At 47.5% G+C, this 116,859-nt stretch overlaps 9 protein-coding genes and 4 non-coding genes across 13 annotated transcripts; 8 read left to right on the top strand and 5 right to left on the bottom strand.

The window, feature by feature from the left end:
• Positions 1-6,711: 6,711 nt before the first annotated feature.
• zmat2 (zinc finger, matrin-type 2) lies at positions 6,712-11,836 on the bottom strand. The gene is made up of 6 exons (XM_072375252.1): positions 11,786-11,836; positions 9,402-9,501; positions 9,201-9,324; positions 9,039-9,112; positions 8,614-8,759; positions 6,712-7,351 (listed from the first exon to the last, which is right to left on the bottom strand). The coding sequence occupies exons 1-6, from the start codon at positions 11,801-11,803 to the stop codon at positions 7,208-7,210; spliced, it is 606 nt and encodes a 201-aa protein (XP_072231353.1). The 5' UTR covers positions 11,804-11,836; the 3' UTR covers positions 6,712-7,207.
• Positions 11,837-13,090: 1,254 nt separating this feature from the next.
• On the top strand, positions 13,091-21,857 carry slbp2 (stem-loop binding protein 2). Its single transcript, XM_072374945.1, has 9 exons — positions 13,091-13,143; positions 14,953-15,105; positions 15,923-15,997; positions 16,124-16,201; positions 17,785-17,928; positions 18,065-18,235; positions 19,595-19,745; positions 19,986-20,115; positions 21,298-21,857. The coding sequence occupies exons 1-9, from the start codon at positions 13,091-13,093 to the stop codon at positions 21,360-21,362; spliced, it is 1,020 nt and encodes a 339-aa protein (XP_072231046.1). The 3' UTR covers positions 21,363-21,857.
• Positions 21,858-24,602: 2,745 nt separating this feature from the next.
• Positions 24,603-37,324, top strand: fam53c (family with sequence similarity 53 member C). Its single transcript, XM_072375153.1, is given in 8 exon segments — positions 24,603-24,930; positions 28,400-28,714; positions 31,759-31,816; positions 32,915-33,161; positions 33,163-33,331; positions 33,333-33,581; positions 33,583-33,921; positions 33,993-37,324. Coding segments are annotated over 6 exon segments (1,281 nt in total). The 5' UTR covers positions 24,603-24,930; positions 28,400-28,714; positions 31,759-31,809; the 3' UTR covers positions 34,263-37,324.
• Positions 37,325-42,671: 5,347 nt separating this feature from the next.
• LOC140279560 (heat shock protein beta-11-like) lies at positions 42,672-43,377 on the bottom strand. The gene has a single exon (XM_072374716.1). The coding sequence runs from the start codon at positions 43,371-43,373 to the stop codon at positions 42,732-42,734; it is 642 nt and encodes a 213-aa protein (XP_072230817.1). The 5' UTR covers positions 43,374-43,377; the 3' UTR covers positions 42,672-42,731.
• A 4,420-nt stretch (positions 43,378-47,797) lies between these two features.
• Positions 47,798-47,880, top strand: trnal-cag (transfer RNA leucine (anticodon CAG)). Its single transcript has one exon. It is a non-coding gene; the product is annotated as a tRNA-Leu (tRNA).
• Positions 47,881-51,844: 3,964 nt separating this feature from the next.
• On the bottom strand, positions 51,845-68,326 carry ccdc65 (coiled-coil domain containing 65). The gene is made up of 9 exons (XM_072374822.1): positions 67,734-68,326; positions 63,029-63,179; positions 61,639-61,806; positions 61,395-61,564; positions 59,439-59,589; positions 59,203-59,358; positions 57,770-57,988; positions 52,895-52,999; positions 51,845-52,150 (listed from the first exon to the last, which is right to left on the bottom strand). The coding sequence occupies exons 2-9, from the start codon at positions 63,155-63,157 to the stop codon at positions 51,884-51,886; spliced, it is 1,365 nt and encodes a 454-aa protein (XP_072230923.1). The 5' UTR covers positions 63,158-63,179; positions 67,734-68,326; the 3' UTR covers positions 51,845-51,883.
• Positions 68,327-69,411: 1,085 nt separating this feature from the next.
• LOC140279985 (early growth response protein 1-A-like) lies at positions 69,412-72,035 on the top strand. Its single transcript, XM_072375228.1, has 2 exons — positions 69,412-70,204; positions 70,628-72,035. The coding sequence occupies exons 1-2, from the start codon at positions 69,991-69,993 to the stop codon at positions 71,809-71,811; spliced, it is 1,398 nt and encodes a 465-aa protein (XP_072231329.1). The 5' UTR covers positions 69,412-69,990; the 3' UTR covers positions 71,812-72,035.
• Positions 72,036-73,194: 1,159 nt separating this feature from the next.
• On the top strand, positions 73,195-73,267 carry trnav-cac (transfer RNA valine (anticodon CAC)). Its single transcript has one exon. It is a non-coding gene; the product is annotated as a tRNA-Val (tRNA).
• A 221-nt stretch (positions 73,268-73,488) lies between these two features.
• On the top strand, positions 73,489-73,561 carry trnav-aac (transfer RNA valine (anticodon AAC)). The gene has a single exon. It is a non-coding gene; the product is annotated as a tRNA-Val (tRNA).
• A 1,510-nt stretch (positions 73,562-75,071) lies between these two features.
• Positions 75,072-75,143, top strand: trnad-guc (transfer RNA aspartic acid (anticodon GUC)). Its single transcript has one exon. It is a non-coding gene; the product is annotated as a tRNA-Asp (tRNA).
• Positions 75,144-76,293: 1,150 nt separating this feature from the next.
• Positions 76,294-84,769, bottom strand: timd4 (T cell immunoglobulin and mucin domain containing 4). Its single transcript, XM_072375581.1, has 10 exons — positions 84,696-84,769; positions 84,506-84,581; positions 82,629-83,025; positions 80,252-80,430; positions 79,972-80,134; positions 78,866-78,961; positions 78,510-78,589; positions 78,049-78,160; positions 76,630-76,663; positions 76,294-76,540 (listed from the first exon to the last, which is right to left on the bottom strand). The coding sequence occupies exons 1-10, from the start codon at positions 84,767-84,769 to the stop codon at positions 76,456-76,458; spliced, it is 1,296 nt and encodes a 431-aa protein (XP_072231682.1). The 3' UTR covers positions 76,294-76,455.
• Positions 84,765-88,447, top strand: pgap2 (post-GPI attachment to proteins 2). Its single transcript, XM_072375336.1, has 6 exons — positions 84,765-85,086; positions 85,397-85,565; positions 85,736-85,985; positions 86,068-86,174; positions 87,692-87,800; positions 87,887-88,447. The coding sequence occupies exons 2-6, from the start codon at positions 85,398-85,400 to the stop codon at positions 88,015-88,017; spliced, it is 765 nt and encodes a 254-aa protein (XP_072231437.1). The 5' UTR covers positions 84,765-85,086; position 85,397; the 3' UTR covers positions 88,018-88,447.
• Positions 88,448-92,606: 4,159 nt separating this feature from the next.
• rhogb (ras homolog family member Gb) lies at positions 92,607-98,996 on the bottom strand. The gene is made up of 3 exons (XM_072375160.1): positions 98,868-98,996; positions 98,617-98,787; positions 92,607-92,897 (listed from the first exon to the last, which is right to left on the bottom strand). Exons 1-3 carry the CDS (start codon positions 98,994-98,996, stop codon positions 92,622-92,624), a joined length of 576 nt encoding a protein of 191 aa, XP_072231261.1. The 3' UTR covers positions 92,607-92,621.
• Positions 98,997-116,859: the final 17,863 nt, after the last annotated feature.

Here is a 116,859-nt window from a genome sequence, read left to right as displayed (position 1 = left end):
CAGGCCCCTAAAAGCAGAATGGGAGGCAGAGCCTTCAGTTATCAGGCCCCTAAAAGCAGAACGGGAGGCAGAGCCTTCAGTTATCAGGCCCCTAAAAGCAGAATGGGAGGCAGAGCCTTCAGTTATCAGGCCCCTAAAAGCAGAATGGGAGGCAGAGCCTTCAGTTATCAGGCCCCTAAAAGCAGAACGGGAGGCAGAGCCTTCAGTTATCAGGCCCCTAAAAGCAGAATGGGAGGCAGAGCCTTCAGTTATCAGGCCCCTAAAAGCAGAATGGGAGGCAGAGCCTTCAGTTATCAGGCCCCTAAAAGCAGAATGGGAGGCAGAGCCTTCAGTTATCAGGCCCCTAAAAGCAGAATGGGAGGCAGAGCCTTCAGTTTTCAGGCCCCTAAAAGCAGAATGGGAGGCAGAGCCTTCAGTTATCAGGCCCCTAAAAGCAGAATGGGAGGCAGAGCCTTCAGTTATCAGGCCCCTAAAAGCAGAATGGGAGGCAGAGCCTTCAGTTATCAGGTCCCTAAAAGCAGAATGGGAGGCAGAGCCTTCAGTTATCAGGTCCCTAAAAGCAGAACGGGAGGCAGAGCCTTCAGTTATCAGGCCCCTAAAAGCAGAACGGGAGGCAGAGCCTTCAGTTATCAGGGCCCTAAAAGCAGAACGGGAGGCAGAGCCTTCAGTTATCAGGCCCCTAAAAGCAGAATGGGAGGCAGAGCCTTCAGTTATCAGGCCCCTAAAAGCAGAATGGGAGGCAGAGCCTTCAGTTATCAGGCCCCTAAAAGCAGAATGGGAGGCAGAGCCTTCAGTTATCAGGCCCCTAAAAGCAGAATGGGAGGCAGAGCCTTCAGTTATCAGGCCCCTAAAAGCAGAATGGGAGGCAGAGCCTTCAGTTATCAGGTCCCTAAAAGCAGAACGGGAGGCAGAGCCTTCAGTTATCAGGCCCCTAAAAGCAGAACGGGAGGCAGAGCCTTCAGTTATCAGGCCCCTAAAAGCAGAATGGGAGGCAGAGCCTTCAGTTATCAGGCCCCTAAAAGCAGAACGGTAGGCAGAGCCTTCAGTTATCAGGCCCCTAAAAGCAGAATGGGAGGCAGAGCCTTCAGTTATCAGGCCCCTAAAAGCAGAATGGGAGGCAGAGCCTTCAGTTATCAGGCCCCTAAAAGCAGAATGGGAGGCAGCCTTCAGTTATCAGGCCCCTAAAAGCAGAATGGGAGGCAGAGCCTTCAGTTATCAGGCCCCTAAAAGCAGAATGGTAGGCAGAGCCTTCAGTTATCAGGCCCCTAAAAGCAGAATGGGAGGCAGAGCCTTCAGTTATCAGGCCCCTAAAAGCAGAATGGGAGGCAGAGCCTTCAGTTATCAGGCCCCTAAAAGCAGAATGGGAGGCAGAGCCTTCAGTTATCAGGCCCCTAAAAGCAGAATGGGAGGCAGAGCCTTCAGTTATCAGGCCCCTAAAAGCAGAATGGGAGGCAGAGCCTTCAGTTATCAGGCCCCTAAAAGCAGAATGGGAGGCAGAGCCTTCAGTTATCAGGCCCCTAAAAGCAGAATGGGAGGCAGAGCCTTCAGTTATCAGGCCCCTAAAAGCAGAATGGGAGGCAGAGCCTTCAGTTTTCAGGCCCCTAAAAGCAGAATGGGAGGCAGAGCCTTCAGTTATCAGGCCCCTAAAAGCAGAATGGGAGGCAGAGCCTTCAGTTATCAGGCCCCTAAAAGCAGAATGGGAGGCAGAGCCTTCAGTTATCAGGTCCCTAAAAGCAGAATGGGAGGCAGAGCCTTCAGTTATCAGGTCCCTAAAAGCAGAACGGGAGGCAGAGCCTTCAGTTATCAGGCCCCTAAAAGCAGAATGGGAGGCAGAGCCTTCAGTTATCAGGGCCCTAAAAGCAGAATGGGAGGCAGAGCCTTCAGTTATCAGGCCCCTAAAAGCAGAATGGGAGGCAGAGCCTTCAGTTATCAGGCCCCTAAAAGCAGAATGGGAGGCAGAGCCTTCAGTTATCAGGCCCCTAAAAGCAGAATGGGAGGCAGAGCCTTCAGTTATCAGGCCCCTAAAAGCAGAATGGGAGGCAGAGCCTTCAGTTATCAGGCCCCTAAAAGCAGAATGGGAGGCAGAGCCTTCAGTTATCAGGCCCCTAAAAGCAGAATGGGAGGCAGAGCCTTCAGTTATCAGGTCCCTAAAAGCAGAACGGGAGGCAGAGCCTTCAGTTATCAGGCCCCTAAAAGCAGAATGGGAGGCAGAGCCTTCAGTTATCAGGCCCCTAAAAGCAGAACGGGAGGCAGAGCCTTCAGTTATCAGGCCCCTAAAAGCAGAATGGGAGGCAGAGCCTTCAGTTATCAGGCCCCTAAAAGCAGAATGGGAGGCAGAGCCTTCAGTTATCAGGCCCCTCTCTGTGGAACCAGCTGCCAGTTTGGCTTCAGGAAGCAGACACCCTCTCTACCTTTAAGATCAGGCTGAAACTTTCCTTTCTGATAAAGCTTATAGTTAGGGATGGCTCAGGTGAGCCTGAAACATCCCATAGTTGAACCAGAACCAGAACCAGTAAGGATCCATCTGCCTGGACCAGCTGGGGCTGAGAGGACAGGAAAGAGGGGACAACAAGCAGCGTAACACCAGGCCAGAGACACCTGCTGAGAGAGAGAAACACAAGTTAATGACAGCAATGATGTCATCTGTACATGGAGGGAGGAGAGGTGCATCATGGGAGCTCCCCCAGCAGGCTGGGCCTATAGCAGCAGAACTATGGGATGTTTTTATTGATGTTGATGATTTGTTGTTAAATGTGAACTTCGCTGTTACTGTTTTAAATGTTTTATTCTCACCACAAAGAAATAGTATTTTCATCTCATTCAAACCGGAGCCTTTTATTGAAATAAGTCTGCTTCACCTCCAAAGACAAAGATGGCGACAGCGTGAGGATGTGCCGTGGCACCGAGCTGCTGAGGCGGCACAATCGGTGGGACCAGTTCTCCGGATCTTCACCTAAACTCTCAGAGGCTGGAGGCTCTGGGTTTCCCCAGCTGTCCGGACATCATCCCGTGCAGCTCAACACCAGATGCAGCCAGTTTGTTCTCTTCTCCATCCTCTGATGAGCAGACCTCAGACTCAGGTTATAGATCTGTTTCCTCCTCTTCACAGGGTTCCAGCAGGAAGAGGAGCAGCCGCCTCACAGTGCATGACTCGCTGGGAGAGGTGCATTCTGGGAGGGCAGATGTGAAAATGAAAACTTCCCAGCTGTAGAAGAAGTGGTTGCAGCTGACGGTAACAGATGCAGATGTGTCTGAACCAGCCTCAGACTGGCTCTGATGTAACCCTGAAACGCTCAGATGTTTCTGGTTAAAACCTCCATTTATCATCAATCTGGACACCAGTGAGTCCTAAAGAGGCTGGGGGGGGGCTGTGAGCAGCCTTTAAAGCACCGATTCATGGTTATTACATAGAAACTACTGCAGGGTTCGCTTATAATCGGCTTTGATCTTTCTTTAACACAAAAGCTGCCATGTCCAAGGTTATTAATGGCATTTATTGGTAATCAATGATAGAGACCAAAGTCGTGTCAGATTTCACTTATAAGTATAAAAGTATCCTTCGGTATCAAAGTGATTAGGGACAGATTGTAGCTTTACAGAGTGATTTCAATCATGTTTCAAAAGAACATTAATGTTACATAAAATCATATAAAATCAAAATACCACATCAAAGAAAGAATAAATTTTCACAAGGTCAAAGGTTTGTTTAGGTCCGGTACATTAGATCCGAGCCTGAAACACTTTATCACATCCAAAGGACACAACAAGGCCTGATCAGGCCACCAAAAACTGCCCAATTATACTCTGAAGTGTGAGATGAAGCTGAATATAAACATGAAATGTTTCTGGATATCGGGGCTCGGCCTGACGGGTTTCCTTTGGGAGCTCCGAGTCCAGCTGCAGAACTTTACATGTGACTAATAAATACTTTATTTAATAAAAGAATCGGGCTGACAGTTTCCAGGTCACTCATTCGTATTTTACTCCTTCAGTGTTAGCTTGAAACTGATGAATTTCAGCTGTTTAACGTGATAAAAGAGCAGGATGGCAAAGGTCAGGTGACTGCAGCCCAAACACATTCATTCCCCCACCAACATCTTTACTTTGTTACATTCTGAGTCACATCAAACCAGCACTTTCTCTCTGGCAGCTTATGGATGATGAAACCTTTTGAATAAAGTCTTTCAGTAGTTTGGGCCGGTGTCAGGACCTGTTTCAGGCCTGATGATGTCATCAGTTAAAGTGAGAAAGCCTCAGCTCAGTGATGTCAGAGCAGAAACTCTGGCTCGGCTCCTGATTGGTTCTGCTGGTTCTGCCGCTTGGTGCTCCCCTGAGCCCCGTTTCAGGGACCTTTCTGGTTCCCCTCTGCGAGGTCAGACCTGTGTGCAGTTTGAGGGTCACTCAGCCGAGCTGAGAGGAAACGCAGCAGACTTCCTCTTCTTCTTCCTGTTAATAAATGCGGTTTAACCCCAAACTTCTGTTTTTGATTTATTTCAGGCACTGATCAGCTGACAGCCAGTAATCGATAATGAAAGCCGTCCAGACCCATGACTTCCAGAACCTCGGCTCAGAACATTTCCCCTGCGACTCGGTTCTGAATAGAATAAGAAAAGCCACCGTTCAGCAGTTCAAAGTTCAAATATCCCAAAAACAGACAAAAGACAGCAGCTCAGAGAGGTTCTGGCTGCTGGGTTCTGGCTGCTGGGTTCTGGCTGCTGGGTTCTGGCTGTTGGGTTCTGGCTGCAGGGTTCTGGCTGCTGGGTTCTGGCTGCAGGGTTCTGGCTGCTGGGTTCTGGCTGCTGGGTTCTGGCTGCTGGGTTCTGGCTGCAGGGTTCTGGCTGCAGGGTTCTGGCTGCTGGGTTCTGGCTGCAGGGTTCTGGCTGCAGGGTTCTGGCTGCTGGGTTCTGGCTGCTGGGTTCTGGCTGCAGGGTTCTGGCTGCAGGGTTCTGGCTGTTGGGTTCTGGCTGCTGGGTTCTGGCTGCAGGGTTCTGGCTGCTGGGTTCTGGCTGCAGGGTTCTGGCTGCAGGGTTCTGGCTGCTGGGTTCTGGCTGTTGGGTTCTGGCTGCTGGGTTCTGGCTGCTGGGTTCTGGCTGCTGGGTTCTGGCTGCAGGGTTCTGTCTGCAGGGTTCTGGCTGCTGGGTTCTGGCTGCTGGGTTCTGGCTGCAGGGTTCTGGCTGCTGGGTTCTGGCTGCTGGGTTCTGGCTGCAGGGTTCTGGCTGTTGGGTTCTGGCTGCTGGGTTCTGGCTGCAGGGTTCTGGCTGCAGGGTTCTGGCTGCTGGGTTCTGGCTGCAGGGTTCTGGCTGCTGGGTTCTGGCTGCAGGGTTCTGGCTGCAGGGTTCTGGCTGTTGGGTTCTGGCTGCTGGGTTCTGGCTGTTGGGTTCTGGCTGCTGGGTTCTGGCTGCTGGGTTCTGGCTGCAGGGTTCTGGCTGCTGGGTTCTGGCTGCTGGGTTCTGGCTGCAGGGTTCTGGCTGCAGGGTTCTGGCTGCTGGGTTCTGGCTGCTGGGTTCTGGCTGTTGGGTTCTGGCTGCTGGGTTCTGGCTGCTGGGTTCTGGCTGCAGGGTTCTGGCTGCTGGGTTCTGGCTGCTGGGTTCTGGCTGTTGGGTTCTGGCTGCAGGGTTCTGGCTGCTGGGTTCTGGCTGCTGGGTTCTGGCTGCTGGGTTCTGGCTGCAGGGTTCTGGCTGCTGGGTTCTGGCTGCTGGGTTCTGGCTGCAGGGTTCTGGCTGCTGGGTTCTGGCTGTTGGGTTCTGGCTGCTGGGTTCTGGCTGCAGGGTTCTGGCTGCTGGGTTCTGGCTGCTGGGTTCTGGCTGTTGGGTTCTGGCTGCTGGGTTCTGGCTGCAGGGTTCTGGCTGCTGGGTTCTGGCTGCTGGGTTCTGGCTGCTGGGTTCTGGCTGCAGGGTTCTGGCTGCAGGGTTCTGGCTGCTGGGTTCTGGCTGCAGGGTTCTGGCTGCTGGGTTCTGGCTGCTGGGTTCTGGCTGCAGGGTTCTCTTCATGTTTAGACCTGAGGGTCTCTGAAAGCTGCCATAAAACTATAAAACACAGCGGATCAGAACCTCTGGGTGTCCAGAACCAGGTTCTGCTGCTCACAGCCACAGAACTCTTTCAGAACAACTTCCCACAGTGACTCAGCAGGAACATTCCAACATGGCCGCCCCTGAAGGCTCTCATCTCTGATCAGAACTTATCCACCAGCAGCAGGAAGGGAGAGGTTCTGCAGAACTAAGGTCCAAACTCACTTCAGTGAAACACCACTTCATGGCCACTCAAACACTGAAGAATCAGGACTATTGTTCATGGTCCTGAGTTCAGAAAGCAAAGAAAAACGTGGAAAAGTGTTCAGAATCCAGTGTGATGTCATCAGTGATGTCATCAGTGATGTCACCACATGTAAATTAGGGGATTAAATCATGAACTTTGGGTCAGACTTTTGATCTGCAGCCTGTTGGAACCTGGATGTTAAAAAGTTTTCTTTAATGAACACCAGAACCAACAGGAAGTACGAGGTTGGGTTTTCAAACTAAAGGCCCCAATGACACTAACAGGAAGTGCTCTTAAATAACTTAAATAACAGGCGACCAACAGGCGACCGGCAGGCGACCGACAGGCGACCGGCAGGCGACCAACAGGCGACCGGCAGGCGACCGGCAGGCGACCCGCAGGCGACCGGCAGGCGACCGGCAGGCGAGGCGTGTTCATGAAAACAGAAGCGAGGCGTCAAAACAAAAGTCTTTATTTCTACAAACAGCTGGTGTGACATCATCACGCCTTAAATCAACACAAAGAACCAAAGTGCTGCGTTCACTGACAGTACGGCAGCTGACTTACAAATAAAAAAGGTGTTTATTAAAATCTGAATTTCCCAGAATGCCTTGCCCTGACGAGCGGCTGTTGGAGTTTCTTAAAGCTGAGTTTGAGTTCTTGACTTTTAACAGAAACTCATCTGACAAACTTTAACTTCTGCAGGTTCTGGTCTTGGGCTCCTCGCCGCCGACAGAGCGCCGTTCAGAGCGGCGTCCCGTCCCCCTGCGAGCTCCAGCAAAAGTTCATTCTGTGTCCGACAGGAAGCAGCTGGTTTAATGGATGAAACTACCAAAATAAGGGCCTGGCTGTAGATGTGTGGACCAGGACCGTCTGAGCCGGACTCCACGCTGCGTCCTCCTGCTCTGAAGCTCCGCCCACAGAAACCAGTTTCCCTCAGACCGCCACAGCATCAGTGACTCTTCTTGGACGAGCCGAAACCTGAGAAACCCATCACCGCCGCCATCTCGTCGTCCTCCTCGAAGTCCACGTCCTCCTCGGCCCGCCGCTTCCTCTCCTTCTGCTTCTCCTTCTTGTACGCCTTCGCCTTCTCCTCCTGGAACAACAACAAGGTGAGCGAGCGGCGCCCGGACACAGACCGAGCTTCAGTCTCCCTCCAGATTCTCTTTATTCAACATCTGCCATCAGGCGAGGTCACGACCAGCTGCAGCACACGACTGATCGGGTCATCGAATCCATAATAATTTACATCATGAACCAGCTTTAAGCCTCAGTTATTTCTGTCCGATATGAACTGAAAACATTCCTCCTGATGCTGATAACAGAACAGTAGCTGTTAGCTCCTAGCTAACATCCAGCTGTGCTAACATCTGTTAGCTTCTCTCCTCCTGATGCTGATAACAGAACAGCAGCTGTTAGCTCCTAGCTAACATCCAGCTGTGCTAACATCTGTTAGCTTCTCTCCTCCTGATGCTGATAACAGAACAGCAGCTGTTAGCTCCTAGCTAACATCTAGCTGTGCTAACATCTGTGCTGAGAACAGGACTACAGAACAGTAGCTGTTAGCTCCTAGCTAACATCCAGCTGTGCTAACATCTGTTAGCTTCTCTCCTGCTGATGCTGATAACAGAACAGCAGCTGTTAGCTCCTAGCTAACATCTAGCTGTGCTAACATCTGTGCTGAGAACAGGACTACAGAACAGTAGCTGTTAGCTCCTAGCTAACATCCAGCTGTGCTAACATCTGTTAGCTTCTCTCCTGCTGATGCTGATAACAGAACAGCAGCTGTTAGCTCCTAGCTAACATCTAGCTGTGCTAACATATGTGCTGAGAACAGGACTACAGAACAGTAGCTGTTAGCTCCTAGCTAACATCCAGCTGTGCTAACATCTGTTAGCTTCTCTCCTGCTGATGCTGATAACAGAACAGCAGCTGTTAGCTCCTAGCTAACATCTAGCTGTGCTAACATCTGTTAGCTTCTCTCCTCCTGATGCTGATAGCAGAACAGCAGCTGTTAGCTCCTAGCTAACATCTAGCTGTGCTAACATCTGTGCTGAGAACAGGACTATAGAACAGCAGCTGTTAGCTCCTAGCTAACATCCAGCTGTGCTAACATCTGTTAGCTTCTCTCCTGTCTCTGCTTTCATAAACTGTTTTAATGCAGCTGAAATCCTGATAAAGCCTCTTATTTCCTGTTTTATTGTCTGTTATCAGACAAACAGAGACTCAGGATGTTAGTCCACATTAGACGTGTGCGACAGTAATAACGGTCCGTGTGAAACGACCGCTGAGTAGAACGAGTTAAAGTCAGAGACGTGCGGTCACATGACCAGCAGGGGGCGTGGCCTCCTTCCTCACCTCCTCCCGCAGCTCCTTCATGCGCTCCTCGAAGTCGTACTCCTTCTGCTTCTCCTCCAGCTTCTTCTTGTTCACCTCGAATCGCTTCTTCACCTGATCCAGAGACGAGCGCTCGACCCGCATCGACATGCCCAGGTTCCGCTGGTCTGCTCGTGCACGCGCACACATGCACACGCACACACACACACAGAGACACACACACACAGAGACACACACACACAGAGACACACATTTTCAAAAAGTCCCGTTTTGGTTGGATTAATACTGAGGAGGGAGTTAGATTCTCTGCATGTCCTGTTTTATCCCGTTAAAACACTTTCTCTGCTTCCTTTTTATGAGCTGAAGCAGAGAAACACAGACAGGAAGTGGCTCGGGTCGTGTTCTGCTGCCACAGAAATAAAAGAAACGCCGAAGCTTGAACTCACGCTTCTTCCCGTTGATGTGATCCAGGAAGTTGATGGAGTCTTTCACCACGCAGTCACAGACGTTGCAGTAATAACTGAAACAGGAGAAGAAGAGATGAAGCTCCCCGGCCTCAGACACGGTTCCCCACACACCTGGCTGTTCTCACCCCCTGACCGACCCACCCGCCCATCTCTGCCTGCGGCGTCGTCTTGGTGATGACGATGGTCTTCCCCAGCTTGGACTCCAGGTCCACTTTGTAGTCTCGGTGGCGCAGGAGGTCCCGCTTGACCGGAGGAGTCGGTTTTCCTGAAAGAAAGAAAAGGACCGGCCTTTAGAAACTGGACGGTGACCAGGAGTCTGGCAGCACGCCGGCGTGCTCTCACCATCTCGCCGCTCGCGGTCCCTCTCCTCCACCAGACGCTTCTGAGCCAGGTTTTCATACTCGTCTTTGTCCCATTTCCGACGGAAGTCGTTCTTACTGGACTGGAAGAAGAGACGAGGGGGGGTCAGTTAACGCCGGCAGCAGCGGGTCACATGACGGCGCCGACCGGTTCCACACAAACATGAAAACCCCAGAAACACAACCCTGCCGTTCATTTAGTTCCCTTTGTTCGACAGCTCCTCATCTAACGAGCCGTCACTCCTTACGTTGGCTCCGCCTCCTCCGCTAAGCCCCGCCCACTCTGATGGCCGGATGAAGCTGCTGGCTTTTACCAACTGGAGCCGAGAACATCGGACCTGTAAGTCACCCCGGGAAGCTTTTAAAGCCCGTTTTTCTGCTGCTCTGATCGGAGCCAGAGCTGTGGAACCAGAGCTGTGGAACCAGAGCTGTGGAACCAGAGCTGTGGAACCAGAGCTTTGGAACCAGAGCTTTGGAACCGGTACCAGAGCTTTGGAACCAGAGCTGTGGAACCAGAGCTTTGGAACCAGAGCTGTGGAACCAGAGCTGTGGAACCAGAGCTTTGGAACCAGAGCTGTGGAACCAGAGCTGTGGAACCAGAGCTTTGGAACCAGAGCTGTGGAACCAGAGCTTTGGAACCAGAGCTGTGGAACCAGAGCTGTGGAACCAGAGCTTTGGAACCAGAGCTGTGGAACCAGAGCTTTGGAACCAGAGCAGTGGAACCAGAGCAGTGGAACCAGAGCTGTGGAACCAGAGCTTTGGAACCAGAGCTGTGGAACCAGAGCAGTGGAACCAGAGCAGTGGAACCAGAGCTGTGGAACCAGAGCTGTGGAACCAGAGCTGTGGAACCAGAGCTTTGGAACCAGAGCTGTGGAACCAGAGCTGTGGAACCAGAGCTTTGGAACCAGAGCTGTGGAACCAGAGCTTTGGAACCAGAGCTGTGGAACCAGAGCTTTGGAACCAGAGCTGTGGAACCAGAGCAGTGGAACCAGAGCAGTGGAACCAGAGCTGTGGAACCAGAGCTTTGGAACCAGAGCTGTGGAACCAGAGCTTTGGAACCAGAGCTGTGGAACCAGAGCTGTGGAACCAGAGCTTTGGAACCAGAGCTGTGGAACCAGAGCAGTGGAACCAGAGCTTTGGAACCAGAGCTTTGGAACCAGAGCTGTGGAACCAGAGCAGTGGAACCAGAGCTTTGGAACCAGAGCTGTGGAACCAGAGCTTTGGAACCAGAGCTGTGGAACCAGAGCTGTGGAACCAGAGCTGTGGAACCAGAGCTGTGGAACCAGAGCTGTGGAACCAGAGCAGTGGAACCAGAGCTTTGGAACCAGAGCTGTGGAACCAGAGCAGTGGAACCAGAGCTTTGGAACCAGAGCTGTGGAACCAGAGCTTTGGAACCAGAGCTTTGGAACCAGAGCTGTGGTAGAGTCTGACCTTCCTGCTGTTACTCTGTTGTTGTTCAGAACGCCGTCTCTTTAAAAGCTTCACCTTGTTAGCATCTGACGGCTGAAGCTGAGGGAAGAACCTCCAGGAGGAGGTGGACCCACTCCTGGTTCTGTTCCCATGCTCAGTTCCAGCTTCCTGCTGTATCACGTTATCAGCTGCAGATTCAGACCAGCTGTCCTGAACCACTTCCTGTATCAGTCTAAGTCGACAGGGTTCAGAGTTCACAGACGCTGCTTTGTTGCTGTTCTCTGATGAGTTCACTTCAAACAGCAGAACCACAGCATCAAATCGCTTTTATTCCTTCTTCAGCTTTTAAAAGCCAACTGAGGAGTTTCCAGGTTTCAGACTCACAGAGGATGATGAGCCGAACCCCTGTTCGGTTTATATCTGATCAATAATTGATCTTTTAGTGTATCAATAATTTAAACAGGTGTTTAAATTGTGTTTCTGATAGATTTAAAAGTCATTCTTATTTTCCTTTGAAAAACCTGCGAAAACTGATCGATACTTTATCAGAGGAGCGGCTTTATGTCCTCCTTTTACAGCTTTTATTCTGACAGACCGGAAGTGCCGTTGTTGTGTTTGTGCCAACCTAAAAGACTATTCTTCACTCTTATTATAGTTCTGAGCAGCAGCACGCGCACACAAACCTAGTACGAACACGTTCGAGTTTAAATAAAAGATCAATAAAGGGAGAACACGTCGTTTTTCGGTGAATTAAACCGGAACCGCTGACGTTGTTGTCGGTTAGCGGGCTAGCTGTTAGCCGGCAGCAGCTGCAGCGGCCCGGTTCTTTAAACGGCCTCATTCGGAACCGTGAGCGGTTCTGATCAGCAGAAGAGCGCGTGCTGTGATTCATTCAAAGGAACCTTAACGCCGTTGTACGTTTTTAACGAGAAAATAACAAACTCCAAAGGAACTCACCCCGCTGCCGGACGCCATCTTGTTTACTCTGAGACCGGAAGTGCCGGAAGCAGATCTTCAAGCTAAAGGGAAACAGCGTCATCATGACGTCATAAAACATGTAAACATTAGAAAATAAGAAGTTAAAAAAATAAATATTGGTAACCAAGAATTGAATGAATCTGACTTACAGATTTAACCAAAACAAACAAAGAAAAATATAATTTAAGAATAAACTGAACTAGAAAAAAACCCAAATCAGCTCATTTTTTTATTGTTTACCAAGACTTTTCTTACATTTACACAGAATCATTCCTGCAACAGATCTTTTACGCACACCTTTACCTGTGAAGCTGTTCTTTGGTTCATAATAATCTGATCCGTTTATCATTCTTACAGCTCTGATCTGGAACAAATAAACTGGACTTTTGTATGTTTCCCCAAACCTACACAGAAGGTCAAACCCCTCATAAAGGGGGGGGGTAAAGATCTGTGATCCCCAGCTGGCTTTTTGCAAATAGACCCCAACGGTTTGTAGTGTGAAGCCCGCACTTTCAACACGAGTTGAAACAGAAACTCTGTGTTGCTGCGTCTTAAATCAATAAATGTGATTTGGACGCATCTTAGATCAATAAATGTGATTTGGACTCATCTTAGATCAATAAATGTGATTTGGACTCATCTTAGATCAATAAATGTGATTTGGACTCATCTTAGATCAATAAATGTGATTTGGACTCATCTTAGATCAATAAAAGTGATTTGGACTCATCTTAGATCAATAAATGTGATTTGGACTCATCTTAGATCAATAAATGTGATTTGGACTAATCTTAGATCAATAAATGTGATTTGGACTCATCTTAGATCAATAAATGTGATTTGGACTCATCTTAGATCAATAAATGTGATTTGGACTCATCTTAGATCAATAAAAGTGATTTGGACTCATCTTAAATCAATAAATGTGATTTGGACTCATCTTAGATCAATAAATGTGATTTGGACTCATCTTAGATCAATAAAAGTGATTTGGACTCATCTTAGATCAATAAAAGTGATTTGTCCTTTTCCTGGATTCACGCTCAGCTGAACTAACACACCACGTGAGGGTTAAACCTGACTTTCTTCCTCTCTTCTCACCTGTCCGGCTCTCAGACCGGAAGTGGGCAGGTGAGGTAGGCCCCGCCCCCAGTGAGGTAGGTGTCAGGCCCCGCCCCCCAATGAGGTAGGTGTCAGGCCCCGCCCCCCAGCGCAGGTGGGGCTCATTAAGAAGCTGTGAAAGCTCAATGATGGCGCGTGTCCGTCCGAACTGAAGGAGCAGAAATGTCCACGAGCGGAGTAGAACCTGCGGCTCACAGCCCGCTGCTGTCATCCAGGTACGAACCAGAACCAGAACCAGGACCGGGCTGGGACCTGTGTGCGGGTCCCAGTCAGTGTTGGGTCGTTGTTTCCTTTTGTCAGAGTTCTGGGTGTTTCTGGGTCTCTCTGTCAGACTGACCGAACCACGTGTTTCCAGAGTAATGGTTCTGGACTGTTTGAGGTGGGTTAAACGGCAGCACGCGCTGCTCCTCACGCTGTGAAAGGCTTCCAATAAATCCGTCTAAGGACAAGTTGAACCTGAGTTTTGTCTCTCAGGCTGGTGATGAACGGCTCGTTAGTGACGTCATGCGCCTGCGCAGATGAGTTGGTCTGTCAGAGGATACTTTTACAGCCTTTTATTTCTCCTGAACAGTTTCACTGAGCGTTGGAGGCTTGTTTCCACAGCAACCAAAGATAAACTCACGGTCCAGTTTTATATCAGAATCCTGATCAGCTTCATTTCTTTATTTATTTCCATTAAAAACAGGAAGCAGCTGCAGAGATTCACTGAAACATGATAAAACATGAACCTAAACCCAGAATCTGAGGCAGAAACAGAGTTTTTTATCAGTTCTCAGCAGCTTTAAAGTGAATCTCTGGTCTGAGCTCCTTTATTCTCCAACACAGCCTGAACCCTCTGAGACAAGCTTTCTGTCATGTCTTTAAGGAGTCTTCAGGAATAGTTCTCCAGGCTTCTTGAAGGACATCCCAAAGCTCTTCTTTGGATGTGGGCTGCCTTTTGTTCCGTTCTCTGTCAGATGATCCCACACTGCTTCAATAATGTTGAGGTCCGGGCTCTGGGGAGGATTCATCCCTCCATAAGACCTGTTGCCACTGATTTTCAGTCCACTTCTTGTGTCATTTGGCACAGCTCAGCCTTTTCTCCCTGTTTCCCTTCCTTAAGAACGGCTTCTTGACAGCCACCCTTCCATGGAGACCATTTCTGATGAGGCTTGGGCCAACAGTAGATGGATCAGCTGAAGGTCCAGATGCATCTCTCAGGTCCTGTCAGGTCACAGCTGGATTTTTTCCTCTTTCTTAAGGACATCACTTTCAGATCCTGTTCATCTGCTGGAGATAGTTTTTTAGGCCTGACACTTCTTCTTTTGTCCTCCACTTGTCCAGTTTCCTCAAATGTTTTAAGGACACACTGCACACCATGCTGAGATATGCCAAGTTTTCAGCTAATAGCTCTTTGGGAATCACCTTGTTGCTGCAGAAATGTTGGAGGAATGTGGCTCGAACAGGTGAGTTCAGTTCCTGAGTTAAACACCAACCTCTGACTGGTTTGGTGGAAACAGAAGCTGGACTTTAGCTTTTATCAGAGTATTAACTGGTGATGAGTGAGTTTGAGCCTCTGAAGGTTTCAGGTGCTTCATGGGAACCTGTTTCCGTCTTCAGGTGCGACTGTTTGTTCTCCAGGCTTCCTTTGTTCATCACTTTTACACTTTTTTAAGCTTTTGTGATTGAATTTCACCAAAATGACTGATGTTGGAGTCATTGGTGGAACTCCAGGGCAGAAAGTGACCTGATCACCTTCCAGGTTTCTTCTGGACTTTTAAATTTCTTAAAATTGGACGTAAACGAGCAGAAATGCTTAAAAAGGGCAGAACATTTCACCCTGAATCTTATTTGGATGAAACCGGCTAACTGAGCTTCAACCAATGGGTGTTTAAACCAAAGAGGTGATAAAACGGTCTGTTTTCAGGGTGGAGACTCGGCTCCGCCTCTCAGTGATGTCAGCAGACGCTCCAGCTTGTTTCTGTCCGTTGTTCTGTTGAACAGAACCGAGTTTCCTCCCTCCGGCTGACCTGAACCTGTCTCAGCTTCTGTTTCAGCCCCTGGTCGTGCGTCTGTGTGAGGAGCTGGTCTGCAGCCACGTGGAGCGGCGTCCCCGACCCGCTGACCGCGCCGGGATGCTCCGCCCCCGAGCCGTGGCTCCTCCCTGGCTGCAGCTCGGTCTATGACAGCCTGGTCAGGTAGGTGGCGCTCCTGCTCCCTCTGTGTCGTCCTCATTGAATAAAAAGGCGGGGAGCAGAGATTAAAAACCTGCGGCTGATGTTCAGAGAAGTTTAATTTTACTGCTTTTCTGGTTCATTTTATACAGAAAACTGTTTTTTATTAATGCATTTTGAAATGAATGCAAATAAGACTGATGCACACGAAAGTGAAGGTAAATAATTTGTATGAACTGCTGACATTTAATCTGAAGGCTTCACTTTGTGTTGATTTACCTGTTTCATACGTCGCTGGTTTGCTCTTTATCTGTTTTATCTGAGGCTCCTCTAAAAAAAAAAAAAAAAAGTTTTTCTTATTATTCTAACAAAACTCGAGTTACTTTTGGTTGTTTGGACAGTTTCAGAGTCAGAGGTAAATAAAACCGAGCCCTAACGGGCCGGATCAGAGGGACATGTGGCTGTGCAACACTGCCCCCTACAGGCAGGCCTGGGAGTGACGCGCCGACATCGTGCAGTTACTGCTTTCTGCCTTTAGGGGGCAGCACAGCTCGTTGTTTCGGTGTTATCAGGAGGTTCTGCTCAAGTGACTGGGATTTCTCCTCAGATGCATCTAAACCAGTTAATTTACTGCTTCATGACCTTAATTGTTGTGTAAATTGGCATAAAAGTCCGTTTTTGTCATTGTAGAAACGTGTTAAAGAGGAAAATCAGCTGAATGTTTTATTTCCTGTCCGGTTGAAACTGGATTAAACTCTTTATTTCTCAGGCTTACTTCCAAGCTGTGAAGATGTTTTTAAGTGACTTCCGTCTCAGGTGAACACGTCTGTTGTCTCCGCAGTAACGCGTCTCCGGTCCCGTCTCCTCCCGCCGCCTGCAGCCTGCGAGGCCGAGCGGCCGCCAGCAAACCTCGCAGGTTTCCACATTAATTCGCCTTTAATGCTGACATGAAATCAGATGAAACTTCTCCAGCTTGTCGGCTGGTTTTAATTAGGAACATTTCAACAGTGTTGTCGCTCAGTTTAACGGTTTCGTCCCGCAGGTCGTCCATCCTGGAGCGCTGCATCCTCAACGTTTCCACCAGCAGCGTCGCCGTGGGGACGGACGACGTGGACAAGAGGTCGGCCTGCAGCTTCACTAACAGCCGCTAAAACACATAAACAGCAACCTGTTAAAGAATGTGAATCTGTTCAGATTTTATAGGTTCATTTATTTTAAAAATGCTACTTTTAGTTCTGATGTAATTTTATCAGATGAAACTCAGTCTGAACTCAACATGTTTCCTGTTCAGCTTCATTTAATCTGGTAACAAACATCATTTCTACACCTCAGACCTGCAGCATCCCATAAAGTCAGTGAACCTTTTCCCACTTTGTTTCCTTCTGCCAACACTTAAAGCCGTTCTGACTCTGAGGAAACCAGGTGATGCAGAGTTCCAGCTGTTATTTTGTCCCATTCCTCCTTAAACAGGTCTTAAGGTGTGCAGCAGTGCGGGGGGGTGGTTGTTTCTCTGCTGGGGACAGGTCAGGACTGCAGGCAGCCAGTCCAGCACCCGTACCTCTTCTTCCTCAGCCAGGCCTTTGGACTGTGGCAGAATGTGGTTTTCCATGGTCTGCTTGAACAATGCTGGGACGTCCCAGGAAAAGATGTGGCCTTGAAGGCAGCATATGTTGCTGTAAAATCTCAGTGAGCTTTTCTGCATTAATGCTGCCGTCACAGAAGTGGAAATGAGCTTTGCCCCCTGATCCAACCCCATACCATCACAGAGCCTGGCTGCAGGGACTGGCTGCTGACAGCAGGCTGGATGCTGCTTTTGCTCTTTGCTCCATTTCTTCCAACAAAGATGTGGAATACTGATGGGTCTGACCACAGCACACGTTTCCACCGTGTGACGGTCCATCCCAGACGCCTCCGAGCCCAGAGAAGTGGACGAGGTTAACATCAGGCTTCTTTCCTGCACAGTAAAGCTTGTGAATGGAACTCTGTATTGTGGTGCTGGACAAAGGTTTCCACAGTAATCCCTTGTCCAGGTGCTTCTATCAGCTGCTGATGAAGGACGGTTCTTGATGCAGCGTCTGAGGGGTCAGAGGTCATGGGGTCCAGCTTAGGCTTGCTCCCTCGTCCTTTACACTGAAACTCCTCCAGGTTCCCTGAATGCTTTAATGATTTTCTGCTCTGTAGAGGCAGAAATATGCAGATCCCTTCCAGTCTTTCTCTGAGGAACTTTGTTTTAAACACAAACTGGAGCTCCTCTGAACATCTTTGCTGCTCAGCCTGTCCTGGAGGCTGCTTTAGGACCAGATCAGGGTTACAATCAGCTGGTTGAAATGACTTTTTCATGCTAATTGTCTTAAGTTTTCTCGTCCTAACTTTGTTGGAATACGTTTACGAATGTGGTGAAATTTACACGAAACCTTTTGGACCAAGTAAATGTAAGAATATCTGAATTTTATTTTCCATGTCGTGTGATTTGTGTTTTTGAGGCAGAACAAACATCCTGAAGACTGTTTTTAGAAAAGTTGCTGATGGTGACGGTTTTGGTTACTTTCAGTTGACCTCCCAGAGGTCCCAGGTTCCCTTTCTGCTTGTTAATGGACTCAAATGTGGTCCGATTCATGGATACGGGTCCAGTAGATGTTAAGCTCATTCGGGCTGAAACCAGCTGTACCCTGGAGGTTAAATCTAAGCTTCTGTGTCCCGCAGGACTCCCCTCGGCCGGTATTGCCCCCACCTGCAGGACCAGGCCAACGCAGAGACCAACACGGCGGTTCTGAAGCGGCGGCAGAAGCAGATCCAGTACGGCAAAAACACCAGCGGATACCAGAACTACCTGCAACAAGTCCCTAAGTAAGGAACCAGAGCAGACAGGGCGCCTGGAGCGGGCCACGCCCACACCCCCCTGATGACCTCACGGTCCCAAACATCCTGAACCCTGATCGGACAGAACCGACCCTGTACCGGCTGTTTCTGTTCTCCTCCACAGACACCTGAGGGATCCTAAGCTCCACCCATCCACCCCCAACAAGTACAGGAAGTATAGCCGGCGCTCCTGGGACATGCAGGTGCGTCTGTGGCGGCGAGCGTTGCACCTGTGGGACCCGCCGGCCAGCAGCCAGCCGGACGCCACCGACACCCCGGATCCAGTGGAGCAGCTGTAGGTGGAAACCAGAGTCTGACTTTGTCTGAACGAACAGACGAGTGTTTCTGATCCATTCGGACTTAAAATGCACAGTTTTCTTCCCCTGTTTTACGTCTTTTGGTGTTTTAAATGTGGGACCCTCTGCTGCCCCCTACAGGCAGAGGCTGCACCTACAGAAGCAGAGTCTGAAGTCTATCTGAGGCCATGTTTCTGAACCAGAAGAAGGTGGCGTGCCCTCTCTGGGTCGGGGATTAGGCAGTTTCCTTCAGAGGGGGGCTGGGCTCAGCCTTAGAGATGGGGGGAGGAGCTCCACCATCTGGGGGAGGGGCTCCATCGTCTGGGGGGAGGAGCTCCACCATCTGGGGGAGGGGCTCCATCGTCTGGGGGGAGGAGCTCCATCGTCTGGGGGAGGGGCTTGGAGTAGAGCTGCTGCTCCTCCACATAGAAAGGAGTCAGCTGAGGTGGTTCCTCTGGTCAGGATGCCTCCTGGGAGGAGGCCCCGGGTCAGAACCAGAACTCTCTGGAGGGATTATATCCCATCTGACCTGGGAACACCTCAGGAGGAGCTGGGGAGGGTCGCCGGGTTTACCTGCAGGACCTGTTGTGTACAGAAACATTTGTCCTTTTGTGAGAGTTCTTGAAGAAAAGTAAGTAGCTGGTTTATTTCTCTGTGAATTTGGCGTATTTGGAGGAATAATTCTAACCATAGACCTGGAGTCTGAACTATGTAACGCAGTGAATTTACTGCCAAGTCATCACTGAGACAAATCCAGCACTCAGTTGAACCTTTACAGCTGGTTGAATGAGTTTCTAATGGAGGATGTGATGCTCCTGCAGCAGCAGACTTACTTCAGCTGAGAAAATTATGTAAAATGTTTGACACCAGTGATGAAACCAAAGGTTTTTGTTGGTTGAAATGGAGAAATCCACCAGTAGCTACGCTCTGCAGGAAAAGGTGTTGCACATCAGGTCGTTGTAAAGTTATTGGAGTTATTGCAGCTCTTTTTACGTTGCGTATCTGCAGGAGATGGCGCCCTGCTCTGAACCTTTGGCATGCACGGTAGTTTCTGAAGGTAAATGTGTGATAGGCTCATCGTACCGAAGCCTCTGACACTGGGTCTAACCGTGGGAAATGACAGACGATGACCAGCCCAAACGAGCGGCTGAGCTGGACCTGTGAGTGACGGCGTCGGGATGTTTGACTTCATTAGTCTGAAAACTTGAGGGTGAAACCGTCACGTTTGCCTGAAATAACGTCTGCTGGCCGCTCTGCACCTTTAACCACGTCCAGACGTGTCCTCGGAGCTTCCGTCGTGGCTCCTCCTACTTCCTGATGACATCACACGTTTAAACCACGCCCCCTTTTTTCTGCAGGCAGAACCAGCTGGCGAAGATGACCTCGGACCTGTGTGAGGATGGAGGAGACGAGCAGAGAGAGAAGGAGACTCCTGCAGCCTCTAAAGCCTCCTCCATGTCGTCCTCGTCCATGGAGGCGCCTGCAGCCTGGGCGGTGCCGTTGTCCCCGGTAACGCTGCCTTATCGTTCAAACTGGCTCCTCGGAGACCGACCCAGCCCTGTTTAAAGGGTTTCAAACTTCCGTTTTTCCATGTTGACGTTTAATCTTTATTTTCTAGTAGAAAATAACAGTTGATGGAGGTCAGAGTCCCTGAATCCCAGAAATGCTGCAGAGTAACGCTTCAGGCTTTAGTTTCACAGTAAATAAGCAGCAGGTTTCCGTTTCTGAACCTGCGGCTCTTTCTTCCAGCAGCCGGAGACGACCCACTGGCCTCTTCGCTCCCCTCCTGGCCTGAGTTACTCCCACAGGGGTCAGCTGATCCCTGACGACAACATGAACGATTGGCTCCGCCTCCTGATGGAGACTGACCACGCCCCAGGTGAGCTCGCATGGCACCAAGCAAAGTGAGACCACACTGAGTTCTGGCCCAACTTTAGCTAACTTCACATCCAAGAACTGCTGGTGGATGGTGTAGCTGGATGGCGCTCGGCTCAAACCGCTGATCTCACCGGAACCGGCCGCTCCGGGGGTCAGAGGTGACAGAGCAGAGATAGGGTGCAGGCATAGAAGGAACCCAGGAGTCCGACTCTGTCAGAGGGGACAGAGTAGAGATAGGGTGCAGGCATAGAAGGAAGAGCAGAAAGATAAAGTGCAGAGATAGAGGGGGGAGGGAAGTACAAGGTAAGTGCTGGGATAGGAGATGCTCTCTGAAGAGCTGGGTTTTCAGGAGCTTCTTGAAGATAGACAGGGACGCCCCTGTTCTGGTAGCGCTCGGTAGGTCATTCCACCATCGTGGGACGACACATGAACAGAGTTTGGATTGTCTTAGGCGTGGTGTAGGAGCTGCTAGACGACAATCCTGGGACCAACGGAGGGACCCAGTTGGGACAGAAGCCTTTGCAAGAGCATTCAAGCAGATGGAGCCGTTCCATTAAGCTCTTTGTAGCTAACATCAGGGACTTGAATTTTGCAAGTTCTGCATCAGATTTCAGTCCTTTATCGGTCAAAAACATGTTTCCAGGGGAAAACACCAATGTTCACTCTTGTTTTGATGTAATTTGGTCCATCTTTTAGCTGCTGAACACGGTTTCTTTGGGGTTCAGGTGATGTTTGCCAACAGGAGGCTGCTGACATGTTTGTTATTACAGTATAATTCAGTTATTGCAGTGTAACTCAGTTTGCTCAGTGGAAGATCTGGCGCTCCTATACATGATCTTTTCTTTTTATGAAGTCGAAGGTGTTGCTCTTCCAGATGGGAACGTTGGAACTGTGTCATCACCGCACCTTTAACAGTCTGGGCCCTCATGTTCTCTTACTTTAAGGTTACAGATGTCTGGACTCTCCAGCTCACGTAATCCTCAGAGCTGCAGCTGGACTCTGTTTTATGGCATTCCGCCTCCTCTGAAGGCTCCATTTGAAATCTTCAGCTTTTAAAGTTTCCCAGCAGATGGTTGGGCCTGAGGTCCTTCAGATGAGGCGAGATGCCGGGCCTGGGGACTGAAACTGAAAGGGTTTGCTGCCCCTCTTGTCCCGGACTCTGACCTTTCTGTTTTGTTCTTAGAGTTCGGCTCCGATGACCAGCAGGTTCCCGTGTTTTCTGACCAGCTCTTCTGGAATCCGTACTGAAGCAGAACCTGAGGAAACTCGTGTTGATCCTCAACATGCCGGCTGCACCCGGTTCACTCGTCTTTTTAAGATCATCAGACTAACTTCACCGACAGCAGGGACGTGATTGGTCCCTGATCCGAGCCTCCTCCACCCAGGACTCCGCCCTGACAGCAGGAGGAGCAGCTGGACCTGAGTATGACTTTATGCTTTGCACCTGTTATTTCTGTTGAACTGCATCATGTGGAGCACCTGTCACCTGCATCATGTTCGAGTCCCGCACTGATGGAGAAGTCACTGTTTGTCATTGAATCCCATTCGTCACGCTGTTGTTTTCGTCTTTAATCCACCGTCACCTTCATGCTCCGTCTGGATCAGGCTCCTCCTTCGGCTCTTCTTCTTGTGTCGCCATGTTTTTTCTCAAAAACAAGTCTCCTGCTCACTGGAGGGAAAAGGCTGTCACTTTGTGTTGTTGTTGTGAGTTTTCTTTTACTTTTTTCTGCTGCTTGACTATGAGGAGCGAAGCTGAAAGATTTAACTAATAAAGATGTAAATAAAGTGTTAGAAATGGATCTTTCTTCGGCGCCTTAAATGCATCAGTCTGACCGTGTCAAAGGGGTTCAGAGCTAAGACGAAGTGTCTAAAAACGGGTTCTTCAACAGGTTTTACAAAGAATCAGCAGCTCTATGTATGAGAAGCAGTCTTCTTTAGAGTTTTATGGGATTCAAACTGATATCTGAGAATTTCCGGCAGATTCATTTATAGTTTAAAGCCGATCAGCAGGAAGATGATGGTTCAGTCTCATGGTAACGCTCAGGAAACCAACCGATCACATCTGAACTTCTTTTCCAGTCAGACGTGCCTGACAGGTAGGACGCAGCGGCGCTGATGTGAGGAGCCAAAACGGTCTTTCATCACCACAAACTCAATTAGCCGCCGTCCTGACCGTTGCGTGGAGGGAAAGTGAGAAACGGGTCACCGGTGGCGAAACAAACCCCACCAGCACTCTCTATTCCAGCGCCAAACATTTTTCCACAGCATTTAACATCCTGTTTTCAGCCTCTGAGGAGGTGAGTCCTCGGTCTGCCCCGCTCCGGTAGAAGCCGGTTCCTCCACCATGGAACCACCAGTGAGAACAGTCTGGACTCGTTTGTAAGGACAGCAGAACCGGACGAGGTTCCTGAGAGGAACACGGAGCTCTGGAAGCTCTTTCTGGTTCCAAATTTCCTGTGAATCATCCAAAAGATCAACCGACTGGTTCAGTTTGATCGACTGATCTCTGACAGTTTGACCAAGTCTGGGAAATATTTATAATTTAGTTCCAAACAAACTGAAAAGTCTGGTGTGAAAGAAGTTCAGTTAAAGGTGGCGTTTCTTCATCGGTGTACTAGTGTCTGAGGAGGTGTTATATGTAGAAGATGCCCCAGCACAGAGCCTTGGGGTGCCCCTGTGGAGAGGAGATGGGATGTTGGTCCTCGCCACTGAGGTGCGAGTCAAAGCCGCTCCTCAGATCCTCGCAGATGTAGGACGTACTACAAGGGATCGGCCCTGAAAAGAGCTCAAGAGGCCATTTTCCTTGCTGAGGGGGCCAGGAACTCGGAGGGGGCCGGCGCTATAAGCCAAAGCTATTTTAGATGGTTTTTATGTGGTGTCCTTGTTGTGAATGTATTATCAGTCAAAAACCTACAAACTTTGGTCACTTATTGACATGTTTGTGTCCTTAAATGAAGTGTGATCAGCAGATCCGACGGCCTTCAACGTGATTCGCTGCTGCTGGACGTCCGTCAGAGCTCAGTTAAAATGGGATTAAAACATGGAAATCTTACTGAATATTTTTATCATTTAAAGATAAAACAATTCTCATTTTTAATTGTAAATATTTAGATTTTCAGCAGTTTTCTACTTTTATCTGAAAAAGTTAAATTTAGATTTTTGCTGATAATTTTGACTTTTTTTCCTTCCTAATTTTTCACCCATTTATAAAATATTTGTTTAATGCTATGAATTTGACTCCTGATTTCTGGACACATTTTGAACATTTAAAAAAAAAATTAGGATTTATTTCTTAATAAATCAGATTATTTTTCTTTATAATTTACGAAATTGTTCAGTTTGACTTTTAAATTAAACCTTTTATTTGTGATATTTCCCTTCATATTATTTTTGAGTCTTGTCCTTATTTATCTCCATGATATTTGGACTTTTTCTGGTTTTTTAAATCCTAAATCTTACTATAAAACGTATAAATCTCTTCATTTGGAGATAATTAGTTTTTTTTTTTTATCTCAAATCTGTTGATTTTCTTACATTTCTTTATTTAAAAGTTTAAATCAAATGAATGCTTTATCCCAGAATCTCCACATTATGGTGCCAAACCTGCTTCGGGTTGAGTTTTTCACTGTTTGGACTCATTTTGGAGGCTCTGTGACACCTGTGTTTGGCGGCAGCAGACAGGTGAGGCTGCGGGCTGGAGGTGAGGCTGGATGCGCCTCCTCTGCAGTTTCTCTGGGTTTGTCCTTTAGCTGCATCCTCCTCCTCCTCCTCCTCCTCCCTCAGCGGAACAGCGGCTCAGGCTGCTGCTGTAAACAAGCGGCCTGTGAACTACAGCTCCCATCATGCCCCGCGCGGCCGGGCTCGTCTCGCCGTGCCTCCGGTCGGGTTGTTTTTGTTTCTGTCGGGTTTCTGCTCAGATGTTCGGCTGTCAGCGGGACTACGGAGGGACGCGGTGAAATAAAATAAAGGAAGATATCGGCAGGTGCTGCTGAAGTGAAGCTTCGCCCCTCTTCCTCCTCCTCCTCCTCCTCTTCTTCCTCCTCCTCCTCTTCCTCCTCCTCCTCCTCCTCCTGGCACCGTAAATGTTATTTATGAATGCCCGCCGCTCACGGGCGTGTGCACACAGATTTTTCATTATTATGTGGTAATAATTAGAGGACGGGACAGTGATTGCAGCCGATGTGCGGGTCTGAGCCGGAGCCTGCGGTATCCGCTCCGTGCGGTTGATGCGGCTTTGATTCATCGCGCTGGTTCTGTGCTGGTTCTGCTCCGTAATAATACTGGGTCGGTACACCGAGCACCGCCGCTGTCTGCCAGCCCGCTGCAACCACCGGGGCCGCCTCACCTCGCCCCCCGACAAGGTAAGCCAGCCACCGGGCAGAGAGGGATCGGAGGGGAGCATGTTCGGTTCGGTGGAGCTCGGGGTCCGGGCTCCATCCGCAGCATCCCGCCGTGTTTTCCTCCGCTGCTCGGGGAGCTCACAGGCCGTCCCTCTGCTCCGGCAGCACGGTTATTATCGCTGTTATCGGTCTGCGCTGGTTCTGGGTGAGAACTGGCCCGTGAGGGGTTCGGGTTCGGCTACAAACAGCTTGTTTGGGCTGAAGGCTGCAGCTGGACCGGAGCATCCCGTGTGATGAAATCACGGCAGCTAACGCCGCTAGCAGGTCCGTTAGCTGCCGCTAACCGCTGCCCGCCGCCCGTGATGCTGCCAGGCGGCCCTGCGAGTCCCGCAAACCCCCGGGCCGGACCTGTCCGACCCGCCTGGGTCCGCGAGGCTCTGCGGGGAACGCAGTACTGTCCAAACGGGTTTAATTACGTGGGTAAAATGGCTGAATTAATTGCGCCGACCTTGAGAGAAATAACATGACTTATTATTTATAGCAGCTAGCTAGCTGCTCAGGTGAGCTGTACGGGGGCGCGAGACAGTCCGGAGGTGCACCCGGCTGTCGGAACCCTCCGAACCTGAATTACTTTATCCTCTAAATCAAGTTTACTTTCATGTTTCGGAATGACATCCCCTCATTTTTTGAGACTCAAACAGGATTTCAGTGTATAAACGTGTTAGCATCCCTCATTGAAAATAATGGGATACGTTATCCTCGAGCTAACAAACAGCAGCCGCAGGAGCCTATGCAGCGGCCTCAGAGAGCCCAGCCTCAGAGAGGCGGCTCTTCCCGGGCTGCACGGTGGCTCCTGCCGCCGGGGACACACCGGCCGCGGGGTTCCGCCTCTACTGCACCCGGTACCGGTAACAGTAGGGAGCAGGATGTCCTGGTTGTGTCCCTGACCTCATTTACTTGCCCCGGGGTGTCAGGAGGACTGTTATTGTAGCTCTGAGTTTGGTCATAAGGAGGAAAATGTTAGAAATTACATGTGAATCAGACTCATTAATGTGCAGATCAATCAGCTGATTATTGGACTGAAAGTTCAGGCTAATTAAATAATTGGATCACCAATCAGACCAAGTCCGGTTCCTGCCAGCATAACCTGGTCCATTAAATCTGTTCTGGTTCCGAAGGTTTTTCAGACCTAAATTCTCTCAGCTGAGCTCAGTTGTTTGTAAAGTTTGTTTAATCAAACTTCCACCATAAAATGATGGATTTTTCTCCTTCCCAACACATCTGAACACCTATGAGTTTACAGGAAGCGTTTTTCACATCGTATTTGAGACAAAGTTTGAATCGCAGATAACTGAACTTACCTAACGGTGCATTTACTGAATAAGTCATCAATAAATGTGTCTGAGCAGCTGTTTCATGACTTTTTATTGGTGGTTCCGTGCCTCTTGTTGGTGGTTTCGAGCCTCGTTGGTGGTTCCGTGCCTCGTTGGTGGTTCCGTGCCTCGTTGGTGGTTCCGTGCCTCGTTGGTGGTTCTGTGTCTCGTTGGTGGTTTCGTGCCTCGTTGGTGGTTCTGTGTCTCGTTGGTGGTTCCGTGCCTCGTTGTTGGTTCTGTGTCTCGTTGGTGGTTCCGTGCCTCTTGTTGGTGGTTTCGAGCCTCGTTGGTGGTTCCGTGCCTCTTGTTGGTGGTTTCGAGCCTCGTTGGTGGTTTCGAGCCTCGTTGGTGGTTTCGTGCCTCGTTGGTGGTTTCGTGCCTCGTTGGTGGTTCCGTGCCTCGTTGGTGGTTCCGTGCCTCGTTGTTGGTTCTGTGTCTCGTTGGTGGTTCCGTGCCTCGTTGGTGGTTTCGTGCCTCGTTGGTGGTTCTGTGTCTCGTTGGTGGTTCCGTGCCTCGTTGTTGGTTCTGTGTCTCGTTGGTGGTTCCGTGCCTCTTGTTGGTGGTTTCGAGCCTCGTTGGTGGTTCCGTGCCTCTTGTTGGTGGTTTCGAGCCTCGTTGGTGGTTTCGAGCCTCGTTGGTGGTTTCGTGCCTCGTTGGTGGTTTCGTGCCTCGTTGGTGGTTCCGTGCCTCGTTGGTGGTTCCGTGCCTCTTGTTGGTGGTTTCGTGCCTCGTTGGTGGTTCCGTGCCTCGTTGGTGGTTCCGTGCCTCGTTGGTGGTTTCGTGCCTCGTTGGTGGTTCTGTGTCTCGTTGGTGGTTCCGTGCCTCGTTGTTGGTTCTGTGTCTCGTTGGTGGTTTCGTGCCTCGTTGTTGGTTTCGTGCCTCGTTGGTGGTTCCGTGCCTCTTGTTGGTGGTTTCGAGCCTCGTTGGTGGTTTCGTGCCTCGTTGGTGGTGGTTCCGTGCCTTGTTGGTGGTTTCGTGCCTCGTTGGTGGTTCCGTGCCTCTTGTTGGTGGTTTCGAGCCTCGTTGGTGGTTTCGTGCCTCGTTGGTGGTGGTTCCGTGCCTTGTTGGTGGTTTCGTGCCTCGTTGGTGGTGGTTTCGTGCTTCTTGTTGGTGGTTTCGTGCCTCTTGTTGGTGGTTTCGTGCCTCGTTGGTGGTGGTTCCGTGCCTTGTTGGTGGTTTCGTGCCTCGTTGGTGGTGGTTTCGTGCTTCTTGTTGGTGGTTCCGTGCCTTGTTGGTGGTTTCGTGCCTCGTTGGTGGTGGTTTCGTGCCTGTTGGTGGTGGTTTCGTGCCTCTTGTTGGTGGTTTCGTGCCTCGTTGGTGGTGGTTTCGTGCCTCTTGTTGGTGGTTCCGTGCCTTGTTGGTGGTTCCGTGCATTGTTGGTGGTTCCGTGCCTTGTTGGTGGTTCCGTGCCTTGTTGGTGGTTTCGTGCCTCTTGTTGGTGGTTTCGTGCCTCATTGGTGGTTTCGTGCCTCGTTGGTGGTGGTTTCGTGCCTCGTCGGTGGTGGTTTCGTGCCTCTCGTTGGTGGTTTCGTGCCTCGTTGGTGGTGGTTTCGTGCCTTGTTGGTGGTTTCGTGCCTCTCGTTGGTGGTTTCGTGCCTCTCGTTGGTGGTTCCGTGCCTCTCGTTGGTGGTTTCGTGCCTCTCGTTGGTGGTTCCGTGCCTCTCGTTGGTGTTTTCGTGCCTCTTGTTGGTGGTTTCGTGCCTCTTGTTGGTGGTTTCGTGCCTTGTTGGTGGTTCCGTGCCTCTTGTTGGTGGTTCCGTGCCTCTTGTTGGTGGTTCCGTGCCTCTTGTTGGTGGTTCCGTGCCTTGTTGGTGGTTTCGTGCCTCTCGTTGGTGGTTTCGTGCCTCGTTGGTGGTGGTTTCGTGCCTTGTTGGTGGTTTCGTGCCTCTCGTTGGTGGTTTCGTGCCTCGTTGGTGGTGGTTTCGTGCCTTGTTGGTGGTTCCGTGCCTCTTGTTGTTGGTTCCGTGCCTCTTGTTGTTGGTTCCGTGCTTCTTGTTGGTGTTTTCGTGCCTCTTGTTGGTGGTTCCGTGCCTCTTGTTGGTGGTTCCGTGCCTTGTTGGTGGTTTCGTGCCTCTTGTTGGTGGTTTCGTGCCTCGTTGGTGGTGGTTTCGTGCCTTGTTGGTGGTTTCGTGCCTCTCGTTGGTGGTTTCGTGCCTCGTTGGTGGTGGTTTCGTGCCTTGTTGGTGGTTCCGTGCCTCTTGTTGTTGGTTCCGTGCCTCTTGTTGGTGTTTTCGTGCCTCTTGTTGGTGGTTTCGTGCCTCTCGTTGGTGGTTTCGTGCCTCGTTGGTGGTGGTTTCGTGCCTTGTTGGTGGTTCCGTGCCTCTTGTTGTTGGTTCCGTGCCTCTTGTTGGTGTTTTCGTGCCTCTTGTTGGTGGTTTCGTGCCTCTTATTGGTGGTTTCGTGCCTCTTATTGGTGGTTTCGTGCCTCGTTGGTTGTTTCGTAATAATTCCTATTGTGTTTGAATAATATTGTCACTTGAGATTCTTTTTTGTCGTTTCGTTGTCTGAGAGGTGAATTATTTTAATAAATGGCTGATTCTATGTCACTCACCGGCCTGTTTGTCTTCTCCAGTTGTGTTGCCAGGACAACAGCTGACTGATGATGCCCTTGTGAGAGTGGGCGGGGCTACCTGGCCCTGAGGTGGTAAGGAGGAGGGGTCTCAGCCCTCAACCTCTTCCTCCTTCTTCTGGACACGGACCGAACCCACGGACACACAAACGGACACAGCTTTCCCCTCCCTCCTCCTCCTCCCCGGTCTCTCCCCCTCCTTTCCCCGTCTCCTCCCCCCTCGTCCCTCGCCACCATGCTGTGGTCACGCTGCTGGTGGAGAGCCTGAGGAAGCAGACTCTGGAAGGCGACCCTGCTCAGCCGGGGGACTCCTACCTGGTCAGTGTCCCACCCACAGCACCAGAATATAGTGAAATGGTCCGTGAACAGATAAAAAATGAATCTGGAAAGCTGTTAAAAACATCTTAGATGACCGTTCATAGAAAAGAGCAGAGACATGTTTCAGCCTACATCAGCTTTACTTTAAACTGAAGTCATCACCAAAGATTTTATCCACTGTAAGATGATGGTTCTGTCCTGAGGAGGCGTTGCGTTACTTTCTTTCATGAACAAAGTCTAATGACGAGTATCAAAGCAGCTGAAGCCGTGACTTAAATCTGTCGTTTTTGTAGAAGGTTGATATGAAACTGCTTTTGACGAGTTCTTCAGCTTAATGGAGGCATTTTTTTAACTTCTTTGAGAATAAGTCAGTTGGTTAAAAACGCTCACAATTCAGTTTTAGTTATAAAGCACCAACTCCTGTCATCTCAGGACACTTCAGCGATAAAGTCCAGTTCATACAGAACCAGTTAAAACAGTAGCTGAGCTCAGGAAACCAGCAGATTGCACTGAAACTTCTCTCTGATCCTGAGCTGCACGAGGCGACTGTGGAGAGAAAAAACTCCCTTTAACAGGAAGAAACCTCCATCAGAACCAGAACCAGGAAGGGTCCATCTGCCTGGACCAGCTGGGGCTGAGAGGACAGGAAAGAGGGGACAACAAGCAGCGTAACACCAGGCCAGAGACACCTGCTGAGAGAGAGAAACACAAGTTAATGACAGCAATGATGTCATCTGTACATGGAGGGAGGAGAGGTGCATCATGGGAGCTCCCCCAGCAGAACTATGGGATGTTTCAGGCTCACCTGAGCCATCCCTAACTATAAGCTTTATCAGAAAGGAAAGTTTCAGCCTGATCTTAAAGGTAGAGAGGGTGTCTGCTTCCTGAAGCCAAACTGGCAGCTGGTTCCACAGAGAGGGGCCTGATAACTGAAGGCTCTGCCTCCCATTCTGCTTTTAGGGGCCTGATAACTGAAGGCTCTGCCTCCCATTCTGCTTTTAGGGGCCTGATAACTGAAGGCTCTGCCTCCCATTCTGCTTTTAGGGGCCTGATAACTGAAGGCTCTGCCTCCCATTCTGCTTTTAGGGGCCTGATAACTGAAGGCTCTGCCTCCCATTCTGCTTTTAGGGGCCTGATAACTGAAGGCTCTGCCTCCCATTCTGCTTTTAGGGGCCTGATAACTGAAGGCTCTGCCTCCCATTCTGCTTTTAGGGGCCTGATAACTGAAGGCTCTGCCCCCCATTCTGCTTTTAGGGGCCTGATAACTGAAGGCTCTGCCTCCCATTCTGCTTTTAGGGGCCTGATAACTGAAGGCTCTGCCTCCCATTCTGCTTTTAGGGGCCTGATAACTGAAGGCTCTGCCTCCCATTCTGCTTTTAGGGGCCTGATAACTGAAGGCTCTGCCTCCCATTCTACTTTTAGGTGCCTGATAACTGAAGGCTCTGCCTCCCATTCTGCTTTTAGGGGCCTGATAACTGAAGGCTCTGCCCCCCATTCTGCTTTTAGGGGCCTGATAACTGAAGGCTCTGCCTCCCATTCTGCTTTTAGGGGCCTGATAACTGAAGGCTCTGCCTCCCATTCTGCTTTTAGGGGCCTGATAACTGAAGGCTCTGCCTCCCATTCTGCTTTTAGGGGCCTGATAACTGAAGGCTCTGCCTCCCATTCTGCTTTTAGGGGCCTGATAACTGAAGGCTCTGCCTCCCATTCTGCTTTTAGGGGCCTGATAACTGAAGGCTCTGCCTCCCATTCTGCTTTTAGGGGCCTGATAACTGAAGGCTCTGCCTCCCATTCTGCTTTTAGGGGCCTGATAACTGAAGGCTCTGCCTCCCATTCTGCTTTTAGGGGCCTGATAACTGAAGGCTCTGCCTCCCATTCTGCTTTTAGGGGCCTGATAACTGAAGGCTCTGCCTCCCATTCTGCTTTTAGGGGCCTGATAACTGAAGGCTCTGCCTCCCATTCTGCTTTTAGGGGCCTGATAACTGAAGGCTCTGCCTCCCATTCTGCTTTTAGGGGCCTGATAACTGAAGGCTCTGCCTCCCATTCTGCTTTTAGGGGCCTGATAACTGAAGGCTCTGCCTCCCATTCTGCTTTTAGGGGCCTGATAACTGAAGGCTCTGCCTCCCATTCTGCTTTTAGGGGCCTGATAACTGAAGGCTCTGCCTCCCATTCTGCTTTTAGGGGCCTGATAACTGAAGGCTCTGCCTCCCATTCTGCTTTTAGGGGCCTGATAACTGAAGGCTCTGCCTCCCATTCTGCTTTTAGGGGCCTGATAACTGAAGGCTCTGCCTCCCATTCTGCTTTTAGGGGCCTGATAACTGAAGGCTCTGCCTCCCATTCTGCTTTTAGGGGCCTGATAACTGAAGGCTCTGCCTCCCATTCTGCTTTTAGGGGCCTGATAACTGAAGGCTCTGCCTCCCATTCTGCTTTTAGGGGCCTGATAACTGAAGGCTCTGCCTCCCATTCTGCTTTTAGGGGCCTGATAACTGAAGGCTCTGCCTCCCGTTCTGCTTTTAGAAACTCTGGGAACCACAAGGAAACCTGCAGCCTGAGAGCAAAGTGCTCTGTTGGGGAAATATCCAGCTGTGAGATCTTTAAGATGTGATGATCCTCTCCTCCATGAACTTAACTTCCATGAGTTCTAACCAAGGCATCTTTGGGCCTATTCAACCCAAGCACAGCTGCACTTTGGTAATATAAAACTACTCTTAGTGCAACTTTCAAACACATTGCATCTGTTAGTCTGCAGATGATCTGTTAACCTCCAAACTGTCAGAACAGCTGTGATTGGCTCCTGCAGGAAGGCTTGATTTGCTTTGTCATCTCAAAGATAAACTGAATAAAGTTAAATACGACCCAGAGGACCCACTTGGGTCCATCCTGAACATTCCTCAGTGCTGCTTTAGATCGACCGAACCTTTCACACGACTAATCACATTTTAACCTCCATTTTGTATGAATGTAGAGACAGAAAAAACACAATGAGACAAATCAAGCCTTCAGGGTGTGGTTCTGAAACATCAGGAACCCATTTGTTTGTCTTTCAGTCCCTGCTGGACCCAAAAACCCTGGCAGAGTTCTGGCCCCCAGATGGCTTGATGCCTGGTGAGTAATTCTTCAGAGTTTAGAGTTGGGGGGTATTTTACTGTCTCCAGCGGTTGTTTATTTTGGGAAGATTTTTACATGCAGTTAGCTGTTAGTTAGCAGTTAGCTGTTAGTTAGCAGTTAGCTGTAATTTAGCTGTAAGTTAGCAGTTAGCTGTTAGTTAGCAGTTAGCTGTTAGTTAGCAGTTAGCTGTTAGTTAGCAGTTAGCTGTAAGTTAGCAGTTAGTTAGCAGTTAGCTGTTAGTTAGCAGTTAGCTGTAAGTTAGCAGTTAGCTGTAAGTTAGCAGCAGATGCTAGCAAACAATGCTTTCTCATCAACAGTAATGGACCAAGCCGGATGTGCACAGCGTAACTCGTAACTCGAAAGCTTCAGCTAACAAAGTAATGTGGGAACAATAATGTTCATCTTTCAGAAAGGAGCAGCAGTAACTCCTTAGAAGTTGGTGTACGTCATCTTCATTAGCTAAGCTGTTAGCGTTAGCTGCTGCTAAAGGAAGAAATAAATCAGTAAATAAACCATGAGGAGTTATTTCATTAGCTAAGCTGTTAGCGTTAGCTGCTGCTAAAGGAAGAAATAAATCAGTAAATAAACCATGAGGAGTTATTTCATTAGCTAAGCTGTTAGCGTTAGCTGCTGCTAAAGGAGGAAATAAATCAGTAAATAAACCATGAGGAGTTATTTCTCAGATGCTTCCATTTCCCTGCTCTGAAGTTCAGGCTCTGAGAGTTGGAACTGATCCTCTTTGTGGCTCAGTTCCTTCAGTCCAGCGTTGAACTGGACCAAGTTGTTAAAACAGTGGGATGAAAAGTGTCTGCTGCACATTCACAGTCTTTAGCTAACTCTGCTGGAACATTAGCCTCAGATATAGTTTATCCACTGGGCTCTTATATCCTCTGAGGCTGCTGCTGGATGGAAGATGCATGCTCCTCAGTGCAGCTGACAGTTCAAATGTGAACAAACAAATGTTGCTGATTGGTGAGCGAACAGAAAACTTTGGACATGGTGCTGTTAGCAGGTTTAAGGTGACAGCTTCAGTGGTCTTAAGTGTGGTCACATGACCTTTGACCTTTGTAACACTGTGTGTTTCCTCCCTCTCAGAGAGCAGCTACTGGCAGCTCTGTCCTCCCTCCAAGTCCGGCCTGCAGGGGGGGTTGCTGAGCTCTAGTTTCCCCCCCGGCCCCGTGCCCCTGGTGCCCTCAGATGCTCGCCTGCAGGAGGAGGGCGGCCCCCTGGACGGGGGCCCCTCGCAGCCCCAGCAGCACCGCCCCCTGGCGCCCAGCACCTCGGCGTCCGAGCTGTCCCCCCCCGGAGCAGCGGCGGCCCCCCCCGGGCCCCCTCCCCCTCCTCCCCCCCCCCTCCAAACGGCACTGCCGCTCGCTGTCGGTGCCCGAGGACCTTTCCCGCTGCCGCTACACGTGGCGGCCCAGCGCTTCGAGGGTCTGGACTCCCGTCAGTCGCCAGCAGTGCCACGGTGGAGCTGGGGGAGGGGTCTCAGGTGGGGGGGCTGCGGCCGGAGGGGGGGGGCATCGGCATGGGCGTGGCGGGGGGCGGAGTCTGCCCTCTGCGGGCCCCCAGCTCCTCCCTGAACTCTTCGCTGCACTCCTCGTCCAGCCCCACCTTCTTCAGCCTGGCGCTGTCGCCGGACTCGCCGCTGCCCTGGAGCTTCCCCTGGGACCCCAGCGAGGCGGCGGCGGGGGGCGGAGCCTGCTGCTGCTTCTTCCCCTCCCCCTCCTCCTGCTCCTCCTCGCCCTCCCCCCTGCACCCGCCCCCCCCCCCCTCAGAGGCGTTTCTCCCTCTCCCCCGTGCTCATCAGAGACTCGGCGGCCGCCACCTTCCTTCCTCCACCTCCGGTGCCGAGCCAGGCGGCGCCGCCCCCGCCCGGCTGCGCCTCCTCGGCCAGAGCGACGGCGGGGGGCCCGGTGCCCGCCTCGCCCTCCTCGGCCTGCAGCACGCCGTCCTCTATCCGCCGCAGCCTCCCGCCACCGCTGCCCCGCTGCCACTCGCAGCCCTGCGACCTGCTGCTGCTCAAACCGGGTCTGAAGAGGCGCCGCGACCCCGACCGGCCGTGCGCCCGCCCCGTGCTCGACTTCACCAAGATGACTCAGGTACCTTTGTCAGATTATTCAGGGGGTGTGACCCCTTCGGTGTGTGTTCTGACGCCTTCTCTCACCCGCAGACGCGCAGCATCGACCCGCAGAGCCTGGAGCGCGGCGGCAGGCTGGCCTGCGGCGGGGACATCTGCATGGAGCCCTTCATGGGGGACTTCCGGGGGTCCTGCTCGCCGGCCGAGTGCCTGGGCAGGACCAGCATCGGGCCGCTCAGCGAGAGCGACGAGGAGTGCCGCGAGGACGAGGAGGAGGACGCCGAGGAGCGCGAGGCGGCGCAGCAAGCCGTGTTTGAGCGGGACTGTACAGAACTAGACTTGAACTTAATAGAAGAAAACTGACAGGTGTGCAAATGATGGCTGTCCTCTGGTTCTGTTTTCTAATCTGACCCCGCCCCTCTGACCCGCCATCGTCCCAACGCTCGGCGCCGCCTCTCCACCAATCAGCAAGGCTCTCAGGAACAACACCTCCTCTCATTGGATGAGCTGATTAACCACGACAGTGATGATGTGACGTCCCACGTTAAGCTGAGAGGCGACAGGTGCGTCAGCTGCTGAGTGTCGGTGACTCTCATCCAAACGCATCGCCACACGCTCCGGGTCGCAGCTCCGGGTCGCGGCGGCTCCGGGTCGCAGCGGCTCCGGGTCGCAGCGGCTCCGGGTCGCAGCTCCGGGTCGCGGCTCCGGGTCCAGAACCTGAATTTAAGGGTCCATAAAAGATGAAGCTACTGCTGCTTGTTCTTCTTCTTCTCCTGAACAAAACCCGCTCATAAACCCGGTCTTACAGGAACGATCCGAGTTCCAGCCGAGCCGTGCGACCCAAAGGTGTCGGGGTCATGTGACCCGGCTGTGGCGATGCGTTCAGGGTCCCGCGGCGGCGGCCTGTCAGTCTTCACTGAGGGCAGGAAGTCACTGATGCTGTTGTTGTTCGCCAGCGTTCACACATTCCTGTTCACACGCCGTCTCTGACATCACGAAACGCCGTCTGTGCGCTCGCTCTGACATCACGCTCCGGCCGTCATGTGACTTCCGTCCAGACTGAATCCAGACGAGTTTCGACCCTTAAACACCAACATGAAGTTCATTTAAAACGTTTAAAACAATGAATTTATTCACAGAAAATGAGTTTCTTTTTTTCTCTTAAACTTTTCACTCATTTCACACTAAACTGTAGTTTTTCATCATTATTTACCACAAAAAGTCCTGATCGGCCTCATTTCTTTACATATTCCCATGAAAACGGGAAGAATTTGCAGTGATTTACTGAAACATTTACAGTTGGACACGATTCCCGTAAAATCCGGTGTTAAATGTTCGTTTATCATCAGCTTTTCTTTGAGTCTATAAAACAGGAAACAGTTAACTGAAGGATTTCTCCTTAAACAGAGGAACATAACTCCTGTTTAAACAGAAGCCCGCTCTGCTCTGATTGGTCGGATCCAGTGGCCTGAACAGGCTCCACCCACCACCCAAGTGTCTCATTGGTTACAAAGTTACTACACCCCCCCCGTGCAGAACGACTCATCGATGTTTATTTATTTCAAACTCAAGAACAGAAAAACATTTAAAAATCTAATTTATTTAATGTGGATTTTAAGAAAAGCTGATGGGAGGAGCCTGATCAGCTGACCAATCAGAGCAGGCAACAGATGAGCCGCAAAGCGTCATGTGTAGTACCACAGATGGCCACTAGGAGAAATAATGAAGAGGAATGATTGGTTTATATTTTATATATAAACAGGAAGCAGCTGCAGAGATTCACTGAAACATGATAAATATAAAACCTAAACCCAGAATCTGAGGCAGAAACAGAGTTTTTATCAGTTCTCAGCAGCTTTAAAGTGAATCTCTGCTCTGAGCTCCTTTATTGTTTTATTAGATCCAGTTTAAAACGGCTTCTTTGCTAAGTTGTCTGTTCTGTGTCGACACAACACTGGTTCATCCCTTGAGTTAGGAGCCTTTTTTCTGCCTGAATGGGTCAAAGGTCAGAGTTAAGTGGCTTAACAAAGAAAAAACACTGAAAATGCTCAGGAACAAGGACTGAAGATGAGGGAAAAAGCAGAAAATGTCCAAAGAAAAACTGAAAGAGCTTCAGAAAGCTGCAGAACTGCTGATCAGGACACTTTAAAGTCTCTTCCTTTAGGTTCTGCCCCTCTGATCTGGATTCAGTCTCGGCTGAAGATGCACAGAAAGTCGAATTAAAGCAGCTGCGAGCTGAATGCGATTTTGTTTCCTCTGATTCTTTTCCAACAAAAAGCACGTTAAAGATCTTATTTTCCCGCTCAGCTCAGAGGTCTCAAAGCCTCACCTTCCTGTCAGCTTTCCAATGATCACTTTGGTGAGATGATCCGTCACGTCCACGTTTGGCAGCTCCTCCTGTTCGGAAAGCCTTCAGTCGGCAGAAAAAGTATCAAAAGAAGACAATCAGCACATCAACAGGGGTTCAAAGGTCGTGGAACAACCGGTGGGAGCAGGAGGTGAAGGTGTCCAGGTGGCGGCGGATGGATCATCGGCATTTCAGTGTGGCTACTTTACTGTTAAATTTTCATATATTTGTGTAAATCCTGCAGCAACTTTAATGTATTTCTGTAATGAAGCCGTTCTGCCCTCCTCAGGTCCAACAGATCCGACCACAGCGGCGTTCAGTGTTAGCACACGCTGGTTTAAAGATGGCCGACATCACAATAAGCAGCGTTTCAAAGCAGACCTCATCACGGAGGATCCTTCTCCACCAGGTTCACGGAACCTTTTCCTGTTTTTACTTTGTACACCTGAACTCCACACCTGAACCAGTTGACCTACATAAAGGCTGCAGTGACATCACTGATGCCGACGAATTAGGAGCGACTTTTTCTCTTCGTTTCAGAGCTGAACGTCTCAGTCTGTGCAGTTCCTGCGGTCGGCCTCTGGGGGGCAGTGTTGCTTCTGAACTCCATCCCTGTGTTTGATTTGTCAGGATAAAATATAGAGATTTCACTTTGTGTGATTTTTCATTTTCTCATTCAGCACATTTAAAGGAGCAGTTCAAGGTGTTTTCTGAGGGGAAAAGTCCAGAAGCTCGGCATGTAAATACAGAACCGCAGGGGTCTTCCAAACAGCTGGCGGACGAGCTGCTTCATATCATTTCAACTCTGAGCATGAACTCATGACAGCCTGACCTTTAATTCCACATCTGATAGTTTAGTTTACTGTAGCAGAGAGAACTCTTGATGTAGAAATAAAGTCACAAAAAGCCAGACTTCTCCCAGAGTAACACCAGTTAAATCAAATATCGGCACGATTGAACTCCCTTTACCTCGTTTTATGAGAGCGACTGTATTATTTTCTTTTTCAAATAGGCTCTGGTTTTATTTATGTTTTCACTTTTGATTGGAAATAACTGAAAATAAAATGTGAAAAAGAAAGTCTTTCATTTCTAAAATGTTATGTATTTGTACAAAATGATGAAAACAATCTGTTCCTTATCAGGTTTAAAAGGAGATAAATCCATCCTCAAGTAAAAAAAACACAGAATCAGTGTGTGGAAAACTAAGTGAACCCTTCCTGCTTCCACAGTAAGAAGCAGCCAGGAGCTGCTGATCAATGCTCTGATTAACTGATCAATGCTCTGATTAACTGATCAATGCTCTGATTAACTGATCAATGCTCTGATTAACTGATCAATGCTCTGATTAACTGATCAATGCTCTGATTAACTGATCCTCAGTCAGTGTGAGCAGCTCTATAAAAGCAGGAGCCCAGAGCTACATCTCAGGCTCTACAGGCCTCAGTTAGCATGTTAAAGGTTAAAGGTCACCCCAAGGTGAAAAAGCCCAGAGCTACATCTCAGACTCTACAGGCCTCAGTTAGCATGCTAAAGGTTAAAGGTCACCCCAAGGTGAAGAAGCCCAGAGCTACATCTCAGACTCTACAGGCCTCAGTTAGCATGTTAAAGGTTAAAGGTCACCCCAAGGTGAAGAAGCCCAGAGCTACATCTCAGACTCTACAGGCCTCAGTTAGCATGTTAAAGGTTAAAGGTCACCCCAAGGTGAAGAAGCCCAGAGCTACATCTCAGACTCTACAGGCCTCAGTTAGCATGTTAAAGGTTAAAGGTCACCCCAAGGTGAAGAAGTCCAGAGCTACATCTCAGGCTCTACAGGCCTCAGTTAGCATGTTAAAGGTTAAAGGTCACCCCAAGGTGAAAAAGCCCAGAGCTACATCTCAGACTCTACAGGCCTCAGTTAGCATGTTAAAGGTTAAAGGTCACCCCAAGGTGAAAAAGCCCAGAGATACATCTCAGACTCTACAGGCCTCAGTTAGCATGTTAAAGGTTAAAGGTCACCCCAAGGTGAAAAAGCCCAGAGCTACATCTCAGACTCTACAGGCCTCAGTTAGCATGCTAAAGGTTAAAGGTCACCCCAAGGTGAAGAAGCCCAGAGCTACATCTCAGACTCTACAGGCCTCAGTTAGCATGTTAAAGGTTAAAGGTCACCCCAAGGTGAAGAAGCCCAGAGCTACATCTCAGACTCTACAGGCCTCAGTTAGCATGTTAAAGGTTAAAGGTCACCCCAAGGTGAAGAAGCCCAGAGCTACATCTCAGACTCTACAGGCCTCAGTTAGCATGTTAAAGGTTAAAGGTCACCCCAAGGTGAAGAAGTCCAGAGCTACATCTCAGACTCTACAGGCCTCAGTTAGCATGTTAAAGGTTAAAGGTCACCCCAAGGTGAAGAAGCCCAGAGCTACATCTCAGACTCTACAGGCCTCAGTTAGCATGCTAAAGGTTAAAGGTCAGCCCAAGGTGAAGAAGCCCAGAGCTACATCTCAGACTCTACAGGCCTCAGTTAGCATGCTAAAGGTTAAAGGTCAGCCCAAGGTGAAGAAGCCCAGAGCTACATCTCAGACTCTACAGGCCTCAGTTAGTATGTTAAAGGTTAAAGGTCACCCCAAGGTGAAAGCCCAGAGCTACATCTCAGACTCTACAGGCCTCAGTTAGCATGTTAAAGGTTAAAGGTCACCCCAAGGTGAAAAAGCCCAGAGATACATCTCAGACTCTACAGGCCTCAGTTAGTATGTTAAAGGTTAAAGGTCACCCCAAGGTGAAAAAGCCCAGAGCTACATCTCAGACTCTACAGGCCTCAGTTAGCATGTTAAAGGTTAAAGGTCACCCCAAGGTGAAAAAGCCCAGAGATACATCTCAGACTCTACAGGCCTCAGTTAGCATGTTAAAGGTTAAAGGTCACCCCAAGGTGAAAAAGCCCAGAGCTACATCTCAGACTCTACAGGCCTCAGTTAGCATGCTAAAGGTTAAAGGTCACCCCAAGGTGAAAAAGCCCAGAGATACATCTCAGACTCTACAGGCCTCAGTTAGCATGTTAAAGGTTAAAGGTCACCCCAAGGTGAAAAAGCCCAGAGCTACATCTCAGACTCTACAGGCCTCAGTTAGCATGTTAAAGGTTAAAGGTCACCCCAAGGTGAAAAAGCCCAGAGCTACATCTCAGACTCTACAGGCCTCAGTTAGCATGTTAAAGGTCAAAGGTCACCCCAAGGTGAAAAAGCCCAGAGCTACATCTCAGACTCTACAGGCCTCAGTTAGCATGCTAAAGGTCAAAGGTCACCCCAAGGTGAAAAAGCCCAGAGCTACATCTCAGACTCTACAGGCCTCAGTTAGCATGTTAAAGGTTAAAGGTCACCCCAAGGTGAAGAAGCCCAGAGCTACATCTCAGACTCTACAGGCCTCAGTTAGCATGCTAAAGGTTAAAGGTCACCCCAAGGTGAAAAAGCCCAGAGCTACATCTCAGGCTCTACAGGCCTCAGTTAGCATGTTAAAGGTTAAAGGTCACCCCAAGGTGAAGAAGCCCAGAGCTACATCTCAGACTCTACAGGCCTCAGTTAGCATGTTAAAGGTTAAAGGTCACCCCAAGGTGAAGAAGCCCAGAGCTACATCTCAGACTCTACAGGCCTCAGTTAGCATGCTAAAGGTTAAAGGTCAGCCCAAGGTGAAAAAGCCCAGAGCTACATCTCAGGCTCTACAGGCCTCAGTTAGCATGTTAAAGGTTAAAGGTCACCCCAAGGTGAAAAAGCCCAGAGCTACATCTCAGGCTCTACAGGCCTCAGTTAGCATGTTAAAGGTTAAAGTTCACCCCAAGGTGAAGAAGCCCAGAGCTACATCTCAGACTCTACAGGCCTCAGTTAGCATGCTAAAGGTTAAAGGTCACCCCAAGGTGAAAAAGCCCAGAGCTACATCTCAGGCTCTACAGGCCTCAGTTAGCATGTTAAAGGTTAAAGTTCACCCCAAGGTGAAGAAGCCCAGAGCTACATCTCAGACTCTACAGGCCTCAGTTAGCATGCTAAAGGTTAAAGGTCAGCCCAAGGTGAAAAAGCCCAGAGCTACATCTCAGGCTCTACAGGCCTCAGTTAGCATGTTAAAGGTTAAAGGTCACCCCAAGGTGAAAAAGCCCAGAGCTACATCTCAGGCTCTACAGGCCTCAGTTAGCATGTTAAAGGTTAAAGTTCACCCCAAGGTGAAGAAGCCCAGAGCTACATCTCAGACTCTACAGGCCTCAGTTAGCATGCTAAAGGTTAAAGGTCACCCCAAGGTGAAAAAGCCCAGAGCTATATCTCAGACTCTACAGGCCTCAGTTAGCATGTTAAAGGTTAAAGGTCACCCCAAGGTGAAGAAGCCCAGAGCTACATCTCAGACTCTACAGGCCTCAGTTAGCATGCTAAAGGTTAAAGGTCACCCCAAGAGCTACATCTCAGACGTGTTGACACTGCTACTGAAGCTGCTGGATCAGGGGTTCACTTAGTTTTACAGTCACTGCTGCTGTGTTTTGTCCCATAAACAATGACTCAGTGGAATATGTTGTGTTCATCTGAGGAGTTTTAACATCTGCTGAGGAACAGACGATTTAATGATATTAAAACCTTTAAAATAAAAGGAAACCTGCTTAGAAGTTATTTAAATGGTATATCTAAAGGTTAGAAAAATCTTATCAAAATGTTTAACTACTGCTTTAATATGAGGTTAAAGTTTGCAATGAAATTGGTCTTTAGTGTCATTTAATGCAGCAAGATCACGTTGGGATAAACACACGGTCCCCACAAGACACATATCATATACACAGTCCTGTAAACTAACACAAAGGGGAAAGAACTTTGGTCTTTCAGCATCTACAGAGCAGAATATTGGGAACAGATTCAGGGAGTCTGGGGAAGTCTCAGTGTGGAAAGGCCAAGGACAGAAAGCCCTGCTGGATGAGCTCGGAGCCCTCAGGCAGCACTGCAGGAGAAACCGTCAGGCCACCATGATCCATACAGCCACATGGGCTCAGGAGGAGCTGGGAAAAGCATTTCCACTCAACACAGTCCACGGCTGCATCCAGAAATGTGAGCTGAAGCTGCATCACACCAGGAGGAAGCCATATATCAGCTCTGAGCAGAACCACGGCCCAGTTCTCTGGACTCCAGCTCATCTCAGAGGGACAGAAAGACAGTGGACACGTGTTCTGTGGGCAGATGAGTCCACGTTTCAGCTGCTTCTGGGGAAAACTGCTGAGAAAGAGCATCCAGCTGTTCTCAGAGGAAGGTTTAAAGCCAGCGTCTGTGATGGTCTGGGGCTGCAGCAGAGTCCATGGCATGGAGGGCTTCATCTGGGTGAAGGTACCACTGATGCACAGCTGGATGTTGGAGTTCTGGAGAGACAGATGCTGCCATCAAGGTGCCGTCTTTTCCCGGGAGGTCCGTGGTTATTTCAGCAGGACGATGCCAGACCTCATTCTGCAGGACTTCCAGCAGCTTCAGACACACAGAGTGTGTGAGCTCGGCTGCTGCCTGCAGTCCACATCTGTCTCTGCTGCAGATGTTGGAGCATCATGAAGAGGAGAACCAGACAACCAGGGACTGCTGAGCAGCTGGAATCTGGGATTCAGCAGGAATGGACTCAGATTCCTGTGAAAAACTCATTAAAAAGAGTCATTAAAGGAAGCTGAAGGATGGAAACATGAGTCTGGAGCAGCTTTCACTGAGTGTTGCTGCCTCAGGTTCTGGGTTTGGTTCAGTTTTATAAACAGAGACAGCGAAGGAGGTCAGAGAAGAAAGTCATTTATTTGGACTTTAACTGTTAAATAAAAGTTCAAACCTGTTCACAAACTTTCCAAACCCCAACATGTCTTAAAATGTTTGTTTACATTAATAAATTAGACACGAAACAGGAAGGTTTTGCATCTTATTTCTGTTAAACTGATCCTGAAATGAGGAAAAACTGATTTATAGTCAGTTTATGTTGTAAGAAAGACATTAGAAGGATGTAACTAAATGTTTTATTGTATTTATTTAAATTATTACAGTGGGGTGAAGAGAATTCATGACAAAACAAACACTGCAGAGCAAAAAATAATTATTACATATAAAAGAAATTAAACCATTTTAAGCAACTTTTGTTTGAAAATAACAGTTTTTAAGATAAACGGAACATTATAAAATAGACCAGCTGTGTTTGACAGATGTTTTTTATTTCTGGATTATTTCAGACAAACGAGTAAAAAATAAAAGATTCTGATAAACATTTTAATAGATTTAAAGTAAAGATGAGAAACATCAGATTTATATTTTCAGGTCAAACTGAGACAACAAAGATGGCTGAACATGAAACGTCTCTTTATGTGTTTTTCATCCTTACTGAAGGTGAGTTTGTCCGAATAACAGCTGCTGAACTTTAAACTTCACATGAGCAGTTTATCAGTTAGTTCTTAAAGTGCAACATCTGCTTCCTGTTCCCTTCACAATAAAAGCACACAACAAAGACGTGTTAGTCGCTGCGATGCCTCACTACGCTCAGTTTTTCTCGCTCTCTGTGGTTGTGCTGCTCTGCTCCGCCCCCCCGCTGGAGGACGAGGAGGATGTGGAGGTTATGGCCGGGGCGGAAGTGACGCTGATGGGAACGATCCTCTCCTTCCCGTCAGGCAGCGCTCTCTCCCGGGGCGCCTGGATCTGCAGCTGGCCGCCCACCAGCGAGCAGGTGACGGTCTCTGGTTCCACGCCGTCTGGCAGGTCGAACTCCTGCCTGAACTCCTGACACCTGTAGGAGTAGCAGCCCTTTCCGTCCTCCTGCTTCTTCTCCGTCTTGCCGCTCACCCTCAGCTTCCTGCCCACCTGTTTGACGGACAGCTCCTCCGGGGAGAACTCCTTGGTGTCCAGGCTGAGGGCGAACCTGCCTCCGTCCATCCCCAGCTCCTGGAAGGCGATGGGCTTGAAGACTCCAGTGGAGGAGGGCGTGTGGTCGATCTCCTCAAAGATCTTCTGGTGCAGCCTCTCCATGTACTCCATGTTCTGCCTCATCTCCTGCATGTGCTGGATCATCTCCTGCTCCATTTGGTAGAAGAGCGGCCGGGTCTCGGGCCACAGGCTGCGGACCGGCCAGTGCAGGTCCAGGAAAGGCCTCATGGTGCCGGGCTGGAAGACGCTGGGACACAACATCCTGGGTGTGAGAGTGGAGGTCTGCTTCTTTCAGAGGGGCTGCTTCAGTCTGTCTGTCTGATGTCCCGCCACCCTGCTCCTTTTATACACCAGAACCAGAACCCCACCCACGGCCGGAAAGTTCCAGCAGCATTCCTGTGAGTGTGCGTTCGCCTGCTTTATTAAGACCGTGACTGAGTCCTGCAGCAGAAATAGAACAAAGCTGAGACGTGCTGGCATGTGACAGCTGAACACACATGTTTGTATCGCAGTCTTTGTGAGGATCATCACTGACACGGCACATTCCCTGGTTCCTAGAACCTTCAGAACCGAGTCTGAACTCTCAGGTCTGAGGACCAGGTTACAGGGAAGAGGTTTGTTTCTACGAACTTCTGTACCAACATCATTTACTGTAAATGTTATAAAAACACACAAACATATTTAGAACAGTTAATAGTTCATTCTGTGTATATGGAATATATATATGTATTGGACTCCCTGTACAAGCTATTCCTTCAGTGGACTGATGTCAACCCCTACAGTTTAGGATGAGGCCTGCGGTGATTCCAACACACCTCAAGTATCACAATTTGCTCACATAGAAGCCAATACAATGAGCATAATTGCATTTTAATGATCTTCTGTACCTGATGAGGAATCATTTTGGTTCACTTTACAATCAGCTCTTTGCTTTTCTCACTAAAAGCAGTTATTTCCTGCTAGCTGCCATGCTACATGCTAAGTATGAGCTACTAAATTAGCCTTTATCTATACCTGAGTGCTCATGAGACATCAATAAACACACAAACTACCTCAGATTTTAGGCCTTTACTCCATCTCTTGCCCTCTCAACACTTCCTGCAGCTTATGTCAAAGCCAGTTTATGACATCTGAGTCACATCTGACCAATACGATTCATCACATAACCCAAGTTAGGCCGAGCTCATGTACTTTGGTCCACGTTTTGCCTCATCATGCTTGTCAGTGCTATAACCACATCAAATGTGTCTTTTATCTCGGCCACACTGCAGTAAAACAGTGGGCCATCGCATAAAAACGGTTTTTGATTCATCCAAATTCCTCCACATCAAAACGATTTGGCCTGGTGTTGGACACAAAACATTAGCATAGCCACTGGAAGTTACCATTCATGTTAGCTGTTTATGCTTAACGAAAAGTATCAAGACGATGTTGTATTGGGAAAAAATGCCTGTGGAACTTAAGGTGTGTTTTGATATTTTAGCTCTTTTTATAACTTCATTGTGAAGTATTTAATAAAAGTAATTAAACTGAGTGAGCTGTGTGCTGCTGAATTTAGTAGGAAACAGTCGTCCTCCAGGTTTAGTCTCTGAGCAGGCAGCAAATGTTGTTTTTAGAGTCCACTCATTTCCTATTTTTACTCTTTACAGTAAACACCGCCCGCTCTTCCCGCCCTTCCCTCCCAGCCAATAGGATCTCGCCTCGATCCGCTCTGAGCCAATCGCCTGTCAGCTAATACGTAGCGCTGTCTGTAGCCTCTTCGGGTGTCGTGACGTCACGGCGCTGCGTTAATACAAAAGTCGAAAACATCATCGGGACTCATCAACGATAAATTACGTCTGGGTGAAAAACTGCTCTGAGTAAGGAGCTAAAAAAGGGGGAGAGGGTGAGATCCTCCAAAGTTGACTTAGTTCTAACAATGTAGAGCCAAAGCAGGACTTCCGCCTGAAGTTATAACAACAAGTCAACGTTGGATATATGCGCCGCTGTACCCAGTAACAGGCAGAGGAGATCCGTCTGTGCAGCTATTAAAAGTCAAAGTATCTCCCCGACAGCAGACTGTGGGTCCAAGATACATAAATATCAGAGACATTCTCCCCATATCTGTGTGCATTATGGAGCATTTTGAGTTTCTTGAGTCTCCGCCGTGAGCTGGACTCGAACCTGTGACCTGCCGGACAGAGCTGAGCCGCTCCCAATGATCAGAAACCCGCGAATTCTGATCATTGTACTGATTAATACTTATTTTGTGTGTTTTATTAAGATTATTGCTTTGGCTTTAAGATCACATGTAATGTTTATTTCTGTTTGTTATAATGATAATAACAATAAAGTGTGTCTTCAAAGACTGTGGGACAGAATGGAACTTTTCTGAGTCTTAAATCAGATTTAATGTATATGAACATATATGTAAAATAAACAAATATTTAAAATGTACACACACAGTTCACAAAAAACATATACACGCTGTACAAGGAACTATACATGCAAGCACACAATATATACAAGCAAAACAGTTTCCGCAGAATGTAGCGTTGCCATGACGACTGTGCAGGAACTCCTTTGTTTCCGGAAACCGACACTGGCTACAGGTGTTGTGTGAGTGTTGGTGGAGGTGCAGGTGGAGGTGCAGTTCTTTCATTGAAACCATTTCCATTGGCCAGGTTCATTTCAATCATTCCTGATCTCTGCTGCTCTTAAATTAAAACCATTTTACAGCTCCTGAAAGGAACTTTTGACAATACAAGCATTACATTTGAACAACTTTTGATTCCGACCCTGAGTTGCATTCAATAAAATCTGAAATTAGCAGATTGAGAGGGAGGTAGGAAGGTTTGAGCTTCAACTAAATGCTGCTTGAATGAATCCTTAAAACGGTCCGTCCCTGATCAGCTGGTGAACTTCAGGCACGAGGACTGATGACATAATCAGAGGCAGAGAAGGGCGGGAGATGCGCCGGCCTCCTCTGGAACCTGATTGGACAGCTCAGGTGCCGCTCCAGTTGATTGACAGCTCGATGCAAAACGCGGCGCCTTTGATGGTGGCAGGCGGTGTGTTTTGAACCCACTTTCGTGGACTACATTAATTAGAGGTAAGTTTTAAGGTGATTTCCAAATGACTCATTGTTCTAAACTACTCGCTATATGACTGCACGTTTAGAGAAGAGTTCTTTTCTCTAATTGTTACTCTGTAGGAGTTAGTTAAGGTTATGAGAGGATAACATAAAGTTAGCCTGTAGCTTTGAAGCTTCAGGAACACCGCCGCTAGTTGGCTCGGTAACTGAATCCGGGTAACTTTGTTAGCTGACCAAGGAAGCAATATTTGCGTTTTGTGTTCGCATTTCTGCAGCCGAATTTGCAAAGTTCATTTCAAAGAAACACTCACCCATTTCTGGCTATATAATGAGACTTATCTCACCCATTTCTGGCTATATAATGAGACTTATCTCACCCATTTCTGGCTATATGATGACACTTATCTCACCCATTTCTGGCTATATGATGACACTTATCTCACCCATTTCTGGCTATATAATGAGACTTATCTCACCCATTTCTGGCTATATAATGACACTTATCTCACCCATTTCTGGCTATATAATGAGACTTATCTCACCCATTTCTGGCTATATAATGAGACTTATCTCACCCATTTCTGGCTATATGATGACACTTATCTCACCCATTTCTGGCTATATAATGACACTTATCTCACCCATTTCTGGCTATATGATGACACTTATCTCACCCATTTCTGGCTATATGATGACACTTATCTCACCCATTTCTGGCTATATAATGACACTTATCTCACCCATTTCTGGCTATATAATGAGACTTATCTCACCCATTTCTGGCTATATGATGACACTTATCTCACCCATTTCTGGCTATATGATGACACTTATCTCACCCATTTCTGGCTATATAATGAGACTTATCTCACCCATTTCTGGCTATATGATGACACTTATCTCACCCATTTCTGGCTATATGATGACACTTATCTCACCCATTTCTGGCTATATAATGACACTTATCTCACCCATTTCTGGCTATATAATGACACTTATCTCACCCATTTCTGGCTATATAATGACACTTATCTCACCCATTTCTGGCTATATGATGACACTTATCTCACCCATTTCTGGCTATATGATGACACTTATCTCACCCATTTCTGGCTATATGATGACACTTATCTCACCCATTTCTGGCTATATAATGACACTTATCTCACCCATTTCTGGCTATATGATGACACTTATCTCACCCATTTCTGGCTAACCTACATGAGCTACTTTATTTTATAATAGCTAAGCTGGTAGTTGATTTTAAAGTAAGTTAAAGCACAAGAATGGAGAAAATAGTTTAAGATTAACACAATATTGAGGTTTAAGCAGGCTGTCTTATTTTGATTGTTTGACAGATAACAGTGAAAAGAAAGGGAAATATCGCAGGCTTCTTTGTAAAGAAGCACAAATCAGACCCAGACAGACCACAGCCCGGGCAGCTCCCAACCTGAAGCTCGCCTGGCAGACCCAAGGAGCCAGTGTACCACGGCCAGGTCAGAGTATTCAGTTGAATGCATCTCCAGTTTATAGGAGCCTCACTTTGCCCAGATTGTTAATGTAAAGAAGGGGACTCAAATGCTGAATGCTACCATGTCACTGTTGACACACTGTCAGGATGGCCGAGCGGTCTAAGGCGCTGCGTTCAGGTCGCAGTCTCCCCTGGAGGCGTGGGTTCGAATCCCACTTCTGACATATGCTTTTTTTCTTCTTTTACTATCAACCTTAACCTGCGGCAAATTCCAATCGTCAAAGTTTCAGTAAAATCAAACACTGCAAAAAACAGCAAACAACAAGTTTTTGTTAATTTACAAGCAGGAGCTGAAACATGTCCCCTAACCCCTGAGCTCACATGGATGTAACGTGTTTTTGTTTTTTCCAGCCTGGTTCGGCTCATGTTGTACCAATACTCTGTTGACAGACTTTATACTTACAGACTTTATACTTTTTGCTCTCTTGCAAAAAGATGAAAAAGTACATTTGGAAACAATTATATTATATTAACATGTTTTTTCTGTTCCAATTCTTTGACAGATACATGCAAACCAACCACGTGTGCATGAGTGTGTCTCGTGGACAGTCGTTTCCACATAAAGATCAGAAAACTTAGCATGCTACCTTGTCAGTTACCAGTTTCTGTGTTCTCCACTAGGTGGCGCTCCTGTAGCATAAAGTGTTACTTTTCTCCCTCTTTCTACAGAAGAAAAGGAAACATAAAGTACTGAAATGTTCAGAATTTAGTCCAGGATCGCTGCTACAACCCCAGCTTCCCAGTCTACATGCTGGAAGCATCCTTGGTGTGTGGCACTAAACCCGAATGTAAGCCCCCTCTTTGGATAAGAGTGTCTGCCTGATGACTGTCATGGAATGAAAGTCGGGTCACTATTGGTGACTATTACCCCCCGATGTTAGACTCTTTCCTACACCTTTGCATCCCTACATAGGGGAACCAGTCATTGTGTTGTGCGTGCGCCCCAGTGTATGTTGGTGGAAGCGGGGGGGTCACCGGCAGCATGGCGCACCCCAGGCAGGTGTCTCTGGTCCGTGTGACGACACACGTAAACTCAGACCTGACCACATGTATTCTGTCACAGTGACGAGCTGCTGTTGCTTAGCAACGTCCCGTTAACGGTGCCTTTTCCTCTGGGTCTAACGTTACGTGCACTGACACATGCATGAAACTGATGAGAAAACCTAAGGTGATGATGTTAGTGCACCATGTAAAATCCCGTTAATGTGGCCCTTCACAATCCACATCTTCTGGTCATGTCCCAAGTTAACAGTAGAACTAATATTAGTTCATAACAGAGGCTTCTGGTGTTTTTAGTTAGCTTCAGCATTTATTCCAATGTGAAAGAGCTGGAAAACAATCCTGTACTTTCCTTCAGGCCTTTTTGCCAGTATGGTTGTGAAATGGGTCTTAAATTGTGTTCATTATGGTCTTAAAAACCTTGAAAATGGTCTTGAAACCTGCAGAGACCCTGAAAGACATAGGAGCCAAACACAAACACTTACCTGTACAGGTGAGGAGCACCTATGGCCTTCTGGAGGTTTGAGCTGCCTCTCAGCCACCTGAAAAACCAGGTGCCACCACTGGAACCAACCTGTTCACCTCTGAGGTTCTGGAGAAGACTGATCTGAGTCAGCTGCAGACATTTCAGTAAAATTTATTTAGTTACGTCACTCCTTAGGTTGGCCCCGCCTCCTCTGCTAAGCCCCGCCCCCTCACCTCCACCCTGCTGGACGGATGAAGCCAGCTTCTGGTGGAAATGTTCTGCTGTCAGCTGCACTGAGGAGCATGCATCTTCCATCCAGCAGCAGCCTCAGAGGATATAAGAGCCCAGTGGATAAACTATATCTGAGGCTAATGTTCCAGCAGAGTTAGCTAAAGACTGTGAATGTGCAGCAGACACTTTTCATCCCACTGTTTTAACAACTTGGTCCAGTTCAACGCTGGACTGAAGGAACTGAGCCACAAAGAGGATCAGTTCCAACTCTCAGAGCCTGAACTTCAGAGCAGGGAAATGGAAGCATCTGAGAAATAACTCCTCATGATTTATTTACTGATTTATTTCTTCCTTTAGCAGCAGCTAACGCTAACAGCTTAGCTAATGAAATAACTCCTCATGGTTTATTTACTGATTTATTTCTTCCTTTAGCAGCAGCTAACGCTAACAGCTTAGCTAATGAAATAACTCCTCATGGTTTATTTACTGATTTATTTCCTCCTTTAGCAGCAGCTAACGCTAACAGCTTAGCTAATGAAATAACTCCTCATGGTTTATTTACTGATTTATTTCTTCCTTTAGCAGCAGCTAACGCTAACAGCTTAGCTAATGAAATAACTCCTCATGGTTTATTTACTGATTTATTTCTTCCTTTAGCAGCAGCTAACGCTAACAGCTTAGCTGATGAAATAACTCCTCATGGTTTATTTACTGATTTATTTCTTCCTTTAGCAGCAGCTAACGCTAACAGCTTAGCTAATGAAATAACTCCTCATGGTTTATTTACTGATTTATTTCTTCCTTTAGCAGCAGCTAACGCTAACAGCTTAGCTAATGAAATAACTCCTCATGGTTTATTTACTGATTTATTTCTTCCTTTAGCAGCAGCTAACGCTAACAGCTTAGCTAATGAAATAACTCCTCATGGTTTATTTACTGATTTATTTCTTCCTTTAGCAGCAGCTAACGCTAACAGCTTAGCTAATGAAATAACTCCTCATGGTTTATTTACTGATTTATTTCTTCCTTTAGCAGCAGCTAACGCTAACAGCTTAGCTGATGAAATAACTCATGGTTTATTTACTGATTCATTTCTTCCTTTAGCAGCAGCTAACGCTAACAGCTTAGCTAATGAAATAACTCCTCATGGTTTATTTACTGATTTATTTCTTCCTTTAGCAGCAGCTAACGCTAACAGCTTAGCTAATGAAATAACTCCTCATGGTTTATTTACTGATTTATTTCTTCCTTTAGCAGCAGCTAACGCTAACAGCTTAGCTAATGAAATAACTCCTCATGGTTTATTTACTGATTTATTTCTTCCTTTAGCAGCAGCTAACGCTAACAGCTTAGCTAATGAAATAACTCCTCATGGTTTATTTACTGATTTATTTCTTCCTTTAGCAGCAGCTAACGCTAACAGCTTAGCTAATGAAATAACTCCTCATGGTTTATTTACTGATTTATTTCTTCCTTTAGCAGCAGCTAACGCTAACAGCTTAGCTAATGAAATAACTCCTCGTGGTTTATTTACTGATTTATTTCCTCCTTTAGCAGAAGCTAACGCTAACAGCTTAGCTAATGAAGTAACTCCTCGTGGTTTATTTACTGATTTATTTCCTCCTTTAGCAGAAGCTAACGCTAACAGCTTAGCTAATGAAATAACTCCTCGTGGTTTATTTACTGATTTATTTCTTCCTTTAGCAGCAGCTAACGCTAACAGCTTAGCTAATGAAATAACTCCTCATGGTTTATTTACTGATTTATTTCTTCCTTTAGCAGCAGCTAACGCTAACAGCTTAGCTAATGAAATAACTCCTCATGGTTTATTTACTGAGTTATTTCTTCCTTTAGCAGCAGCTAACGCTAACAGCTTAGCTAATGAAATAACTCCTCATGGTTTATTTACTGATTTATTTCCTCCTTTAGCAGAAGCTAACGCTAACAGCTTAGCTAATGAAGTAACTCCTCGTGGTTTATTTACTGATTTATTTCCTCCTTTAGCAGAAGCTAACGCTAACAGCTTAGCTAATGAAATAACTCCTCGTGGTTTATTTACTGATTTATTTCTTCCTTTAGCAGCAGCTAACGCTAACAGCTTAGCTAATGAAATAACTCCTCATGGTTTATTTACTGATTTATTTCCTCCTTTAGCAGCAGCTAACGCTAACAGCTTAGCTAATGAAGTAACTCCTCATGGTTTATTTACTGATTTATTTCCTCCTTTAGCAGAATCGGTCGACCAATCAGAGGCTCTGAAAGGCTCTAAGATCCAGACACACAAACAGCTGATTGTTCCTTTTAAAACTTTCATCCAGTGTTTTACAGAGTTTATCTGGAACATTTGACTGAACTTGAACCTTTATTGTTTCAACACTGATTCGTGGCTGAAACAGACTGAAACAGCTGATCAGGGAAAACTTCTCCTTTATTTTACAGTCAGGACTTTAATTCAGACCCAGACTGCTGCCTTACAGGTGTCTGACGGCGTGCGCAGCTTCGATGACGGTGTTATAACAGCCTTTGTCCGTTCCCGGTGGGACAGAGGTGGTCGGGGCCTGGGACGCCATCAGCGGATTGTGGTATTCGTGGAGGCCGTCGGCGTGCTGAGTCAGCAGAAGCTCCAGCTGCTCATTCTCGCGGCTCAGATCCTCTCGGTGTTTCCTCAGAGCTTCACGGTGCAGCAGAGTGGCGTTGAGGCGCTGCTGCAGCTGCTGCAGCTCCTCAAACTCACACACCTGCAGACAGACGCAGAGTTCAGGTCAAAGGTTCCTGTCAGCCCTGTGTTCTGCACCAGAGACGTTCGGTTTCTACACGGTTCTGAAACACCACAAGCTGCCGTCCAACCTGCTGAACAGGTACGACACGGAGTCCCGACCCGGAGTCCCGACCCAGAGACCTGACACGGAGTCCCTACCCGGAGTCCCGACCTGGAGTCCCGACCCAGAGACCCGACCCGGAGACCCGACCCAGAGTCCCGACCCGGAGACCCGACCCAGGAATCTTTTAAAGTGATCTTGATCAATAGACTTTTGACTGTTGAATATCAGCAGAAAAGCCTGACTGGGTGGAGCCTGTTCAGGCCGCTGGATCTGACCAATCAGAGCAGAGTGCTTTTCTTGAGGCTTCTGTTTAAACAGGAGTTATGTTCCTCTGTTTAAGGAGAAATCCTCCTGTTAGCTGTTTCCTGGAGGTGTTTTATCAGATTCAAAGTTAGATACTGATGTTCAGATGATGTCTAAAGAAAAGCTGATGATGAACAAACATTTAAGCACCAGATTTTATGGGAACTTTAAGTTTAGTTTAGTTTATTTTGGACATGATGTCCGACTGTTAGTGACTGTTTGGGTTTTTTCTCTTGTTGTGGATCTCAGACATGAACTCACACTGAGCGGCTATGTTCTGACATGTGTACCTGTCCAACCCTGCTGCAGCCTACCTGTCTACCTGCTGCAGCCTACCTGAGCAGGCCTGCTGCTCACCTGTCTGTGCTCCTCTGCTGGGAGTGATGATGATGATGATGACAGGACACCATGTTTGTCCTCCAGCTTGCGGCACATTTCGGCGACACGTAGAAGCTTCTCGCCCTGAAACAGCGAGCAGAAGATGAGTGGTTGTGACGGTGGGTGGACAGGTGTGTGAGGTGGACAGGTGTGTGAGGTGGACAGGTGTGAGGTGGACAGGTGTGAGGTGGACAGGTGAGTGAGGTGGACAGGTGTGAGGTGGACAGGTGTGTGAGGTGGACAGGTGTGTGAGGTGGACAGGTGTGTGAGGTGGACAGGTGTGAGGTGGACAGGTGTGAGGTGGACAGGTGAGTGAGGTGGACAGGTGTGAGGTGGACAGGTGTGTGAGGTGGACAGGTGTGAGGTGGTCAGGTGTGTGAGGTGGACAGGTGTGAGGTGGACAGGTGTGTGAGGTGGACAGGTGTGAGGTGGACAGGTGTGTGAGGTGGACAGGTGAGTGAGGTGGTCAGGTGTGTGAGGTGGACAGGTGTGTGAGGTGGACAGGTGTGAGGTGGACAGGTGTGTGAGGTGGACAGGTGTGTGAGGTGGTCAGGTGTGTGAGGTGGACAGGTGTGAGGTGGTCAGGTGTGTGAGGTGGACAGGTGTGTGAGGTGGACAGGTGAGTGAGGTGGTCAGGTGTGTGAGGTGGACAGGTGTGAGGTGGACAGGTGTGTGAGGTGGACAGGTGAGTGAGGTGGACAGGTGTGTGAGGTGGACAGGTGAGTGAGGTGGACAGGTGTGTGAGGTGGACAGGTGTGAGGTGGACAGGTGTGTGAGGTGGACAGGTGTGTGAGGTGGACAGGTGTGAGGTGGACAGGTGTGAGGTGGACAGGTGTGTGAGGTGGACAGGTGTGAGGTGGACAGGTGTGTGAGGTGGACAGGTGTGAGGTGGACAGGTGTGAGGTGGACAGGTGTGAGGTGGACAGGTGTGTGAGGTGGACAGGTGTGAGGTGGACAGGTGTGTGAGGTGGACAGGTGTGAGGTGGACAGGTGTGAGGTGGACAGGTGTGTGAGGTGGACAGGTGTGAGGTGGACAGGTGTGTGAGGTGGACAGGTGTGTGAGGTGGACAGGTGTGTGAGGTGGACAGGTGTGAGGTGGACAGGTGAGTGAGGTGGACAGGTGTGTGAGGTGGACAGGTGTGTGAGGTGGACAGGTGTGTGAGGTGGACAGGTGTGTGAGGTGGACAGGTGTGAGGTGGACAGGTGTGTGAGGTGGACAGGTGTGTGAGGTGGACAGGTGTGAGGTGGACAGGTGTGTGAGGTGGACAGGTGTGTGAGGTGGACAGGTGTGTGAGGTGGACAGGTGTGTGAGGTGGACAGGTGTGTGAGGTGGACAGGTGTGTGAGGTGGACAGGTGTGTGAGGTGGACAGGTGTGTGAGGTGGACAGGTGAGTGAGGTGGTCAGGTGTGTGAGGTGGACAGGTGTGTGAGGTGGACAGGTGTGAGGTGGACAGGTGAGTGAGGTGGACAGGTGTGTGAGGTGGACAGGTGTGAGGTGGACAGGTGTGAGAGGTGGACAGGTGTGAGGTGGACAGGTGTGAGGTGGACAGGTGTGTGAGGTGGACAGGTGTGAGGTGGACAGGTGTGTGAGGTGGACAGGTGTGTGAGGTGGACAGGTGTGTGAGGTGGACAGGTGTGTGAGGTGGACAGGTGTGTGAGGTGGACAGGTGTGTGAGGTGGACAGGTGAGTGAGGTGGTCAGGTGTGTGAGGTGGACAGGTGTGTGAGGTGGACAGGTGTGAGGTGGACAGGTGTGAGGTGGACAGGTGAGTGAGGTGGACAGGTGTGTGAGGTGGACAGGTGTGAGGTGGACAGGTGTGTGAGGTGGACAGGTGTGTGAGGTGGACAGGTGTGAGGTGGACAGGTGTGTGAGGTGGACAGGTGTGTGAGGTGGACAGGTGTGTGAGGTGGACAGGTGTGAGGTGGACAGGTGTGTGAGGTGGACAGGTGTGTGAGGTGGACAGGTGTGTGAGGTGGACAGGTGTGAGGTGGACAGGTGTGTGAGGTGGACAGGTGAGTGAGGTGGTCAGGTGTGTGAGGTGGACAGGTGTGAGGTGGACAGGTGTGTGAGGTGGACAGGTGTGTGAGGTGGACAGGTGTGTGAGGTGGACAGGTGTGTGAGGTGGACAGGTGTGAGGTGGACAGGTGTGTGAGGTGGACAGGTGTGAGGTGGACAGGTGTGTGAGGTGGACAGGTGTGTGAGGTGGACAGGTGAGTGAGGTGGACAGGTGTGTGAGGTGGACAGGTGTGAGGTGGACAGGTGTGTGAGGTGGACAGGTGTGAGGTGGACAGGTGTGTGAGGTGGACAGGTGTGTGAGGTGGACAGGTGTGTGAGGTGGACAGGTGTGTGAGGTGGACAGGTGTGAGGTGGACAGGTGTGTGAGGTGGACAGGTGTGTGAGGTGGACAGGTGTGAGGTGGACAGGTGTGAGGTGGACAGGTGTGTGAGGTGGACAGGTGTGTGAGGTGGACAGGTGTGTGAGGTGGACAGGTGAGTGAGGTGGACAGGTGTGAGGTGGACAGGTGTGTGAGGTGGACAGGTGAGTGAGGTGGACAGGTGTGTGAGGTGGACAGGTGTGAGGTGGACAGGTGTGAGGTGGACAGGTGTGTGAGGTGGACAGGTGTGTGAGGTGGACAGGTGTGTGAGGTGGACAGGTGTGTGAGGTGGACAGGTGTGTGAGGTGGACAGGTGTGTGAGGTGGACAGGTGAGTGAGGTGGACAGGTGTGAGGTGGACAGGTGTGTGAGGTGGACAGGTGAGTGAGGTGGACAGGTGTGAGGTGGACAGGTGTGAGGTGGACAGGTGTGAGGTGGACAGGTGTGTGAGGTGGACAGGTGTGTGAGGTGGACAGGTGTGAGGTGGACAGGTGTGTGAGGTGGACAGGTGAGTGAGGTGGTCAGGTGTGTGAGGTGGACAGGTGTGAGGTGGACAGGTGTGTGAGGTGGACAGGTGTGTGAGGTGGACAGGTGTGTGAGGTGGACAGGTGTGAGGTGGACAGGTGTGTGAGGTGGACAGGTGTGTGAGGTGGACAGGTGTGTGAGGTGGACAGGTGTGTGAGGTGGACAGGTGTGTGAGGTGGACAGGTGAGTGAGGTGGACAGGTGTGAGGTGGACAGGTGTGTGAGGTGGACAGGTGTGAGGTGGACAGGTGAGTGAGGTGGACAGGAGTGAGGTGGACAGGTGTGTGAGGTGGACAGGTGTGTGAGGTGGACAGGTGTGTGAGGTGGACAGGTGTGAGGTGGACAGGTGTGTGAGGTGGACAGGTGTGAGGTGGACAGGTGTGAGGTGGACAGGTGTGAGGTGGACAGGTGTGAGGTGGACAGGTGTGTGAGGTGGACAGGTGTGAGGTGGACAGGTGTGTGAGGTGGACAGGTGTGAGGTGGACAGGTGTGAGGTGGACAGGTGTGTGAGGTGGACAGGTGTGAGGTGGACAGGTGTGAGGTGGACAGGTGTGTGAGGTGGACAGGTGTGTGAGGTGGACAGGTGTGTGAGGTGGACAGGTGTGTGAGGTGGACAGGTGTGAGGTGGACAGGTGTGAGGTGGACAGGTGTGTGAGGTGGACAGGTGAGTGAGGTGGACAGGTGTGTGAGGTGGACAGGTGTGAGGTGGACAGGTGTGAGGTGGACAGGTGTGAGGTGGACAGGTGTGTGAGGTGGACAGGTGTGTGAGGTGGACAGGTGTGTGAGGTGGACAGGTGTGAGGTGGACAGGTGTGTGAGGTGGACAGGTGTGTGAGGTGGACAGGTGTGAGGTGGACAGGTGTGAGGTGGACAGGTGTGAGGTGGACAGGTGTGTGAGGTGGACAGGTGTGAGGTGGACAGGTGTGTGAGGTGGACAGGTGTGAGGTGGACAGGTGTGAGGTGGACAGGTGTGTGAGGTGGACAGGTGTGTGAGGTGGACAGGTGTGTGAGGTGGACAGGTGTGTGAGGTGGACAGGTGTGAGGTGGACAGGTGTGTGAGGTGGACAGGTGAGTGAGGTGGACAGGTGTGAGGTGGACAGGTGTGAGGTGGACAGGTGTGAGGTGGACAGGTGTGTGAGGTGGACAGGTGTGTGAGGTGGACAGGTGTGAGGTGGACAGGTGTGAGGTGGACAGGTGTGTGAGGTGGACAGGTGTGAGGTGGACAGGTGTGTGAGGTGGACAGGTGTGTGAGGTGGACAGGTGAGTGAGGTGGACAGGTGTGAGGTGGACAGGTGTGTGAGGTGGACAGGTGTGAGGTGGACAGGTGTGAGGTGGACAGGTGTGTGAGGTGGACAGGTGTGTGAGGTGGACAGGTGTGAGGTGGACAGGTGTGTGAGGTGGACAGGTGTGTGAGGTGGACAGGTGTGAGAGGTGGACAGGTGTGTGAGGTGGTCAGGTGTGTGAGGTGGACAGGTGAGTGAGGTGGACAGGTGTGTGAGGTGGACAGGTGAGTGAGGTGGACAGGTGTGAGGTGGACAGGTGTGAGGTGGACAGGTGTGAGGTGGACAGGTGTGTGAGGTGGACAGGTGTGTGAGGTGGACAGGTGTGAGGTGGACAGGTGTGAGAGGTGGACAGGTGTGTGAGGTGGTCAGGTGTGTGAGGTGGACAGGTGTGTGAGGTGGACAGGTGTGAGGTGGACAGGTGTGTGAGGTGGACAGGTGTGAGGTGGACAGGTGTGTGAGGTGGACAGGTGTGTGAGGTGGACAGGTGTGTGAGGTGGACAGGTGTGAGGTGGACAGGTGTGAGGTGGACAGGTGTGTGAGGTGGACAGGTGTGAGGTGGACAGGTGTGTGAGGTGGACAGGTGTGAGAGGTGGACAGGTGTGAGGTGGACAGGTGTGTGAGGTGGACAGGTGTGAAGTGGACAGGTGTGAGGTGGACAGGTGAGTGAGGCTTCACCTTGGTGATCACAGCCTGCAGCTTCTTCATGGCGGCATCGCCCTGGACGGTGAGCTCTGTGAGCTGCTTCCTCGCTGCTTGGCGATCTCCTGCCAGCTGATCGCGGAGCTTGTGACACTTTTGGTTGACTTTGACCCGGGCGTCTGTCAGGTTCTGTTTCGTCACGTTGTTTTCTGCTTCGCTGGAGATCATCTGCTCCCTCAGCTGGGTGGTTTTTTCCTGATGGACAAAGGTAAACAGGTAAGGAACACATCATAAACGACAAATGCCGACGCTGGGATGGAATTTCAGTTCTTGTGGTTGAGAGTCGAGTGTTTGATCGATTGAGCTGAAGCTGTCCCAGAGATGGGGAACGATGTGTGAGATGTCCTGGAAGTCACATTTCTTCAAAATAATTCCTATAATACAGAAACAAAAATCCACAAGATGTCCACCACAGGATGGAGAGGACTCTTCTGCAGGAGTTACTTTAATCTTTGGGGAAATAATATCTGGGATATCGTATCCCAAATCCAAGACTTTGGTTCTCAGCTGGAAAAGAGTGGAACGCTCTCTCCAGGTCGGGAATGAGATCCTTCCCCAAGTGGAGGAGTTCCAGTATCTCGGGGTCTTGTTCCCAGTGAGGGACGAATGGAGCGTGAGATTGACGGCGGATCGGTGCGGCGTCTGCAGTGTTGCTCTGCACCGACCCGTCTGTGAAGAAGGAGCTGAGCCAGAAGGCGAAGCTCTCTATTTACTGGTCAATCTACGTTCCCATCCTCACCTTTGGTCCCGAGCTGTGGGGAGAGACCGAAAGAACGAGATCACGAATACAAGCGACTGAAATGGGTTTCCTCCGCAGGGTGTCTGGGCCTCCCTTAGAGATAGGGTGAGAAGCTCAGTCCTCCGGGAGGGGCTCGGAGTAGAACCGCTGCTCCTCCGCATTGAGAGGAGTCAGATGAGGTGGCATCTGGTTAGGATGCCCCCTGGAGGCCTCCCTGGGGAGGTGTTCTGGGCCCGTCCCACTGGGAGGAGACCCAGGGAAGACCCAGGACACGGTGGAGAGACTATGGCCTGGGAACGCCTCGGGGTCCCCCAGAAGAGCTGGAGGAAGTGGCCGGGGACAGGGAGGCCTGGGTTTCTCTGTTAAAGCTGCTGCCCCCCCGACCCCCGGATAAGCGGCAGATGATGGATGGATATCGTATCATATCTGGGATATCGGAGTTCGGACCCTTTAGACTTTTGCCCTCTTTAGGAAGGTTGAAAGCAGGCAAAGGTTTGCCAGAAGACTCCCACATGTTGGTGGGTCAGGGTTTGATCATAAGAGCTGCAGACCTTCAGTGGTTTTCCTGACTCTGGTCCACTACCAGGACATTAAGGATCTGCAGCTGGAGTCTTCAGGGCTCTGCTGGAAACAGTATTTCCTTTCATGAGAGTAAAACATCTGCACTGACCTTCAGCCTCCTCATATTCCTCAGGTCTGTGCTGATCTGTTGCCAGTCCCTGGATATCTGCTGGTCCAGCTCCTTCAGCTTGTCGCTGCTGAGCTGCAGAGCCTGCAGGTTGTCCACAGTGCTGTCCTGCAGCTCCTTCCTGTTCTTCATGAACTCCTGTCCAAAGGAGATGCAACACACAGCTGAGAAAAGGCTTGAATCAGAACAGATGCGTGTGAGCTGCCTCTGTCAGATACCATGTCCTTGTGGAAGCTCAGGTACAGCGTCAGCGTCTTCTCGTACAGCTCCTGGATTTCCTCCATCACGTCTTTGTTCTGCTGCTCTGCAGACAACACGTAGTCCTGCATTTTGACCTGCTGCTGCTGGGACTGGGCCAACATCTGCTTCCTGCAAACACCACAGAGCCTTTTATTGGAGAGGACACGCCATGAAGGCAGGTCAGCTCAGGCAGGACCAGCAGCTCCCGACTCTCTCAACATCAAACCTTCACAAGAGAAACAACTGAGACCAGAAGGTTCTCAGAGAGGATGGAGAGATTACTTTCCATCTAAAGCAAATTGAAAGATTTGAATAGAGACGGGTCGTATTTGTAAGAGCAGTTTAAACGTGTTAAAGACTGAACTGTGGAGCTTTTATGTGAATATATGGTGGTTCCACTGGTGGAACTTTATGAGCAGCCTACTTTGGTTCATTAGTCATAAACACATGACATCATTGCTGTCATTAACTTGTGTTTCTCTCTCTCAGCAGGTGTCTCTGGCCTGGTGTTACGCTGCTTGTTGTCCCCTCTTTCCTGTCCTCTCAGCCCCAGCTGGTCCAGGCAGATGGACCCTTCCTGGTTCTGGTTCTGATGGAGGTTTCTTCCTGGTTCTGGTTCTGATGGAGGTTTCTTCCTGGTTCTGGTTCTGATGGAGGTTTCTTCCTGTTAAAAGGAGTTTTTTCTCTCCACAGTCGCCTCGTGCAGCTCAGGATCAGAGAGAAGTTTCAGTGCTGCTGGTTTCCTGAGCTCAGCTACTTAAGTTAAGACTTTATTTGTCATGTTCATACATGAAATACACGAAATTTGTCCTCCGAATGAATGAGTTTGATTTGACTGGATTATAATTGTATTACAATGAATTAGATTATATTTGGCTTGAATTGGACTGTATCTTTGAAGTGCCTCGAGGTGCCATTTCTTGTGATTTGACGCTTTATAACTAAACAGATCATTTGCAGAACTTGGTCCGTCTACTAAAGTGCGAAAGAATAATAAGATGAAAAACTACTCGAGCTGTGAGGAATTAAACTGTAATACGGCTGTTAGGCATGAATAAACGTGGGGGTCATCAGCGTAGCATTGAAAATATACATTACATTTACAGAAAATATTACCAAGAGGAAGGAGGTAACTGATGAGAGGAAGGGGTCCCAGGACAGAGCCCTGGGGCACACCTGTGGTAACGCGGTGAGAAGTGAATGATTTGAGTTGGATGATCTGAGTGATGCTGATGGAGATTAACCTCTTTGCTGAACCCCCCCACCCTGAATAAAACAGGCTGAAAGCCCCACATTAACATCAGATAACAAACACGTTTTATCTGAATTATCCCTGAATTAAGGTGTCTTCATGTTCCAGTAAACCGATGAATGAGATAAACGCCGTATCTGCGACACCGTTAGCTGCTAACAGGAAGTGTTTCTATGATGACCTCAGCAAAAGGTCGGGTTGAGCTGTTTCAGTAGGGTTCAGAGAAGAGTCGCTGTGCTTAAACCAACAGGTATTTTAACCAAAGTCGGTCTCATACGTCTCAATAAGGCCTTAGATATGTGCCACCTTTAAAGCAGTTCACTGTCAGACGGAAAGGAGAGTTTCAACCCCGGAGAGGGGCGGGAGGTGAGGGTCGGGGGGTTAAATGACAGAAAAACATGGAAAAGATCAGAAGGTGGAACAGCTTTGTTCATAGTTGTGTTCATGAACTCTTTTAAAAGATGTGTTCACGACAAGTGAAATCTAACGTGCAGTGATGTCATCAGTGATGTCATCAGTGATGTCATCACATGTAAATTAGGTGATTAAATTTACGACCTTCACAAACTCAGGGTCACACTTATCTCTGACCAGCCCGGTTAGAATCGGATTGTCAGAAGTTTTCTTTTGAAAGACCTCGGAGCTTAAAGGGTTCACAAACTTTCACAAACCGTCCACTCACTTCTCAGAGCCGCAGGTGGCGCTCAGGCCCTGCAGGCCGCTCTCCCACCGCTGCTGCAGCGACCTCAGCCGTGCGTCCTGCTGCGCCCACAGACGCTGCACGTGCTGCAGGTGGCTGCGCTGCACCTGAGCCGCCTGACAGGCCGCCTCCTGCAGGTCGCGCACCAGCCTCTGCCAACAAACACACCCGAGTCAGCAGGTTAACGGGGAGGACGCCACGAGGAGCCGGCGGCACACCCTCTCACCTGGATGATGAAGTTCAGCTCGTCCAGCTGCCTCTCGAACGTCTGCCGCAGCACGGCGACGTCTCGACGCAGCTCGCCGTCTCGAGTCTGACGCAGGATGGTCCTCCAGCCCTCGTTCAGCTTCAGCAGGTTCACGGCCATGTTCCTGTGCTCCTTCTGCAGCTTGTCCTGGTCCAAACAGATCCCAGACAGATCTCAGACAGATCCCAGACAGATCCCAGACAGATCCCACACAGATCCCACACAGATCCCAAGCAGATCCCAAACAGATCCCAGACAAATCCCAAACAGACCCCACACAGATCTCAGACAGATCCCAAACAGATCCCACACAGATACCAAACAGATCTCAGACAGATCCCAGACAGTTCTCAGACAGATCCCAGACAGATCCCAGACAGATCCCAAACAGATCCCAAACAGATCCCACACAGATCCCAAACAGATCCCAAACAGATCCCAGACAAATCCCAAACAGACCCCACACAGATCTCAGACAGATCCCAAACAGATCCCACACAGATACCAAACAGATCTCAGACAGATCCCAGACAGTTCTCAGACAGATCCCACACAGATACCAAACAGATCTCAGACAGTTCTCAGACAGATCCCAGACAGATCCCAGACAGATCCCAAACAGATCCCAGACAGATCCCAGACAGATCCCACACAGATCCCAAACAGATCCCACACAGATCTCAGACAGATCTCAGACAGTTCTCAGACAGATCCCAGACGGATCCAAAACAGATCCCAGACAGATCCCAGACAGATCCCAGACGGATCCCAAACAGATCCCACACAGATCCCACACAGATACCAAACAGATCCCACACAGATCCCACACAGATACCAAACAGATCTCAGACAGTTCTCAGACAGATCCCAGACAGATCCCAGACAGATCCCAGACAGATCCCAAACAGATCCCACACAGATACCAAACAGATCCCAGACAGTTCTCAGACAGATCCCAAACAGATCCCAGACAGATCCCAGACAGTTCTCAGACAGATCCCAGACGGATCCCAAACAGATCCCAGACAGATCCCAAACAGATCCCAGACAGATCCCAAACAGATCCCACACAGATACCAAACAGATCCCAGACAGTTCTCAGACAGATCCCAAACAGATCCCAGACAGTTCTCAGACAGATCCCAGACGGATCCCAAACAGATCCCAGACAGATCCCACACAGATACCAAACAGATCTCAGACAGTTCTCAGACAGATCCCAAACAGATCCCAGACAGATCCCAGACAGTTCTCAGACAGATCTCAGACAGATCCCAAACAGATCCCAGACAGATCCCAAACAGATCCCACACAGTTCAGAGGGTTGACACAAACCCACTGTTGAACATGACCTTTGATCAGACGTTACCTTCAGGTACAGCGTGAGCGTCTCCTCCTTCTTCCTCGCCATCTCCTCCTCAGCCTGAGCTCTCTGCTGCCGCTGCAGGAGCCGCTCCTCCTCCGTCTTCCCAGCACCTTTCTTCGCTTTCTTCGACATCCCTCCTCTTCCTCCGGTAAAGCTGCAGGTGCAGAATGGAAGTTAACAGAATCAGAATCGATGCATCAGCCTGAAGGTGACCAGCCTGTGGGGTCATGTGACTGTGCTGTGCACCTGTAACGGGGGCAGACAGGTAGGTTCTGACAGCACAGGTAGGTTCTGACCGCACAGGTAGGTTCTGACAGCACAGGTAGGTTCTAACAGCACAGGTAGGTTCTAACAGCACAGGTAGGTTCTAAAAGCACAGCACAGGTAGGTTCTGACAGCACAGGTAGGTTCTGACAGCACAGGTAGGTTCTTACAGCACAGGTAGGTTCTAACAGCACAGGTAGGTTCTTACAGCACAGCACAGGTAGGTTCTGACAGCACAGGTAGGTTCTTACAGCACAGGTAGGTTCTGACAGCACAGGTAGGTTCTTACAGCACAGGTAGGTTCTGACAGCCCAGGTAGGTTCTGACAGCACAGGTAGGTTCTAACAGCACAGCACAGGTAGGTTCTAACAGCACAGCACAGGTAGGTTCTTACAGCACAGGTAGGTTCTGACAGCACAGGTAGGTTCTTACAGCACAGGTAGGTTCTGACAGCCCAGGTAGGTTCTGACAGCACAGGTAGGTTCTAACAGCACAGGTAGCTTCTGACAGCACAGGTAGGTTCTGACAGCACAGGTAGGTTCTGACAGCCCCGGTAGGTTCTGACAGCACAGGTAGGTTCTAACAGCACAGGTAGGTTCTAACAGCACAGGTAGGTTCTGACAGCACAGGTAGGTTCTAACAGCACAGCACAGGTAGGTTCTGACAGCACAGGTAGGTTCTAACAGCACAGGTAGCTTCTGACAGCACAGGTAGGTTCTGACAGCACAGGTAGGTTCTGACAGCACAGGTAGGTTCTAACAGCACAGCACAGGTAGGTTCTGACAGCACAGGTAGGTTCTAACAGCACAGGTAGCTTCTGACAGCACAGGTAGGTTCTAACAGCACAGCACAGGTAGGTTCTGACAGCCCCGGTAGGTTCTGACAGCACAGGTAGGTTCTAACAGCACAGGTAGGTTCTAACAGCACAGGTAGGTTCTGACAGCACAGGTAGGTTCTGACAGCACAGGTAGGTTCTAACAGCACAGCACAGGTAGGTTCTAAAAGCACAGCACAGGTAGGTTCTAACAGCACAGGTAGGTTCTAACAGCACAGCACAGGTAGGTTCTAAAAGCACAGCACAGGTAGGTTCTAACAGCACAGGTAGGTTCTGACAGCACAGGTAGGTTCTGACAGCACAGGTAGGTTCTAACAGCACAGGTAGCTTCTGACAGCACAGGTAGGTTCTGACAGCACAGGTAGGTTCTAACAGCACAGGTAGGTTCTGACAGCACAGGTAGGTTCTAACAGCACAGCACAGGTAGGTTCTGACAGCACAGGTAGGTTCTAACAGCACAGGTAGCTTCTGACAGCCCAGGTAGGTTCTAACAGCACATGTAGGTTCTAACAGCACAGGTAGCTTCTGACAGCCCAGGTAGGTTCTAACAGCACAGGTAGGTTCTGACAGCACAGGTAGGTTCTGACAGCACAGGTAGGTTCTGACAGCACAGGTAGGTTCTAACAGCACAGGTAGGTTCTAAAAGCACAGCACAGGTAGGTTCTGACAGCACAGGTAGGTTCTAACAGCACAGGTAGCTTCTGACAGCCCAGGTAGGTTCTAACAGCACAGGTAGGTTCTAACAGCACAGGTAGGTTCTAACAGCACAGGTAGCTTCTGACAGCCCAGGTAGGTTCTAACAGCACAGGTAGGTTCTGACAGCACAGGTAGGTTCTGACAGCCCAGGTAGGTTCTAAAAGCACAGCACAGGTAGGTTCTGACAGCACAGGTAGGTTCTAACAGCACAGGTAGGTTCTAAAAGCACAGCACAGGTAGGTTCTAACAGCACAGGTAGGTTCTAACAGCACAGCACAGGTAGGTTCTAAAAGCACAGCACAGGTAGGTTCTAACAGCACAGGTAGGTTCTGACAGCACAGGTAGGTTCTAACAGCACAGGTAGGTTCTGACAGCACAGGTAGGTTCTAACAGCACAGGTAGCTTCTGACAGCACAGGTAGGTTCTAACAGCACAGGTAGGTTCTGACAGCACAGGTAGGTTCTAACAGCACAGGTAGGTTCTGACAGCACAGGTAGGTTCTAACAGCACAGGTAGGTTCTAACAGCACAGGTAGGTTCTGACAGCACAGCACAGGTAGGTTCTAACAGCACAGGTAGGTTCTAACAGCACAGCACAGGTAGGTTCTAAAAGCACAGCACAGGTAGGTTCTAACAGCACAGGTAGGTTCTAACAGCACAGGTAGGTTCTGACAGCACAGGTAGGTTCTAACAGCACAGCACAGGTAGGTTCTGACAGCACAGGTAGGTTCTAACAGCACAGGTAGCTTCTGACAGCCCAGGTAGGTTCTAACAGCACAGGTAGGTTCTAACAGCACAGGTAGCTTCTGACAGCCCAGGTAGGTTCTAACAGCACAGGTAGGTTCTGACAGCACAGGTAGGTTCTGACAGCACAGGTAGGTTCTGACAGCACAGGTAGGTTCTAACAGCACAGGTAGGTTCTAAAAGCACAGCACAGGTAGGTTCTGACAGCACAGGTAGGTTCTAACAGCACAGGTAGCTTCTGACAGCCCAGGTAGGTTCTAACAGCACAGGTAGGTTCTAACAGCACAGGTAGGTTCTAACAGCACAGGTAGCTTCTGACAGCCCAGGTAGGTTCTAACAGCACAGGTAGGTTCTGACAGCACAGGTAGGTTCTGACAGCCCAGGTAGGTTCTAAAAGCACAGCACAGGTAGGTTCTGACAGCACAGGTAGGTTCTAACAGCACAGGTAGGTTCTAAAAGCACAGCACAGGTAGGTTCTAACAGCACAGGTAGGTTCTAACAGCACAGCACAGGTAGGTTCTAAAAGCACAGCACAGGTAGGTTCTAACAGCACAGGTAGCTTCTGACAGCACAGGTAGGTTCTAACAGCACAGGTAGGTTCTAACAGCACAGGTAGGTTCTGACAGCACAGGTAGGTTCTAACAGCACAGGTAGCTTCTGACAGCACAGGTAGGTTCTAACAGCACAGGTAGGTTCTGACAGCACAGGTAGGTTCTAACAGCACAGGTAGGTTCTGACAGCACAGGTAGGTTCTAACAGCACAGGTAGGTTCTAACAGCACAGGTAGGTTCTGACAGCACAGCACAGGTAGGTTCTAACAGCACAGGTAGGTTCTAACAGCACAGGTAGGTTCTGACAGCACAGGTAGGTTCTAACAGCACAGGTAGGTTCTAAAAGCACAGGTAGGTTCTGACAGCACAGGTAGGTTCTGACAGCACAGCACAGGTAGGTTCTGACAGCACAGGTAGGTTCTGACAGCACAGGTAGGTTCTAAAAGCACAGGTAGGTTCTGACAGCACAGGTAGGTTCTAACAGCACAGGTAGCTTCTAACAGCACAGGTAGGTTCTGACAGCACAGCACAGGTAGGTTCTGACAGCCCAGGTAGGTTCTAACAGCACAGGTAGGTTCTGACAGCACAGCACAGGTAGGTTCTGACAGCACAGGTAGGTTCTAACAGCACAGGTAGCTTCTAACAGCACAGGTAGGTTCTGACAGCACAGCACAGGTAGGTTCTGACAGCCCAGGTAGGTTCTAACAGCACAGGTGGGTTCTGACAGCACAGGTAGGTTCTGACAGCACAGCACAGGTAGGTTCTGACAGCCCAGGTGGGTTCTGACAGCAGACTGCTGGTTCTGTTGGACCAGAGGTTCGATTTAGCAGAGTTTAGGGACCATCTACGATCCCGCCCGTTATCGCTTTTTCTATGCTTCCGGTCTGAGTGATCAGGCGCGCCCCCTGCTGGAGGCCTCCGGTAACGATCGTCCTGAACAGGAAGTATGTGAGCAGTTATGAGAGCGGAGCTCGCCATCTGCTGACATCACCAACAGGGCGGAGCTGAGCCTCCACCTCCAGGCGGAGCTGCTGCAGCCGCTGTGTTTGAACCACAGTCGGCCTCAAACATCTCAGTAAAGCCCAGAATGTGTCAGCTTTAATACCTGCTGTCTGTGACATTATACAGTCACAGTAAAGATGGTTCAGTCACATCAGAGGAACACCAACTTCTTTCTTTTCTGCTCAGATATTGATGTTTCAGTGAATCACTGCAGCTGTTTTTATGGAAAAGTTTAAAGAAATTCAGCCGATCAGGACTGAGAATCTCTGAATTATCAGCAACTTAGAAGCTCCAGATCTGTCAGACTGAGAGTTTTAAATGACATGAAGTATCTTCAGCATCAGCTTTGAAACACTTTAAATCATTAACCTCTTCCATCACAGACATTCAGAAGGCAGTTAGAACCCGGAACTTGTGTTTCCTTCAGAGTTTCTGATTGGTTAAAGTTGCAAAGACTTAATTTTCAGTCTAAGTGAAGACATGAAGGAGACCTGCGTCCAAACCAGTTCCTTATCAACCCAAACACTTTGCTTTTCTTCTCCTGTTCACACCAAACGTGTTTCCAAACGTTTCTTCACAAACCCACACCTCCATCCCGGTCCTGTGCGTGAGCTCACCTGTTCCGCGGTGCTCCAGCTGTGTTGGACGGACAAAAAGCGTCACTTCGCGCCTTATAACGACTGTAGTTTCCACCTGCCGCTGTCACGTGATTAAACGTGCGCGTTCAGTCCAGCTCGGGTGATCGTTTTATACTATTAACTGCGAGCAAACCTGCGAAGTGTCGCTCAGTCGGTCGCTGCTGTGCGTTTGTGGTCGGTCTCCATAGCAACCGCCTGGAGCGAACGTTACGTCGACTGACCAAAGGACCACGTGACAGCCTTTTGTACCGTTTGAATAACGGCTGCAGAAGCGTTTGGGACGGTTTAAACGGCTTTTTATGACGTAAAAAGCAAATCTCCAGGTGAGTCCTGCACATCTGCAGCCGTGCACATCTGCAGCCGTGCACGAGCTCGTTGCCTGTTGAGGAGGCCACAAAGACGAACTGTGTTGGGCTACAGACCAAAGTGGAAAACTGCGGTATCTCAGCCTCCAGATGTTCCTCCAGATGCTCCACAATTTCAGAATGGGCATAAGGACAGATGGTGAAGGCCCCAGATGTCTCCAGATGTTCCTCCAGATGTCTCCAGATGTTCCTCCAGATGCCTCCAGATGTTCCCCCAGATGTTCCTCCAGATGTTCCTCCAGATGCCCCCAGATGTTCCTCCAGATGCCCCCAGATGTTCCTCCAGATGTCTCCAGATGTTCCCCCAGATGCCTCCAGATGCCTCCAGATGTTCCTCCAGATGCCTCCAAATGTTCCCCCAGATGCCTGCAGATGCTCCAGATTTCTTCAGATGTTCCTCCAGATGTTCCTCCAGATGTCTCCAGATGTTCCCCCAGATGCCTCCAGATGCCTCCAGATGTTCCTCCAGATGCCTCCAAATGTTCCCCCAGATGCCTCCAGATGCCTCCAGATGTTCCTCCAGATGTCTCCAGATGTTCCCCCAGATGCCTGCAGATGCTCCAGATGTTCCTCAGTTTCAGACTGGGCATGAGGACAGACGGTGAACTTCATAATAGGTCAGAAACACGTAGTTTTAAGGTTCTCAAACCTCTCCAGGGTTGCTTTAATGTGACTTTTCCGTTATTTGTCCCGTTTATCTTTACTACGATTAGCCAGCTGGCTTTTAAAATAACATAAAAGTGTAATTTAACTTTTCAGGAATTTATAGAGTGAAAAGTTTAATGTTTCATTGGTGCTTCTGAGTAGAGTTCAGTCCGTTCTTCTGCTCATCTCCGCCGCCTCACAGTTCTGTTCAGGCTGTTAATAACTGACCTGAGCGGCTTTAGTTTAGTTTTTTCAGATGGGGGGGTGGTGGAGAAGCACCCTCAGGTCTGACATTTCAGAACAACTCCCTGAGGATCCAGCAGCTGCTGCTTTCATGAGGTCTTTGTTGTACTTTCAGAAGGTGAAAGTTCCCACTCAGACTGGGTCTGCTGCACCACATCGAGCCGATTCAGGTGAACGTTTTCTCCCTAAAACCTGAAAGCAGCTCAAACACGTCTTTTTTTAGCACCCTCCACGTGCAGACCAGGTATTTCTGTTTCTGTTTTACAGCAGTTGAGCTTCAGGACAGGACTCGCTCTCAGATCAATGGTCTGACAGGAAAATACCCAAATAAGGCCTGAGGAAGTGATGACGCGGTTGGAAGATCTCCATGTGACGTAGAGCCTGGAGAAATTGGCTGTGACGTGTCTTCGAGGTTTCCGACTATCGCGGCGGGCTGTGCTCCAGGTCCCGGCAGCTGTCCCGACCGCCACTTGGGCCGCAGCGACCCGGTCCGAGTTCGGGACCGAACCGGACCGTTCACGCTCTAAAAAACGCGACACAAAGAGCCGCGGCACCCGGAAGCCCGGTCCGCGCCTTCCCCGCTCTGACCAAATATGGGCTTCCTCCTTGCCATATATGGGAACCTACGTCACGCAGAAGTCTTTATAAAGCCGGGAATCCCGATTGAGGTCTTGACAGAACTCAAGTTCAAGTTGTGATCGTCCGCACGTGAACACCCCGTCCACCCAACCGGAAACAAACATCTCATGTTGTTTACGTTCCCCGATCACCCAAAACACCCGAAAACAGCCGTTTGAGCCGGAGCCCTCCAGCCTCCAGCGTTGGCTTCCTCCGAGCAGCAGCAGCAGCGTCAGCCCGGCCGCAGCGCCTCTCCGCGGGGCTCGGCAGCAGACACCGAGCCGCTCTCCCTGCAGGACCAGCTCCGTGAGCGGCTGAGCTCCACACCCCCCACCGCCTCTGAATCCTCCTCCTGCTCCAGGGAGATGGCGGCGACCAAAGCGGAGCTGCTGCTGTCCACCCTGCAGATCTCGGAGCCGTTGTCCGGCTTCCCGCCGCCGCTCTCCCCGCTGGACGGTTACCCGAAGCTGGAGGAGCTGCAGATGCTGCTGCAGAACGCCGCGGCCGGAGGCTCGCTGCTGGCCGCGTCCGCGGCCGAGGCGGCCGGGCTGCTGGGCGGCGACAGCGGGGACTACGGAGGTGAGAAGCGGGATGGGAGCGGTGGTTGATGGGGTGACAGAAAACTGACGCACGAGTCATTAAAACAGCTAAAAGTTACCTGAAAGTGTCAGTGAGGCGACTGGAGGCGGTTTTTTTCTACAAAAACAAAGTTAACTTCCAAATGCTGCAGTAAAACTGTAAGAAAGTTATTAAAAGTTCAGTAAAGTTTCTGCTTCTTGTTCAGTTTTTATGGTTTTATTGGGACAGACGGATCAGAGTTTACAGAAAGCAACATAAGACCAGATTTATTCAGCTGAGTTTACAGTTTGATTCTTTGTTGTTGTCTGTGAAAAACAACAACAACAACAACAACAACAACAACAGAGGAGGAGGAGGAGCCGATGAGTTCAGAACACAAACGACCTCCATCTCTAACCCGCTCTTCTTCTTCTCTCTCCTCAGACGCTCTGTCGGACCTCCCGGACCTGCAGAACCTCCCCCCCCTCACGCCCCGCCTCACGCCTCTGGCGTACAGCGGCCGCTTCACCTTCGAGCCGTCTGTCTCCACCTCCAGCAGCGGCCTGTGGGCGGAGCCTCTGCTCAGCCTGTTTACAGGGCTGGTCAGTGTGGCGGCCCCGCCCCCTGCGGCCTGCAGCCTCGCCAACCCGCCATCGTCTGCGGCCTCCTCAGTGACGTCATCAGTGACATCATCGTGCCAGCTGGGCCTCTGCTGCAGCTCCGCCGACGTCGCCTCCATCTTCTCAGCGGCGCCGTCGTACACGTCCTCCGGAGGCTCTGACCCGCTCCTCCCCGCCGCTGAAGCGCCGCCAGGCTTCCAGCCGCAGGGCCCCCCGCCCGCCTACCCGGCGCCCTGCTCCAGGCTCGGCCTGCAGCCGCCCGCCATGGTGGTGCCGATGCTGCCGGACTACCTGCTGCCGCAGCCGGACGCCGAGCTCGGCCCGAACCAGGACCAGAAGCCGCCGCCGCTCACGCCGCTGTCCACCATCAAAGCCTTCTCCTGTCAGATCCAGGGCCCCGCCCCCCCGCCCACCAGGTCCAGCCGGCCCAGGAAGTCCGCTGCAGGCCGGCTGTGCAAGACGCCGCCGCACGAGCGGCCGTACGCCTGCCCCGCCGGCGGCTGTGAGCGCCGCTTCTCCCGCTCGGACGAGCTGACGCGCCACGTGCGCGTGCACACGGGCCAGAAGCCCTTCCAGTGTCGCATCTGCATGCGCAGCTTCAGCCGCAGCGACCACCTGACCACCCACATCCGCACGCACACCGGCGAGAAGCCGTTCGCCTGCGCCGAGTGCGGCCGCAAGTTTGCCCGCAGCGACGAGCGCAAGAGGCACGCCAAGATCCACCAGAGGCAGCGGGACCGCAGGACGGAGCGCAGCGCCGCCCCGCCGCCCGCCGCCTCCCCCTGCTCCGCCTACTCCTCCCCCGCCCACAGCTCCTCCCCCGCCGCCTCGCTCTTCTCCTCCTCCTCCTCCTCCTCCCTCAGTCTGCAGGCCGCCTCCCCCTGCTTCACCTCGCTGTCACAGGTCTACACCTCCTCGCCGTCCCCCCACCTCTACTCCTCCTGCTCCTCTCCGATGGGGAGCCCCCGGCCGGAGCTGGCCTCCCCCCACAGCGCCAACATCTGCTGACGGCCCGAGCCCGCCGTGACCTCTGACCCCTGCCTGTTGTTTGGCAGGTCAGAGGTCGGCTGACGATGAACTGATGATGAACTGATGATGAACTTGTGTTCACGCCGTTTACATGTTGATGCTGTACATATGAGAACGTGCACGTGCGTCAGCGTGCACGTGCACGTGGTGTTTTACCTACTGAGTAGGTTCTGGGACGTTTGTATGTTCTCAGGTTGGATTTTCTACTGAAATAAAACCTGTAAAATCCTGCCGGAGCTCCTTGTCTCGCATGCTTCTTTCTGTCATCAAACCTTTCACCTTATTTCAGTTTGAGCTGAATGATCTGCTCCAAATGATCTCATCTCAGGGCAATTCAAGCCAATCAGACTCCAATTCATTCAATTATGGATGAGTCATGTTCATTCTGAGCCAATCAGAGGAGGTTTCCCAGCTCAGGAAGCCAGCAGACTGCGTCCTGAGCTGGGAAACGTGCACGAGGCACCTTTAACAGGAAGAAACCTCCATCAGAACCAGAACCAGGAGGGGTTCTGGTTCTCCCCAGGTTCTCCTGGGTCTGCCTGGACCAGCTGGGGCTCCTTTATTACTTTATTTTACTGTCAGTGAGAAAAGTGTGAAAAAGAATGAACATTAAACGTCACAGTTTAAAGGAGAAGTGTTTGGATTACAGAGTAACACACACTTTAATGTCAGTAAATCCCCCCTGTGTGTGTGTGTGTGTGAAACAACCAATGGGATCAGACGGCTCAGCGGTTCCCTGCAGGAAACCCACCCATATATGGTGCTTCCTGCCTCTGCGGCGGATGTCCTGCAGCCCTTATATGGCGCTTCCTGCTGGCAGGGCGCCCAGAAGCTGCCTGAGTGTGATGTAACATCCAGACAAACTGGGGCGGCAGGTCAGACTGGAAATCTGTGTAAAAGTGTCCTGCGAGGACACAGAATATGATCAGCCCCGTGAACAAGTACACGCGCGTTCTTACTTCCATGTAGTTAAAGTACACGGAGGCTCAGTCAGTGACCTCAGTGACTCCCAGGGAGTCCTGCTCTGCTTTAAAGTTTGAGCACAGCCTCAACAAACAGTCACTGTGTGAAAAACACAAGTTTCTCTGATTCAACTGTGAGCAGCAGAACCTTCTTCTGGACACCCAGATGTGTTCTTATCAACCTTCTTGGTAGCAACATGCATGGAGGCTGCATCTCAACAGGTCCCCTTCTGTCATACAGACACATTGAAAATGATATGATTAGATTGTTGTCCCACTAACTTTACCTGCTTCGGGGCGGTGGTGGTCTTTAGCTGGTCATGAGCCACATTTCCCGGATGTTTCAGCTTTTTATTGCAGCTTATGTTTTTATTCAGATATTATTTCCTCATCAGCACAGGTTTCCGTAGTGTAGTGGTTATCACGTTCGCCTCACACGCGAAAGGTCCCCGGTTCGAAACCGGGCGGAAACATATTTTCTTTTTAACGGAACAGATGTGTGCGATACTGACCCAACAGAGGTAACCCGGAAGCATCACAGATCATGGCGCTCCCTCAAATTGTGAAAACACTGTTAGAATTAGCTGAGCACGTAGAATCTAATAATGCCTTTGCAAACACCAGACATTAAACTGAGTAAGTAATTTCTATAATATCCTTTATATTGCTAGTCGTCCAATATGGGGACCAACAGGTTTCCGTAGTGTAGTGGTTATCACGTTCGCCTAACACGCGAAAGGTCCCCGGTTCGAAACCGGGCGGAAACAGATTTTTATTTTTTTCCTGCTAAGAACACTTCTTAATAATAAATTCAGAAATAATTTAAGCTCTTAGGAAACTGATTAACATGTCAACAAATGCACCAAAAAATGAAAAAGAATAGTTTTGATAAAACGGATAAAACGTAAAAGATGTTTTATTTATTTTTGACAACAATTGCTTGTCCTTGTGTCATGATCATTTATTTAATTTTATTTAATTTTTTGTTATATTTTTTATAGCAACCATTATATCATCTACCATTGCTATATGGTCTTTTTGTGGCTAAATCACAGTTCAAGCAGTTTATTTTCATTGTGTCTCTGAGAAATATAGATTTACATAAATGTTCGTCCAAGAATGAATGAGAAAAAAAGTTTAAAGTTATATTTTCCTCAGGTTTTTTTTGGGTGTGACGACCCCTCCGCTCCTCTAGTTGTCCCTGTTTTTGTTGTTGTTTGTTCCCTTTTTGCAGGGAGTCATCAGGCTGATTGAGCCACACCTGGGGCTCCTGTCCAACCTTTTAAAAAGGCTTTGTTTTAGGCTGCGGGGGCTGCAGGAGCTGCGGGGGCTCAGGTAAGCATTGTAATCTGGTCTGGCTGCACTGGTTGGTGCAGTCTGGGTTTTGGACCGGTAATTGTGTGCTCAGGGGGTGGCCAGATGGGGCCACTTAAATTCTTGGGGTGGGACACCAAAACTGAAAGCCATCATTTCAGGATTTTATTATCCTGTTGTCGTATACAGGCTACTAGAAAACTATCAGCAATACTGAAGGAAACGCCAACTGATATACTGCGGAGACTAATAACAGGACAGTCAGCATTCTGGGTTCCACACCAATCTTGTTTTGTTGTGTATATGTTTTGGACGATTAATTTCTTTTAAATTAGGCGAGTTATCCTTTTCCTTAAAAATACACATACAGCTTCATTTAAAGGCATTTATTGCAATCAAAAAGAAAAATAAGGTATTGGCAGATACAAACCGAAGCAATTTACAGTGCTAAGAAGAATTTCCCACCAGGGATCAATAGTCTCTCCTCCTGCCACTGAATGAAGAGTCTGCGAGGGAGGCGGAAGTTGGACCGGTTACAGCGCCAAACGGCGGCAGTGGCCGGAGGGCGCATTACACCCGTAGTGGTTTAGCGCTACCACAGAGAATGAATGGGAAACGGTTTGGGGACGTTTAGCTAAACAATCCCCAGTCCAGGAGACATCACTTTTTGCCTCTTCTTTCAGATCATTTTAAAGAGCCCCCCCCAAATCAACCAGCATATAAACTTCCGTTCCTTCCCCCCCTAACTCAGCTTCGATTCCAGCGACTGGAAGTTTCCCCGGTGGCAGAGCTATAGAGTATATACGTACATATGTATATCCTCTATAGCTCTGCCCGGTGGCTCTTCTGTGGCGCGCGGCTCGGGCTCTGAGCACACCATCCTGGGCCGGGACTGACTGACCCAGGTGTCGGTTTCCGAGGTGCAGTTTATGTACAGATCTGGGCCCTGCGTATATATGCCAATCCTCGTTAGTATAGTGGTGAGTATCCCCGCCTGTCACGCGGGAGACCGGGGTTCGATTCCCCGACGGGGAGGCATCCTTTTTTTTTCCTAACAATAATCTGGACGAAAATCACACTTCTCCTCTTAAATCTGAGTTTGAACTATAAGCCAGCCCCACGTGGACTTTGACAGATATGCAGAGTAATTCCCCTGTAGTTGGATCACTAAAGGCATCGGCCCCAAGTTTCTTATTGGAAATGGTTGTTTTAAAATCAGAAAATTAATTATAGCATAGCCTGCTTCAGGCATTAACCTGTTTCTCTATTTTAATGATCTTAAACAAAATCATTGGAGAACCGGAAAACAACTTTTAGACCCTAAAGTAATAAAGTTTGTGCTTTTGGAGATAAGAACCAATATACTGCTGTGATATATCCAGAGCCCGGTTTGGGATCCAAAACACATCTTCCTCCCTCCACCTCTGGCTCCCCTGCACCACCTCTGTGGCCGACACCATCAGCTGCTGCCATCCCTCCACTACAGCAGCTCCCCCAGCAGAGAGCTGAGCTCAGGAGACTGTGGAAGCCTTCCTGTCTCATACCGGTGCCCAGATAGCAGCAACTGGTTTGATATCCTACATAATGAAGACCTTGGAGCGGCTCCTTGTCCATCACATGAAATTGCAGGTTTCTGAGGATCTTGACCTTCCCGTTTTCCTACCATGAACGCTTAGGAGTGGAGGATGTGATTCTGCACATGCTGCACCGGGCATATGGCTATCTGGACGTGCCTGGTTTATGTGTGAGGATCGTGTTCTTTGACTTCTCCATTTAACAGCCTCTCCTACTGAGACAAGCTTCTGGGTGGGCTCCTCCCTGACATTATGGACTATCTGATATCCAGACCACAGCATGCCAGGATGTGTTTCTGGAACACTGGAATGCAGCACTGGGGCTCCACAGGGTACCGTATCGGCTCCTTTTCTTTTCACCCTGAACACTTCGGACTTTAGATACAACTCAGAGTCCTGCCACATACAGAAGTCTTTAATTACCTTCATAGGTATAGAATGTGTATATTTGTGAGATGATGGACAATTTGAATTTCCCCCATGAGGATGAATAGTGTTAATTTATCATCTTCCCACTTATGAACTGAAAGAGAAGAGCATCCTGATTGGTCAAAGAAGGACGTCAGCATTCAGAGGAACTGAAGCTCAAAGCAAAGAAACACGAACCTCCAGAGGTTTTAGTTTTCACACCATCGCTGTGAAAACATTTTTAATGATAACGTGAAAAAAATTAAACAAATACAAGCAAAAACAGCACTTGAATCATAGTGAGTTTGGTAATCATTCAGCCCATTGCCTCGGTTTGTGTGGATGCTCTCTATCTGGTGGAGGCTCTAGTCCAGAGTATAGATGTTCTCCTGCACCGGTCTCCTCATGCGGATCTCGTAGATGATGTGAGGAGGTTCCTCGGAGGAGAAGCTGGAGGAGGAAGGGAACTCGTCACACTGCAGGTCAGAGAGTGATGATATCTGCACTGTTATCAGCTAATTAGTAACTCCTGAACTCACCAGCCGCTCTTTAAAGCTCCTCTGTGGATTCCACCTGCAACACAAAACAAGATTTACAAGTAAAGTTCAAAAAAGGACAACCAGGGTCTGAGGCTAATGTGGGTGGATTTGTGAAATCATTCCTCCTCCTGATGCTGATAACAGGACTATAGAACAGCAGCTGTTAGCTTCCCAGCTAACATCCAGCTGTGAAACATCTGTTAGCTTCTCTCCTCCTGTCTCTGCTTCCATAAACTGTGTTTTAATGCAGCTGAAATCCTAAAAAGCCTCTTATTTCCTGTTTTATTGTCTGTTATCAGACAAACAGAGACTCAGAATAACAGCAGCAGATTCAACAGGTCTGATAAAATGAGCTGTTTTTACTCTGGTTGGACTTTGATGGGACTCAGAATATTAGCTCACATTAACAGGCTGAAGCTGCTCAGATGGACACATTAAGGACAATATGATCGTGTGCTTGTGCTAACGGGGAGTTCTGGTGACATTTCAACAGAAATTAGCTGTCAGTCCAACACGATAAACACAAGTTGCCTCAGCTGCCCTCTGTTCTCTGCTAGCTTCCTGTTGTTATCTGCTAGCGTCCTTCTTTTCTCTGCTAGCTTCCTTCTGTTCTCTGCTAGCTTCCTGTTGTTATCTGCTAGCGTCCTTCTTTTCTCTGCTAGCTTCCTTCTGTTCTCTGCTAGCATCCTTCTGTTCCCTGCTAGCATCCTTCTGTTCCCTGCTAGCACCCTTCTGTTCCCTGCTAGCTTCCTTCTGTTCCCTGCTAGCTTCCTTCTGTTCTCTGCTAGCTTCCTTCTGTTCCCTGCTAGCATCCTTCTGTTCCCTGCTAGCACCCTTCTGTTCCCTGCTAGCTTCCTTCTGTTCCCTGCTAGCTTCCTTCTGTTCTCCGCTAGCTTCCTTCTGTTCCCTGCTAGCTTCCTTCTGTTATCTGCTAGCGTCCTTCGGTTCTCTGCTAGCATCCTTCTGTTCCCTGCTAGCTTCCTTCTGTTCCCTGCTAGCGTCCTTCTTTTCTCTGCTAGCGTCCTTCTGTTCCCTGCTAGCGTCCTTCTGTTCTCTGCTAGCTCCTTCTGTTCCCTGCTAGCTTCCCTCTGTTCCCTGCTAGCTTCCCTCTGTTCTCTGCTAGCTTCCTTCTGTTCTCTACTAGCTTCCTTCTCAGCTAACCAACAGACTGATTTCCATTAAAATGCTAACATGAAATGTTCCCTTGTGTTTGTTCCACTCAGTGGACTCGATATGTGAACTGGCAGCGTTCTGCTGAGATGCTGTAGCGTTGAGGTTGTGCTATCGTGCTAAGCTAACTGGCTTTTACAATGGACAGCATTTTCTCTTTTCTTTTCTTTGAAATGCTCCCAAACTTTGGACCTTTTTTTCTCTGATTTTGAAAAAAAACATCTTTATTAAAGAGGAAACATGACGTACGTTTGAAGGCCAGAACGATGAAAGCGGCGACGACGATCAACAACACGCTGAGCGAGAGAGAGAGGATGGGAGCGTTGATCTGCAGGGAGAGAGAAGGCAGAGAGTCCTCCACCTGATACAGAGAGAGAGAGTTTCATCCATCCGTCACCTGCTGGGGTCATTACTGTAACCTCTTAACTGGCTCCTCCCACTTGATTGTGACTCGTGCCAATTCTAAATCAATAAGAACGCTCATCAGTATCTGATATCTGATCAATGGGCTTTCACCAGAGCAGGAACTCCTTCCTGTTTGGATCCCTGCAGCTCGGACAGACTTTACAGCAGAAGCATCATTCAGAGGTCAGTCAGCTCACAGGAAGCTGGACTTTTACTCTCTGAAGCTGTGGTTCTATATCTTTTATGGTTTCTACACAATCACAGTTCAAGTTTAGTTTTTGGGGCATTTTTTGGGGGTAACTTACGGTGACGGTGTCAGAGCGCAGCAGGGTGGAGTTCCTCCTCAGAAGGTCCAGCTGAGATGACAGTATAGTTTTCCAGTTCACTGCGAAGAGACAGAATCTGAACAACCAGGAATGTGACGACCGAGCAGGTGGACAGAAACCCTGGCAGAAACCCTGGCAGAAACCCAGACAGAAACCCAGACAGAAACCCTGACAGAAACCCTGACAGAAACCCTGGCAGAAACCCTGGCAGAAACCCTGGCAGAAACCCTGGCAGAAACCCAGACAGAAACCCTGGCAGAAACCCTGGCAGAAACCCTGGCAGAAACCCTGACACTCGTTCCCGACTCCCGATCATTCAGGACCGATAAACCAACCTGTCGTGGTCTCGGCTGTGGAGGTCAACAGCTCTGTGGCTCGGTCAGTCGTCATCACTGTGGTTGTAGTTGGGCGGGAAGGACTCGAGCCTGGAGCTGACAGGAAGAAAACAGGCAGCAAGTTAAAGTGAGGATGACCCTTCAAGAGTTAAAGATGGCCACAGGGGGCACCTTCTCCTGGGTCCACCCTCAGCTGGTGTGTGACGCCAAGCAGGACCAGCAACATATCGTTGGGTTTATCAGGTGGGTTAGGCCATGAAGTAAGATAAATGTTATGAAGATGGTGGGTAAGGCCTGTCCTAAAGGGATGGACAAAGACCTGACAGGACCTGAGAGATGCATCTGGACCTTCAGCTGATCCATCTACTGTTGGCCCAAGCCTCATCAGAAATGGGCTCCATGGAAGGGTGGCTGTCAAGAAGCCGTTCTTAAGGAAGGGAAACAGGGAGAAAAGGCTGAGCTGTGCCAAATGACACAAGAAGTGGACTGAAAATCAGTGGCAACAGGTCTTATGGAGGGATGAATCCTCCCCAGAGCCCGGACCTCAACATTATTGAAGCAGTGTGGGATCATCTGACAGAGAACGGAACAAAAGGCAGCCCACATCCAAAGAAGAGCTTTGGGATGTCCTTCAAGAAGCCTGGAGAACTATTCCTGAAGACTCCTTAAAGAAATGACAGAAAGCTTGTCTCAGAGGGTTCAGGCTGTGTTGGAGAATAAAGGAGCTCAGACCAGAGATTCACTTTAAAGCTGCTGAGAACTGAGAAAAAAACTCTGTTTCTGCCTCAGATTCTGGGTTTAGGTTCATGTTTCAGTGAATCTCTGCAGCTGCTTCCTGTTTTTATTTAAAAAAATAGAGCAAAATTAGGTCTGATCAGGACTTTTAAACAGTTCTTTATGATCCTTTCTGTTTTTTACAGAAACTTGTCTGAGTTTATATTTAGTAACAAAGATGTTTTTCTTCTAAATGAGAAGCAACTTTAAGCACTAAGACTCTGCTACAGAAGCACAAAGTCTGTTTACTGCTCACCAGGCTCAGGTTCTGCTGTAATGTCCTGGACTGGATCATTGTGAACCGGTTCTGACTAACTTCTGGTGACACTCACCTTTGACCACTCTCAGGTTCATGATCACCTTCTTGTCGTTGAAGATGCCATCGATGTCCACCCTGCAGCAGTAGGGCCCGCTGTCCGTCCACCTCACATTCAGGATGTCCAGGTCCATCTGTCCGTCCAGAATGTCCCCGGTCAGCCGGTATCGGTCCTCCACCTGCAGGGTCACACCATCGTCTGATTTTAGGCCCGAACCGAGGACCTTAAAGAGAACGACTCTCTTTGGCAGTTTTAAACTGAGGAAAACCTTTAAACATTGAAACCCTTCGGTCACCTTGGAGATGACGCCGTTCTCGTCCGTCTGCACCAGGATGTTGCTGCACCAGAAGGTGCCGCAGCCCCGGCCCCAGCAGACCCGACTCAGACCCAACCGCTTCACGGAGTACTGGCAGGACAGAGAGGCCACGCCCCCCTCCGGCACTTTGAAGGAGGAGACGGACAGCAGCTGTCCGCCTGCAGCACAAGGATTACATATTTATATATATACAAGGATTACATATTTATATTTATATATATATATATATTTATATATACACAAGGATTACATATTTATATTTGTATATATATATATATTTATATATACACAAGGATTACATATTTATATTTGTATATATATATATACAAGGATTACATATTTATATTTGTATATATATATACAAGGATTACATTTTTATATTTATATGTATATATATATATAAGGACAACATATTTATATATATATAAGGACAACATATTTATATATATACATATATATACAAGGATTACATTTTAGTCTTACAAACGCATGTCGATGGACAAATAAATACGTTTATATGATGATGAATCCTACTTAAATTTAATAAAAACATTTATGATAAAATAATTTAGTTGAAAGTTTGATAAATAACTTTGTGATGAAACAGAAATACAGACAGAAAATACATCTATAAATAAAATAAATGACAAAAATCTAATTTCATCATGTTCAAACCTGTGTTCAACACCAAAGTGCTTTAGACAAATATTAATAATTAATATTAATATTAATGAAAGTACCATAAAGATAAAACGATGCAGGAATCACCAGGAAGGATCAAGTCTGGCTCAGAGTTTTTAAGGAAGACTTAAATGACTCCATCGATGTCTGATATGAAGATATTGATCCTTTGGAGCTGCCAGTGGTTTTAAAGCTGGATGTTTGGACCTCAAACAGCAGCTCATTTGATGCTCTGACTGTAGTAGTTCTGAGATGCTGAGCAGCCACACCATTTACAATCTTCAAAACAAACAATACAACCAGTGTGGGAAGAACTGCAAAAAGCAAGCCTGCAGAGAACGATCCAAAGATAGATCTGGCTTCACTTTAGGCAGGAGCCGAAGCTGGTGAAAGGAGCTTTTAATCACCGTTTTAAATTAAGATCAATGATCAGAGTTTTACATGCAGGCGAGGCTCCGTTTAGCAGCAGATTCACACAGCCATCAGTATTTATTCCCTCTGGTCTTTGTCAGATCCTCACAGTAACAACTTCCTGCTCTTTCTGTTCCTAGTTTTCCTGTTTCCAGGTTTTTATTCTTTTTAAATCGGCCGCTTTCGTCCTTTCTTCTCCGGTTCCTCACCTCATTACCAGCAGCGACACTTTATGCAGACCTCAGGTTTATCAGAACAACTTAATTAACTTAATTAATGAACTCAACTTAGAATCTGGCTTCAGTTTGAACCATGAAACAGAAACAGATGAAACTCAGGAAAAGTTGTTTCCTGTTGATGTGAAAAGTCCCGTCTCAGAAGAGAAACAACCTGCCAGTGATGTCACAGAGCGTGTTGTGATGTCACAGAGCGTGTTGTGATGTCACAGAGCGTGCTGTGATGTCACAGAGCGTGCTGTGATGTCACAGAGCGTGCTGTGATGTCACAGAGCGTGTTGTGATGTCACAGTGAGTGTTGTGATGTCACAGAGCGTGCTGTGATGTCACAGAGCGTGCTGTGATGTCACAGAGCGTGTTGTGATGTCACAGAGCGTGTTGTGATGTCACAGAGCGTGTTGTGATGTCACAGAGCGTGTTGTGATGTCACAGAGCGTGCTGTGATGTCACAGTCCCTGCTGTGATGTCACAGAGCGTGCTGTGATGTCACAGAGCGTGCTGTGATGTCACAGTCCCTGCTGTGATGTCACAGTGAGTGTTGTGATGTCACAGAGCGTGCTGTGATGTCACAGAGCGTGCTGTGATGTCACAGTGAGTGCTGTGATGTCACAGAGCGTGCTGTGATGTCACAGTCCCTGCTGTGATGTCACAGTGAGTGTTGTGATGTCACAGAGCGTGCTGTGATGTCACAGAGCGTGCTGTGATGTCACAGTGAGTGCTGTGATGTCACAGAGCGTGCTGTGATGTCACAGAGCGTGTTGTGATGTCACAGTGAGTGTTGTGATGTCACAGAGCGTTCTGTGATGTCACAGAGCGTGTTGTGATGTCACAGAGCGTGCTGTGATGTCACAGAGCGTGTTGTGATGTCACAGAGCGTGTTGTGATGTCACAGAGAGTGCTGTGATGTCACAGAGCGTGTTGTGATGTCACAGAGCGTGCTGTGATGTCACAGTGAGTGCTGTGATGTCACAGAGCGTTCTGTGATGTCACAGAGCGTGCTGTGATGTCACAGTGTGCGCACGTCTCACCTGACAGGACGAGGACGACGGTGATGAAGGTCCGAGGCGATGCGGCGGCCATTCTGTGAGTCTGTGTGTGTTCGCCGTCCGTCCGGCGGCAGAACAGAGCGACTCTGTGGCGGGGGTGTGGGGTCACCGGGGGAGGGGCGACGCACAGTGTGTCAGTCTGTGTTGGCGTGGCGATGACGAAGAGTGTGTGCAGACCAACGTTTTTATCGTCTGTCTTTGTCTCATAAGTCTTTGATTTGAGTTTTTTCTGAATGAAAACTTCATTTAAAGCTGAAATGATCTCAAATGTGCAGAAATAAAACGGGATCCAAAGTCTGCGTAAAGCAGGATGAACGCAGTGTGTCTGCAGGGAGGACAAAAAGACTTTGTCTGGCTGTGACACGCTGTGGCGACGTCGCTGTCACACAGAAGACTTCTTTATTCACATCAGATATTTCCTTCACTTCGGCTCTTTTCTCCCCAAACTGAATAAATAAGAATGTAACCGGAGCCTTCAGTGAACAGGATGTCGGTGCAGGAGGAGCCAGAAGCTGATCTGCAGCAGACGGAAACTCCTTTTAATTTGCAGTAAAACTGGACAGCAGATAATAAACCCGTCTCAGTTCAGTCCGATTCACTGTAATCATAATCCAACCGAACCAAATCTGAGGGTAGAAGCAGCTTATAACAACATTATATTTCTTTGTTTAGTTTCACTCTGGTAATAAAGTAATGTTCTACATGTTCTATACCTGATGTGGGGTCAGGTGTAGGTTAGAACCTGATCAGATCTGTCCTGAACACTTCAACTGGTCAAAACTACAGAATTACAGTAAAACTACAGTAAAACTACAGTAAAATTACAGTAAACATAGTAAAACTACAGTAAAACTACAGTAAAACTACAGTAAACATAGTAAAACTACAGTAAAATTACAGTAAACACAATAAAACTACAGTAAAACTGCAGTAAAATTACAGTAAAACTACAGTAAACATAGTAAAACTACAGTAAAACTGCAGTAAAATTACAGTAAAACTACAATAAACATAGTAAAACTACAGTAAAATTACAGTAAACATAGTAAAACTACAGTAAAACTGCAGTAAAATTACAGTAAACATAGTAAAACTACAGTAAAACTGCAGTAAAATTACAGTAAAACTACAGTAAACATAGTAAAACTACAGTAAAACATAGTAAAACTGCAGTAAAACTACAGTAAACATAGTAAAACTACAGTATTATTTACTTGCTGTAAACTTACTTTACTTTACTGACACATTGCAGCTTGTTAAAGGTCTATGAAAACGACTACTGTCTAATGTGGTACATATATTCACATATACATATATATGTATATACCACATGCTAAAGCCAGTCTTTTAGCCCCTCTTCACTGTATTTTCTACATTTCAGTCGACAATTCCTCAGCATTGTTGGAAAAGTAGCTGCAGAAACTCTGTTAATCGCGGTTTAATTTGTGTTTGAAAGGAGGTGTCGTTGAGATAAACTGTGACAGATTAAACTGTCATTTATGCATATTTAAGCAGGCAATAAACAGGCAGTACTCACCCAGAGGAAGCCTTTAATAAACAACAAGCCTGAAACAGCACAACCAGATTTTCCATTTTAAATATCTATTCAAACAGTTTTTAATGTGTAAAACCGCCCAAACAGCAACTGGAGGGACAGTTCAGCTCTGAAAGTACACAGTTCAGTAAATATTCTACAGAAAATGCTTCTTCCAGTGCAGCCTCAGGGGAGCCGGATCACACGTTAGCATCAGAAGCTAATAAGAGAGCATTACTTTATTATCAGGGGCTGGAGGAAGGAAACGATACGGTACAACAGGTTAGTTCGAGCCTATTTTAAGGAACTTTGTGTGGTTCAGTGCTGAGCTGTGGTGGAAGTCCAGGTGCAGGTCCAGACTGGGACAGAACACCTGAGTCCAAAGTGGCATGTGATGGGAACTGGGCCACAAAGAGGGGAGTTAAGCAAGTCTGGACATGACAAATCCAAGATCTGGCTGTTTAAAACATCTTTACTTCTACTTTCAGAGTCTCACAGGCAGGCCTTCTGCTCACGGAGAGACACCACAGGGAGGCAACCTGACGCAGGAAGACGCAACTCCGTTAAAGACCTTTACTTTGAAGGTCATGTCATGACCGGAAGTCACGTCTACAGTTTGGCTAGCTTAATGCCGGCGACGTGAAGGAAAGTAGTGTTTCTTCTTTGGTTCTGAGTCATTAAACTCTGGTACAGGAGGGCATGTAAAGTGTGTCAGTGACATTAAAGAGAAGACAGGAAGCTGCTCGTGGATTAACTGAAAAAAGACGCTGTTAGTCGTTAAATCCACTCAAGTTAACGGCTAGCGTTAGCTGCCAGGAGCTAATCAGAGCTAATAAGCTAATAGGATTAGCAGGCGGGGCTGTACGGAGGAGAAATGGCAGCGAACCGGTCCAAACACCTGTAAAGGTGAGTGTTAATCCGAGATAAATGCTGCTGCTATCATGTCAGCTAACTTTTAGCTCCGTGGTTCTGATTACTTCCCAGCATCCTGGAATACCTGGAACCGGCCTGCTTGAAGTATAAGATCACAACAGGAAAGTTATCCTCGGTTCCAGCATGTTTCAGATTCTTCAGTCACGTTAAAAATCCCTTCTTCCTGCTCCGGGGAGCGCAGGTTAGGGTTTGTGACGTCACCAGCGGGTTAAAGGCTTGTGATGGTTCTGCTGCTGGCTTTGTTGGACGGGCTCAGTGAACACGTGTGGGTGTGATTGTGCAGGATGCTCCAGGGTCCGTACAGCAGCCTGGACCGGGACCGGCCCCTCATCCGGCTGCCCTTCACCAGCTTCGCCGTGGGGACGGTTCTGCTGCCCGTGACGGGCCTCATCGCCTGCCTCTTCATCTCGCTGCTGTACCACTTTGAGGACGCGACCTACACGCACTGTAAGGTAACCGCACGCTGCTGACCTTTAACCTCCGAGGCTGCAGCAGGGCCCGGCTCCCTGTGGTACCGGTGCTGCAGAACTTTCACCCCGACAGGACCCGTGTTCTCTGACCCTGTTTCAGTCTCCCCTCTGAAATCGGGTCAGTAAATGTGAACCGTTTTGGTTTGTTCCAGGTTCCGAACTACCTCCCGTCCATCAGCGCCGCCATCAGCCGCGTGCCGGAGCGCTACATCTGGCGCAGCTGCATCGGCCTGCACTCGGCGCCGCGGTACCTTGTGGCCGCCGCCTACTTCAGCTTCTACCGCGAGCGCTTCGCCCGGAGGCTGCCGGAGCGGCTGCTGAGCGGCCTGGTTCTGGTCTGCAGCCTCGCCGAGAACACCGGCCTGCTGCTGCTCACGTACGTGTCGTCCACGGAAACCTACAGTGAGTGTGGCGCCGTCAGCTGACCCCTGTCCTCCAATCAGAGGTCGGCGCACGTTAATCTGAGGTTTCCGTCTGTCCGCAGGTGCTCACAAAAACGGCTTCATCGTGTTCATCGCCAGCTCGCTGCTGCACATGCTCATTACGTGCAGGCTGTGGTACGTCATCAGGAGACACTACGTGAGCCCAGAGGTAAACAGACCGTCATCAGAGCCAACTCTGCAGGGGGGAATCCCAGTTATTCCCAGTGATTCCCAGTTATTCCGTCCCAGTGATTCCCAGTGATTCCATCCCAGTGATTCCCAGTGATTCCATCCCAGTTATTCCCAGTGATTCCATCCCAGTGATTCCCAGTGATTCCCAGTTATTCCATCCCAGTGATTCTAGCCCAGTGATTCTAGCCCAGTGATTCCCAGTGATTCCATCCCAGTGATTCCCAGTGATTCCATCCCAGTTATTCCCAGTGATTCCATCCCAGTTATTCCCAGTGATTCCCAGTTATTCCGTCCCAGTGATTCCATCCCAGTGATTCCCAGTTATTCCGTCCCAGTGATTCCATTCCAGTTATTCCCAGTTATTCCATCCCAGTTATTCCCAGTGATTCCCAGTTATTCCGTCCCAGTGATTCCATCCCAGTGATTCCCAGTTATTCCGTCCCAGTGATTCCCAGTTATTCCGTCCCAGTGATTCCATCCCAGTGATTCTATCCCAGTTATTCCCAGTTATTCCATCCCAGTTATTCTCAGTGATTCCCAGTTATTCTATCCCAGTGATTCCCAGTTATTCTGTCGCAGTTATTCCCAGTGATTCCATCCCAGTTATTCCCAGTTATTCCGTCCAAGTGATTCCATCCCAGTTATTCCATTCCAGTGATTCCCAGTTATTCCATCCAAGTTATTCCCAGTGATTCCCAGTTATTCCGTCCCAGTGATTCCATCCCAGTGATTCCCAGTTATTCCGTCCCAGTGATTCTATCCCAGTTATTCCCAGTTATTCCATCCCAGTTATTCTCAGTGATTCCCAGTTATTCTATCCCAGTGATTCCCAGTTATTCTGTCGCAGTTATTCCCAGTGATTCCATCCCAGTTATTCCCAGTTATTCCGTCCAAGTGATTCCATCCCAGTTATTCCATTCCAGTGATTCCCAGTTATTCCATCCAAGTTATTCCCAGTGATTCCATCCCAGTTATTCCCAGTTATTCCCAGTGATTCCCAGTTATTCCGTCCCAGTGATTCCATCCCAGTGATTCCCAGTTATTCCGTCCCAGTGATTCTATCCCAGTTATTCCCAGTTATTCCATCCCAGTTATTCTCAGTGATTCCCAGTTATTCTATCCCAGTGATTCCCAGTTATTCTGTCGCAGTTATTCCCAGTGATTCCATCCCAGTTATTCCCAGTTATTCCGTCCAAGTGATTCCATCCCAGTTATTCCCAGTTATTCCATCCCAGTTATTCCCAGTTATCCCATTCCAGTGATTCCATCCCAGTTATTCTAGCCCAGTGATTCCCAGTTATTCCATCCGTTATTCCCAGTGATTCCATCCCAGTGATTCCATCCCAGTTATTCCCAGTGATTCCATCCCAGTTATTCCATCTAGTGATTCCCAGATATTCCCAGTTATTCCATCCGTTATTCCCTGTTACCAGTAACCAGGTGGAGTCCGGTCGTGGTCACGGTCCGTTTGCTGACCTCTGTCTTGTGTTTCAGGAAGTGACGTCATATCGCTGGAAGCTGCGACTCTTCCTCTTCAACGTCAGCTGCTGTGCGGCCGCGGCGTACTTCTTCAGACGCCACAATAACTACTGCGAGGCGGGAGGTGAGTCCTGCGGCGCCGCCGTGGTCCCGGGTTCTTTGGGGCGTCGGCCTGCAGTTACGCCTGTTTCTCCGTCTGTTTCTCTGCAGTCTACACGCTGTTCGCCGTGTCCGAGTACCTTGTGGTCATCTCCAACATGGCCTTCCACATGACGGCCTTCTGGGACTTCGGCGGCAAAGAGGTGATGGTGGCCACGCCGCCGGAGGACAAGCGCTACTGAGGCGCCGCCGGAGGACAAGCGCTACTGAGGCGCCGCCGGAGGACAAGCGCTACTGAGGCGCCGCCGGAGGACAAGCGCTACTGAGGCGCCGTGCGGCGTTCGCACTGAGCATGTGCAGACGCCTGAGGCCTCAGGCCAGAGGAAACTGGTCATTCCAGGAGGCGTGGCGCTGACACTTTTTCTCAGGTCCGGGTGGCGCCGCTCTGTCCTGAGTTCTTCCAGGTTTTTAAACGTCTCATTTTAAAGTGAAATGTTCTGTTGGACCGGGCCGAGCCGGCGCCACGAAAGCTGTGGTCGCCGTTTGTTTTCTTCACACGAGCGACGCAGCGTGAGTTCGGTGAGACGAAGAAGCACAAACACGAGGAAACGTTCCACGCGAGGAAACGTTCCACGCGAGGAAACGTTCCACACGAGGAAACGTTCCACACGAGGAAACGTTCCACACGAGGAAACGTTCCACACGAGGTAACGTTCCACACGTGGAAACGTTCCACACGTGGAAACGTTCCACACGAGAAAACGTTCCACACGAGGAAACGTTCCACACGTGGAAACGTTCCACACGAGGAAACGTTCCACACGTGGAAACGTTCCACGCGAGGAAACGTTCCACACGAGGAAACGTTCCACACGAGGAAACGTTCCACACGTGGAAACGTTCCACACGTGGAAACGTTCCACACGTGGAAACGTTCCACACGAGGAAACGTTCCACGCGAGGAAACGTTCCACGCGAGGAAACGTTCCACTCGAGGAAACGTTCCACACGTGGAAACGTTCCACACGAGGAAACGTTCCACACGTGGAAACGTTCCACACGAGGAAACGTTCCACACGAGGAAACGTTCCACACGAGGAAACGTTCCACACGTGGAAACGTTCCACACGAGGAAACGTTCCACACGAGGAAACGTTCCACACGAGGAAACGTTCCACACGTGGAAACGTTCCACACGAGGAAACGTTCCACGCGAGGAAACGTTCCACGCGAGGAAACGTTCCACTCGAGGAAACGTTCCACACGTGGAAACGTTCCACACGTGGAAACGTTCCACACGAGGAAACGTTCCACACGAGGAAACGTTCCACACGAGGAAACGTTCCACACGAGGAAACGTTCCACACGAGGAAACGTTCCACACGTGGAAACGTTCCACGCGTGGAAACGTTCCACGCGAGGAAACGTTCCACACGAGGAAACGTTCCACACGAGGAAACGTTCCACACGTGGCGGCTCGCCGTTAGAGAACGGGTTCTTTTGTATGAAGTTTAAATAAATGATGAAGAGAACGAGTCGTGTCTTTATTTAAACCAGCAGCCGAACAGAACCCGGTTCATCCCGACAGGTTGGAGCAGAATGACCCTTTATGGTCGGGAAGGAGCAGAACGGCACCAGGTTCTGGGTTAAAGGAGCAGAACGGCGCCAGGTTCTGGGTTAAAGGAGCAGAACGGCACCAGGTTCTGGGTTAAAGGAGCAGAACGGCACCAGGTTCTGGGTTAAAGGAGCAGAACGGCGCCAGGTTCTGGGTTAAAGGAGCAGAACGGCACCAGGTTCTGGGTTAAAGGAGCAGAACGGCGCCAGGTTCTGCACCAGGTTCTGGGTTAGAGGAGCAGCAGCGCCACCTTGTGGCTCGTTCTGGTATCAGTGAGTATTTTATTGCATGAATGAGTTTTTTCTGCACGTTTTACTCAGAAACGAACAGAAAACTGAGCTGTTTATGTTTGAATCGAAGTAGTTTGAGCTGAGGTTGGACTCAGAGTTTTAACACCTGCTGAGGAGCTGCAGAACACCTGAGAACTGGAGGAGGAAGCAGTTTGTTTAAAGCCTGCTGAGGAGCTGCAGAACACCTGAGAACTGGAGGAGGAAGCAGTTTGTTTAAAGCCTGCTGAGGAGCTGCAGAACACCTGAGAACTGGAGGAGGAAGCAGTTTGTTTAAAGCCTGCTGAGGAGCTGCAGAACACCTGAGAACTGGAGGAGGAAGCAGTTTGTTTAAAGCCTGCTGAGGAGCTGCAGAACACCTGAGAACTGGAGGAGGAAGCAGTTTGTTTAAAGCCTGCTGAGGAGCTGCAGAACACCTGAGAACTGGAGGAGGAAGCAGTTTGTTTAAAGCCTGCTGAGGAGCTGCAGAACACCTGAGAACTGGAGGAGGAAGCAGTTTGTTTAAAGCCTGCTGAGGAGCTGCAGAACACCTGAGAACTGGAGGAGGAAGCAGTTTGTTTAAAGCCTGCTGAGGAGCTGCAGAACACCTGAGAACTGGAGGAGGAAGCAGTTTGTTTAAAGCCTGCTGAGGAGCTGCAGAACACCTGAGAACTGGAGGAGGAAGCAGTTTGTTTAAAGCCTGCTGAGGAGCTGCAGAACACCTGAGAACTGGAGGAGGAAGCAGTTTGTTTAAAGCCTGCTGAGGAGCAGCAGAACACCTGAGAACTGGAGGAGGAAGCAGTTTGTTTAAAGCCTGCTGAGGAGCAGCAGAACACCTGAGAACTGGAGGAGGAAGCAGTTTGTTTAAAGCCTGCTGAGGAGCTGCAGAACACCTGAGAACTGGAGGAGGAAGCAGTTTGTTTAAAGCCTGCTGAGGAGCAGCAGATCCCAGGGGAGGCCTGCTGAACATCTCTTTAAACCGGTTTGTAGCTCTGAGTTTATGATGATCGGCTCCTTTGTCAGACTGACCTCGGCTGTTTTTCTGATTTGATTATCTCATAAAAGAGCCTTTCATCGTTTGGGGAAGTTGTTTGTCTGCAGGTCATATATTAAACCAACTTCCCTCCGCCATCATTTACCTGAAAAACAGCAGCAGGACCATGTTTCCAGATCAGTTTCCCACTGTTTCACCTTCAGCTGCAGCTCTTTAAAAGTGACACATTCTGCTCTTTTTAGTTCACTTTGACACATTTTATGAGGTCTTGCTGAGATGTATGAGACGGGTTTAAGCACAGCGGCTCTGATCTGGACCCTACGGAAACAGCTCTGCCTCAGCTAATCAGGCCGAGCCGACGAAGAAAGCAAAGAAGAAGGTTTCTGAGCAGAAAGAGACTCTGAGGGTTAGTTTCTGTAAGTTGGCTCAGGACCCGTCAGGTTGCCTGGTTACATTACCATTATTACAGATAGCATGCTAACGTTAGCATTCAGCTCAAAGGATGTTGGAATAAGACACAGCAAGGGTATACTGTATGAAACAGGTTTTAAATGTATTATCACATTTAAATAAAAATCCAGTAAATTAAATCCACAACAAAAAGAATGACATTTCTGATCAAGTTTACAAGAAGATGGGATTTATTACGTGTGACAGACTGACAGAGCTGCTTTCAGATTATTAGCCGTGATGCTAGCACAGCTAACAGTGGGTTAAATCAAGCAGGCTAATGACACGGCTAATGACACAGCTAGTAACATGGCTAATGACACGGCTAATGACACAGCTAGTAACATGGCTAATGACACGGCTAATGACACAGCTAGTAACATGGCTAATGACACGGCTAATGACACAGCTAGTAACACGGCTAATGACACAGCTAGTAACATGGCTAATGACACAGCTAGTAACATGGCTAATATCACGGCTAATAATCTGCTAAAACAAGTCCTGCAGAAGACTGAAGTGTGAGGAGCCAATTCTTCCATTTTTCCACATTTTCTTTTACAGATTTCAACAGTTTTTCTAAGCTGCTAACATAAAGGAATTAGCTGACTCAGCTCCACTGATTTTGTTAGCATGTGCCTGTTGTTTCAGCTGCACATACTTGAAGTTTTGATATAGAAACAGTCGAGCAGGACTTTGTCTGCATGTCGCTTCACAAAGTTTCTGCTTTCATTCACAATTTCTGACCAAAAACCAGCAGTACTTAATGAATTCTTCATGAAACAGATGACTTTAAAGCCTGACTGTTTATGCTAACTGCATCTGTTGTTTTCTTCATGTGGCTGTAGCTGAACAGGGCCCTGCTCAGCTGACCTTTGCCCTTCGGTTTGATTTTGTAGGCAACAGTTAAATGACCTGCTGTAGTCATACACTCAGGAGCATTCATGCACACGTCTGTGTGCAGTTCAACTGAATTCTCAGAGTCAACAACAACTCTTTCTGTAACTTCCTTCTTTCTGCTGGCGGCTGCTTCCTGTCGGACCGCCCGTCCTCTCAGAACTGCAGCCGAGCCACTTTTCTGCCTGTTTCGCTTACATGAAACGGCAGCAGAGTTCTGTAAAAGCAGCTGCTGTTTGCAGTGTTTTACGGACGTAAAACATGACAAACAGCAGAGATAATGATGTCCTCAGGAAGTCACAGTGACTGTAAAACAGTTTCCTCAGATCTCACGGAGGGAAAAAGCGTGACCTTTGGCACAGAGTTCTTTAAAGAATCCTCTCAAACTAACCTGCAGTTATTTACTGTTTCTCTGGAGGCAGAGTTACAACCTGCTGAAGCACAGGGTGGAAGCACTCATGAAGTCATTCTGCACATGCTCAGAACACTCTGGGTGTGTCACATCTTGTTTTGTTTTTTTTTGCTCATTTTTTCTATGCTTTACAGATAAAAATCTAACTAAAATATCTTGGATATAAATGTTCCCGGCAGTCTCTGAGGCTGAGGCCGTGGGTCCTGTGGGGCTCACAGCAGGACGCAGGGCTTCTTGCTGGCGGTGGGCTGCGGGTTGAGGAAGGCCCTCACGGCCTCGATGAACACGTCCTTGATGCCCTCCTGGTTCAGCGCCGAACACTCCAGGTAGCGCACGGCCTGGATCTGCCGGGCGAGGGCTGTGCCCTGCTGGCTGGTGATGGGCGCCTGGTTCTGCTCTTTCAGCTTCTTTTGAATCTCGCTGTCGTTCCGAAGGTCGCTTTTTGTGCCGACCAGCAGGATGGGAACGCCTGGACAGTGGTGGGACACCTGGGATGATAAAGAAAAGCTCAGTTAGTCCTCTGACTCGTCCAGGTGTTTTAAAGGAAAACTTCCAGGATCCAACAGGCTGCAGATTAAAGCTCAGAGATGAAGTCTGACCCAAAGTTTATGATTTAATCACCTAATTTACATGTGGTGACATCACTGATGACATCACTGATGACATCACACTGGATTCTGAACACGTTTCAACGTTTTGTTTTTATTTTCTCCTTTTTGACTCTTTTCATAAACACAACTATGAACAAAGCTGCTCCAACTTCTGATCTTTGTAATGTTTTTCTGTCATTTTATCCACATAAAAACAGAAAATCAGTGAAATGTCTTTAATCAGATCCTGATTCTTCAGTGGCCAAGAACTGGTTCATATCTGTTAGTTCATCTGTTCATATCTGTCAGTTCATCTGTTCATATCTCTTAGTTTTATCTGTTCATATCTGTTAGTTCATCTGTTCATATCTGTCATTTCATCTGTTCATATCTGTCATTTCATCTGTTCATATCTGTCAGTTCATCTGTTCATATCTCTTAGTTTTATCTGTTCATATCTGTTAGTTCATCTGTTCATATCTGTCATTTAATCTGTTCATATCTGTCAGTTCATCTGTTCATATCTCTTAGTTTTATCTGTTCATATCTGTCATTTCATCTGTTCATATCTGTCAGTTCATCTGTTCATATCTGTTAGTTCATCTGTTCATATCTGTTAGTTTCATCTGTTCATATCTGTTAGTTCATCTGTTCATATCTGTCAGTTCATCTGTTCATATCTCTTAGTTTTATCTGTTCATATCTGTTAGTTCATCTGTTCATATCTGTCATTTCATCTGTTCATATCTGTCAGTTCATCTGTTCATATCTCTTAGTTTTATCTGTTCATATCTGTTAGTTCATCTGTTCATATCTGTCATTTAATCTGTTCATATCTGTCAGTTCATCTGTTCATATCTCTTAGTTTTATCTGTTCATATCTGTCATTTCATCTGTTCATATCTGTCAGTTCATCTGTTCATATCTGTTAGTTCATCTGTTCATATCTGTTAGTTTCATCTGTTCATATCTGTTAGTTCATCTGTTCATATCTGTCAGTTTCATCTGTTCATATCTGTCAGTTTCATCTGTTCATATCTGTCAGTTCATCTGTTCATATCTGTTAGTTTTATCTGTTCATATCTGTCAGTTCATCTGTTCATATCTGTCAGTTCATCTGTTCATATCTGTTAGTTCATCTGTTCATATCTGTTAGTTTCATCTGTTCATATCTGTTAGTTCATCTGTTCATATCTGTCAGTTTCATCTGTTCATATCTGTCAGTTCATCTGTTCATATCTCTTAGTTTTATCTGTTCATATCTGTTAGTTCATCTGTTCATATCTGTCAGTTCATCTGTTCATATCTGTCAGTTCATCTGTTCATATCTGTCAGTTCATCTGTTCATATCTCTTAGTTTTATTTGTTCATATCTGTTAGTTCATCTGTTCATATCTGTCATTTCATCTGTTCATATCTGTCAGTTCATCTGTTCATATCTGTTAGTTCATCTGTTCATATCTGTTAGTTTCATCTGTTCATATCTGTTAGTTCATCTGTTCATATCTGTCAGTTCATCTGTTCATATCTGTTAGTTTTATCTGTTCATATCTCTTAGTTCATCTGTTCATATCTGTCAGTTCATCTGTTCATATCTGTTAGTTCATCTGTTCATATCTGTTAGTTTCATCTGTTCATATCTGTTAGTTCATCTGTTCATATCTGTCAGTTCATCTGTTCATATCTCTTAGTTTTATCTGTTCATATCTGTTAGTTTTATCTGTTCATATCTGTCAGTTCATCTGTTCATATCTGTCAGTTCATCTGTTCATATCTCTTAGTTTTATTTGTTCATATCTGTTAGTTCATCTGTTCATATCTGTTAGTTTCATCTGTTCTTATCTGTTAGTTTCATCTGTTCATATCTGTTAGTTTCATCTGTTCATATCTGTTAGTTTCATCTGTTCTTATCTGTTAGTTTCATCTGTTCATATCTGTTAGTTTCATCTGTTCATATCTGTCAGTTCATCTGTTCATATCTGTCAGTTCATCTGTTCATATCTGTCAGTTCATCTGTTCATATCTCTTAGTTTTATCTGTTCATATCTGTTAGTTCATCTGTTCATATCTGTCATTTCATCTGTTCATATCTGTCATTTCATCTGTTCATATCTGTCATTTCATCTGTTCATATCTGTCAGTTCATCTGTTCATATCTGTTAGTTCATCTGTTCATATCTGTTAGTTTCATCTGTTCATATCTGTTAGTTTCATCTGTTCATATCTGTCAGTTCATCTGTTCATATCTGTCAGTTCATCTGTTCATATCTGTCAGTTCATCTGTTCATATCTCTTAGTTTTATCTGTTCATATCTGTTAGTTCATCTGTTCATATCTGTCATTTCATCTGTTCATATCTGTCAGTTCATCTGTTCATATCTGTCAGTTCATCTGTTCATATCTGTCAGTTCATCTGTTCATATCTGTCAGTTCATCTGTTCATATCTGTTAGTTTCATCTGTTCATATCTGTCAGTTCATCTGTTCATATCTGTCAGTTCATCTGTTCATATCTGTCAGTTCATCTGTTCATATCTGTCAGTTCATCTGTTCATATCTGTTAGTTCATCTGTTCATATCTGTCATTTCATCTGTTCATATCTGTCATTTCATCTGTTCATATCTGTCAGTTCATCTGTTCATATCTGTTAGTTTTATCTGTTCATATCTGTTAGTTTTATCTGTTCATATCTGTCAGTTCATCTGTTCATATCTGTCAGTTCATCTGTTCATATCTGTCAGTTCATCTGTTCATATCTGTCAGTTCATCTGTTCATATCTGTTAGTTTTATCTGTTCATATCTGTTAGTTTTATCTGTTCATATCTGTTAGTTCATCTGTTCGTATCTGTTAGTTTCATCTGTTCGTATCTGTCAGTTTCATCTGTTCGTATCTGTCAGTTTCATCTGTTCGTATCTGTCAGTTCATCTGTTCGTATCTGTCAGTTCATCTGTTCATATCTGTCAGTTCATCTGTTCATATCTGTTAGTTTTATCTGTTCATATCTGTCAGTTCATCTGTTCGTATCTGTCATTTCATCTGTTCGTATCTGTCAGTTTCATCTGTTCGTATCTGTCAGTTTCATCTGTTCGTATCTGTCAGTTTCATCTGTTCGTATCTGTCAGTTTCATCCGTTCGTATCTGTCAGTTTCATCCGTTCGTATCTGTCAGTTCATCTGTTCATATCTGTCAGTTCATCTGTTCGTATCTGTTAGTTCATCTGTTCGTATCTGTCATTTCATCTGTTCGTATCTGTCAGTTTCATCTGTTCGTATCTGTCAGTTTCATCCGTTCGTATCTGTCAGTTTCATCCGTTCGTATCTGTCAGTTTCATCCGTTCGTATCTGTCAGTTCATCCGTTCGTATCTGTCAGTTCATCCGTTCGTATCTGTCAGTTCATCCGTTCGTATCTGTCAGTTCATCCGTTCGTATCTGTCAGTTCATCCGTTCGTATCTGTCAGTTCATCCGTTCGTATCTGTCAGTTCATCCGTTCGTATCTGTCAGTTCATCCGTTCGTATCTGTCAGTTCATCCGTTCGTATCTGTCAGTTCATCCGTTCGTATCTGTCAGTTCATCCCTTCGTATCTGTCAGTTCATCCGTTCCTATCTGTCAGTTTTATTTGTTCATATCTGTTAGTTCATCTGTTCATATCTGTTAGTTCATCTGTTCATATCTGTTAGTTCATCTGTTCATATCTGTCATTTCATCTGTTCATATCTGTCAGTTTCATCTGTTCATATCTGTCAGTTCATCTGTTCATATCTGTCGTTTTATCTGTTCATATCTGTTAGTTTTATCTGTTCATATCTCTTAGTTCATCTGTTCATATCTGTCAGTTCATCTGTTCATATCTGTCAGTTCATCTGTTCATATCTGTCAGTTCATCTGTTCATATCTGTCAGTTCATCTGTTCATATCTGTCAGTTCATCTGTTCATATCTGTCAGTTTCATCTGTTCTTATCTGTCAGTTTCATCTGTTCTTATCTGTCAGTTTCATCTGTTCGTATCTGTCAGTTTCATCTGTTCGTATCTGTCAGTTTCATCTGTTCGTATCTGTCAGTTTCATCTGTTCGTATCTGTCAGTTCATCTGTTCGTATCTGTCTGTTTCATCTGTTCGTATCTGTCTGTTTCATCTGTTCGTATCTGTCTGTTTCATCTGTTCGTATCTGTCTGTTTCATCTGTTCGTATCTGTCTGTTTCATCTGTTCGTATCTGTCTGTTTCATCTGTTCGTATCTGTCAGTTTCATCTGTTCGTATCTGTCAGTTTCATCTGTTCGTATCTGTCAGTTTCATCTGTTCGTATCTGTCAGTTTCATCTGTTCGTATCTGTCAGTTTCATCTGTTCGTATCTGTCAGTTTCATCCGTTCTCAGAGAAATCATCAGTTAGGGGGAGGGACAGCAGCTCAGCATCTGTCACATCTGTCTGCTCCACAGATGACCCCCCCATGCTCCATCTACCTCCACCTTTACCCCATCATCACCACCTGGTCGACCCGTTTAAAGCCCCGCCCTCTCCGACCTGTCACTCTCTGAGGGAAACTCTCACCCTCTGAATCTTCATCAAAGATTTGAACCAAAACATCTTCTCTTGTTTAACATTTTCATCCATTTTCTCTAAATTTCACCCATTAGCTGCATGAGCTAATGGCCAAACACTTCCCGTTAGCTGCATGAGCTAATGGCCAAACACTTCCCGTTAGCTGCATGAGCTAATGGCCAAACATTTCCCGTTAGCCACATGAGCTAATGGCCAAACACTCCCCGTTAGCTGCATGAGCTAATGGCCAAACACTCCCCGTTAGCTGCATGAGCTAACGGTCAAACACTTCCCGTTAGCTGCATGAGCTAATGGCCAAACACTCCCCGTTAGCTGCATGAGCTAATGGCCAAACACTCCCCGTTAGCTGCATGAGCTAATGGCCAAACATTTCCCGTTAGCTGCATGAGCTAATGGCCAAACACTTCCCGTTAGCTGCATGAGCTAATGGCCAAACACTTCCCGTTAGCTGCATGAGCTAATGGCCAAACATTTCCCGTTAGCTGCATGAGCTAATGGCCAAACACTTCCCGTTAGCTGCATGAGCTAATGGCCAAACATTTCCCGTTAGCTGCATGAGCTAATGGCCAAACACTCCCTGTTAGCTGCATGAGCTAATGGCCAAACACTCCCCAGCGCTGATACAGCGTTTATTTCATTCATCAGCTTACTGGAACATGCTGAACATGAAGACACCTTAACAGAGTGTGACATCACCACTTTGTAACCTGAACATTAAGGAAAAATCCCTAAAAATGCTAAAACTAACTCTGTGATTGTGTGGAAACCATAAGAACTACAGCTTCCTGTGAGCTGTTTAACCTCTGACCCCTGAACTGAGTTTTTCCCTCGGTAAATGGCATTCTCTGTCTAACACTGTATAATTCCCAGTTCCACTGCAGCTTTGGGCTCCGACATGAGAACAAAATGCCGCCTTCAAGGTGACCCGGTTTGCAGGTAAAGGACAGGAAAAGCCGCTGAGGTAACTCCGCCCACACAGCCAGGCCTCTGTTCTGCCTGCTGAGGGGTTCATGAAACTGAAATGTAGTGGTTGTGACATGTGGTGACCTCTGACCTCCGGATGCCATTTGTGTTTGACGTTCTCGTAGGAGGCGGGGCTTGAGATGGAGAAGCAGATGATGAAGACGTTAGTCTGCGGGTAGGACAGCGTCCTGAGCCGGTCGTACTCCTCCTGACCCGCCGTGTCCCACAGGTTCAGACTGATGACTCTGCCGTCCACCGTCACCTGAACGCACCACAGAGGTGGAGGCCAGGTAAACACACGTTCTGCACAGGTAAATAACACCCAGGTGTTCAGAGACGCACCTGACTGCTGTAGTTGTCGAACACGGTGGGGATGTACTCTTTGGGAAAGGCGCCGGTGGTGTAGGAGATGAGGAGGCAGGTCTTCCCCACGGCGCCGTCGCCCACAACCACACACTTTATGGTCTGCATGATTCTGGCCCGAGCCGTCAGAAACCTGCAGGGAACACACCTGAGGGTTAGGGTTAGGGTTAGGGTTCGGGTTGGGGCAGGGGGGAGGCAGGGGGGAGGCAGGGCAGGTAGAGGGGAGGTAGAGGGGAGGTAGAGGGGAGGTAGAGGGGGAGGCAGGGGGGGAGGCAGGGGGGGAGGCAGGGGGGAGGCAGGGGGGGAGGCAGGGGGGAGGCAGAGGGGGAGGCAGGGGGGAGGTAGGGGGGAGGTAGAGGGGGAGGTAGAGGGGAGGCAGAGGGGGGAGGCAGAGGGGGGGAGGCAGGGGGGAGGCAGGGGGGGGTAGAGGGGAGGCAGGGGGGAGGCAGGGGGGGAGGTAAGGGGGAGGCAGGGGGGGAGGCAGGGGGGAGGCAGGGGGGAGGTAGAGGGGAGGCAGGGGGGGAGGTAGAGGGGGAGGATGGGGGGAGGTAGAGGGGGAGGCAGGGGGGGAGGTAGGGGGGGAGGCAGGGGGGAGGCAGGGGGGAGGTAGAGGGGAGGCGGTAGAAACCAGACGAGATCATTCAGGGCCTTCAGGGGCGGCCATGTTGGAATGTTCCTGCTGGGTCACTGTGGGAAGTTGTTCTGAAAGAGTTCTGTGGCTGTGAGCAGCAGAACCTAGTTCTGGAGGTTCTGTCCTTGTTCTGCTGTGTTTTATAGGTTTTATGGCAGCTTTCAGAGACCCTCAGGTCCAAACCTGAAGAGTTATATCAGGAGAAAGAGGATAAAAGCACTTCATCCATTCAGGGTTAATGCTTCTGTTTGGTCTCCTTTGGGGCAGTTTTAGGGTCTTCTTGGTGATTCTTTGGTGTATTTTCGGGTTTCTTGTGTCTGTCTGTGAAAGTCTTTCACCTCTGGGGTGATTTTGCAGGTCGTCGTTTTGTGTTTGTGGCAGTTTGAGTGTATTTCAGGACATTCTGTGTCTTTGTGGCAGTTTGAGTGTATTTCAGGACATTCTGTGTGTCTTTGTGGTCGTGTTTTATTCTCTGTGAGGCAGACTCACCTTCAGGGAGTTTTATGGGTGGACTTGTGGTGGTTCAGCTGTTAGAGATGCTTCAGGTTCCTCCAGTTAACTCAGTTTGTTCAGAAATATGTGACGTCCATGGCCTGCCTGCAGGGAGGAGGGGGAGGCAGGGGGGAGGCAGGGGGGAGGCAGGGGGGAGGCAGGGGGGGGGGAGCTGGTCAGTATTTGTGTTTATGGAAATGATCTCAGCAGAAGGAAATGGTCTCTAAACAAAACAGAGATCCTGCACAGAAAGATTTGCATCTCAGTGTGAATATTTTCACCCAAAGCCCCCCCAGAGTTAACTGAACCTGACATCATTATATAATCTTATTAAATAAAAGCCACGAAGGAGGAAGAATCAGAGTTTTTCTGCTTTTTCCCTCATCTTCAGTCCTTGTTCCTGAGCATTTTCAGAGGAATGTGTTTTTTCTTTGTTCAGCCACCGAACTCTGACCTTTGACCCATTCAGGCAGAAAAAAGGCTCCTAACTCAAGGGATGAACCAGTGTTGTGTCGACACAGAACAGACAACTTAGCAAAGAAGCCATTTTAAACTGGATCTTTAGGCACTTTGTCACAAAGACACATCATTTGTTCCCATTTCTTTAGTTGCATCTATGAAAAACAGCAAAGAAAACACAGTTTGACAGACAGAAAATAGGATTTCTGCAGCAACAAGGTGATTCCCAAAGAGCTATTAGCTGAAAACTTGGCATATCTCAGCATGGTGTGCAGTGAGTCCTTAAAACATTTGAGGAAACTGGACAAGTGGAGGACAAAAGAAGAAGTGTCAGGCCTAAAAAACTATCTCCAGCAGATGAACAGGATCTGAAAGTGATGTCCTTAAGAAAGAGGAAAAAATCCAGCTGTGACCTGACAGGACCTGAGAGATGCATCTGGACCTTCAGCTGATCCATCTACTGTTGGCCCAAGCCTCATCAGAAATGGGCTCCATGGAAGGGTGGCTGTCAAGAAGCCGTTCTTAAGGAAGGGAAACAGGGAGAAAAGGCTGAGCTGTGCCAAATGACACAAGAAGTGGACTGAAAATCAGTGGCAACAGGTCTTATGGAGGGATGAATCCTCCCCAGAGCCCGGACCTCAACATTATTGAAGCAGTGTGGGATCATCTGACAGAGAACGGAACAAAAGGCAGCCCACATCCAAAGAAGAGCTTTGGGATGTCCTTCAAGAAGCCTGGAGAACTATTCCTGAAGACTCCTTAAAGAAATGACAGAAAGCTTGTCTCAGAGGGTTCAGGCTGTGTTGGAGAATAAAGGAGCTCAGACCAGAGATTCACTTTAAAGCTGCTGAGAACTGAGAAAAAACTCTGTTTCTGCCTCAGATTCTGGGTTTAGGTTCAGGTTTGATCATGTTTCAGTGAATCTCTGCAGCTGCTTCCTGTTTTTATGGAGATATGTAAAGAAACTGAACTAAAAATCAGAAACAAGTCTTATGGAAACGTTTTTGTCTTCAATCCAAGCAAAAAAGCATCCAATTTGTCATAAACAACTTTAATAAAGTGAATAACTTGATGTTTTGGACTGTAGAAGCTCAGGCTCCGCCCCCTCCCTCTCTGCTGTGCTCCAGCTCTGCCAAAGCTCCTCCCACCACAGGAGGCTGCAATGCCCGCTCGTAACCATGACGACTGAGCGACTGACAGCATTAGAGACTCCTCCTTCTGGCTCTGGCTGACTTTAACAGGTTGTTTTTCGTGATTAAACTCTTTCTGCAGCTCCCTGCCACTGCTGAGCTGTAAGTTTTATCCTGATAAATCTACTGTGAGATTAATCTCATGATGTCATAGTTCAGTGATAATAACCCGAGCTGCAGAGGTAACAGCAGTGAATGGGAGGATGTTTCCTGTCAGGCTTTGATTTCAAAGTCTGACTTTCAGAGTTAGAAGTTTCAGCTTCAGATGAAGCTTCTTGTGTTGAAGTGAAAGTTTGTCTCCAGTTGTGCGACGGAGGCTCAGCCCAGCCTCTGGGGACGCTGACCCCGCCCTCCCCTTCTCTCTGATTTCATGCACTTCTTCAGCCTGTCGTGTGCTGGGAAGCAACACAGCGAGGAAGACTGCGACCTCTGACCTCCATGTGGGTGGAGGAGGTGTCCGCCCCCCCCAGCATGCAGGGAAACTGGTGCTTTGTCTGAGTTACTTGGTTTCATGACAACATTTCTGTTGCAGAAACATCTGGTAAAACTGAAAAGCTGCCGTCAGCTCAGATTAATGGGAGTGAGTCTGGTGCTCTGCTTCTGAGGCGATAAAACAGGTCTGTCACAGTGACGCTTATATTGGGTGGAAGACCATAAAAACACGTGATGTTTGACTGGAGTTCATTAATGCCTCATTAATACCTCATTAATACCTCATTAATGAGGTATTTATGAGGTATTAATAATGCATTAATGAGGTATTAATGAGGTATTTATGAGGTATTAATAATGCATTAATGAGGTATTAATGAGGTATTTATGAGGTATTAATAATGCATTAATGAGGTATTAATGAGGTATTTATGAGGTATTAATAATGCATTGAGGTATTAATAATGCATTGAGGTATTAATGAGGTATTAATAATGCATTAATGAGGTATTAATGAGGTATTTATGAGGTATTAATAATGCATTAATGAGGTATTAATGAGGTATTTATGAGGTATTAATAATGCATTGAGGTATTAATGAGGTATTAATAATGCATTAATGAGGTATTAATAATGCATTGAGGTATTAATGAGGTATTTATGAGGTATTTATGAGGTATTAATAATGCATTAATGAGGTATTAATGAGGTATTTATGAGGTATTAATAATGCATTAATGAGGTATTAATGAGGTATTTATGAGGTATTAATAATGCATTGAGGTATTAATAATGCATTGAGGTATTAATGAGGTATTAATAATGCATTAATGAGGTATTAATAATGCATTGAGGTATTAATGAGGTATTTATGAGGTATTAATAATGCATTAATGAGGTATTAATGAGGTATTTATGAGGTATTAATAATGCATTAATGAGGTATTAATAATGCATTAATGAGGTATTAATGAGGTATTTATGAGGTATTAATAATGCATTAATGAGGTATTAATGAGGTATTAATGAGGTATTTATGAGGTATTAATAATGCATTAATGAGGTATTTATGAGGAATTTATGAGGTATTAATAATGCATTAATGAGGTATTAATGAGGCATTAATTAGGTATTTATGAGGTATTAATGAGGCATTAATTAGGTATTTATGAGGTATTAATGAGGCATTAATGAGGTATTTATTAGGTATTAATGAGGTATTAATGAGGTATTAATGAGGCATTAATGAGGCATTAATGAGGTATTAATGAGGCATTAATGAGGTATGTTTGAAACAAAAGAAACTGTGACTAAACTCCAAATTCCCCCAAAATCCTGAATCTTAAACTGTGATTGTATAGAAACCATAAAAGATATAAAACTTCCTGTGAGCTGTTTCACCTCTGAATGACCTCTGTGACCTCTGACCTCTGAGTGTTGAGTCTGATCAGGCTGATGTTAAACTGCATCAGTCCGACCCGGCCCAGTCGGCCCGTATCGCACTGCTTCGTCATGACGAGCTTCACTCACAGTTTCCACGCCGTGGCGGCGTTTTCTAAAAGCCGGGGACACCCCACGGGTCCAGAAGTCGGTCGGACTGTTGACTGCGTTTTACTTCCTCAGCTCTGTCAGTCTGAGCCGGTTCTGCTGATCCGCTGCTGAGACGCTGGGTTTAAACGTAGAACAGGAGCATCAGATCTGACCCACGGGTCCCGGGGATTAACCTCAGCTCTCCGTGGTTCTGAACCATGAAAGCAGAGATCTGAAGTGTGATGGTGAGCATCAGGGCTGAGTGTTGGTGCTGCCCGGGTCGGGTGTTTGGGTCCTACTTTCAGTGGTGGAATAATACGGGTTTGGTCTCAGCAGCAGTTAAACTGGGTCAGAACACAGCAGTGAGTCTTTCACAGAGGTTTTATCATCCGTTGATGACCTGCAGACGCGTAGAAGAAGAGTGAAACCAACGGTTCGAGTGTTGCAACAACACGCTGTTGTAACTCGCATGTTTGGAAAGAAGGAAGCTTTCAGAACAAGAGTGTCGTCACGGTGTCATGTTGAAATTGGAAAAGAATTTCTTTCACTCAGAGACTGAGATGCAGTCGGTTCATCTCTTTGTCTTCCACCAGTTCACATTTAGCCTTTTTGCTGCTGCAGCAACTGAAGCGAGTCGCGTTTGGCTGCAGTTCCTCTGACCTCCACTAGATGCTGCTGTGACAGAACTGGGACGGTTTCCAGGTGATCTGGAAAACTTCAGCAAAACTTTTTGCCTCCAGTCATGATCTCTGCTTCGGAGGCCGAAAAATGAGCTCAGCAGCTACATTGATGGTCAAAGTGTCGATCGGCGCTTTATATTTAGCGATTTCCTGCCATAAAGTGTGCTCTGACCGACCTGCTGAAATGAAGCCCTGCGTTCGATGCAAAGTACGGCCCCGAGTGCAGGAGGAGCCATCAGCATTTTTAAATAGTTTTCCAGGAAATGAGAAACTCAAAAATACCGTTAAGAGCACCACTTTGTCATCATGGGAGGTTTAACTGTGCAGATGTTCAACCATAAATGTTTTAACACGGAGCAAAGCAGAGAAGTTCAGTTTTAGGCAGCGTTGCCAGATCTGGTGACAAATACAAGCAAGTCAAATCATGGAAAATAGCTCAAAACAAACGATTTTGGTTGTAGAATTAGAAGAAGCCCAAAACCATGAGACCATGTGACTGAAAACTATCTGAGAAAGACCATCGGATTGATTTATAGACACTGCATGTTATATATGTCACCTGTTAGCAGTGCTCAGTAGCAGTTAGCATCAGTTAGCATCTGTTCGCAGCAGTTAGCATCTGTTAGCATCTGTTAGCATCAGTTAGCAGCAGCTTTATAGTAAGCTGGCTCGAACTCTCCCAACAGCGTCAGGAGTATCAGAGTAAATGAAACCATGTCTGCTAATCTCACCATCTGGCCATCACAGTCTTTTTTATGTTTTAGCTGCTCAGAGGATCAAGACTTCCTTTAAAATTAGTTGAGTTGCTTTTACTCGAGGATAAAGAAATGTTTGAGGATCAGAAGTGATTCAACGTCCATAATAACAGGTTTTTCTGCTCAAAGTGAGCGGTGAGCACAGATCTGAGGGGGAACAGTTGCTCTGAGAGAGGAATGAAATGAGAAAAAAGAGGAAGAAGTCTACATCAGCGCCCTGCAGCAGGCTGAACGCCTGAAGCTGTGAGTGTGAAGCACACTCGTGCACGCTGTCATTTAACGTTAGTCACAAGCATCATGGGTCACGGTGAAGGAAACTGTGAATCTGACAGATGAACCACAGCAGGAGGAACCATCCTCAGGGAGGGTCTCAACTGCAAATCCCAGAGAGCACTGCTGCAAGAACCAGCCAATCAGAGAGCTGCAGATTCTGCTGCTGTGTGGCGGTGACAACAGGTGAAGTAACAGAGACGCATCGTTTGTTCATTTCTTTAGTTGCATCTATGAAAAACAGCAAAGATAACACAGATCGACAGACAGAAAATAGGATTTCTGCTTAAAGAAATGACAGAAAGCTTGTCTCAGTTGGAACAGAACTGCCATGTTTCTGTTGGAGGATCTTTGGAGTCACAATCAGCAGAAAATAGGATTTCTGCTTAAAGAAAAAAGGTCACAAACAGCAGAAAATAGGATTTCTGCTTAAAGAAAAAAGGTCACAAACAGCAGAAAATAGGATTTCTGCTTAAAGAAAAAAGGTCACAAACAGCAGAAAATAGGATTTCTGCTTAAAGAAAAAAGGTCACAAACAGCAGAAAATAGGATTTCTACTTAAAGAAAAAAGGTCACAAACAGCAGAAAATAGGATTTCTGCTTAAAGAAAAAAGGTCACAAACAGCAGAAAATAGGATTTCTGCTTAAAGAAAAAAGGTCACAAACAGCAGAAAATAGGATTTCTGCTTAAAGAAAAAAGGTCACAAACAGCAGAAAATAGGATTTCTGCTTAAAGAAAAAAGGTCACAAACAGCAGAAAATAGGATTTCTGCTTAAAGAAAAAAGGTCACAAACAGCAGAAAATAGGATTTCTGCTTAAAGAAAAAAGGTCACAAACAGCAGAAAATAGGATTTCTACTTAAAGAAAAAAGGTCACAAACAGCAGAAAATAGGATTTCTACTTAAAGAAAAAAGGTCACAAACAGCAGAAAATAGGATTTCTGCTTAAAGAAAAAAGGTCACAAACAGCAGAAAATAGGATTTCTGCTTAAAGAAAAAAGGTCACAAACAGCAGAAAATAGGATTTCTGCTTAAAGAAAAAAGGTCACAAACAGCAGAAAATAGGATTTCTACTTAAAGAAAAAAGGTCACAAACAGCAGAAAATAGGATTTCTGCTTAAAGAAAAAAGGTCACAAACAGCAGAAAATAGGATTTCTACTTAAAGAAAAAAGGTCACAAACAGCAGAAAATAGGATTTCTACTTAAAGAAAAAAGGTCACAAACAGCAGAAAATAGGATTTCTGCTTAAAGAAAAAAGGTCACAAACAGCAGAAAATAGGATTTCTGCTTAAAGAAAAAAGGTCACAAACAGCAGAAAATAGGATTTCTGCTTAAAGAAAAAAGGTCACAAACAGCAGAAAATAGGATTTCTGCTTAAAGAAAAAATGTCACAAACAGCAGCTGGTCCAATAAATAAACAAATATTAGCAGATAAATAATATTACGCCTCACAGCAGAGGTTCTAGGTTCTAATCCCGGCTGGTTCTGTCTGTGTGGAGTCTGCATGTTCTTCCCGGGTTTTCTCCTGGTTCTCCGCTGGTTCTCCCTGGTTCTCTCCTGGTTTTCTCCTGGTTCTCCCCGGTTCTCTCCTGGTTCTCCGCTGGTTCTCCCTGGTTCTCTCCTGGTTCTCTCCTGGTTCTCTCCTGGTTCTCCCCGGGTTCTCTCCTGGTTCTCTCCTGGTTTTCTCCTGGTTCTCCCCGGTTCTCTCCTGGTTCTCCGCTGGTTCTCCCTGGTTCTCTCCTGGTTCTCTCCTGGTTCTCTCCTGGTTCTCCCCGGGTTCTCTCCTGGTTCTCTCCTGGTTCTCCCCGGGTTCTCTCCTGGTTCTCCCCGGGTTCTCTCTGGGTTCTCTCCTGGTTCTCTCCGGGTTCTCCGCGGGTTCTCCCCGGGTTCTCTCCTGGTTCTCCCCGGGTTCTCTCCTGGTTCTCTCCTGGTTCTCCCCGGGTTCTCTCCTGGTTCTCCCCGGGTTCCCTCTGGGTTCTCTCCGGGTTCTCCGGCTTCCTCCCAAGATCCAAAAACATGCTGTCAGGTTAACCTGTGACTCTAAAACTGTCCTGAGGAGTGAGTGTGGTTATTTGTCCCGTTTATCTCTGTGATGGCGCCCTGTCCAGGTGACCCCGCCTCCAGCTGATGGCCGCTGGGATAGGCTCCACCCCCCCGCCACCCGACCGACGGATTGAGCAGCAGAAGATGGATGGATGACATGTTACTTTATCTACAGAAACAGGCTTTTAAGCTATAATATGAACACATTTGAGAAACATGTCGATCGAACCAGAAAACTCCTGATTAAATAATGAATAAAATGACCAAAAAGTCTCTGTTTCTCAGAGTATTTGGCCACAGTTTGTCTGGGTTTATGGGAAATGTAATGAGACGCTGGATTTGTCTGTGTTTAAGGAACTAACAGACAACTTTGGTTTCGTCTGGGCAGCTGTCTTCTTCTTCTTCTGTTTTATTCTGCTGCTTCAGAACAAGTGTTCCCTCTCACAGAGGAACCAACACCCAGCAGCTGAGGCAGACAGGAAAGGCTCTAAAACTGGAGTGACCACATTTACAGAATATTCTCACAGCTGTGAAGAGTTCTCCAAACTTTCAAAAATCAGAAAAACCCCATCTGAGACACCTGCTGAGCAGAATGACTCACAGCTTAGCAGAAGATCACATTTTTAGGGGTAAAAAGAGGGAACTTAAAGAAGGTGGAGGCCCATTAGGAAACAAACTAACACCCATAGATCCACTGAATCCAGCCTTTAAACATTTTAACAAACCAGATGTTCCACATAAAACTGGCTGTGAAACAAAAATACTAAACAACTGGATCCCAAAAGGGCTCAAACACAAAGATTAGTGGAACATGGACTTAAACTCTGGAGCAATGAATACAGTGCTGAGCCCAGACAGAAATGTACATTCTCCACACTTACAGAGGGCATTTTTAACCTTTTAGCTTTTAGTTTGCTTTATGCTCATTAACTGGTGAACTCAGTGTTTCCAGAATGGACCAAACTGGGTTAAATGAAAGGATTCTGGACGCTAATGGATCTCAGACAGCTAACAGTTGCTGTTAGGCTCTAATGTTCATGTTTGCATGCTAGCTAACAGTGTGTTGCAGGTATTTCACTGATGAGGGAGTAACATGTCAGAGATCCGTGCTTTTACACAATCTGCTGACTAACTCGCAGCTGGGTGAGGTAACCTGAAGTGTTACAGATCCAGCTGAAGGTGTCACTCAACAGGAGAGGGTCTGCAAACAGACGTCTCCAGCCTGGATATACTCTCATCTCCACTGGTGAAAGCTGAATGTGACGAGTCTGTCAGCGGCAGAGAAACTCAGCGCTTCCTGACCCGAACAATCAGACAGGCGCCACAGGCCAAAGAGGAACTATCTGTGATGAAACCGAAACAGGAAGGGTTAGTCCAGCACACTCTTTATTCAGCAGCTGCAAGTGCGAAGTGTGAGCTGCGGTTGGTCAATACACAGAAAATGTATGTGAACGCTAAAAAGGCTTTTTAACACGTGTAATTTTACCACAGAATATATTTGTGTCTAAATAGAGAACTGCCTCAAACACCAAAATGTTGCAATGACATTTGAATGCCTGTTGTTTGATGAAATCGCAAAAGTTCCAGTAAATATTGGAGCTGACCTGGGCTAAAACATTTAAAAATATCAGGCTAACCAATGATAGCCCAACCCAGAGCCAGAAACTTCCACAGCGTGAGACCAAAGCTGAGCCAAAACATCACATATTATCAGAGCTAATTATGGCTGGGACATCCAATAATGTCAAAACTGGCCTGAAATGAGTCACAGCTTTATGACGGCTGAATGGTTTACCACTCTGACTCTATTTTGGTCATTTCTGACAAATCGAAGACTTCCCGCCTAAATTCAGGAAGTTAACTGATAACTGATGTTTCTGCGTGATGTCATCACCAAATAATGAGGACTAAAACATCAGACACCAAAATATAAATGGCTAAAAGTATCCAACAAAATTTGGACTGAAATGATCATGTGGCGACCAGAAGAACTTTTTCAGAAATCCGAGACTCTCCGGGTGGATCTGAGAATGTAGAGGATGCCTTAAAAACTCCTCGTCTCTTTTGTGAATATTAATTTAGACTAACCCTCTTACAGAACAGTTTCAAAGCTGAGAATGCCTGATTTCTTTTAATATAACATCAGACCTGGGCAAAAAAAGTCTCCCCTGGAACATTACTTTAAATCTGAGCTTTAAAAATCGAATGAGGGTTCAAACAGGTTAAAGTAAAATAACTAAAAACTTTAATTAAAAATGTAACAATGTAGGACCACATCAGGATTAAAATACGCAACAATAATGGATAAAATCTGGTCAAAAAGAACAGACAATCATTGCACTAAACAAGGACCAAAACACCTGATAATATGAGACCAAACCAGGGTTAAATATCCAATAATATCAGGTCAAACCAGGTCTAAAACATCCAACAATATCAGGCCAAACCAGGGTTAAAACATCCAACAATATCAGGCCAAACCAGGGTTAAAACATCCAACAACATCAGGCCAAACCAGGGTTAAAACATCCAACAATATCAGGTCAAACCAGGGTTAAAACATCCAACAACATCAGGCCAAACTAGGTCTAAAACGTCCAACAATATCAGGCCAAACCAGGGTTAAAACATCCAACAATATCAAGCCAAACCAGGGTTAAAACATCCAACAATATCAGGCCAAACCAGGGTTAAAACATCCAACAACATCAGGCCAAACTAGGTCTAAAACGTCCAACAATATCAGGCCAAACCAGGGTTAAAACATCCAACAACATCAGGCCAAACTAGGTCTAAAACGTCCAACAATATCAGGCCAAACCAGGGTTAAAACATCCAACAACATCAGGCCAAACCAGGGTTAAAACATCCACCAATATCAGGTCAAACCAGGGTTAAAACATCCACCAATATCAGGCCAAACCAGGGTTAAAACATCCAACAACATCAGGCCAAACCAGGTCTAAAACAGCCTACAATATCAGGTCAAACCAGGGTTAAAACACCTACCAATGTCAGGCCAAACCAGGGTTAAAACATCCAACAATATCAGGCCAAACAGGTCTAAAACATCCAACAATATCAGGCCAAACAGGTCTAAAACATCCAACAATATCAGGTCAAACCAGGGTTAAAACATCCAACAATATCAGGCCAAAACAAACATGATTAAAACATTCAACAATATCAGGCCAAACCGGGGTTAAAACATCCAACAATATCAGGTCAAACCAGGTCTAAAACATCCAACAATATCAGGCCAAAACATGATTAAAACATTCAACAATATCAGGTCAAACCAGGTCTAAAATAACCAATAATATCAGGTCAAACCAGGTCTAAAACAGCCAACAATATCAGGCCAAACCAGGGTTAAAACATCCAACAACATCAGACCAAACAGGTCTAAAACAGCCAACAATATCAGGTCAAACCAGGTCTAAAATAACCAATAATATCAGGTCAAACCAGGTCTAAAACATCCAACAATATCAGGCCAAACCGGGGTTAAAACATCCAACAACATCAGACCAAACAGGTCTAAAACAGCCAACAATATCAGGTCAAACCAGGTCTAAAACATCCAACAATATCAGGCCAAACCAGGTCTAAAACAGCCAACAATATCAGGTAAACATGATTAAAACATTCAACAATATCAGGTCAAACCAGGTCTAAAACATCCAACAACATCAGGCCAAACCAGGTCTAAAACAGCCAACAATATCAGGTCAAACCAGGGTTAAAACACCTACCAATGTCAGGCCAAACCAGGGTTAAAACATCCAACAATATCAGGCCAAACAGGTCTAAAACAGCCAACAATATCAGGTCAAACCAGGGTTAAAACATCCAACAACATCAGGCCAAAACAAACATTATTAAAACATTCAACAATATCAGGCCAAACCGGGGTTAAAACATCCAACAATATCAGGCCAAAACATGATTAAAACATTCAACAATATCAGGCCAAACCAGGTTTAAAACATCCAATAAACCCAGGTCAAACCAGGGTTTAAACATCCAACAATACCAGGTCAAATCGGGGTTAAAACATCCAACAATACCAGGTCAAATTGGGGTTAAAACATCCAACAATATCAGGTCAAACCAGGTCTAAAACATCCAACAATATCAGGCCAAAACATGATTAAAACATTCAACAATATCAGGTCAAACCAGGTCTAAAACATCCAACAATATCAGGCCAAACCAGGTCTAAAACATCCAACAATATCAGGCCAAAACATGATTAAAACATTCAACAATATCAGGTCAAACCAGGTCTAAAATAACCAACAATATCAGGCCAAACCAGGTCTAAAACAGCCAACAATATCAGGTCAAACCAGGTCTAAAACATCCAACAATATCAGGCCAAACCAGGTCTAAAACATCCAACAATATCAGGCCAAAACATGATTAAAACATTCAACAATATCAGGTCAAACCAGGTCTAAAATAACCAACAATATCAGGCCAAACCAGGTCTAAAACAGCCAACAATATCAGGTCAAACCAGGTCTAAAACATCCAACAATATCAGGCCAAACCAGGTCTAAAACAGCCAACAATATCAGGTCAAACATGATTAAAACATTCAACAATATCAGGTCAAACCAGGTCTAAAACATCCAACAATATCAGGTCAAACCAGGTCTAAAACATCCAACAATATCAGGCCAAAACATGATTAAAACATTCAACAATATCAGGTCAAACCAGGTCTAAAATAACCAACAATATCAGGCCAAACCAGGTCTAAAACAGCCAACAATATCAGGTCAAACCAGGTCTAAAACATCCAACAATATCAGGCCAAACCAGGTCTAAAACAGCCAACAATATCAGGTCAAACATGATTAAAACATTCAACAATATCAGGTCAAACCAGGTCTAAAACATCCAACAACATCAGGCCAAACCAGGTCTAAAACAGCCAACAATATCAGGTCAAACCAGGGTTAAAACACCTACCAATATCAGGCCAAACCGGGGTTAAAACATCCAACAATATTACACCAAACCAGGGTTAAAACATCCAACAATATCAGGCCAAAACATGATTAAAACATTCAACAATATCAGGCCAAACCAGGTTTAAAACATCCAATAAACCCAGGTCAAACCAGGGTTTAAACATCCAACAATACCAGGTCAAATCGGGGTTAAAACATCCAACAATATCAGGTCAAACCAGGTCTAAAACATCCAACAATATCAGGCCAAAACATGATTAAAACATTCAACAATATCAGGTCAAACCAGGTCTAAAATAACCAATAATATCAGGTCAAACCAGGTCTAAAACAGCCAACAATATCAGGCCAAACCAGGTCTAAAACAGCCAACAATATCAGGTCAAACCAGGTCTAAAACATCCAACAATATCAGGCCAAACCAGGTCTAAAACAGCCAACAATATCAGGTCAAACATGATTAAAACATCCAACAACATCAGGTCAAACCAGGTCTAAAACAGCCAACAATATCAGGTCAAACATGATTAAAACATCCAACAACATCAGGCCAAACCAGGTCTAAAACAGCCAACAATATCAGGCCAAACCAGGTCTAAAACATCCAACAATATCAGGTCAAACATGATTAAAACATCCAACAATATCAGGTCAAACCAGGGTTAAAACACCTACCAATATCAGGCCAAACCGGGGTTAAAACATCCAACAACATCAAGTCAAATCAGGTGTAAAACATCCACCAATATCAGGTCAAATCGGGGTTAAAACATCCAGTAAACCCATGTCAAACCAGGGTTTAAACATCCAACAATATTACGTCAAATCGGGGTTAAAACATCCAACAATATCAGGTCAAACCAGGTCTAAAACATCCAACAATATCAGGCCAAAACATGATTAAAACATTCAACAATATCAGGTCAAACCAGGTCTAAAATAACCAATAATATCAGGTCAAACCAGGTCTAAAACAGCCAACAATATCAGGCCAAACCAGGTCTAAAACAGCCAACAATATCAGGTCAAACCAGGTCTAAAACATCCAACAATATCAGGTCAAACCAGGTCTAAAACAGCCAACAATATCAGGTCAAACATGATTAAAACATCCAACAACATCAGGCCAAACCAGGTCTAAAACAGCCAACAATATCAGGCCAAACCAGGTCTAAAACATCCAACAATATCAGGTCAAACATGATTAAAACATCCAACAATATCAGGTCAAACCAGGGTTAAAACATCCAACAACATCAAGTCAAATCAGGTGTAAAACATCCACCAATATCAGGTCAAATCGGGGTTAAAACATCCAGTAAACCCATGTCAAACCAGGGTTTAAACATCCAACAATATTACGTCAAATCGGGGTTAAAACATCCAACAATATCAGGTCAAACCAGGTCTAAAACATCCAACAATATCAGGCCAAAACATGATTAAAACATTCAACAATATCAGGTCAAACCAGGTCTAAAATAACCAATAATATCAGGTCAAACCAGGTCTAAAACAGCCAACAATATCAGGCCAAACCAGGTCTAAAACAGCCAACAATATCAGGTCAAACCAGGTCTAAAACATCCAACAATATCAGGCCAAACCAGGTCTAAAACAGCCAACAATATCAGGTCAAACATGATTAAAACATCCAACAACATCAGGCCAAACCAGGTCTAAAACAGCCAACAATATCAGGCCAAACCAGGTCTAAAACATCCAACAATATCAGGCCAAAACATGATTAAAACATTCAACAATATCAGGTCAAACCAGGTCTAAAATAACCAATAATATCAGGTCAAACCAGGTCTAAAACAGCCAACAATATCAGGCCAAACCAGGTCTAAAACAGCCAACAATATCAGGTCAAACCAGGTCTAAAACATCCAACAATATCAGGCCAAACCAGGTCTAAAACAGCCAACAATATCAGGTCAAACATGATTAAAACATCCAACAACATCAGGCCAAACCAGGTCTAAAACAGCCAACAATATCAGGCCAAACCAGGTCTAAAACATCCAACAATATCAGGTCAAACATGATTAAAACATCCAACAATATCAGGTCAAACCAGGGTTAAAACACCTACCAATATCAGGCCAAACCGGGGTTAAAACATCCAACAATATTACGTCAAATCGGGGTTAAAACATCCAACAATATCAGGCCAAATCAGAAGTAAAACATTCAAAAGTTGCTTGGATTTGTAAGTCGCTTTGGATAAAAGCATCTGGTAAATGCATAAAAAGGACAAAAGCATAGGACTAAACCAGAGCTAAAACACAGAATAACATCAGGCCAAACCCAGGATAAAAGACTAAACAACATCAGATCAAATTAAACTTATGTAAAGTAAGGACAGCAGAACATGAATTGACTTTGTCAAAGAAGAAGAAAAGAGAATTCAGGATAGATGAAGCTGGAACACAACAATAAACAGATGAAAACCACTGATGAAGAACATGATTCCTCCTTGAAATTTAGGTAATTTATTCTACAGATGCACAGTTAGATTGTGGGTTGATAAACTTTAAGATGGTTACCGCCAACTTTACCACAAGATGACGATGACTTTGAGTCATTCCCTGGGTTCTAATTTCTTCCATTCTAATAAATATTCTGAATCACGTGTCGTTGAGGAACATAACTCGAATTTGAGTGCAGTAAGAAACTCTGGTTTATAGATGAAGTCCTAAATTAGTTTCTGTTTAAATGACAGCACAAGCATCCTCTGTCCCTGCTGCGGTAAAACAGTTTCAGGCCAAACCAGGGTTAAAACTAAGCCAAAAATATCACACAACTTGTGTTTCTCTCTCTCAGCAGGTGTCTCTGGCCTGGTGTTACGCTGCTTGTTGTCCCCTCTTTCCTGTCCTCTCAGCCCCAGCTGGTCCAGGCAGATGGACCCTTCCTGGTTCTGGTTCTGATGGAGGTTTCTTCCTGGTTCTGGTTCTGATGGAGGTTTCTTCCTGTTAAAGGGAGTTTTTTCTCTCCACAGTCGCCTCGTGCAGCTCAGGATCAGAGAGAAGCTTCAGTGCTGCTGGTTTCCTGAACTGGGAAACTGTTTTTATTGGCCCTGTGTGAATTGGACTAATTTTAGATTCAATTAATTAAATTGTGATTGTATTACAATTAATTAAATCGCAATTTGGCTTCAATTGGATATCTTTGAAGTGTTGTGAAATTACTTTTATTGTCATTTGGTCCTTTAAACATACATTGAATTGAATTGAATTGAATTGAATTGAATTGAATTGAATTGAATTGAATTGAAAAAGAGTACGGGTCCCAGTGCTGAGCCTTGAGGCACTCCGGTTTACGGTTTGAGAGGTTTTCTTGGTGTTTTTCATGGTGTGTCTGAAGCACATTTCAGAGAGCTGACAGTTCGACGGCATGATTTGCTACATCAAAGACTGCAGACGGTTCATCGATCCACCTCTGACAGAGTCTGAGCTTCTACGTAGCTTATTGTTAGCTGTGATGTTAGCTGTGATGTTAGCTTATTGTTAGCTTTGATGTTATATCCTCATTAGTAGGTCACTTTGGATAAAAGTGTCGCTAAATGCATAAACATACACATAAACCTCACCAAAACTGCACAGGGAGGGTAAAGAAGCCCTGAGGGCAACAAGTTAACCACAGAAATGAAGCTGAACCGATGCTACGCCCACTTCAGTAACACAGTGTCTTCGGCCTTAATGATCCGAGGCGTTTAATGCGACAGGGACCAGGAGGAGGTGAACTGATGTGTCGTCATCAGAAACATTCACTGAGATCATTTATTTGGTGAAACACAGAGAAGCTGAGTTCTAACAGTGTGCAGAGAATTGCGTTTCACCTTCCTGCTTCCCCCAGCAGCCCTCCACCACCTCATATCTGCTGCTGTATTCCACAGATCTTATCTGGTGTCATCGAGCTGTCTGCAGCCGCTTCGCTCGGACGCCTCTAATCTAAGCCCAACGTCTTCTCCTTCTTCTTCTGCACTTTACACGTAATTCTCTGCAGGTTTCACCTGCTTTCATGACTTTCCTGTAATATCACCTGTGGGTAATATTTATTCATCTGATTTGGTTCTTATTCATCAGTTATTAGACAGTTTACTGACATTAAAGTCAAAGAAGGCAGAAAACGGTTCATAAATAACCCCTTTAATCTGTTATATCTGTCACAGTTTATCAGTTTATTCTGCATATCCTGAGTTATTATTGTTATTGTTGTTATTATTGTTGTTGTTTCGAAGTGTTTCTGCTGTTTTTGGTGCACAGGCTGTTTTTTACTGATATTAGTGCATCTATAGACGCACTTTGTAATTTCCTGATGTTCACATGCACTCCACTCCTCTCAGAGCCGCCATGATCTAACGGATCAATAACTATTCCGGGGTTTTATTGATTGGTTTTGATCAGTCAGTGTTTCTAATTTTCTTCATCTCAACACTGAAAGTTTGAAAAAGTTAAAACAAGAAGTGACACACACGCACGCACACGCACACACACAGG

Source organism: Leuresthes tenuis, unplaced genomic scaffold (assembly GCF_036924035.1).
Source record: "Leuresthes tenuis unplaced genomic scaffold, fLeuTen1.0.hap1 SCAF_21, whole genome shotgun sequence".
Lineage (NCBI taxonomy): Eukaryota > Metazoa > Chordata > Actinopteri > Atheriniformes > Atherinopsidae > Leuresthes > Leuresthes tenuis.
This window is presented reverse-complemented; position numbering and strand designations above follow the sequence as displayed.

Coding starts and splice junctions, on each gene's coding strand:
- slbp2 (XM_072374945.1), top strand. CDS start 13,091: ATGTCCACGAGCGGAGTAGAACCTGCGGCTCACAGCCCGCTGCTGTCA. Junction 17,929..18,064: donor TACCTGCAACAAGTCCCTAA/GTAAGGAACCAG, acceptor TCTCCTCCACAG/ACACCTGAGGGATCCTAAGC. Junction 19,746..19,985: donor GGGCGGTGCCGTTGTCCCCG/GTAACGCTGCCT, acceptor TCTTTCTTCCAG/CAGCCGGAGACGACCCACTG.
- LOC140279560 (XM_072374716.1), bottom strand. CDS start 43,373: ATGTTGTGTCCCAGCGTCTTCCAGCCCGGCACCATGAGGCCTTTCCTG.
- pgap2 (XM_072375336.1), top strand. CDS start 85,398: ATGCTCCAGGGTCCGTACAGCAGCCTGGACCGGGACCGGCCCCTCATC. Junction 85,986..86,067: donor GTCGTCCACGGAAACCTACA/GTGAGTGTGGCG, acceptor GTCTGTCCGCAG/GTGCTCACAAAAACGGCTTC. Junction 87,801..87,886: donor TAACTACTGCGAGGCGGGAG/GTGAGTCCTGCG, acceptor GTTTCTCTGCAG/TCTACACGCTGTTCGCCGTG.
- zmat2 (XM_072375252.1), bottom strand. Junction 9,325..9,401: donor GGACCGCGAGCGGCGAGATG/GTGAGAGCACGC, acceptor TCTTTCTTTCAG/GAAAACCGACTCCTCCGGTC. Junction 7,352..8,613: donor TGAAGGAGCTGCGGGAGGAG/GTGAGGAAGGAG, acceptor TTGTTGTTCCAG/GAGGAGAAGGCGAAGGCGTA.
- timd4 (XM_072375581.1), bottom strand. CDS start 84,769: ATGACCTTCAAAGTAAAGGTCTTTAACGGAGTTGCGTCTTCCTGCGTC. Junction 78,590..78,865: donor CACAGCCGAGACCACGACAG/GTTGGTTTATCG, acceptor GTCTCTTCGCAG/TGAACTGGAAAACTATACTG. Junction 78,161..78,509: donor TGCGCTCTGACACCGTCACC/GTAAGTTACCCC, acceptor TCTCTGTATCAG/GTGGAGGACTCTCTGCCTTC.
- LOC140279985 (XM_072375228.1), top strand. CDS start 69,991: ATGGCGGCGACCAAAGCGGAGCTGCTGCTGTCCACCCTGCAGATCTCG. Junction 70,205..70,627: donor CGACAGCGGGGACTACGGAG/GTGAGAAGCGGG, acceptor CTCTCTCCTCAG/ACGCTCTGTCGGACCTCCCG.
- rhogb (XM_072375160.1), bottom strand. CDS start 98,996: ATGCAGACCATAAAGTGTGTGGTTGTGGGCGACGGCGCCGTGGGGAAG. Junction 98,788..98,867: donor TCGACAACTACAGCAGTCAG/GTGCGTCTCTGA, acceptor TGGTGCGTTCAG/GTGACGGTGGACGGCAGAGT. Junction 92,898..98,616: donor AACACAAATGGCATCCGGAG/GTCAGAGGTCAC, acceptor TTATCATCCCAG/GTGTCCCACCACTGTCCAGG.
- ccdc65 (XM_072374822.1), bottom strand. CDS start 63,157: ATGTCGAAGAAAGCGAAGAAAGGTGCTGGGAAGACGGAGGAGGAGCGG. Junction 59,590..61,394: donor GCCACCTGCGGCTCTGAGAA/GTGAGTGGACGG, acceptor TGGTGTTTGCAG/GAAGCAGATGTTGGCCCAGT. Junction 59,359..59,438: donor TGAGCTTCCACAAGGACATG/GTATCTGACAGA, acceptor TCCTTTGGACAG/GAGTTCATGAAGAACAGGAA.